Here is a 135779-nt window from a genome sequence, read left to right as displayed (position 1 = left end):
AGTGTTTACAATTATAAAGCGTTTAACAGATTTCATAAGTGTCAGATAAAAAGTGTCTGGTAGAAATTAAAGAGATACATTTCAGACCCTGACAAGAAGCTGTCGTAGTCAAATTCTAGCAAAAACTGAAGACAAACACGCGATATCAAAACTACTCGACATGTCTGTCAACCCTCCTGCTGAGGCGGCGTCTCTTTTCTGGTGGCCTCTCATTGCACCATATGCATACGACTGAGCAAATGTGTCATCATTTGTCACTTTTTCCCTACCTCGATGATTCACCGAACACGTCACTGTCATGCGTTTGTACATTCAATAGTGCATCACTGTGCAGTAATTCATGAGAGACTGAGTTGGAAAGTATGAGGAGTCCCACCCACCTTCGTTATATACATACAGGGGCTGAGCTTGAAAAATAGACCAGCGCGGGCAGGAAGAGACGTCCAGCAAACCAAAAGTAAGTGACAAACTAAATGCATGTTTTGCTTAAATCGAAGCTGAACTAGCTATAATATATTAATCGTTTCCAGTAGCGATAGTGCATAATACATTTTTCGGGTTTTAGACACATCGCTTGGATACATTAATTTCTCTACTAGCGAGCCTTCTTGCGTGAAGGCTATACATAATAACAAAATGTCTCATTGCACTGAGAACATGATAAAGTAGGCTAGGCCTATGGTTAGTTATAGAACTACTTGAAATTTATGTTTGAGTAATTTGCCTGACAACGACAGGCGGCTTCGGTAAATTTGCTTTTCTTCTTCCGATTAGTAGGCCTAGTGCGGAACCATGACAATGTAGCAAAATTACAACTTTAAGCGTGAAATTAAAGTTTTCCTGGCTACGTTACGCCTAAAAAGTCGTGAAATGGCTAGCTAGTTACATGCTGACCAGACTGGACACGTCGCGTGCGCGAGCGTCACAAAATAAATTTAGAAATCCATGATATTCAATTATTGTACACACACTGCTCGCGCGCGCCAACGAACGTCTGCGATGCTCTGACGCAGATCGCGCTGGATGTCCTGCCTCTCCCATCTTCTCATTGGTTTATAGAAGCAGGTACCCACGTGCCATCTCCTTATTGGTTATACCCATGTGGGCGATTGAAGACGAACTGTTTTGCCGGTTGTCATGGTAATACTATGAAAGTGTAGATGTGATCACCATATAAGTTCAAAGATGGAAAAAGCCTGGAAGGAGGAGAGATGACTAGAAACGATTCGGTTGGCCGTTTTATGTGTGGATTAATTGTCGGAGTAGAAATAGCTAGCAACAGCAAGCTAGCTAAATAGGACAAATTAGCTGGCAAGTGCAAGCTAACTAGCTAAATTGCCATACATGTTTAATGCTTTTCGACCTGTCCCCAAATTAATGTCATTGTCATTGGTTCAGAGTTTGTTTTGATATTTAACCTGCGTGTCGTGATCGCGTTTGGTGTAGGGGGACAAAATAAATGTATGCACGATAGCGCACGATGGCGCACGCGCTCAGCCGGTTTGGGTTCCGTGTTAGCGGGGTGAGCGCTAATAACGTTTCAATTGGTGATGTCACTCGCTCTGAGACCTTGAAATAGTTGTTTCCCTTGCTTGGCGGCTTTTGTGGGGCGATGGGTAACGGTGCTTCGAGGGTGACTGTCGTCAATGTGTGTAGAGGGTTCCTGGTTCAAGCTCGGGTAGGGGTGAGGAGAAGGACGGAAGCTATACTGTTACATAGGCTATTCCCAAAGCTTTATTATAAGCGCCGGCCTAGGTTATTCTCTTATTTATTCCATGTTTATTTTTTTATTTTTTATTTCACCTTTATTTAACCAGGTAGGCTAGTTGAGAACAAGTTCTCATTTGCAACTGCGACCTGGCCAAGATAAAGCAAAGCAGTTCAACACATACAACAACACAAAGTTACACCTGGAATAATCAAACATACAATCAATAATACAGTAGGAAAAGTCTATATACAGCATGTGCAAATGAGGTAGGATAAGGTAGGTAAGGCAATAAATAGGCCATGGTGGTGAAGTAATTACAATATAGCAATTAAACACTGGAATGGTAGAATGTGCAGAAGATGAATGTGCAAGTAGAAATACTGGGGTGCAAAGGAGCAAGATAAATAAATACAGTATGGGGACGAGGTAGTTGGATGGACTATTTACAGATGGGCTGTGTACAGGTGCACTGATCTGTGAGCTGCTCTGACAGCTGGTGCTTAAAGCTAGTGAACACGGATGGCACTGTGATAGACTGCATCCAATTTTTGAGGAGAGTGTTGGAGGCTATTTTGTAAATGACATCGCGGATGTCGAGGATCGGTAGGATGGTCAGTTTTACGAGGGTATATTTGGCAGCATGGATGAAGGATGCTTTGTTGCGAATTAGGAAGCCGATTCTAGATTTAATTTTGGATTGGAAAGGTTTAATGTGAGTCTGGAAGGAGAGTTTACAGTCTAACCAGACACCTAGGTATTTGTAGTTGTCCACATATTCTAAGTTAGAACCGTCCAGAGTAGTGATGCTGGACGGGCGGGCAGGTGCGGGCAGTGATCGGTTGAAGAGCATGCATTTAGTTTTACTTGCATTTAAGAGCAGTTGGAGGCCACGGAAGGAGAGTTGTATGGCATTGAAGCTCATCTGGAGGTTAGTTAACACAGTGTCCAAAGAAGGGCCAGAGGTATACAGAATGGTGTCATCTGCGTAGAGGTGGATCAACGAATCACCAGCAGCAAGAGTGACATCATTGATGTATACAGAGAAGAGAGTCGGCCTGAGAATTGAACCCTGTGGCACCCCCATAGAGACTGCCAGAGGTCCGGACAACAGGCCCTTGAAACTTGAAATCGGCCCTAATTAATTGGCCCATCGGCCATGCCGATTAATCGGTCAACCTCTATATTGAACATGGGGAATATGCCCACACACTTCAGCACAAGACCTACTCCCATTCGCCCAGCAAACATTTGTGTGCTTTACAGGGCCTTACACATATGGATCCCATATGGCTACTTATATTTATACACAGATCTGTATACATGTGTAACGTTCCTTACATTTGATCAATAAAAGGGTGCCACATTTCATTCTAATTTATCAGAGCGATTGTGTTCCAGTTGGTAGCCTGTTTCTTAATTTAGGCTGTAGTTGCCACTGATTTGTGGTTTGATTATTATACAGGATGTTAATAGCCTATGGGCTTTGGTGAGTATGCTGAGCTTGTGTCCTGGTCAAATGCTTTGGTTTCTTATGTTGAAGTCTTTGTGTCACAATTTCACTCCTGTATTACACTGTTGCGTGTTTACTTGAAATCTATAGACCTCAGGCCACTGATAGGAGAAAGAGAAATGCATTTGTGTTGAAATTAGTATTAGTTGTAGATAGGTTAGATAAATGAGAAGCATGGTTGATTGCTTTAGCCTCTGGTGTTTGGACTTTGGCTTTCTCTCTTAGTTTAATTTTAGGTTGTGGTCTAAGACTTGTGTGCGGTACACTCCTAGAAAAAATGGTTCTGTGACTGTCCCCATAAGAGAACCCTTTTTGGTTCCTGGTAGAACCCTTTTTGGGTCCAAGTTGAACTCTTTTGGGTTTCATGTAGAACCCTCTGTGGAAAGGGTTCTACATGGAACCCAAAAGGGGTTAATTAAAAGGTTCTCCTATGGGAACAGCCAAAGTACCCTTTTTGTTATAGATAGCACTTTCTTTCTAAGAATGTAGATTAAATGGGTGACGGTGTAATAACAGTTATGTAGTCCTTAAACCCATAAATATTATACTATAAAATGAGTTTGACACCCCTGCTGAACTTTGTACTGAATGTGCTTTTTATGTTGGCACACCTTGGGTGTAGTCAGTGACATGAAATCCAATGATTAGAGCTGACATGATTCCCTATTCCATCTGACAGACGTAAATGTATGGTGTAGAACAGTTATGACTATCTGAACATTCTATAACTTTTAATCAAATCAAATGTATTTATAAAGCCCTTCTTACATCAGCTGATATCTCAAAGTGCTGTACAGAAACCCAGCCTAAAACAGCAAGCAATGCAGGTGTAGAAGCACGGTGGCTAGGAAAAACTCCCTAGAAAGACCAGAACCTAGGAAGAAACCTAGAGAAGAACCAGGCTATGAGGGGTGGCCAGTCCTTTTCTGGCTGTGCTGGGTGGAGATTATAACAGAACATGGCCAAGCTGTTCAAATGTTCATAGATGACCAGCAGGGTCAAATAATAATAATAATCACAGTGGTTGTCGAGGGTGCAACAGGTCAGCACCTCAGGAGTAAATGTCAGTGGGCTGACTTTACATCCTCCGGAACAGGCCCTTGATCTACAACTGTGTTCCTATTCAAATACAAAAAACAGTCTGTCATTCTTTCCACTGTCACTAAAATGCAAATGATGAGAAGGAATACCTCCATGGAACCATACAGTGGCAAGAAAAAGTATGTGAACCCTTTGGAATTACCTGGACTTACCTGGTCATACAATATGATCTGATCTTCATCTAACAATAGACAAACACAGTCTGCTTAAACTAATAACACACAAACAATCATATGTTTTCATGTCTTTATTGAACACACAGTGTAAACAATCACAGTGCAGGGTGGAACAAGTATGTGAACCCTTGGTTTTAATAACTGGTTGACCCTACTTTGGCAGCAATAAACTCAACCAAAGGTTTTCTCTAGTTGCGGACAACAGTCATGAGGAATTTTTGACCATCCACAAAACTGTTTCAGTTCAGCAATATTCTTGGGATGTCTGGTGTGAACCGCTATCTTGAGGTCATGCCACAGCATCTCAATCGGGTTGAGGTCAGGACTCTGATTGGGCCACTCCAGAAGGTGTATTTTCTTCTGTTGAAGCCATTCTGTTGTTCATTTACTTCTGTGTTTTGGGTCATTGTCCTGTTGCATCACCCAACTTCTGTTGAGCTTCAATTGGTGGACAGATACAATAACATTCTCCTGCAAAATGTCTTGATAAACTTCGGAATTCATTTTTCTGTCGATGATAGCAAGCTGTCCAGGCCCTGAGGCAGCAAAGCAGCCCCAAACCATGATGCCCCTTTCACCATACTTTACAGTTGGGATGAGTCTTTGATGTTGGTGTTCTGTGCCTTTTTTCTCCACACATAGTGTTGTGTGTTCCTTCCAAACAACTCAACTTTAGTTTCATCTGTCCACAGAATATTTTGCCAGTAGCGCTGTGGAACATCTAGATGTTATTTTGCGAACTTCAGACGTGCAGCAATGTTTTTTTTGGACAGTAGTGGCTTCTTTCGTGGTGTCCTCCCATGAACACCATTCTTGTTTAGTGTTTTACATATCATAGACTCGTCAACAGAGATGTTAGCATGTTCCAGAGATTTCTGTAAGTCTTTAGCTGAAACTCTGGATTCTTCTTAACCTCATTGAGCATTCTGTGCTGTGCTCTAGCAGTCTTCTTTGCAGGACAGCCACTCCTAGGGAGAGCAACAGTGCTGAACGTTCTCCATTTATAGACAATTTGTCTTTCCTGTGGACTGATGATCATCAACGCTTTTAGAGATACTTTTGTAACCCTTTCCAGCTTTATGCAAGTCAACAATTCTTAATCTTCAGTCTTCTGAGATATATTTTGTTCGAGGCATGGTTTACATCAGGTAATGCTTCTTGTGAATAGCAAACTCACATTTTGTGAGTGTTTTTTATAGGGCAGATCAGCTCTAACCAACATCTCCAATCTCGTCTCAATGATTGTACTCCAGGTTAGCTGACTCCTGACTCCAATTATCTTTTGGAGAAGTCATTAGCCTTGGGGTTCACATATTTTTTCCAACCTACCCTCTGAATGTTGAAATTATGTATTCAATATATTTTGTGTGTTATTAGTTTAAGCAGACTGTGTTTGTCAGTTGTTGTGACTTAGATGAAGAACAGATCTAATTTTATGACCAATTTATGCAGAAATCCAGATAATTCCAACGGTTTCACATACTTTTTCTTGCCACTGTACGTGTCTGAGCAATGCAGCAAACACACCACTTTCAAAATAGGGGTGCAAACTTATGTTCTGGCATTCCACATTTTTTTACCAGAAAATTATCATGATCCATTGGGTAATTTGTCATTTTCAATTATTAGCAATGTTTTGAGCTAGTCTGTATTAAAATAGATATGTGAATTTTATATATGATATAGAAATTAACAGATTGTATTTTGCACCCACTCCCCAGTCACCTCAAGATGAATGGTTTTGCCCACTCAAAGTTTTGCTTTGCTCCAGTGCACCACTGATTTGGTTCAGTGCAGTTAGAAATCACTAGATGCACCACTGATTTGGTTCAGTGCAGTTAGAAATCACTAGATGCACCACTGATTTGGTTCAGTGCAGTTAGAAATCACTAGATGCACCCCTGATTTGGTTCAGTGCAGTTAGAAATCACTAGATGCACCACTGATTTGGTTCAGTGCAGTTAGAAATCACTAGATGCACCACTGATTTGGTTCAGTGCAGTTAGAAATCACTAGATGTACCACTGATTTGGTTCAGTGCAGTTAGAAATCACTAGATGCACCACTGATTTGGTTCAGTGCAGTTAGAAATCACTAGATGCACCACTGATTTGGTTCAGTGCAGTTAGAAATCACAATATGCACCACTGGTGTTTAAATTGAAAAGGCAACTGCAAAATACAATTATATATTTTGTTGTGCTGTTGTTAAATTTGTATAATTGGTTTATGTCCTATGGTGTTGGTCCAATGGTGTTACATATAATTTGAACTGTGTGCACCACGAGCAAATTCAAGGCGTGTTCACACTTTACCAGCCCAGGGCTAAGAGCCTCCTTAGCCAAAGGGAGGTTTTAGCCCAGGGCTAAGTGAGTGTTCACACTTGCCCATTCTAAAGTGGGCTAGCACCAACCCAGGGTTAGCTCCGGAGCAGGGTTAGCACCCACGTATAGTCTCAGAAACACTGTGCCAAAATAGCCAATTTGAATCAGGGTCAAGAACAATGCCTAGAATGCAGAAGTCACTTAATTTACATAGCTATGCTTGTAATGCCTGTTGTGCGTCCTGCTTTCTGTCAATCGCCAGTATGCTTACTGTCCAATCACAAAAGCTTCACTGTCACGGAATTTACATAGCTATGCTTGTGATGCCTGTAATGCGTTATGCAAATTGTTAGGCAATGTGTTCTGCAAATCTATACTATTTCACCCTTCCATCTGTGGACAAAAAACAAAATATTTTAATCTGTGCAAAACATTGGTTGCTATGCAGCAGGCTGGCTAACGTCGTCCCACTTAGCCAATTAAAGTTACAAACTACAGCTGGAAGGGCGGTAAACGCTCAATTTTTGTCTGTTTTTATAGGTTTTTATTTCCATTTAATTGCATATATGATAATAGTGTTGCATGATTTCGCCTGAATCAGAAAAGTTTATCTCGTTCGGGCACAGCATTCTCTGTAACGTTACCGGGGCGAGATCAAATTTCAAAAGTGAAACATTGTTTCCGAGGTCAGACAGGCAGAGAGCAAGATTTATACAAACCATCACTGTTGGAAATCAAATGCTACGCTAGAAGCAAAATGAAACGTAAGGGATAAACGCCGACGTTCTGTACATTACCTTGGAGATAATGGGGGACGCCCGTTCCTGAAAACAGCTGGTCAAACTAGAAACATGTGGAAGGATTTGACAGCATAGGGACTTGAGGGACCAGAGACATTCATGTTCATCACTCACCACGTTAGGTCATCAATCGATGGTCTCTGCAAAAACAAATCAATACGTTTTTGTTCCTCGTTGGACCAGCGTTTACAATGTATATAATTTCAATTTGTGTAGTTGTTGGTTTAGCTTTCTATAACGTTGTAGCAAGTAAGGTCTGCATGTATGTGTAGGTGCATATTGCGTCATGATTGCAAGGTGTCCCGATACCTTTTCCAACTGTCCCGTTATCTGGTTTCAATGTCCATTATTGAATGCCCTTCTAGCCAATCAGAAACGAGAATGTGCGGTTTACAGGCATTTAACACCATACTGCATTTTTTTGCCGTCTATTTTCCAACTTCAATTGGTTAAATCACATTGGTAAAATGTTTTTATGCAGTTACAAAGGTAATGGTCCTGGCTGAGCCCCATATGCGAGCTCAGCAGTGCACCATTGCCAAATCGCGGCTACAAATCAAATTGTGTTTGGGATAAGGACATCCCGGCGTGTCAAACCCTCCCCTAACCCAGAAGAAGCTGAGCCAATTGTTGACAAATCATTTCTGTATGGACCTTGCATTGTGAAATGATAAAGGGCCTAACCCGAACTGTTGCTACAAAGTTGGAAGCACAGAATCGTCCAGAATGTTATTGTATGCTGTAGTGTTAAGATTTCCCTTCACTGGAACATAGGGGCCTAGCCCGAACCATGAAAAACAGCCCCAGATCATTATTCCTCCTCCACCAAACTTTACAGTTGGTACTATGCATTGGGGCAGGTAGCGTTCTACTGGCATCCGCCAAACCCAGATTCATCCGTCGGACTGCCAGATGGTGAAGCGTGATTCATCACTCCAGAGAAGGCGTTTCCACTGCTCCAGATTCCAATGGCAGCGAGCTTTACACCCCTCCAGCCAACTCTTGACATTGTACATGGTGATATTAGGCTTGTGTGCGGCTGCTCGGCCATGGCAACCCATTTTATGAAGCTCCCGACGAACAGTTCTTGTGCTGATGTTGCAACTGAGGACAGACGCTTCAGCACTCGACTGTCCTGTTCTGTGAGCTTGTGTGGCCTGGAGACGAAAGAAATGCACACTGGTTTAGGCAAGGTGCTGGCTAGCGGAGTAGAACACTTGAAAAAGAAAAGGAGAGCCGCACACTCTAGGTGCTCAGATGCAATACATTTATAACCAACACTTCAACAGCCAAGTTTGTGTGGCCTACCACTTTGCAGCTGAGCTGTTGTTGCTCCTAGACGTTTCCACTTCATGATAACAGAACTTACAGTCAACTGGGGTAGCTCTAGCAGGGCACACATTTTACGAACTGACTTCTTGGAAAGGTGGAAAGTCACTGAGCTCTTCAGTAAGGCCATTTTACTGCCAATGTTTGTCTATGGAGATTGCCTGGCTGTGTGCTCGATTTTAAACACCTGTCAGCAACAGGTGTGACTGAAATAGCCAAATCCACAAATTTGAAGGGGTGTCCACATACTTTTGTATATATAGTGTAATTTATTGTAGCAAAACCAAAAAAATTGTTGTGTTCTCTTCATAAATATGGATTCCCACTGTGGTTCTCTTCATAAACAAGGGTTCCCACAGTGGTTCTCTTCATAAATATGGATTCCCACTAGAATTATAGAAAAAAGATGTCTAAAATATTCTGGGGGAAATCCCCCAGAACCCCCCCCCCCCCCTTATAATTATCTGTAAGGTCCCTCAGTCGAGCAGTGAATTTCAAACACAGATTTAAATACAAAGATGAGGGAGGGTTTCCAATGCCTCTCAAAGAAGGGCATCTATTGGTAGATGGGTAAAAAGCAGACATTGAAAATCCCTTTGAGCATGGTGAAGTTAATAATTACACTGGATGGTGTATCAATACACCCAGTCACTACAAAGATACAGGCGTCCATCCTAACTCAGTTGCTGGAGATGAAGGAAACTGCTCAGGGATTTCACCATGAGGCCAATGGTGACTTTAAAACAGTTGCAGAGTTCAATGGCTGTGATTGGAGAAAACTGAGGACAAATTAACAACATTGTAATTACTCAACAATACTAACCTAAATGACAGAGTGAAAAGAAGGAAGCCTGTACAGAATAAAAAATATTCCAAAACATGTATCCTGTTTGCAATAAGGAACTAAAGTAAAACTGCGAAGCATACAATGCATTATGTTTGTGGCAAATCCAACACAACACATCACTGAGCACCACTTCATATTTTTAAGCATGGTGGTGGCTGCATCATGTTATGGTTATTCTTGTCATCGGCAAGGACTAGGGAGTTTTTTATAATAAAAATAAACAGAATAGAACGAAGCACAGGCAAAATCCTTCTGAAAAACCTTTGTCTGCTTTCCAACAGATACTGGGAGAGGAATTCACCTTTCAGCAGGACAATAACTGAAAACACAAGGCCAAATATACACTGGAGCTGCTTACTAAGACGTCATTGAATGTTCCTGAATGACCTAGTTACAGTTTTGACTTAAATCGGCTTGAAAATCTATGGCAAGACTTGAAAATGTCCATCTAGCAATGATCAACAACCAACTTGACAGAGTTTGAAGAATTAAAAAAAAAAAGAATAATGTGCAAATATTGTACAATCCAGGTGTGAAAATCTCTGAGACTCACAGCTGTAATCGCTGCCAAAGGTGATTCTAACATGTATTGACTCAGGGGTGTGAATACTTATGTAAATGATAGATTTCTGTATTTCGTTTTCAATAAATGTGCAGAATGTCTAAAAAAGTGTTTTCACTTTGTCATTATGGGCTATTGTCTGTAGATGGGTGAGAAAAAAAATCTATTTTGAATTCCGGCTGTTACACAACAAAATGTGGAATAAGTTAAGGGGTATTAATACTTTCTGAAGGCACTGTATGTGTCCCAAAAATATTATTTCTGAGTTTACTTGTTGTAAACTTCAGGAAAATACTCAATGTCATGTATGTAGTTGTTCCATTTATACACAGTTACCCATAAATTGACCATGTTAAAAATTTAACCATCAGCCAAGGAAATCACGATTCATTCATGCTTAATGGGTCATCCTGAGGAGAGGGGAGTGGCCCACTGCATTTTCCTGTCATCATAACTTAACCCGGAACAGAAAAACTCTGAACAGAATGCATTTACACATAAAAAATAGGCCTTACATTTCGATATTTTTCCATATTTCAGACCATAAACCATGAGTTATCCAGGATACCCACCCCAAGCCGGAGCCTATCCCCCTCAGCCGGGCGCCTACCCACCCCAGGCAGGAGGTTACCCACCCCAGGCAGGAGGTTACCCACCCCAGGCAGGAGGCTACCCCCCACAGGCAGGAGGCTACCCCCCACAGGCAGGAGGCTACCCCCCACAGGCTGGTGGTTACCCCCCACAGGCTGGTGGCTATCCACCACAGCCTGGAGCTGGAGGGTACCCAGCCATACCCCCAGCAGGTAAGGCGTCAGGACAACAGATCATTATATGCCTAATATATGCACACACAGCATGTTTTATATGTTTTATTATTCTCTAAACAACCTTCGCTGTGCTGAGAGACAACACTCACAGACCAACTTGTGACTCACATAGTACTCCCATTCTGTGTGCCGTGAGTATCACTCTGCTGACTAGAATTGGCAAGTGCGTTTATTGCTAGTCCTGGTGTCTCATTCCAAAGCCAATTTAATACTGACCCATTTCTTTACCTCTCTGCCCTAGCAGCAATACCAGATATTTGTTAAAACTTCTCTAGTATGAAGTTTAAGCACTTTCTATGTTCTATTTAAAACATAACAATTATCTTCTGGTTTCTGGTAACAGCTGATTGAAGGATTTATTGATTGATTGATTAATCAATTACTTGATTGGTTGACTACAATCATATACAACCACAACATCAAAGCAAAACAGTCCAAACTGTAGTAAAACAGTAGTAATAGTACATAGCAATTTGTCAGTGATTTGCCATAAACAGTTTAGTGGCATGCCCATCTATGTTACAGATAGTTGGGGAGGTGGTGCTGGTTTCCCCACCTTTGGTCTTGATAATCTGTCCAACCCTGGATTCAACGCAGGCAATCTCCCAGCCATTGTAAGTCTGGCATGAAAATACAGTACAACACCCCCCCCCCCCCCCCCCTCCGAATTGCAAGGCCAATAATGGAAATCACAACCCAATTATTGACCGATAAGACTTTTTACCCAGGTCATCTTTTTCTCATATTTATCTATGTTGCAGCTTTCTTGTTAACCTTCCTTAATAGTCTCTCTCTCATGACTAAAATAATGTAGCTCATGTTTATTAGCTAAGATAGTGCTTCAAAAACATAATCATTTGCTGCAACCTTCTCTTTCACTGTTGTAATCCCTCAAAACTCCATGTTTTGTATCATTTCTTTTTTGCATTGTCTTTTATTTTCTCTTTATTAAAAAAACTAAAGCAGATGTTTAATCAACATCTATAATACATAATTGATTATCTACAAAACAGCTTTGCTTGCAGATTAATTGAAACCAATCAGCTTCCTGCACATTTTATTGGATGCCCACTTCTGCTCCAATCACATGCCAACCCGATCTCCGCAGCCATGTTCACCCCTGGTGGATACCCCCACCCTGCCCCCCAGCCCCCTAACCAACAGCCCCATGGTATGTACCCACAGCCAGGAGGGCAGATGCCCCAGCCTCAAGGCCCAGGCATGGGCTATCCAGGCCAGCCCATGCCTGGCTACCCACGGGCACCCTCACCCAACCCCTCCATGCCTGGTTACGGAGGAGGACCAGCGCCTAATCAGCCCATGCCAGTGTATCCTCAAGCCCCGTCGCCCAACCCGTCCATGCCTGGAGGTGGAGCCATTCCCGTCTCTCCTGCCATCAATGTAAGATACACTGGGAAGATTTCACCCTATTGGTGACAATAGTCCTTCAAAAGACCATTTTAGGACAGGTATACATCTGGTTAAGGGTCTATACTTTATCCAAGGGTTTAAACTTCAATACCTAAATGTTCTGCACTAATATTGATTGGGCTTCTATCATTTTCTTACTCTTCTTGAGATATTTTTTATACTCTTATAAGAGATTTTGCCAGGAGTTTTACTGGCAAATAACACTGACAGTGTAAAGCAATCAGGTTACATTCTGGATTAATTCCCTTTTCTTTCAGAGAGGATTCCGGGGAACCATCAAGGATTTTCCAGGAGCAGACCCACTGAGAGATGTGGAAGTTCTGAGGAAAGCCATGAAGGGCTTTGGTGAGTTGGTTAAATAGGCCCAGTCCAGAAACAACCCCTAACCCCTTATAATGGAGTCTCGTGAGTGAGTTAGACTCTGTCCAGAAACAACCCCTAACCCCTTATACTGGAGTCTAGTGAGTGAGTTAGACCCTGTCCAGAAACAACCCCTAGCGCCTTATACTGGAGTCTAGTGAGTGAGTTAGACTCTGTCCAGAAACAACCCCTAGCCCCTTATACTGGAGTCTAGTGAGTGAGTTAGACCCTGTCCAGAAACAACCCCTAGCCCCTTATACTGGAGTCTCGTGAGTGAGTTAGACCCTGTCCAGAAACAACCCCTAGCCCCTTATACTGGAGTCTCGTGAGTGAGTTAGACTCTGTCCAGAAACAACCCCTAGCCCCTTATACTGGAGTCTAGTGAGTGAGTTAGACCCCATCCAGAAACAACCCCTAGCCCCTTATACTGGAGTCTAGTGAGTGAGTTAGACCCTGTCCAGAAACAACCCCTAGCCCCTTATACTGGAGTCTAGTGAGTGAGTTAGACTCTGTCCAGAAACAACCCCTAACCCCTTATACTAGAGTCTAGTGAGTGAGTTAGACCCTGTCCAGAAACAACCCCTAGCCCCTTATACTAGAGTCTAGTGAGTGAGTTAGACTCTGTCCAGAAACAACCCCTAACCTTTTATACATTGGTCCAGTGATTGAGTTAATGTAGTGGACAGCAATATTTGACATTTGAATATACAGTGTGTATGATATTATAAATACCTCACATGTGACTCGTAATAAGACTAAGCAATTGGCCAATAAAATGTTTATCTGACTCATAAAGATAATTAGCAATATGCAAAAGACTACAATTGAACCATGTGCAATCGAGTATAATGCGTTTAGCTGACTAAGGAATGGTCATGGGAAGCGAATATCAAAGCAAGTATTATTTCATAACTGTAAAATGAATGGGTTGACATACAAGACATAAAGCTTAAGGTACAAGGTTATACTGACGTTAACAAAGCATTATTGTAGGCATATACACTACCGGTCAAAAGTTTTAGAACACTCATTCCAGGGTTTTTCTTTATTTTGACTATTTACTACATTGTAGAATAATAGTGAAGACATCAAAACTATGAAATAACACACATGGAATCATATAGTAACTAAAACAGTGTTAAGTAAATCAAAATGTATTTTATATTTAAAAAAATTAAAATGAAGCTGATTGAGAGAATGCCAAGAGCGTGCAAAGCTGTCATCAAGGCAAAGGGTGGCTATTTTGAAGAATCTCAAATATAAAATATATTTAGATTTGTTTAACACTTTCGGTTACTACATGATTCTATATGTGTTATTTCATAGTTTTGATGTCTTCACTATTAGTCTACAATGTAGAAAATATCAAAAATAAATGAAAACCCTTGAATGAGTAGGTGTTCTAAAACTTTTGACCGGTAGTATAGATTCTCAGGTTAACTTACAAGGCAAAGCATGGACAAAGAGATGCTTACTAGCCCGAGGCCTAGAAGCCGAGGAAATGAGAATTGATCATACAACCTTCCTCCATGGACTGGATACAGGATAAGAGACAGAACAAAGGCATTTCATTCCATTTATAACATCTGAAGGTGTATCCTTTCAACCCAGATCCAATCACCTTTGATCAATCAAGCGATACAAAGTTTACAGTGTAATCTGACCACCAAGGCCCAATCTCCGCAGGGTGTCACAGCATTTAAATGCTTCTGTGGGGGATGAGACCAGTGTAAATATGACAGAATTCCTGAGAGGACCTTAAAACCTTTTTGCATATAGTAATTCAGATTTCACCCTGTACAGATACAAGTAACCACAGAGATCATACATGCACATAGTTAGCATCAGAGTTATCCTCGTGAACATGTTTCAGATATATACCAAACATGGATACTATAGTATTATTCAGTCACATTCAATAGTCAGTCTTCTGAATACTGTAACAGAGAGAAACATTTTGGCCCCTTGGAGGGGGGAAGGGCTGACTAGTCCTTTGGCATTGTCTCCTGTCTTCCGACTCCAGGTGTCAGAGAGCACATAAATAAGGGCCGAGCATACATTAAGCCCTATCTAATCTTGGAACCAGAAACAAATATTACATGCGTAATGGCCAGATGTCACGAGAGAATAGGCCCTGTCTAGAAACAACCCCTTGTCAGTAACCTTATACAATACGCACTTGTGTAGATCTGAAAGGAATGGATAGGTAAATTCAACACTAGCAATTACATTGCCTTCTATCATTGAGCCCCAGTCTTTGAATGACTTAATTATGTATGAAGACATGGTAATGATATTTGCTTAGCTATACTAGTAAAAAAATGATGTTATAAACTCATGAAGAGAAATGGATGGGCAGTTTTGAATATGTGTTCTGACAGGGAACTTGTCCTACAGGTACTGATGAACAGGCCATCATAGACCTGCTAGGGAGTCGCTCAAATATACAGCGTGTTCCCATGCTCGCGGCCTTCAAAACTTCCTACGGAAAGGTAATACAGTTACATTTAAAAACGTGATACTTTATTTATCTAAGTTGTTATTATGGAACAAATGAATATAATGAGTGTTACAGCATCATACAATGATCTGAATATGTGAGGGTCAGGGAGGGTCAGAGGGTATATCTGAACAGCAGCTGATGGTTCTGCCAGTAAACGACATAGCTGGAGGACTTGATTCCCTCAGACCCCATTATAGCAGTACGCGGAACACACATGGCACAGCAGTTGAACACAGATAGCATTAATGCTTGAAGTGGACTGAACTAGGTCCCGCCACTCATTTTGGGTTCCGGTACTCTTTCTATATATTTGCTGTTACTTATCATATTTTACAACCAATATTCTAAAAGAGTTGCCAGTACTCAAGCAGTACAGAAAATGACGGTGCCGATATTTAAGTTATAGAACAGGGAAAGTGCTTGTTCTCTGTACCGCTGAGCACCAGCCCAACTCAAGAATTACTTGGTTAGCATTACATTATACCAAGCTTGTATCCCCTTACCTTCCTAGGATCTGGTTAAGGATCTGAAGTCAGAGCTGTCAGGGAACTTTGAGAAGCTGGTGCTGGCCATGTTGAAGACCCCAGCCCAGCTTGATGCATACGAACTCAAGGAGGCCATTAAGGTTTGTGAAAGGGTTTTCATAATCACTGACATGGATATACTCTCTTAGCCTGTGTGTGTGTGTTTGTGTTCGTACATGCAAACAAGTGGAATGTTTTTGTTTTGTGTTTGACACAACTAGCTAAACTAGTTTAACGAACAGAGAAATAGTGATATTCATGTCGTAAACCTACCAACTGTTCTCTACTGTATGTTCTGACAGGGTGCAGGGACAGACGAGGCTTGTCTGATAGAGATCTTGTCCTCTCGCTCCAACGCAGAGATCAGAGAGATCAACATGGTCTACAAGACCGGTAAGTTCCTCAGGTAGACACACACTACAGGGACTACAAATAGCGTTGAGGAAAAAACCTTTGAAATAAATATGAGTTGTGTACTGCTCTGTACTGTGCTGTGTAAGAAAGCTGTGTGTGTTATTTCAGAGAATAAGAAGTCACTGGAAGATGCCATCAGTGGGGACACCTCAGGACACTTCCGTAGACTCCTCATATCTCTGGCCCAGGTACAGACTATGGCCCATAGATGTAGAATAATGTATACATTAGAAATACATATACATAGGAATACATACAGTACATACAGTTGAAGTCGGAGGTTTACATAAACCTTAGCCAAATACATTTAAACTCAGTTTTTCACAATTCCTGACATTGTTTTAGGTCAGTTAGAATCACCACTTTATTTTAAGAATGTGAAATGTCAGAATAATAATAGAGAGAGTGAGTTATTTCAGCTTTTATTTCTTTCATCACATTCCCAGTGGGTCAGAAGTTTACATACACTCAATTAGTATTTGGTAGCATTGCCTTTAAATTGTTTAACTTGGGTCAAACGTTTCGGGTAGCCTTCCACAAGCTTCCCACAATAAGTTGGATGAATTTTGGCCCATTCCTCCTGACAGAGCTGGTGTAAGTGAGTCAGGTTTGTAGGCCTCCTTGCTCGCACACGCTTTTCCAGTTCTGCCCACAGATTTTCTATAGGATTGAGGTCAGGGCTTTGTGATGGCCACTCCAATACCTTGACTTTGTTGTCGTTAGCCATTTTGCCACAACTTTGGAAGTATGCTTGGGGTCATTGTCCATTTGGAAGACCCTTTTGCGACCAAGCTTTAACTTCCTGATTGATGTCTTCAGATGTTGCTTCAATATATCCACATATTTTTCCTCCCTCATGATGCCATCTATTTTGTGAAGTGCACCAGTCCCTCCTGCAGCAAAGCACCCCCACAACATGATGCTACCACCCGGTGCTTCACGGTTGGGATGGTGTTCTTCGGCTTGCAAGCCTCCCCCTTATTCCGCAACACATAACAATGGTCATTATGGCCAAAATGTTCTATTTTTGTTTCATCAGACCAGAGGACATTTCTCCAAAAAGTACAATCTTTGTCCCCATGTGCAGTTGCAAACCGTAGTCTGGCTTTTTTATGGCGGTTTTGGAGCAGTGGCTTCTTCCTTGCTGAGCGGCCTTTCGGGTTATGTCGATATAGGACTTGTTTTACTGTGGATATAGAAATTTTTGTACCTGTTTCCTCCAGCATCTTCACAAGGTCCTTTGCTGTTGTTCTGGAATTGATTTGCACTTTTTGCACCAAGGTACGTTCATCTCTAGGAGACAGAACGCGTCTCCTTCCTGAGAGGTATCTTCACAAGGTCCCATGGTGTTTATACTTGCGTACTATTGTTTGTACAGATGAACGTGGTACCTTCAGGCATTTGGAAATTGCTCCCAATGATGAACCAGACATGTGGAGGTCTACAATTTCTTTTCTGTGGTCTTTGCTGATTTCTTTTGATTTTCCCATGATGTCAAGCAAAGAGGCACTGAGTTTGGAGGTAGACCTTGAAATACATTCACAGGTACACCTCCAATTGACTGAAATGATGTCAATTAGCATATCAGAAGCTTCTAAAGCCATGACATCGTTTTCTGGTATTTTCCAAGCTGTTTAAAGGCACAGTCAACTTAGTTTATGTAAACTTCTGACCCACTGGAATTGTGATACAGTGAATTATAAGTGAAATAATCTGTCTGTAAACAATTGTTGAAAAAATGACTTGTGTCATGCACAAAGTAGATGTCCTAACCGACTTGCCAAAAATATAGTTTGTTAACAAGAAATTTGTGGAGTGGTTGAAAAACGAGTTTTAATGACTCCAACCTAAGTGTATGTAAACTTCCGACTTCATCTGTAGATGTTTGATTCATTATGTGCAGGGCCGGTTCTAGCCTTTTGGGAGCCTTAAACGAGATTTGGTTGTGGGGCCCCCCACCAAGCAGGCAAAATAATTGAGTGCCCCCCTCTTGACGGCAGAGAGAAATGCTATTTTAAAGTACATTTCCTGCAACTCTAAACATTTTGCCACGGGTTGTAGAGAAAATGTTGCAGTTTTAATGCAAGCTTTCTCAGGTTATACACATTTTGCCATGGGGCGGAGAGGTATTTTTGCAATTTTATAACACATTTCATGCAATTCTACTCATGCAATTCAGAGATACATTTGTGCGGTTTTGTAACAGATTTCCTGCAATTCTACACATTTTGCCATGACTTATGCCATGTTAGTGATATCTGAGTGAGAGTCACTAACAAAATCAATGGGGCCCCCTGGAGGTCAGGGCCCTGCGTGCCCGGTCAGTATTCAGCCATTAACACTACAAGGTTTAGATAACTGGCTGGACTAATTTACTAACCTAATTGTTGGCTGACATGGTTAATTGAGTGACTGTCAGTGACTTAAAAAACAAGAGAAAAACTGCTGATGCACAACCAAATGTCTAACTTGCACGTTGAGTATTCTACTATTCCAACTCTCAACAGTTCCAGTCGGGGTCCCTAAGCGATCGCTTATGTTGCCTGCAGCCGGCCCTGATTATGTGTTGTGTTTGTGCTCTCAGGGTAATCGAGATGAAAGAGAGACAGTGGACATCTCTGTAGCCAAACAAGATGCCCAGGTAAATTGCCATTTCTTATCTATAATGAACCTTGTGATGTCTAATCTACATACTGTATTGTGTCATCAACATACTTAGGGACAGGTGTTTTTCATTCATTTTGAGCAGGAAAAACTCAGGACCCTACACGGCATACTTTAAATCGCTACCTGCTCATTGAAAGATGCCTGTGTGTATTGTGTGCTCTCTGTCCAGGCCCTATATGCTGCTGGAGAGAACAAGGTGGGAACAGATGAGTCCAAGTTCAATGCCATCCTGTGTGCCAGGAGCAAACCCCACCTCAGAGCAGGTAACTACAGGGGAGATGGATGGTACTGTGACAACAGAAGTCAAATATCAATGAAATGTACACTCACCTGCCAGTTTATTAGGTACACCACCCGTTCACGAATATGGTTCACTCCTTCAGACGGTGAGTAAGGTGGCCGTGGCTTGCTATATAAAGCAAGCAGGCAGACAGGCATCGAAGCATTCAGTTACTGTTCGAATCTACGGTAGAATGGGCATAACTAGTGACCTAAATGACTGAGCATAGTATGGTCTTCAGTGTCAGGCGCACTGGTGCCAGTATCTCAGAAACGGCTGCCCTCTAGGGTTTACAGAAAACTGTGGGACAAACAAAAAACATCCAGTCAGTGGCAGTCCTGTGGGCGAAAACAGCTTGTTGATGAGAGGTCGAAGGAGAATGGCAAGAATCGTGCAAGCTAGCATGCTGGCCACAAACAGGCAGATAACAGCGCAGTACAACAGTTGTGTGCAGAACAGCATCTCGGAATGCACAACTCATCGGTCCTTGTCACGGATGGGCTATTGCAGCAGACGACCACACCGGATTCCTATCAGCTACAAAAAAAGCAACTCCAGTGGGCACGCGATCACCAACTCTGAACAATTAAGGAGTGAAAAAATATTGCCTGGTCTGACAAATCCCAGTTCCTGTTGCATCATGCTGATGGCCGAGTCAGGATTTGGCGTAAGCAGCATGAGTCCATGGACACATCCTGCCTGGTATCAACGGTACAGGCTGGTGGTGTAATGGCATAGGGAATGTTTTCCTGGCACATGTTAGGTCCCTTGATACCAATTGAGCAACGTTTGAACGCCACACCTTGTAGAATCCATGCCCCGAGGAATTCAGGCTGTTCTGGAGGCAAAAGGGGTCTGACCCGGTACCTGATGCCCACTGAGTGTATATGAAATATCAGTCCTCTGGTGCTGTCCGCTTATCTTGATTCATAGCTTTTGCCATTACCTTATCTCTCTCTGTGTGTGTGTGTGTGTGTGTGTGTGTGTGTGTGTGTGTGTGTGTGTGTGTGTGTGTGTGTGTGTGTGTGTGTGTGTGTGTGTGTGCGCCCATGTGCGTGCATATGTGCAGTGTTCCATGAGTATCAGCAGATGTGTGGCAGAGACCTAGAGAAGAGCATCGACAGAGAAATGTCTGGAGACCTGGAGAGTGGAATGGTGGCCGTGGGTAAGAGGACACCTTTTGGTTAACACACACCCATGCAGGTCACACCTACACGTCTCTACGCAAACACATACTAACACTCTATGTCACACCCATAACAGCACACACACAGAGTGAAATACCCAGATGTATGTATAGGGGATTGCCCAAAAAATACTTTAACAATGGTTCCACCCAATTACTGTATGGGGTTTCACCGTTTGACGTAACAGTAGCGGGGAATTTCTTTTTTATGTGTTAACACCCATAGCTTACTCATTCTTATTGTGAAAAGATGTTATAGAAGATGCTAAAATAATATGTGAGTTGTCACACTGTTGCTGTCTGGATGAGTAATTGTTGTTGTTGTTTTCCTTCACTTGGCTTTCGTTGCTCCGGTTAATGGTACAGTAACCTGCTTTTAGATTCTTTTGACTGGATGACATCGTTGTTGTTATCTGACTTTGTATCAAGAGATGCTCACTCGTCATACACACTTCATAGTAATGATGTGTTGTTTGCTTGTTCCATTGTGCATGGTGTTTGTCTGTACAGAAGTCATGTTGATGTGATGTTTCAAAATGTATTTCACGCTTCTGACTGTGTTTATGAAACTACATTCATATATTTTCATATACACTGAGTATACAAAACATTATGAACTCTTTCCATGATATAGACTGACCAGGTGAATCCAGGTGAAAGCTGTGATCCCTTATTGATGTCACTTGTTAAATCCACTTCAATCAGTTTTGATGAAGGGGAGGAGACAGGTTAAAGAAGGATTTTTAGGCCTTGAGACAATTGAGACATGGATTGTGTATGTGTGCCATTCAGAGGGTGAATACCCAAAATAAAATATTTAAGGGCTTTTGAAAGGGGTATGGTAGTAGGTGCCAGGCACATCAGTTTGTGTGAAGAACTGCAACACTGCTGGGTTTTTCACGCTTAACATTTTCCCGTGTGTATAAAGAATGGTCCACCACCCAAAGGACATCCAACCAACTTGTCACAACTGTTGGAAACATTGGAGCCAACATTGGCCAGCAGCCCTGTGGAACACTTTCGACACCTTGTAGAGTCCATGCCCCGACGAATTGAGGCTGTTCTGCGGGCAAAAGGGGGTGGTGCAACTCAATATTTGTTATGTTTTGTACACTCAGAGTATTTTCAAGTTCCGGTTTCAGATATGACTTGACAATCTTTTCAGTTTTATCCCTTCATATCATTTTTAACCGTTAGTTTTGTTTGTTTTTGAGAGTTTCCTTCAACACACGGTATCAGTCACCTTGTCTCAAGTCTGTTTGTGCTCTTGCCAGCTCAATAGCTTTCATTTTCAAGCTAAACATTTGGCATGACAATGACTGACAAGGAGTTGGCATTGTAGCACAAACAGACTGGGCCATGTTATCAGTCTCTCCGTGTTTCAGTCAAGTGTATTAAGAACACACCCGCCTACTAAGGTTCATTCTAACCCTCTGCTCTCTCCGTGTTCCAGTCAAGTGTATTAAGAACACACCCGCCTACTAAGGTTCATTCTAACCCTCTGCTCTCTCCGTGTTCCAGTCAAGTGTATTAAGAACACACCCGCCTACTTTGCTGAGAGACTTTACAAGGCCATGAAGGTAAGTCACGCCCCGTTTCTGTTTGTGTCTGTCTGTCTGGACTGATTACAACATACTGTACATACAGCACAGAATAACAAAACTGTCCACGACTGATAAGTGAACGCTGTTTACACTCACTACATTTTCACTTTCCCAGTCCCAATGAAATTACATTGTTATTACAGTAATTGCTTCTGATAACTATACTCTTTAAATAAGTGCTAAGGTCCAGTGTGTGTGTGTGTGTGTGTGTGTGTGTGTGTGTGTGTGTTTTCTCAGGGGGCCGGGACCAAGGACAAAACCCTGATTCGGATAATGGTGACCCGTTCTGAGGTGGACATGTTGGATATCCGTCAGGAATACGTCAAGACATACGGCAAGTCGCTTCACACAGACATCTCTGTAAGTATCTCTCCTCATCACAACACAAATTTAAACACACATACACACACCAGTACCTCCAATAATGCTACTGCTATAGAGCAGGTTAGGCATTCTAGTATGATGTTCTGGACTAGTTTGTTGATGTGTTTGTTGTTGTCTATGACAGGGAGACACTTCAGGGGACTATAAGAAACTGCTGTTAAAGCTGTGTGGAGGGAGCGACTAGAGGAACCATGTCAGCTTTCTTTACAGGATGTCCCCCACACTATATCTCCAATGTTTACATATATACCCATTTACTGACTAGCCTATAATAGGAATATATATATATATATATATCTCTCTATGAATGCACCACAGTCAGCAATACTCCATGCCATGCCATACATTTTCTTCAATGGAACTTTTAGCACATGTTATGATATGAGAACCTCCAATCGTAAAAGCTGTTCCTTTTCTATATTTTGTATGAGCAAGAAGGTATATGTTTTTCCATAAGTGTAATATCAGTGCTGGATATTATAACTTAGTCAGGCTAAAAATGCCCTAAAGGTGCAACGTGCAACTTTGATTAGATTACAATTTGAATTTAAATCAATATATATTTTATGAAAAGGTATATTTTATTTTAACAAGCTTGTGCCAATATTATGCATATCTAATTGTAAAAGTTAACTAAGTAGTAATTGGTTTAGTAGAGAAATATTAAATACATGACTCTGAAGTCAGAATACTTAGCAGCTAAAGTACCAAAGTGTTCAGTTTATATTTGTGTTTATATGGTGTGTGTGTGTACACTATCATTGTGTTTTTTTGTCTGCTGTTTGCTACAATCTCTTTGAGCATATCTGTCAATCTAACTTCTAACTAAAATGTAATTGCATCACATTTATGTAACGGTGCTCTGATTTAATATTACATCTGAAAATAAATGTTGAGAAACACCGCTGTTGTTTCCCCTACTGATGATTTCATCCATGCTAATGTTGTGTTGCATCATACTGTGTTTTAGTCTTGAGGCAAGGAAGAGCACTATTTCCTGTTTCTGACCCCAGGCCCCTAACATTTTCAATAAATGGCTGATGTCCTTGGCCTGTTATTTGTGGAGTCAGTGAGCAAAGGAGAAAACCGTGCCAGTTGCAATAACCTTTATTTGAAAGCAGTCACAGCAATATGATTTTGTAGACAAGTCGTATTTATTTTTATTTCACCTTTATTTAGCCAGGTAGGCAAGTTGAGAACAAGTTCTCATTTACAACTGTGACCTGGCCAAGATAAAGCAAAGCAGTTCGACACATACAACAACACAGAGTTACACATGGAATAAACAAACATACAGTCAATAATACAAAAGAAAAAGTCTATATACAGTGTGTGCAAATGAGGTAAGAAAAGGGAGGTAAGGCAATAAATAGGCCATGGTGGCGAAGTAATTACAATATACCAATTAGACACTAGAGTGATTGATGTGCAGAAGATGAATTTGCAAGTACAGATACAGGGGTGCAAAGGAGCAAAATAAATAAATACAGTATGGGGATGAAATAGTTGGATAGGCTATTTACAGATGGGCTATGTACAGGTGCAGTGATCTGTGAGCTGCTCAGACAGCTGGTGCTTAAAGCTAGTGAGGGAGATATGAGTCTCCAGCTTCAGTGATTTTTGCAATTCATTCCAGTCATTGGCAGCAGAGAACTGGAAGGAAAGGCGGCCAAAGGAGGAATTGGCTTTGGGGGTGACTAGAGAGATATACCTGCTGGAGCGCATGCTACGGGTGGGTGCTGCTATGGTGACCAATGAGCTGAGATAAGGCGGGGCTTAACCTATCAGAGATTTGTAGATGACCTGAAGCCAGTGGGTTTGGCGACAAGTATGAAGCGAGGGCCAGCCAACGAGAGCGTACAGGTCGCAGTGGTGGGTAGTATATGGGGCTTTGGTGACAAAACGGATGGCACTGTGATAGACTACATCCAGTTTGTTGAGTAGAGTGTTGGGGGCTATTTTGTGAATGACATCGCCGAAGTCAAGAATCGGTAGGATGGTCAGTTTTACGAGGGTATGTTTGGCAGCATGAGTGAAGGATGCTTTGTTGCGAAATTGGAAGCCAATTCTAGATTTTATTTTGGATTGGAGATGCTTAATGTGAGCCTGGAAGGAGAGTTTACAGTCTAACCAGACACCTAGGTATTTGTAGTTGTCCACATATTCTAAGTCTGAACCGTCCAGAGTAGTGATGCTGGGCGGACGGGCAGGTGTGGGCAGCGATCGGTTGAAGAGCATGCATTTAGTTTTACTTGCATTTAAGAGCAGTTGGAGGCCACGGAAGGAGAGTTGTATGGCATTGAAGCTCGTCTGGAGGTTAGTTAGCACAGTGTCCAAAGAAGGGCCAGAGGTATACAGAATGGTGTCGTTTGCGTAGAGGTGGATCAAAGAATCCCCAGCAGCAAGAGCGACATCATTGATGTATACAGAGAAGAGAGTCGGCCCAAGTATTGAACCCTGTGGCACCCCCATAGAGACTGCCAGAGGTCCGGACAACAGGCCCTCCGATTTGACACAATGAACTCTGTCAGAGAAGTAGTTGGTGAACCAGGCGAGGCAGTCATTTGAGAAACCAAGGCTGTTTAGTCTGCCGATAAGAATGTGGTGATTGACAGAGTCGACAGCCTTGGCTAGGTCGATGAATACGGCTGCACAGTATTGTCTATTATCGATGGCAGTTATGATATCATTTAGGTCCTTGAGCGTGGCTGAGGTGCACCCATGACCAGCTCTGAAACCAGATTGCATAGCGGAGAAGGTACGGTGGGATTCGAAATGGTCGGTGATCTGTTTGTTAACTTGGCTTTCGAAGACATTAGAAAGGCAGGGTAGGATAGATATAGGTCTGTAGCAGTTTGGGTCTAGAGTGTCTTCTCTTTGAAGAGGGGGATGAACGCGGCAGCTTTCCAATCTTTGGGAATCTCAGACGATACGAAAGAGAGGTTGAACAGGCTAGTAATAGGGGTTGCAACAATTTCGGCAGATAATTTTAGAAAGAGAGAGTCCAAATTGTCTAGCCCGGCTGATTTGTAGGGGTCCAGATTTTGCAGCTTTTTCAGAACATTAGCTATCTGGATTTGGGTGAAGGAGAAATGGTGGGGGCTTGGGCGGGTTGCTGTGGAGGGTGCAGGGCAGTTGACCGGGGTAGGGTAGCCAGGTGGAAAGCATTGCCAGCCATAGAGAAATGCTTATTGAAATTCTCAATTATCGTGGATTTATCGGTGGTGACAGTGTTTCCTAGCCTCAGTGCAGTGGGCAGCTGTGAGGAGGTGCTCTTATTCTTCATGGGCTTTACAGTGTCCCAGAACTTTTTTGAGTTTGTACTACAGGATGCAAATTTCTGTTAGGAAAGCTAAGGCTAGCTTTTTCAAACTGCCTGTGTATATTGGTTCCTAACTTCCCTGAAAAGTTGCATGTCACGGGGGCTATTCAATGCTAATGCAGAACGCCACAGGATGTTTTTGTGCTGGTCAAGGGCATACAGGTCTGGAGTGACCCAAAGGCTATATTTTTTCCTGGTTCTAAATTTTAATGGACAAGGTATATTGATATTAGGGAAAGGCATGCGTAGCCAAGTGAACATATGGGTCCAGTGAGGGGTTGGGCTGACTGGGGACACGGCGATTCAGACAGTTAGCAGGCCGGGGCTAGCAAGCTAGCAGAAGGGCCTTAGAGGGATGTCGCGATGGAGGAAAGACTGTTTTTGCCTCCTCGTGTGGTGACGTCGATAGACCAGTCGTGGATTAGTAGTGTTCCAAGTAGCAGGGGGGGTCACATAAGCCATCACATAATTCATCCATAGGCTGTACCTGAGTATGTTTTTATTAATGAGGGTTCTATCCACTGGCCTGGGGTCTGGTCCTGCAGACGTTACCACTGACTATCTTCCACATGATAAATCATTCTCCTGTTCAGGGATGACTCACCCCACACATTTGAAGGGACATTACACCATTTTAAAAATCTATATTCATCATCTCCAGGAGCATCCCAACATCAATATATTTGAAAAAGGCATGTTCCTCTCTTTTGTAGTCAAAAAGATTAATTAGGAGAAGTGTTTACGATGCCATCATCTGGTGTGCATCACGTGATTTTATTAATCAACTATGAGTAGACAAAAGTAGATTAAAATCATATGATACACACCGGATGTCATTGGAAACACTGCCCTTTTCACATGTGTTGAGGTGGTGCTTGATATGATAAATATGAATGAAAACAAATTGACATTTCCCTTGACCCTTTTCTTCACACTGGTCAATAAACTCTGCTCCAATACAGAAGACCCTGGGACTGGAGTTCAGGCATAATCAAGAGGCCAATAGTTAATACATGTGATCAATGTTAATTTGGTGCATATATGATTAGAATTATGTTTATGAGATGCAATATCTCTACCTGCCATACATGTTATTTTCATTCTGGCCCCTAGATGGCAGTAATGCCTTGTAGCTCAGTGCAGTTCACAGACCGTGCTCGCTGAGACCATGGTCGTATTAGCGGTTGATATAAAGCCAAAATGTGTAACTACATTGTACGTGCACTTTATCTTCCTATATACACTAACTACCATGTAAATACATAGGTATTAGGCACACAGCCAGTCACATGAGCATTATCCCTGTGAAGTTGATTGTTTTGGGGTGATTTTTAGTCCCTGTAGCTGGAAAAGAACATCAGGCATCTGTTCATAACTAATCCTGTCTATTTTTACAGACTAATATTTTCTTCTGCAATCAGAATTTGTGTGTGAGTAGTGCAGCATTATTCCTAAAACAACTTACTGAGAAACAGATTTTCAGCATTTTTTAGAAACTTATACAGGGAAATCTAGTGATATATTTAGATTGAGTAGCCAGGGTCTTAGCTGAATATTTTCAAACCTGCGGAATATCTGTAAAAGTGTGCCGTCAATGAAGGCTAACATGACCTTCCATACACAGACACCATCAGCCCAGCAACAATCCATACATTGCAAGGAGAAGGCCAGGGCATCCGTTCTAGAATTTCTTACAAATCCACAGAGTCCTTAGAATCTTCTATTTACTTGACTTCCAGGGCATTCTAGGGATTCTCTGAATTGTTAAAACCTAAGATGTATCTGATGGCCATGATACAGAAGTTATTCATAGCATTAGGGAATGGAAGATACTCATATGGAATTTTCCAAGCTGTTTAAAGGCACAGTCAACTTAGTGTATATAAACTTCTGACCCACTGGAATTGTAATACTGTGAATTATAAGTGAAATAATCTGGCTGTAAACAATTGTTTGAAAAATGACAAAAATGATTTGTGGAGTGGTTGAAAAGTGCATTTTAATGACTCCAACCTAAGTGTATGTAAACGTACGACTTCAACTGTATATAGCAAAGCAAAAGGCACCCACCCACCTTTGAACATGCAGGTAAGTGTTGGAACTCAACCTCTAATTTACAGTCATCGTCACAGGGGTTTATAGTTAATTCAGTGACGGACAAACCTGTGGATGGATAACAATGAAAGAGAAAACCAAAATGGAGAGAAGATTGAATACTAATATGTATGAAGATTTGATCTTCCCTTTTGGACGTCTGTCTGCTGAGAAGATCATGTTTCAACATAGGGAAGAATAAGGTGCAATAGCTTGTTGGCTCCACCACTTGGTAATCAACAGTTCCGGCATTCCAATCTTGCTGGACAGGGACATCTGAATCTAATCCTTATCTTGGCATGAGTTTGTGAGCCTAAAGTGTGACCAGAGAAGTATTGAACACTATTCCTGCAGCCTACCGTGTTTGAGTTTGACCTGGATAATATACATTGTGTTTCTTCGCTGCTACTTGCTATTACAGGCATTTGTCCCCCAAGAAATCTGGATTCAGAGATAGCCAAACTCCTTACAGATCCAGCTGAATTCCATTTTAGCATATGAGAATTACATGTCACATTGTCTAAATGGAGAATGTTTCACCATGCTGTGGATCAGGTGGAAATTAGGTTTAATTTTCATAAAATCCCCAGACCCCCTATGAAAAAGTTGGACATTTTTGTCTCCCCCATGCCACTTTTATTTTTAATGTGTGGAATGACTTTAGCTTCAGCATTAAAGGATAACTTAATTTCTTTAGACTTGGCTCTTTTTTTCAACTACCCTAAAAGTAGTCTATGGGCCACTTTTAGGGCCCAGTTCAGATTTGTTTAAAAAAACTAACTGCTAAACAAAAAAGTGACGTGAGCAATCTCACCATGTTACATTTTTTTGGCCAAATCACATCTAATTTCAAAAACCAAGTCATACAATTGTGAACATTGTGAGTTTGCCCTGATCACTCCAATTGATGTTGATTTGCAATGGTTTCTGAAACAAATCTGAAGGTGAATGACAGTTGCTCCATAAACTACTTTCAGTTCATAACCAAGTGGGAACGTGGTATTTACCACTTAAGATTGAGAAACATCTACTTGAACGCCCCTCCAACTGGTAGTTACTAGTGGGAAACTCGTCCATCATCCCTGAGCTGATAGACTTCTCCCACATGCTGACCTCTGAGGTCACCTACTAAGGAAATTACCTTGATAACAGCATTTTCTGCAGTTAATTTCAACAACAAAACATTATTTATAAAAAGCAATCTATTAATAAGGTTTTTGAACACGATAATTTGTTTACAAGCATGATAGCTGTACTTTTAGTTTATGGTTGACGCAGCTTGTTGGCCATTAGCCAATTGCCATTTCTCACGAGTTCAAAGCACGTGAATGTATCCAACTGGTATTCACGACTTCACAACGGGTGATAACCACTTTCCCACTTAGTTATGACTACTCAGCAGACCTGGGGTGCATTCAGTTAGATTAAAATATACTACATTGCGTAATGATTCCCCAAAATGTTCTTCAACGTTCTTGAACAGACTTTGAGGTACGTTTTCTACATTTGGTGGGTGTGGTGGGATGTGGCTTGAAGCAATGAGTGATGTATTTAAAGGCTGACATGCTGACAGCTTTTCCCAACCCACAGCCCAAACCGTCCCAGTTTTACAACTGGTTGTTCAGAACAGCAGCATTTCTGTTTAATTGAACATTGCATTACGTTTTTTCGTACTGAACACAGCCATTGGTTCAACTACATGTGTATTTGAGTATTTGTTAAAGAAAAAAATAAGTGTTTTTGAGTATTTTCAAATACACAGCCCAAAACTAGTACATTTATTTGAGTACTTGAATGCTTATTTGTAAAAACCAAATAGTCGACCAAATTCTATTTTAAAATACTTACCGGTAGTTCAAATAATATTGTAAAATACCTTGGTTAAATGCATGGGAGTGTATTTGATTTTTTTCAAATACTTTCCAAATGTATTTACAAATGTGTTCCAATGTTCAACCTCTTGTTTTTTTTTCAAATAATGATTATCTGAATACATGTCGTGAAATGTAATTTCAATACCTGAAATTGTATTTAAACCCAGGTCTGCTACTCAGTGACTATTTGATCTGATTCACAACCAACATGGTATTCATCTTCTTGGTTGCTGCCTCTCTTCAATTCATTTTGGCTGCACAGCAATGTGGTAGAAATGTATTAATCTTGTTGGTACAGTTGGCACACTGGTAAGAATGGTTCCTATCATATGTATATTTTGCAATGTAAAAAAACAAAAAACATTTTAAATTAAAACAATATGATATAATCAAAAATGTTCATTTATATCTAAATATATTAATTTATATTTATATCAATGTCATCAAAAATCTCTTAATCTCGCCAAAATGGTTATGTTGGACACCAAAGAAAATGTTTAAGTGGCTAGAACAATGGTTTGCTAAATTGGTTGTCACTACTGCCTCTGCTTCTATGTACTGTATCTCTGATACAATGTATCACAGAAACGTTTTCATGCAAAATAAATAATTTTCATTTTTTCCGCCTGGAATTTCAGAACGTACTACGGAGCACGCCCATTGAAAAATCAGGTGTGTCTTGGGGCAAGGCCCGCCCCGTTTTTACCTTACATGGCATTGTATGGGAATTTGATTGACAGCATGCAGCAGCTGCTGAACAGCCCAGACATGGCGGAGGATACAGTGTAAGTGGGGAACGGCGAGAGAGTTACGATAGTTTTCCTAGCAGTTGAGTCGGTTTAGTGCTTTATAGAAAAAGCAAATGTGTTCGGCAGGTTTTCGTCGGAATAACGCAAAAATGGACGAAGTTGCCAGACGTAAGTAAGCTGGGAAAATGTATCTCCGTTTAGTGCAGTCAACGGCCGTAGACAACAAATATGGCTTCTTGTGCCTTTTCCTATTTGTTATAAACAACTGCTCTCCCATGCCATTATATGTCATGGCTGTAATGCAAAATTCATACAAGTGACAATTAGGAAGTTAGTTCCTTGTTCGCTTATCGGGCAGGGGGTCATTTTGGAGAAATAAAGCCGAGGATACGTTAGCTAACCAGTCTGCTAGCTAGTTAGCTAGCTACGGAACTAAAGCGAACGGCAATGGAGCCAAAGCACAAAGAGTTGTTAGAACAATTCCACCAAAACTTGCTGGACTCTATAACAGACGCAGATCGGCTGATAGAGTTGCTGATAATCTCCGGTACTCTGAGCCAGCTCGACCGCTTCGAACTGGACCAAAACTGCTCTTCCAGCGCGGAAAAAGTGGACCAGCTTTTGAAGATGCTTGTGAACAAGGAAAGCGACCATTTCCTCGAGCTGTGTGTGGCCTTGGAAAAGGCGTACCCTGACCTGTATTCTGCACTCTTTACTAACGGCGGTGGACCCGTGGACCATTCCTCCGGTAAGGCACCATGCACGCATGCAACACTTTTGCACGCAAATGTTGGATGCATGCTTGCTACATTCCTCTACACAGCCTTTGAGATATTGAACAAGTTGTATGGCTACCCCAAGTCTCATAATGAACATACAGGGTGGTCACCCGTGCAATACTTCTATGGATAATTGACTAGGTCATTCTCATTTATTAGCAGAGCATGTTTACATTAGGGGTGTTGATATGCCGAATTCGAAGCCAAAACTTGAGAACTTTGGTAACATTAGGTTGTTTTCAAAGTTCCATTCCGTTTCAGCATCACATTGTTAATTCCACAGCACTATTTCACCTTAAAATCTAGTAATCACCAGCAGAGGCATAGATGCCACAGGCTCTAAAACCAAATTCCATCACTATTTGCTACATGGGAGTGAGTGGACTCGGCTGCTCTGGCTAGGCAGTAGATGAAAAATCAACACGCTTGCCAACCCTCCCTTTGAATGAGAACAGTTTCGTCATTTAGCAGATGCTCTTATCCAGAGCGACTTTCAGAAGCAATTAGGGTTAAGTGCTTTGCTCAAGGGCACAATGACAGATTTTTCACCAAGCCCACTCAGGGATTCCAACCAGCGACCTTTCGCTTACTGGCTCGCTCTTAACCTCATATTTAATTTATTCCAGACAGACACTAAAGAGACCTCATATATCCAGGCCCCAATTTATTCGGCACAGTTGCAATGTGTGCTACATAGCCTGTAGTAAAATCATGGAGTAGCCTACCTATTCTATACCTATTCTACAATGTATAGGATACAGATGGGTCTATTTAACTGTATTTAGGTTTCAGATTTTCCATCAAACTAATTTGTCCTTTTACTTTAGATTTATTAGGGGAAATGAAATGCAGTAGGGTAATTCCATGGTAACGGAATTACCCTGACTTTTTCACTTTATGTAAACCAACCAAAAACATTGATTTCAAAGTTTGATCAAACCATAGAACTCTATGCACAATGACTACTTTTAACAATTTCCACTGACAATTTTGAAAACACATTTACAGGAAGAACTGTGCAGATAAAGTTTTGTAACAGAATAAAACTGCTGAGGAAAATTTTACCGTAATTATGTAACCAAACTATGCATCTGCACAGTTTTTTTTTAGTAAAATGTTTTAACTGTGTAAATTGTTTAAAGTAGTCATTGTTCATAGAGTTGTATGGTTTTTTTAAAGGTACAATGCAGTGGTTTTTAACTCCATATTAAATCATTTGCAGGTAACAATTTAAGTACCTTACTGTTTTCAATTAAAATGGTCAAATAGAACTAAAAATAGCTATTATTGGCAAAGAGGTTTGGAACCCTCTTTCTTATTGGTCTATTAACTAATCTGGTTATGTCATCAGGCAGGCCAAAACTCCATCCCACCAAAACAGGCTGAAATTTCAAGCTGTCTTTTCAAACAGCGCTTACCCTAAAAGGGATATTTCATCCGCATAGTGTGGAAATGCATATAAAACACAGGAAAATCCTGTTTTTGACTGCAATGGGTCTTTAAACGTTGAAGTCAATGTTTGTTTTAAAAATAATAAAAAAAATACATGCATTTTAAAGTAAAAAATCAGTTTTAGCATAATTCCGTGAAATTGCCCAGTAGCCTATTCTAGGTAGGGTTAGATGTGCACAGCAATCTCCCAAGTTGTCATCAATACTAATATCATGTAATTTGCTTTTCCATCCAAAGACAAGTGCTTCCTCTTATGCTATTTGTTCACAGATAGCCTGACTTGTTTCCATGGAAACACTGACGTGACGTTTCATATCAATCCTTGCGTGGTGTGCGTACATATAACCATGCTTAAAAATCCATAATATGGCTCCAGTCATATTCTCTATTTTCCATGTACAGTAGTGGGCCTATACGAGACCATTAAAATGTCTGTTAAGACAGTGGCTGTGTGGGGAGAGGAGAGACTAGGCTAAATCAAGACAGGCTCAAGTCGTTGTATTTATCAGGAGTCTACTTTATAGGCCTAGTCTGGTCATCTGAAAGACTGATATGACAACTTTCATTATGAAGAGTTCTAACACTAGTCTTCAGGTCTCATGCAAGGTCACTCATCACACAGGCATGGTTCACTCACTGAACTGCATTTGGTACACTTGCAGCATTTGCAATTTGCAACCTTGGTGTTTAATGCTGTAGATGAGAGGAGCAGCAGCAGGGCTGTATGTATCTACACTTGGCTGTGTCCCACAAGGCACCCTATGGGCTTATGGGCCCAAGTCAAAAGTAGTGCACTACATAGAGGATATTGTGCCGTTTAGGGCGCAACCCTAGTGGGTTCATGGTGGTTATTCACCAGAGGATTAGCTCTACGCTGCCTGCCTGTTGTAAGCTCTCTCTGTGAGACGTGTATTATCATGCCTCCACAGCCCTCTCTTCTGTATTTTCTCCTGCTCCCTCCCGGCTGCTGCTGCCTCGGCACAGACAGACAGAGAGAGAGAGCGAGGCAGGCAGATGTAGTGGAGAGGTATTTTTTAACACTTTTCATTATCTTTAGTGCAGCGATTCAGGCTGACACGATTACTGCATTTAACCAGGCTGCCTGGCTGGTGAGAGAGTGGAGATGAGCCTCCTCGTTGCTTCAAGCAGAGAGGGAGCGTAGAGATGAAAGACTGAGCTCCAGTGCGTGTGTGTGATCTGCGCTGATAACAACCTGCTCTTAAGCCATTCTCTCACACTGGCTGCCTTTGCCTTTACTCACTGGCAGGTTTCCTCTGCCCTTCACTGAGACACACGCACACACCGAGACACACCCCTCTAACTTAAAGCTGCACACACATACACTTGCATGCACGTAGACAGTGACAGCATTGAAGGAGGAGTGGGGATGGTTCAAAGCAGGGTTCTCCTCCTCCAACCTTCTCAATATGGCTGCTGAAGGAAACCGAGAGAAATATTGTCCCTTTTATTTTATGCACCATTTATTGAATCTCTAAATCCAGGCATGTCACATAATTGCACAAAACACAGTGCCCTAATTCCACGTTTGTTTATTATGTTAATTATTTTAATAGGATATTAAATAAATGAATCCTGTCAGTCCATCAACCTGCCAATATGATAATTGTTTTATTAATAATTAATGTTTAGTTAATATGAGAATATATTGCCTATGTAGACCACCAGTATCAGAGCTTTGCCGATAAGAAACCATGCTGGAGCATTTCAAGCTGATTTAATTCATACACATTGTAATAATCAGAAACAATTTCATTGCCTTGACTTTGTCTTATGCAGTGCTTTGTTGTTAGACTTCTCTTAGACCTCTGCAGTGCTTTGTTGTTTCACCTATAGAGTAGTTATACCTGTAACACTACTTACGGACTGTGACAATGATTCAAACACACACAAAGAGTAAGGTGTGACGCAATGCTCCTTGACAGGATGCTGTGTTTGCGTCCACTCAATCTCCTACTCCCTCCCTCTCTCTGTGTGTGTGTGTGTGTGTGTGTGTGTGTGTGTAGAAGATGGGCCATTGCCTTTGGGTGACTGCTATACCTCAAATCAGCTCAGAGCTGTGTGCACTAGGGCTGGCGCAATTACCGTATAACTGTGTAACCGACGGTTATGGGTGAAGACCGTGATGAAAATAAAATAACCATTGAATAGATTGACTGCAACAGGCTTTGAACCTCGGCAATTTGACTGGTCAACTCATTGGTACACACGCAATTGCTGCTTGGTCTTGTGATGCAATAATTCCCATGGCAATGTAGAATGTTCATTCAAATGATATTAACTTATGTGGCTTATGCAGTGGAATGTATTTTTTTGTAATGTCAGTTGAGTTGAATCAACCAATCACAGCACATTTTAGCACGTATTTTACTAACTGCTTTTCTTCTATGGGTACACTTGCAATGGCCACCAGTCCACCAATTCTGGCGTCATTGACCTGAATGGGGAGGAAATGCCTGTTCTATTATTTATATGGCAGCACATGCAGTCAGGAGTGGAAGAGAGGAGAAAATGTACGTTAAAAAAAATAGTTTTAAACGTGCAATCTGCAGAAATCGCTCCACCATTTCTTGCTTGCGAAAATTCTAATAGCCTAATTTCAGTTTGTGACAAAACAAGCAATGCATAGTGTTGAGAATTATTGTACCATCTAAACCGCTGTGAAATATACAGTTGAAGTCGGAAGTTTACATACACTTAGGTTGGAGTCATTTAAAACTCGTTTTTCAACCACTCCACAAATTTCTTGTTAGCAAACTATAGTTTTGGCAAGTCAGTTAGGACATCTACTTTGTGCATGACACAAGTCATATTTTCCAGCAATTGTTTACAGACAGATTATTTCACTTATAATTCACAGTAACACAATTCCAGTGGGTCAGAAGTTTACATACACTAAGTTGACTGTGCCTTTAAACAGCTTGGAAAATTCCAGAAAACGATGTCATGGCTTTAGAAGCTTCTGAAAGGCTAATTGACATAATTTGAGTCAATTGGAGGTGTACCTGTGGATGTATTTCAAGGCCTACCTTCAAACTCAGTGCCTGTTTGCTTGACATCATGGGAAAATCAAAATAAATCAGCAAAGACTTCAGGAAAATAATTGTAGACCTCCGCAAGTCTGGTTCATCCTTGGGAGCAATTTCCAAATGCCTGAAGGTACCACGTTCATCTGTACAAACAATAGTACGCAAGTATAAACACCATGGGACCACGTAGCCGCCATATCACTCAGGAAGGAGCCGCGTTCTGTCTCCTAGAGATGAACGTACCTTGGTGCGAAAAGTGCAAATCAATCCCAGAACAACAGCAAAGGACCTTGTGAAGATGCTGGAGGAAATGGATACAAAAGTATCTATATCCACAGTAAAACGAGTCCTATATCGACATAACCTGAAAGGCCGCTCAGCAAGGAAGAAGCCACTGCTCCAAAACCGCCATAAAAAAGCCAGACTACGGTTTGCAACTGCACATGGGGACAAAGATCGTACTTTTAGGAGAAATGTCTTCTGGTCTGATGAAACAGAAATAGAACTGTTTGGCCATAATGCCAATGGTTATTATTTGGAGGAAAAAGCCGAAGAACACCATCCCAACCGTGAAGCACGGGGGTGGCAGCAGCATGTTGTGGGGGTGCTTTGCTGCAGGAGGGACTGGTGCACTTCACAAAATAGATAACATCATGAGGAAGGAAAATTATGTGGATATATTGAAGCAACATCTCAAGACATCAGTCAGGAAGTTAAAGCTTGGTCGCAAATTGGTCTTCCAAATGGACAACGACCCCAAGCATACTTCCAAAGTTGTGGGAAAATGGCTTAAGGACAACAAAGTCAAGGTAATGGAGTGGCCATCACAGAGCCCTGACCTCATCCTATAGAAAATTTGTGGGCAGAACTGAAATAGCGTGTGTGAGCAAGGAAGCCTACAAACCTGACTCAGTTACACCAACTCTGTCAGGAGGAATGGGCCAAAATTCACCCAACTTATTCCAGGAAGCTTGTGGAAGGCTACCTGTAACGTTTGACCCAAGTGCAACATTTAAAGACAATGCTATCAAATACTAATTGAGTGTATGTAAACTTCTGACCCACTGGAATTGTGAAAGCTGAAATAAATAATTCTCTCTACTATTATTCTGACATTTCACATTCTTAAAATAAAGTGGTGATCCTAACTGACTTAAGACAATATATTTTACTTGGATTAAATGTCAGGAATTGTGAAACAGAGTTTTAAATGTAATTGACTAAGGTGTATGTAAACTTCAGACTCTAACTGTATACATTGTCAATAACCAAAACTATTGTATTTTCAGCTGTTTGAAGCTGGTGTACAAAACCAAAGGAGGAACAAACATGAAACTTAAGCGCAGGAAGCATAGAAATGGTGCTCAAAGAACAAATCTACTGCTTCTTAGACTTGCTTTGTTAGAATGACAGATCTTTAACTCACATTTCTATGTGAATTTAGTCATGTTGCCAAAAAGTTACATATTGCAGCTTTATTTTTTTAAGCTTTTCTAGTGGTAATTATGGTGACTGCGGTCATTTGGCTGGCCAATTACCGTCATCCAAAATTCTAGAACCGTCAGAGCCCTAGTGTACAGTGTACTCAGAAAACAGCTCTGTTTTTTCCACATCACTCTAACACTCATCACTCTGGGGTGAGGTGAGAGGCAGTTAACAGCAGGCATCTCTTTCTGTATTCTTCTCTCACCAAATCCTCTAACTATCTCACCCACCTTCCCAGTTTCTCTCTTTCTACGCTCCACGATTTCTCTCTTTTTAGTCTTCTTCAGACTTGGCTGAGTGGTGGTTACTCCTCTGTGGTGTTAGAGGGACTGGCGAGAGGTTGCTAGATAAGAGAGAGAGGGATACACACAGACAACGGGCCCTTTGTTTTGAAGGGTAGCAGGCCCAAAGTGCTCAGTCAGGAGCTTGCTGTTGTGTGTGTGCGGCCGAGGACAGGACCAGTGGGGCTGTCTGCCTGTCTGTCAACCAGTGTCCCACTCCCGGCAGCACATAAACCATGGGGACACAATGAGTTATGTCCTGACACTGTGTCACTACCAACTAATGCTTTTATATCTCTCCTGAGATCTGACTAGTTTATCTCTCTACTCCCTGTCCCTGCCACCCTACTCTTTCTCTCTCTTTCCCTCACTCCTTCTTTTTCCCTCCCCCCTTTCTCTCCATGCATGTATGTCTCTAGATTAGGCCATCAATCCATCCATTGTACACCCAGCCTGGCTGCTGGGTGTGATTGATTTCATTTCATAGCCCTTATTTTATACTACATGTCACTGGGCATTTTATTATTGCGCATTGCCGTGCTGGTGTATCCACTCAAGCATAACGGGTTACAACTAAAATGGATAAAGTTTGCTCTATTTTGTCAGACATAAACTGTAATGTAGTAGGAACGATCATTGCTGGAGGTGTTGTGACTACTCACTAATGTTGACAAATAAAGCCATCGGATTAATAATCCACATGTAGCCTATAAGAGATTGACATATTTTTTTCTGGGTCAGTGGTGCCTTGTCCCAATTTCACTCTATTGAGCTCTGATAGCCTATTTAAACATATGAACTGAATACCCTGCTCCTTTGTTTTCAATGATTTGAAAGTGGTGAGAAAGGTTGTCTCCTCTCCTTACTCTCGATGCTGTGTGTGTGGTTTGTGTTCTGACTGTGCCAGAAGGCAGTGCAGCAGTAAGAACAGGGCTTCATTACCATTTACACGTGTTGTTGCTGTGCTTCCTAATCACCCCGCAAGGCAGAGGAAATGCCACAGTCTAAACTCGCAGTGTGGTGAGGTCATGGAAATAAACAGACAGAAGTACTCTCCTCTACCCCTCTCTCTTGATCGTCTACCCCTTTGTCTTTCTCTTTTGCACTGCTGTTTGTTCTCTCATTACATTTACATTTACGTCATTTAGCAGACGCTCTTATCCAGAGCGACTTACAAATTGGTGCATTCACCTTATGATATCCAGTGGAACAACCACTTTAAAATAGTACATCTATATATTTTTTTTGGGGGGGGGGGCGGGGGAGTTAGAAGGATTACTATATCCTATCCCAGGTATTCCTTAAAGAGGTGGGGTTTCAGGTGTCTATGGAAGGTGGTGATTGACTCCGCTGTCCTGGCGTCGTGAGGGAGCTTGTTCCACCATTGGGGTGCCAGAGCAGCGAACAGTTTTGACTGGGCTGAGCGGGAATTGTGCTTCCGCAGAGGTAGGGGGTCCAGCAGGCCAGAGGTGGATGAACGCAGTGCCCTTGTTTGGGTGTAGGGCCTGATCAGAGCCTGAAGGTACAGATGTGTCGTTCCCCTCACAGCTCCGTAGGCAAGCACCATGGTCTTGTAGCAGATGCGAGCTTCAACTGGAAGCCAGTGGAGTGTGCGGAGGAGCGGGGAGATGTGAGAGAACTTGAGAAGGTTGAACACCAGACGGGCTGCGCCGTTCTGGATGAGTTGTAGGGGTTTAATGGCACAGGCAGGGAGCCCCGCCAACAGCGAGTTGCAGTAATCCAGACGGGAGATGACAAGTGCCTGGATTAGGACCTGCGCCGCTTCCTGTGTAAGGCAGGGTCGTACTCTGTGAATGTTGTATAGCATGAACCTACAGGATCGGTCACCGCCTTGATGTTAGCGGAGAACGACAGGGTGTTGTCCAGGGTCACGCCGAGGCTCTTAGCACTCTGGGAGGAGGACACAATGGAGTTGTCAACCGTGATGGCGAGGTCATGGAAAGGGCAGTCCTTCCCCGGGAGGAAGAGAATCTCCGTCTTGCCGAGGTTCAGCTTGAGGTGGTGATCCGTCATCCACACTGATATGTCTGCCAGACATGCAGAGGTGCGATTCGCCACCTGGTTATCAGAAGGGGGAAAGGAGAAGATTAATTGTGTGACGTCTGCGTAGCAATGATAGGAGAGACCATGTGAGGATATGACAGAGCCAAGTGACTTGGTGTATAGCGAGAATAGGAGAGGGCCTAGAACTGAGCCCTGGGGGACACCAGTGGTGAGAACACGTGGTGCGGAGACGGATTCTCGCCACGCCACCTGGTAGGAACAACTTGTCAGGTAGGACGCAATCCAAGAGTGAGCCGCGCCGGAGATACCCAACTCGGAGAGGGTGGAGAGGAGGATCTGATGGTTCACAGTATCAAAGGCAGCAGATAGGTCTAGAAGGATGAGAGCAGAGGAGAGAGAGTTAGCTTTAGCAGTGCGGAGAGCCTCCGTGACACAGAGAAGAGCAGTCTCAGTTGAATGCCCAGTCTTGAAACCTGACTGATTTGGATCAAGAAGGTCATTCTGAGAGATAGCAGGAGAGCTGGCCAAGGACGGCACGTTCAAGAGTTTTGGAGAGAAAAGAAAGAAGGGATACTGGTCTGTAGTTGTTGACATGGGAGGGATCGAGAAGGGGTGCAACTCTCTCGCTCTCTTGAAGACGGAAGGGACGTAGCCAGCGGTCAAGGATGAGTTGATGAGCGAGGTGAGGTAAGGGAGAAGGTCTCCGGAAATGGTCTGGAGAAGAGAGGAGGGGATAGGGTCAAGTGGGCAGGTTGTTGGGCGGCCGGCCGTCACAAGTCGCAAGATTTCATCTGGAGAGAGAGGGGAGAAAGAGGTCAAAGCATAGGGTAGGGCAATGTGAGCAGGACCAGCGGTGTCGTTTGACTTAACAAACGAGGATCGGATGTCGTCGACCTTCTTTTCAAAATGGTTGACGAAGTCATCTGCAGAGGGGGGGAGGGGGAGGAGGATTCAGGGGGGAGGAGAAGGTGGCAAAGAGCTTCCTAGGGTTAGAGGCAGATGCTTGGAATTTAGAGTGGTAGAAAGTGGCTTTAGCAGCAGAGACAGAAGAGGAGAATGTAGAGAGGAGGGAGTGAAAGGATGCCAGGTCCGCAGGGAGGCGAGTTTTCCTCCATTTCCACTCGGCTGCCCGGAGCCATGTTCTGTGAGCTCGCAGTGAGTCGTCAAGCCACGGAGCAGGAGGGGAGGACCGAGCCGGCCTGGAGGATAGGGGACAGAGAAAATCAAAGGATGCAGAAAGGGAGGAGAGGAGGGTTGAGGAGGCAGAATCAGGAGGTTGGTTGGAGAAGGATTGAGCAGAGGGAAGAGATGATAGGATGGAAGAGGAGAGAGTAGCAGGAGAGAGAGAGCGAAGGTTGTGACGGCGCAATTCCATCTGAGTAGGGGCAGAGTGAGTAGTGTTGGAGGAGCGCAAGAGGGAAAAGGATACAAGGTAGTGATCGGAGACTTGGAGGGGAGTTGCAGTGAGATTAGTAGAAGAACAGCATCTAGTGAAGATGAGGTCAAGCGTATTGCCTGCCTTGTGAGTAGGGGGGGACGGTGAGAGGGTGAGGTCAAAAGAGGAGAGGAGTGGAAAGAAGGAGGCAGAGAGAAATTAGTCAAAGGTAGACGTAGGGAGGTTAAAGTCACCCAGAACTGTGAGGGGTGAGCCATCCTCAGGAAAGGAACTTATCAAGGCGTCAAGCTCATTGATGAACTCTCCAAGGGAACCTGGAGGGCGTTAATGGTATGGATGTTGAGCTTGAATGGGCTAGTGATTGTGACAGCATGGAATTCAAATGAGGAGATAGACAGATGGGTCAGGGGAGAAAGAGAGAATGTCCACTTGGGAGAGATGAGGATTCCAGTGCCACCACCCCGCTGACCAGATGCTCTCGGGGTGTGCGGGAACACGTGGTCAGACGAGGAGAGAGCAGTAGGAGTAGCAGTGTTTTCTGTGGTAATCCATGTTTCCGTCAGCGCCAAGAAGTCGGGGGACTGGAGGGTAGCATAGGCTGAGATGAACTCTGCCTTGTTGGCCGCAGACCGGCAGTTCCAGAGGCTGCCGGAGACCTGGAACTCCACGTGGGTTGTGCGCGCTGGGACCACCAGGTTAGTGGCAGCGGCCACGCGATGTGAAGCGTTTGTATGGCCTGTGCAGAGAGGAGAGAACAGGGATAGACCGACACGTAGTTGATAGGCTACAGGAGAGGCTACGCTAATGCAAAGGAGATTGGCATGAAAAATTAACTAAACAACTGGGGAAGCGAGAGAGCAGGGCCTCCCTCACTAACAATTCACTAAAACGCTAAGATATAACTTTTCTAGCTACCACTAGAAATTAAAATTGATGTAAACTACAGTGGTTCAATGTTTCCAGGAATAGGCTCAAACTTAGTTTAATCCGCTAGATAACTTGGTACAGTATTCTTCCGTGAAAACCCACCTAGTGCACCGTGTCCTATGACGCCCTAGCTAACTAGCATCCACACGGTTAGCACCAATACTTGGTAACAACAAGCTACCAATGGATCATTCGTGTCCGTGTCTAGTTCATAACGCAGAAGTAATTAAACGTTGGCTAGCTAACACAAAGTCAGTCCTGCTAGCTACACAGGTGGACTACACATCTCGAATGTTCAGAAAGTTAAGCTTACGTTGCAAAAATCTTATTGACTAAAAATGATACAGCTAGCTGGTAGGGTTAGCTAGCTAGCAGTGGGCGCGTTGTAGACTGTTAGAAAATGTAGCTGACTAGCTAACCTCGATAGTTACTCTGTACTACGCCTTTATCTCATCTACCACTCTCTATCTCCTCTAACCCGGTTCTGTGTTTTTGTTGCACTGCTTTGCTTTATCTTGGCCAGGTCGCAGTTGTAAATGAGAACTTGTTCTCAACTGGCCTACCTGGTTAAATAAAGGTGAAATGAATAAAATAATAATAATAAAAAAACCTGGTTCTGTCTATCTTCCCTGCTCAGTCTCCTCTCCTGCTCTCTCACTCCTCTCTCTCCTACTGTTTTTCTTCTCTCCACCTTTCTCCCTCTCCCCTTCTATTTCATCTCTACCCCTCAATATTTTTGCTCTCTTGCCCCTCTTTTGCTCTCTTCTCTACCTCTTTCTTTCTCTCTCCCCCATCCAGTCTCTGATGCATGACAAAAGGCCTGTGTTTCCCACCACGGTGTTTAATGTCATGATAATATATAGAGGTGTGATAATAACACACTATATATTCAAAAGTATATGTGGACACCCCTTAAAATTAAGGGATTCATCCACACCTGTTGCTGACAGGTGTATAAAAACGAGCACACATTAATGCAATCTCCATAGACAGAAATTGACAATGTCCTTACTGAAGAGCTCCGTGACTTTCAAGGTGGTATCACCATAGGATGCTAACTTTCCAACCAGTCACTAAGTCAAATTTCTGCCCTGCTCGAGCTGCCCCGGTCAACAGTAAGTGCTGTTATTGTGAAGTCGAACTTCAGGAAGCAACAACGGCTCAGCTGTGAAGTGGTAGGCCACACAAGCTCATAGAACTGGACTGCTTAAGCTCTTAAAAATCGACTGTCCTCGGTTGCAACAATCACTACGGATTTCCGAACTGCCTCTGGAAGCAACATCCGCACAATAACTGTTCGGGAGCTTTATGAAATTGGTTTCCATGGCCGAGCAGCTGCTCACAAGCCTAAGATCACCATGCGCAATTCGAAGCGTTTGCTGGAGTGGTATAAAGCTCGCCGCCATTGCACTCTGGAGCAGTGGAAATGCTTTCTCTGGAGTGATGAATCACACTTCACCATCTGGTAGTCTGACGGACGAATCTGGGTTTGGCAGATGCCATGAGAACGCTGCCTGGCCGACTGCGTAGTGCCAACTGTAAAGTTTGGTGAGGGAAGAATAATGGTCTGGGGCCTTTTTTCATGGTTCGGTCTAGGCCCCTTATTTCCCTTCACTGGAACTCTTAATGCAAAAGCATACAATGACATTCTAGATGAGTCTGTGCACAATACGAGGTCAATACAGAAATGGTTTGTCGAGATCGGTGTTGAAGATTTTGACTGGCCTGCACATAGCCCTGACCTCAACCCCCATCGAACACCTTTGGGTGTTCGATGGGGGTTTAATTGGAAAGCAACATCAGTGCCCGACTTCAATAATGCACTTGTGGCTGAATGGAGGTAAGTCCCTACAGCAATGTTCCAACATCTAATAGAAAGCCTTCCCAGAAGAGTGGAGGCCGTTATTAGAGGTCGACCGATTATGATTTTTCAACGCCGATACCGATTATTGGAGGACCAAAAAAGGCCGATACGATGAATCGGCCGAATTTTTAATATTTTTTTATAAATGTATTTTTTTATTAATTTAAAAAAAGTTTTTTTAATGTATTTATTTGTAATAATGGCAATTACAACAATACTGAATGAACACTTATTTTAACTTAATATAATACATAAATACTATCAATTTAGCCTCAAATAAATAATAAAACATGTTCAATTTGGTTTAAATAATGCAAAAACAAAGTGTTGGAGAAGAAAGTAAAAGTGCAATATGTGCCATGTAAGAAAGCTAATGTTTAAGTTCCTTGCTCAGAACATGAGAACATATGAAAGCTGGTGGTTCCTTTTAACATGAGTCTTCAATATTCCCAGGTAAGAAGTTTTAGGTTGTAGTTATTATAGGAATTATAGGACTTTCTCTCTATACGATTTGTATTTCATATACCTTTGACTATTGGATGTTCTTATAGGCACTTTAGTATTGCCAGTGTAACAGTATAGCTTCCGTCCCTCTCCCCGCTCCTACCTGTGCTCGAACCAGGAACACATCGACAACAGCCACCCTCGAAGCAGCGTTACCCATGTAGAGCAAGGGGAACAAACACTCCCAAGTCTCAGAGCGAGTGACGTTTGAAACGCTATTAGCGCGCACCCGCTAACTAGCTAGCCATTTCACATGGGTTACACCAGCCTAATCTCGGGGGTTGATAGGCTTGAAGTCATAAACAGCGCAATGCTTGAAGGATTGCGTAGAGCTGCTGGCAAAACGCACGAAGGTGCTGTTTGAATGAATGCTTACGAGCCTGCTGCTGCCTACCATCGCTGTCAGACTGCTCTATCAAATCATAGACTTAATTATAACATAACACACAGAAATACGAGCTTTTGGGCGTTAATATGGTCGAATCCGGAAACTATCATTTCGAAAACAAAACGTTTATTATTTCAGTGAAATACGGAACCGTTCCGTATTTTATCTAACGGGTGGCATCCCTAAGTCTAAATATTGCTGTTACAATCTTCAATGTTATGTCATAATTATGTACAATTCTGGCAAATTAATTACGACCTTTGTTAGGAATAAATGGACTTCACACAGTTCGCAACGAGCCAGGCGTCCCAAACTGCTGCATATACCCAGACTGCTTGCATGGAACGCAAGAGAAGTGACACATTCATGTTAGCAGGCAATATTAACTAAATATGCAGGTTTAAAAATATATAGTTGTGTATTGATTTTAAAGAAAGGCATTGATGTTTATGGTTAGGTACATTGGTGCAACGACAGTGCTTTTTTTCCGCAAATGCGCTTGTTAAATCATCACCCGTTTGGCGAAGTAGGCTGTCATTCGATGAGAAATTAACAGGCACCGCATCGATTATATGCAACGCAGGACATGCTAGATAAACTAGTAATATCATCAACCATGTGTAGTTAACTAGTGATTATGTTAAGATTGATAGTTTTTTTATAAGATAAGTTGCAAGCTAGCATTAAACTTAACTTGGCTTCTTGCTGCCCTCGCGTAACAGGTAGTCAGCCTGCCACGCAGGCTCCTCGTGGAGTGCAATGTAAGGCAGGTGGTTCGAGCGTTGGACTAGTAACCGGAAGGTTGCAAAAACGAATCCCCGAATCCCCCCTCCAGTTAACTCCCGTTCCTAGGCCGTCATTGAAAATAAGAATGTGTTCTTATTCTGACTTGCCTAGTTAAATAAAGGTGTGTGTGATAAAATTGGCAAATCTGTGGCCAAAAATACCGATTATCGATTGTTCTGAAATCGGCCCTAATTAATCGGCCGACCTCTAGCCGTTATATCAGCAAGGGGGACAAACTCCCTATTAATGCACATGATTTTGGAATTAGATGTTCGACGAGCAGCTGTCCATATACTTTTGTTCATGTATTGTGCTTACTTGCATTGTTCATAAAGGAGCTACACTATCGCTCAGGGTTCTGCTCTCAGAGAACATTTTAGAGAATTCAAGATTACCTTCAGAATTTACAGATTATATCATCTGTTCAGAATATGAATATGCCAATGTAAAGCTATAGCCTAATGACTATAAGCTTAGTACATTGCCAAGTGGTCACAGCATTCTGCTGCTCCCTGGCATTTGATGCTTCTGATTGGCTAGAGAATGCGCAAACCTGGAGAAGGGTTTCACTAGTCAAAAGACAAGGATGAAATACAGCAGGACTACATCCCCCAGAGGACCAGTGCTGTTCACCTCTGGGTAGAGTCATGAGCTTCTATCCTATTTCAGTTTTTGCTGCTGTTCAACATTTTTGATGGACCTTAGGCACTTGGGCTTCACCCCAGACAATGTCTTTCTATTAGAGGGGCGGAGAGCAGACTCTCTACCCCAGCCTAGTCCCAGATCTATTAAGCGCCACCTTGCACTTGGCATAAAGATGACTAAATGCCGGCGACTATAGGAGTTGGGCGATACAGCTCTTGAGAGATCTAGGTCCAGGCTGACTTAAGCCAGCCTCGACGACTTCAGTGCTCACAGATCTGAAGTGGCTGGATTTGTATAAGAAGGATGGTGATCATGGCACGTTGTATGGAAGTTCCTCCACCATGTTTTTCTCCTATCAAGGTACACACAGATGTTTGAATATTGATTAATTGTCGTTTAGGATGATTTGTTCCCAAGCAGTAATGGTGTATTACACCGCTATACAGCAGACGGCTGCTGAGTGATGACTTTTAGCTCTTTTATTTAGCAAAATTAGTTTAGTTTGAATTTCAGTCCTGAGGAAAAGACTAGGTACGACTTGAGTGGTCTCAGATTTGTTTAGCCTCCGTTTGTTGGTTAGGCCATGCCATGTACTGGGTGGGCTTCAGAAGGGCACAATGTTGCAAAACATTTTTTGCATGGTATTACAAACTCTAATTGGACAAGTTCAGGGGTGCAACTAAAACAGGAGTTTCTGTTGGACAAATTCAGGTTATGTACCTCCGTTTTGTTTATGCTTGATTCCGTTTTAGAAACCATTTGCAACAGAATCAGCGTAATGAATACGCCCCTTGTAGTACCTCCCCGTTTCAAAATGTTTTCCTTCTGTTGACCACGACCCTGGAGACTCTTCTGGTCATGTGGCTCAGCAGCCATTGTCTCACTCCCCAGAATCCTGGCCCTTGGTGCAACTGCCATGCATGGCCTTGTGAGAGACAGACCCCCTAGCCAAACAAGTGGTCTTTTCTCTCTCTATAACACACACACACAGTTTGTTCTTGAATTCAGACACAAAGTGAGAGGAGCTGATGGTGGTTAATACAGAATAGCAAAGTATTATTTTTGGAATGTAACAATAACCTTCTCCAACAGCCACTGAAGTTTTCTTCTCCTCAGGAAGAGAATATCTTGCATCTGATCGGTAGTTTCAGTTGTCAAGGTCTTAAGATAGAAAGTGTTTTGAAATGGCAGAATCTGATTCCTTACATTTTGGGTAGTTGGTGCATTTTTAGATAAGATTATTCTCTGGGTCCCTTCATAATTTTTTTTAGTCACAGTTGACTCTTCTCTCTGATAAGGATGGGGTAACACTGTCGTTCCTTGCCACTCTTCTTATTATCGTCACGCTGCAGAATTTAGTGTTCCTCTACTTCAGGGAAGGGAAAGATAATCTGGTCGTAAGGAACAACTGTTGGCCCTGGATGGGAGGGGGAAGCAGAGTGGGGAGAGGGAGGATGGAGAGGAGTGATAGACGGAGGGGAGGAGGAGAAGATGGGGAGGCAAAGATGAAATGGAGAGTGAGGGGAGACTTGATTAAGGGAGATGATGAGAAGCCTCAGAGTTGTGGAGGGGGAGCTAGGAGGGGGAGCTAGGAGGATAGAATGGAGGGGGAGTAGTGGAGCCCCCAAGGCAGAGCCAGGGTTCCCCTGACCTAGTTAAAGACATGGGGGGAGTCAGGAAGGGGAGAGGAGCCTTTGTTCTGGTATCCCTGACTGTCTACCATCAGCTCAGCTCTCATGTTACTATATACTACTGGATCTCTACTATCATCACATCCACACGCTGTGAGTAGTAGTAGGCTGTAACTCACCTCTGGGTAATTACAGTAGCTAGTGGCTTCGTCTGCACTTGAGGACCATATAGCTTGGTGAAACCAGACTGAACACTGCACTCAAAGTGAAGTGAAATAATAGTGAAACCTTTGCCTTTTGTTAAGTCAGGTAATAAATCAGGTGAAAGGAGACTGGAGTGCCACTTTAATGCCCCTTCATTGAATGAGTGTGACAGTGCTGCAGCAGTCTCAGCTCCAGTGGCTAATACAGGCCTAGATGCTGTTTCATGGCTACAGTGTGTTTTGAAGGTGTGTTGAGACTGCAGTTAACTTCCAGACTGTCAGGATAGATCTGTAGTAAGGCTGTGAAAGTTTAAACAAATTGGGATCCTTAACATTTAAGAAAAATCCCTAATGGGAAAAATGATGCGAGTGTGTGTTCAGTCTTCAGTCTGTTGCGTGTAGAATATTCTAGCCTGTTCATTGATGATGGGCCCTGCTTTACAGCTTTTGATTGCCGATAGATGGGCCGTGTGTGTGTGTGTGTGTGTGTGGTGGCCAACATGCCTATACTGTGCCCCTCCCCTCTCGCCGTCCCTTGCTAGCTCGCTATGAAAAGATGCAAGTGTTTGTGTTCTCTGCAACGAATCAGTTTCCTACGTTCCAAAAATACTGAATCTTAAGTCGATTGTTAGCGGAAGATGTTTTTCTTTCTACTAAATGTCTTGGTAAATCACAGTATTCAACAAACTTTAAGGTACATTTTTAGGGGAGGGTAGTCTGGGCGCAGGCAGTTTGAGATTATTTGATTGACAGTTCTGGTCGCCTTGTGATGGCTTGTCCCGCTTCGGAAGCGGCATTCCTTTACAGACAAGTAAAATGCCCTTTCAGAGAAGGTTTTGTGTCGGCATTTAAACAAACATGCCGTAGCTGATGCGCTTTCAAGGCTACATGACTAGTAGAGAGAATTAATTTTTACCCCCTTTTTCTCCCCAATTTTGTGATTACAATCTTGTCTCATCCTCCTCCACATGATCTGCCAAGCTGCGCTTCTTAACACACGCCAGCTTAACCCGGAAGCCAGCTGCACCAATGTGTCAAAGGAAACACCGTTCAACTGATGACCGAAGTCAGACTGCAGGCACTCAGCCCGCCACAAGAAGTCGCTAGAGCGCGATGAGCTAAGTAAACCCTCCCCTAACCCGGATGACGCTGGCCCAATTGTGCGCCTCCCTATGGGACTCCCGGTCACGGCCGGTAGTATGACAGCCTGGGATTGAATTCCAGGCTGTATTATGCTGCAACACTGCAATGCAGTGCCCAAGACCGCTGCGCCACTCGGAAGGCGATTTTTCTCATTTAAATGGAAAACTGATCAAATAATTGCTGTTAACATTAAGCTACATTTTCCAATTGTCACATCCCTTATCTGTAGGAATGGGACCTGGATGTCACATTGCATCGCTCAAGGATTGACACTGACTGGCATAAGGTGTATTCTCCAAGGTCGCATTCAGAATTCTTCCTAAAGTGTGCTTTGCTCACTCACCCTCAGTGATTTAAAAGCATTGGATTTTGGTGAACGTGTGCACACTTCGGGTTGCATTCTGATTCCCCACACTTCTTCCCAAAGTGTCCATTTACTCACACCTCCCCTCATGGCGCGTGCACACTTCAGTATAGAAGGGCAGAGAATTGGACTGTCTGCAGCCTAAGTGCCGACCACTAGATCTTTTGCAGCTCTAATTCATGTACTATTTATTGATGCTGTCAGCTTGTTTACAAATGAACGGCCCGGCTGAAAGGGGCTAAAGTCTAATTGCTATTGATGATAAATGGCCTGTTGGGGTCAGCAGCGATAGACCTCTCCTTCACCACTAGATGGCCTACTGCCATTCAATATCTATTCTGCATCATTGACCTGCTAAAAGAGACTTAGTGTAGACTGTTGCCACTACTCACTGTATTCAGAATTTAGTTCATTTCTATGCTCTTTCTCAATGTCCATATTGTATGTTATACCATCTATATCTGTTGAAGTGGGAACAGCATAGGAGAGGCCAGCCACTAGCGTTTTGGACAAATTAAATCTGTACTGAGCAGTGATGATTATTACACCGAAGTGATTTTGGTCTAAGCAATGTGGCATGACATGCTGGTCCCAGAGGGGACAAAAAACTGAGAATCTCTACATCTCCCAGCCCTGTTTAATCCCTAGCCCTATAATGAACTTTGATTTGTTGCATTGGTAAAAAAATATATATTTCTGTCAAATAGCCTCAGACTTCCATGTAAGATGATGGATTATCTGCTAACTGAGGAGCAGGAGTTCTTGTGTAAAAAAAAAAAATATATATACATATATATATTCACTTCACACTGGTCTTCAATATCTGACACAAGTTTAGAAAGTTGTAGCCCACTACTTTTTAAATGTAAGCTGGGAGAATGTGTGTAACGAGTGTAGGAGCTGCCTGCCTGCCTTCAGTGTGCAGCAGAGGTGTAGTAGGCTCTGCCTGGTTCTCATGTCAAGCTGCTCTGAATGTGTTCCACAGTGGAGAGCAGCAGCAGAGAGAGCAGTGAGCACAGAGCTTCAGGGAGTGTCAGAACAGATTAAAAGCGAGTCTCTTCTCTTCTACCCCCATTTTTATTTCTCTCTTTTCTCTCTCTTCCGCTTTCTCACTCGCTATATATATAAATCTATGTACACTGAGAGTCTCAGTGAGGGAGTGAACCTAGTTAATGAGGCTTCGCCGTGTCTGAGCTGCAGGGTTGGTGTTGTAAGGACTTTAGCTGACACAGCAGGGTGGGAAGGACACTGATGGACATCTGGGATAGTGGGATTTGATCGATGACCTCTTGACGTTATCTCTCCCCTTGGTGTGCGTCATGACTGGGTTTTTAGAGGACAAACTAATTGCAGTCTTATAGCGGCTTGATGTGACAGACACATCCTAGTTGATCTCAATATAGCTATTAGGCTATTTAGAACCAGCTATTGTATATCTGTTTGACTTAACACTAAGAGCACTAAACTTTGTCTATATATGCTGTTCTATGGCAAACCTTTTAACTTATTCTTATAGACGACACCAACAATGCCTGCTAATTCAATATTTCCTGAACTGTAAAAATCCCAAAGTGGGACACTGAAAATGACAACATTGTAAGAACTCTACAACTCCACAAAGGGTTATACCCATGATATGTTTATGTGGCCCTTTAGAAAAGGCAGTCCATTTGCTACTGCAGCTAGAACTGTGATGTGCAGCAGAATGACACATACTATATCCCCCCCCCCCCTGAACATGGAATATCCCTGGGCTTAGCAGTGTGCAGCACTATGCAAATAGGGCATCATTGTCCTGAGTGCCATCTCCATGTGCTGCTTGACTTAGAAAGGAGAAAATCACATTCTAACCACGTTACACTCTGCTTGTCTAGCAGGGACATACGGGGAAGATACATCAAAGCAATGTACTAGGTGCATGGAGAAGGGACATGAATAAAGAGGAATCCTGAGTTAAGAACTAGGATTCCAGAAATGCAGGAGAAAATATATGTATAATGTATGACCAAAGGTATGTGGACACGTGCTTGTCGACCATCTCATTCCAAAATCATGGGCATTAATATGGAGTTAGTTCCCCCCCCCCCCCTTGCTGCTATAACAACCTCCAATCTTATGGGAAGGCTTTCCACTAGATTTTGGAACATTGCTGCAGGGACTTCCGTTCAGCTACAAGAGCATTAGTGAAGTCGGGGACTGATGTTGGCCGATTAGGCCTGGCTCCCAGTCGGCGTTCTAATTCATCCCAAAGATGTTCGATGGGGTTAAGGTCAGGGCTTCTGTGCAGGCCAGCACTCGGCGTTCCCGTTCTGCACTTACAGTTGACCGGGGCAGCTCTAGCAGGCCAGAAATTTGACGAACTGACCTGTTGGAAAGGTGGCATCCATTGAGGGTGCCACATTGAAAGTCACTTAGCTCTTCAGTTTGGGCCATTCTACTGCCAATGTTTGTCTATGCAGATTGCATGGATGTGTCCTTGATTTTATACACCTGTCAGCAATGGGTGTGGCTGAAATAGCTGAATCCACTAATTTCCCTAATCCACATACTTTTGTGTGTATGTGGTGTATTTTTCAATATATTTCATGCAGATTTGTATTGTGTTATGAAGCTCAAGTTACACTATTAATTCATCATCGATTGGCAAACCAATCATTTCAAGGACTTGAAGGAAAAGCGCATATAATTTCAGGATTTTATTTTTTACTGATGTCGTCTCTTCTTCCCCGTATCACTCGCTCTGCAGGCTCTACATACAGTGTTCTCTCCACCATGCCCTCAGACTCTGAGAGTAGCAGTTCCCTAAGCAGTGTCGGTAAGTATGAGGCCAAGACGTGTGTGTGTGTGTGTGTGTGTGTGTGTGTGTGTGTGTGTGTGTGTAATCCAAGTCATGGTTTTGGTAGTCTCAACGCCTCTCAGTGCAGCTTTGTTTATACCAGAATAACTCCACTAGTCCAATAAAACATCTTTCACTAAAGACGCATTAGTGCTTGCCAATGCACCCTACGGCAGCCCACCTGGCCAATCTCTCTCCTTTCTCTCGTCCGTGAGTTTAGTTCACCACGCTACCTCCTTAACATGCACACTCAATTACTCACTCTTGCTACCAGAGCTTGACAGTGGTCCAAATGTAACAGCCAGCGCGTCACTGGCTGTTACATAAACCCTTAAGGGCCCAACCTGGTGCCAAGGATCCTCTTGAGTTCCTCCCTGCCTGTCTGTTGGCCTCCCTGACAGGCCCGCTCCTACTGTTTCTGTTCTGGGAAGAGTGGGGAGGAGGTTGTTTGTGAAAGGGGAGATCCAATAATTTCACATAAGTGGTCGCAAGGAAGAGACACAAAGAAAGGTAGCTGTTTTTAAAGTATTGGGACATAGCCACGGTTATAAAATGTCTTCCATGCTCGGGGCTAAGGGAACATGGCTAGAATTAAATTATTAATTTCAGTAGTAAGCATTTCACGCTTGTGAGAAATAAAATTTGATTTGAATATTCATCTTCTACTCAATTACTTACAAAGACCTTTCTTACTCTTTTTGAATGACTGCACAAATGCGTTGGTTAACCTTTTTGGGAAGGGCGTTCCGCTAGCGGAACACCTGGCCTACAGCCAGTGAAATTGCAGGGCGCCAAATTCAAACAGAAATCTCATAATTAAAATTCCTCAAACATACAAGTATTATACACCATTTTAAAGAAACTTCTCGTTAATCCAACCACAGTGTCCGATTTCATAAAGGCTTTACGGTGAAAGCACACCATGCGATTATGTTAGGTCAGCGCCTAGCCACAAAAAAAACATACAGCCATTTTCCAAAGAAGGAGAGGTGTCACAAAAGTCAGAAATAGCATTAAAATGAATCACTAACTTTTGATCTTCATCTGGTAGCACTCCCAGGACTCCATGTTAGACAATCAATGTTTAATTTGTTCGATAAAGTTAATCTTTATGTCCAAAAACCTCCTTTTTGTTCACGTTTAGTCCCGTATTCCAAATGCACAAAGAGCGGGCACAAAGTCTTGACGAAAAGTCAAAAAAGTTCCATTTGAGTTTGCAGAAACATGTCAAACGATGTTTCTGATCAATCCTTAGGGTGTTTTTATCATAAATGTTTCAACCGGACAATACTGCTTTCATTAGAAAGGAAAGGGGCTCGCGTGTGACTAAACTAAAGACTCATCTGGGCCATCTGCTTAGAGTGCTCTTATTTGCTCCCCTTTCACAATAGATGCCTGAAACAACTTCTAAGGACTGTTGACATCTAGTGGAAGCCTTAGGAAGTGCAATCTGACCCCACAGACACTGGATATTCGATAGGCATTCACTTAAACTACAAACCTCAGAATTCCCACTTCCTGGTTGGAATTTTCTCAGGTTGTCTTTTCATCCAAACTTCCCAATGCTGCCCCCTATCCCTAAAGAGTTAAACCTCTTAGGGATATGGGGCAGTATTTTCACGTCCGGATGAAAAACGTGCCCAGAGTAAACTGCCTGGTACTCAGACCCAGAAGGTAGGATATGCATATTATTAGTAGATTTGGATAGAAAACACTGAAGTTTCTAAAACTGTTTGAATGATGTCTGTGAGTATAACAGAACTCATATGGCAGGTAAAAACCTGAGAAAAATCCAACCAGGAAGTGGGAAATCTGAGGCTTGTAGTTGTTCAAGTGAATTTCTAATCAATTTGTAGTGTTTAAGGGGTCATGTTGCACTTCCTAAGGCTTCCACTAGATGTCAACAGTCTTTAGAATGTTGTTTCAGGCTTTTACTGTGAACAGATAGCCAACAAGAGCTTCTGGAAACAGGTGTCCAAGGATAAGGCACGAGTTCAGTCACACGTGGAGGCTTGGGAGCGAGCTGACTTCATATTCATTCCTAAAGACAACGGAATCGTCCGGTTGGAATTTTATTGAAGTTTTATGTTAAAAACAACCTAAAGATTAATGCTATATATCGTTTGACATGATTCTTCAAACTGTAGTATAACTTTTTGGACTTTTCGTCTGCAGTTAGCAAGCGCGCGCCTGGAATATTGAACCTAACACGCAAACAAAATGGAGGTATTTGGACATAAAGATGAAGTTTATCGAACAAAACAAACATTTATTGTTGAACTGGGATTCCTGGGAGTGCATTCTGATGAAGATCATCAAAGGTAAGTGAATATTTATAATACTATATCTGAGTTTGGTTGAGTCCAAGATGGCAGGTTTCTGCTTCGCTTGTGGTTGATGGCTGAGCACCGTACTCAGATTATTACAAACGTGTGCTTCGCCGTGAAGCTTTTTTGAAATCTGACACAGCGGTTGCATTAAGGAGACGTTTATCTTTAATTCTTTCATTAACTGTTGAATATTTTGTCAACGTTTATGATAAGTATTTCTGTAAAGAATTATAGATACAGAACACCTCTGCACTCGATATGTCCGATTTTAAAATAGCTTTTCGGTGAAAGCACATTTTGCAATATTCTAAGTAGATAGCCCGGCATCACAGGGCTGGCTATTTAGACACCCAGCAAGTTTAGCCTTCACCAAACTCCGATTTACTATTAGAAAAGTTTGATTACCTTTGGTGTTCTTCGTCAGAATGCACTCCCAGGACTTCTTCTTCAATAACAAATGTTGGTTTGGTCCCAAATAATCCATAGTTATGTTCCAACAGCGGCGTTTTGTTCGTGCGTTCAAGATACTATCCGAATGGTAAATAAGGGTCACGCACACGGCGCATTTCGTGACAAAAGATTTCTAAATATTTCATTACCGTACTTCGAAGCATGTCAACCGTTGTTTAAAATCAATTTTAATGCCATTTTTCTCGTAAAAAAGCGATAATATTCCGACCGGGAATCTGCAATTAGGTAAACAGCCGAAAGAAAATACAGCATGGGGTCGACTCGGGCATGCGCCTAATTCCTTTGTCCTCTGATCGGCCACTTGGCAAAGGCGATAATGTGTTTCAGGCTGGGGCTGCCTCGATATCGTTCAGCTTTTTCACGGGCACTAAGAACAGATGAGAGCCATAGGAAGTGTCACGTTAAAGCTAAGATCCTCACTCTTCAATAAACAGAGACAAGAAGAACGACACCTTGTCAGACAGGCCACTTCCTGCATGAAATCTTCTCAGGTTTTTGCCTGCCATATGAGTTCTGTTATACTCACAGACACCATTCAAACAGTTTTAGAAACTTTAGGGTGTTTTCTATCCAAAGCCAATAATTATATGCATATTCTAGTTACTGGGCAGGAGTAGTAACCAGATTAAATCGGGTACGTTTTTCATCCGGCCGTGTAAATACTGCCCCCTAGCCCTAACAGCTTAAATCGGGTACGTTTTTTAGCCCCCTATCCCCAACAGGACTTGCCTAGTTAAATAAAGGTGTATACAAAATAATAATAGGCAAATCGGTGTCCAAAAATACCGATTACAGATTGTTATAAACTTGAAGTCGGCCCTAATTTATCGGCCATTCCGATTAATCGGTTGACCTCTAACCTGAATAATACACTGTCAACTAAATATTGTTATAAAGGTCAGATTCTTGTTTAAGTAGCCAACCTTTGTAACTCAAGTCAGATGTCAGCTGTGGCAGGCCTGCACCTGTAGTAGAACTCTATTCCCCAGAATGAGACACAGGAGAACCAGATCAACCATCATGTCCAGTTAGAATCACCTCTAATACAAAGGACTGAGCTTATAAATGGATATACCCTTGTGTTTATATTGTGATGTAAGCGTCTTCCTCTCCTTCCTGTCCCGTGTATTCCGGTGGCAGTGAGCTGCTCTTGCTCCTGGTGACATACTCACTGTTGCAGGTTCACCCCCCGGTAACGGCTCAGCCTCGTCCCCACCCCCGGCTGTCAACGACAACCGGCCAGCCGGTGACAACTTGGACACCATCCTGTTCCAGCTGCGTCAGGTGACCCGTGAGAGGGACGAGCTCCGCAAGCGCCTGGCTCTGGCATCGCCTGGCACCACCTTCGACGACTGCAGGTACAGACAACCCCCTTCCCCCTTACCACATAACTGAGGAGAGGGCAGAGTGAAATGTCTTTATTCTGTACATTAATGTATTAATGCAGTATGTAGTCAAATACAACATCTAGACATAAGTAGAGTAGATTGGTGTATAGTACAGTATGAAGACAATGTCTCCATGCAACAAGTAGTCAAAATAAAAGATTTACACATAGACCGAAAATACATTCCAGCTAATCATTAACTTCCCTGGGCTAGCGTCCCACCTAGTCAACAGCCAGTGGAATCGCGTGGCGCGAAATACAAATACCTCAAAAATGCTATAACTTCAATTTCTCAAACATATGACTATTTTACACCATTTTAAAGACAAGACTCTCGTTAATCTAACCACATTGTCTGATTTCAAAAAGGCTTTACAGCGAAAGCAAAACATTAGATTATGTCAGGAGAGTACCCTGCCAAAAATAATCACACAGCCATTTTCAAAGCAAGCATATAATGTCACAAAAACCAAAACCACAGCTAAATGCAGCACTAACCTTTGATGATCTTCATCAGATGACACTCCTAGGACATTATGTTATACAATACATGCATGTTTTGTTCAATCAAGTTCATATTTATATCAAAAACCAGCTTTTTACATTAGCATGTGATGTTCAGAACTAGCGTACCCACCGCAAACTTCCGGTGAATTTACTAAATTACTCATGATAAACGTTGACAAAATACATAACAATTATTTTAAGAATTATAGATACAGAACTCCTTTATGCAATCGCGGTGTCAGATTTTAAAATAGCTTTTCGGCTAAAGCACATTTTGCAATATTCTGAGTACATAGCTCGGCCATCACGGCTAGCTATTTTGACACCCACCAAGTTTGGGACTCACTAAACTCAGAATTACTATTAGAAAAATTGGATTACCTTTGCTGTTCTTCGTCAGAATGCACTCCCAGGACTTCTACTTCAACAACAAATGTTGTTTTGGTTCCAAATAATCCATAGTTATATTCAAATAGCTCCGTTTTGTTCGTGTGTTCAGGTCACTATCCGAAGGGTGACGCACGAGCGCATTTCGTGACAATTTTTTTTTCAAAATATTCCATTACCGTACTTAGAAGCATGTCAAACGCTGTTTAAAATCAATTTTTATGCAATTTTCTCGTAAAATAGCGATAATATTCTAACCGGGCGACGTTGTATTCATTCAAAGGCTGAAAGGAAAAAAAATTGAGAATTCTCATGAACGCGCATCTCCAGTGTCACTGTTCCCAGCCTGACCACTCACAAACACAGCTGCTGTACTTCGCCCAGAGACTGCAGACACCCCATTACACTTTCTGGCGCCTACTGAGAGCTGATGGATGCCTTAGAAAATGTCACGTTACAGCAGAGATGCTGTATTTTCGATAGAGATGCCACAGAAGGAGAACAAATTGTCAGACAGGGCACTTCCTGTATGGAATCTTCTCAGACAAAATAGGCTAGTAGCGACATAAAGCACTCAGCATTTAAAAAAATATTTTGCTGTATTAAATCATTGTAGTCTATAAATTGCGCATATGGCCTGTGACTTAGAATTAAATACAAATTAAACTAAAAATGACTTAGTGCCTTTGAATTCATTTTTAGACACACAAATTTGGCTAGTCTGTGGCTTCTGTCTCATGCGATGGTGCCTGGAGAGCTGGCCAGCACCAGAGAATATTCTCTCTACACTTGCAGAGCCACTGGGGATGCTAAACACCCTTTTTTGGCCTCTCTTGCCAGGCTGGACAGAGATGCAGACTTGTTGTTCTTCTATAGGTAGGGATAAAGGTTTTTAGGCAAAATAACCCAATCAAAACGGAAAGCTCCTTGAACGTGGGAATATGCCAGGCCTACTGGGCCAAAATCAATTATGGCCTATTGTATAGATAATAGAACAAAAATGAACGAAACGTTAAAGAGATCAGATTTTTTGTTTGTCATTGTAGCAAAGTATTTATAGACTTAGCTAGCTACCCAGCTCGTTCCTTTCTTTTAGCATGTGCACAAAGTAAGTACACCATCATGCTTTCGGGATACAGGTCTTTTCAGATTCCACAATGATTCTTTAGTTGTGGACACTACATCACCACACTCCCTCTCTTGCTCTTGGTTCTCATCTTTGTAAGTCACCTTGATTTTAGCACCTGAGTTTTTTCTTCAATAAAATATTTAGGGAACTTCATGACAGTAGCTAAAGCAAGTGGCTATAGCAACACACAAGTATACTACAAATGTGAAATTGGAGGGGGTGGGAAGGCCAACGCTCCAGCCTTTGGGAATCTTGCGCCACGCTCCAGTCAAATTTGGCACGTTCTGCTCCTGCTCTGCCCCACTCACAAACTCTGGTTTGGACGCACGCTGCAGACAGAAGTTGGCAGATCGGCTGTACCGACTTCAGACGAGTCCCGTGACGCTTGTGGGGGTCGTAGAGCAAACCGTTCGGACGCTACAGACGTTTTCTGGGGGAATACCAATTTTCAAGATATTTGATGGTCTGATAAACAACGCTGTAGCTCGGCCACCTTCCACCGTAGATGCAAAACGCCGCTATTGGCAGGTGCGGTGGATTGAGACGCTGCCCAGGCAAAAAAACATCTTGGGGATGGGGATATTTTTATTATGGTAATTTGATTTCTGCGGGGGTGAGAACATCAACTAGGGGGTTAACTGACATTGGGCTTACTTTGTAGACAAGGTCTCAGGTTGTTTATGTGATGCATTACTCAGCTCATGTCCTGTTTCCCCAAAGGCCGAATTCCAAAGCCAGCCACGACTACGAGCGTCTGAAGAGTCAGTGTATGCGGGCCATGGCAGACCTGCAGTCTCTACAGAACCAACACACCAAGACTCTGAAGAGGTGTGAGGAGGCCGTCAAGGAGGCTGACTTCTACCAGTGAGTACCATCATCATCAACACTGATTGGGTTGGTTGGTTGGTTGGTTAAAAGACATGAATTGTCTGGGTGAAGGTGAATGTTTAGTAGTCCTTTGAGAACACTGCCCAGTCTGTCAGGAATCATCTGTTAGTCCAGTAACTCTTTCTGAATAGACTGTTGTAATTAGATGGGAATAATTAGAGGTTTTATGGCAATATTGTTTTACTCATTTACAGACTGGAAAAGCGCCAGGTGCTGCAATTACAAATTGAAGGAACATTTATGTGCTAATGGGTCTGTTTCCATTTAAGTGGAATAGGGATTACCAAATGTGAATTAAGGAGTTGTACAGCAATATCTTTAATAGTCAGTTGTAAATGAAGTCATATCAAGTAGAGGTCGACCGATTATGATTTTTCAACGCCGATACCGATTTATTGGAGGACCAAAAAAGCCGATACCGATTTAATCGGACGTTTAAATTGTTCTTTTTATTATTTGTAATAATGACAATTACAACAATACTGAATGAACACTTATTTTAACTTAATATAATACATCAATAAAATCAATTTAGCCTCAAATAAATAATTAAACATGTTCAATTTGGTTAAAATAATGCAAAAGCAAAGTGTTGGAGAAGAAAGTAAAAGTGCAATATGTGCCATGTAAGAAAGCTAATGTTTAAGTTCCTTGCTCAGAACATGAGAACATATGAAAGCTGGTGGTTCCTTTTAACATGAGTCTTCAATATTCCCAAGTAAGAAGTTTTAGGTTGTAGTTATTATAGGAATTATAGGACTATTTCTCTCTCTACGATTTGTATTTCATATACCTTTGCCTATTGGATGTTCTTATAGGCACTTTAGTATTGCCAGTGTAACAGTATAGCTTCCGTCCCTCTCCTCGCTCCTACCTGGGCTCGAACCAGGAACACATCAACGACAGCCACCCTCGAAGCAGCGTTACCCATGCAGAGCAAGGGTAACGCTGCTTCGAGGGTGGCGTACCAGGCTAACTTGCTAGCCATTTCACATCGGTTACATCAGCCTAATCTTGGGAGTTGACAGGCTTGAAGTCATAAACAGCGCAAGTCAGTTAAGAACACATTCTTATTTTCAATGATGGCCTCGGAACGGTGGGTTAACTGCTTTGTTCAGGGGCAGAACGACAGGTTTTTACCTTGTCAGCTCGGGGATTCAATCTTGCAACCTTACGGTTAACTTGTCCAATGCTCTAACGACCTGCTTTACATTGCACTCCACGAGGAGCCTGCCTGTTACACGAATGCAGTAAGAAGCCAAGGTAAGTTGCTAGCTAGCATTAAACTTATCTTATAAAAAACAATCAATCAATCATAATCACTAGTTAACTACACATGGTTGATGATATTAGTAGTTTATCTAGCCTGTCCTGCATTGCATATAATCGCTTAGGTACACGTTGCTCCAACCATAAACATCAATGCCTTTCTTAAAATCAATACACAAGTATATATTTTAAACCTGCCTATTTAGTTAATATTGCCTGCTAACATGAATTTATTTTAACTAGGGAAAATGTGTCACTTCTCTTGCAAACAGAGTCAGGGTATATGCGGCAGTTTGGGCCGCCTGGCTCGTTGCGAACTGTGAAGACTATTTCTTCCTAACAAAGACAGCTGACTTCGCCAAACGGGGGATGATTTAACAAAAGCGCATTTGCGAAAAAAGCACAATCGTTGCACGACTGTACCTAACCAAAAATATCAATGCCTTTCTTAAAATCAATACACAGAAGTATATATTTTTAAACCTGCATATTTAGCTAAAGGAAATCCAGGTTAGCAGGCAATATTAACCAGGTGAAATTGTCATTTTGCGTTCATTGCACGCAGAGTCAGGGTATATGCAACAGTTTGGGCCGCCTGGCTCGTTGCGAACTAATTTGCCAGAATTTTTGAATTATGACATAACATTGGATGTTGTGCAATGTAACAGGAATATTTAGACTTGGGGATGCCACCCGTTAGATAAAATACGGAACGGTTCCGTATTTCACTGACAGGAAAACCTTTTTGTTTTCGAGATGATAGTTTCCGGATTTGACCATATTAATGACCAATGGCTCGTATTTCTGTGTGTTATTATGTTATAATTAAGTCTATGATTTGATACAGCAGTCTGACTGAGCGATGGTAGGCAGCAGCAGGCACGTAAGCGTTCTTTCAAACAGCACTTTCGTGCGTTTGCCAGCAGCCCTTCGCAATGCATTGCGCTGTTTATGACTTCAAGCCTGTCAAATCCCAAGATTAGGCTGATGTAACCGATGTGAAATGGCTAGCTAGTTAGCCGGGTGCACGCTAATAGCGTTTTAAACGTCACTTGCTCTGAGACTTGGAGTAGTTGTTCCCCTTGCTCTGCATGGGTAACGCTGCTTCGAGGGTGGCTGTTGTCGATGTGTTCCTGGTTTGAGCCCAGGTAGGAGCGAGGAGAGGGACGGAAGCTATACTGTTACACTGGCAATACTAAAGTGCCTATAAGAACATCCAATAGTCAAAGGTATATGAAATACAAATCGTTTAGAGAGAAATAGTCCTATAATTCCTATAATAACTACAACCTAAAACTTCTTACCTGGGAATATTGAAGATTCATGTTAAAAGGAACCACCAGCTTTCATATGTTCTCATGTTCTGAGCAAGGAACTTAAACGTTAGCTTTCTTACATGGCACATATTGCACTTTTACTTTCTTCTCCAACACTTTGTTTTTGCATTATTTAAACCAAATTGAACGTGTTTCATTATTTATTTGAGGCTAAATTGATTTGATTGGTGTATTATATTAAGTTAAAATACGTGTTCATTCAGTATTGTTGTAATTGTCGTTATTACAAATAAAAAAAATGTTAAATCGGTACCGGCGTTGAAAAATCATAATCGGTCTACCTCTAGTGTGAAGACACTTAAGTGTGTGTGGGTCACAGTGAGACAGACACAGGGTGAGAGAGATGAGGATTATCACTCCACTCCTCTCTTCAGCAGGCCTGTGTGTGATTGGATGTAAGCCCCTGTCGCTGTCTGTCCAGGAAAGCAATCAAACAGAATGTGTTAATCTCCCTCCTAACCTCTGTCTGCCGTGTCATTTACTTATATGTTCACTGGGGGGAGAGAGGAACATGTATTGCAATCAGTACTTATCAAATAAACTCAATTCAGGTCTGCAGAGAGGTTAGTATGTACTTTCACTTTAACCTGCCTTTTGCAGACAGCCTAGAAATTGCAATCTGCTGTATAACTAATGTAACCTCTTGGTAATCTTCCCTCCCCCAGTTTTAACCTCTCCCTCTTTGTCTCCAGTATGCTCCACAGTCGTGTGTTAGGAGATCAGTCTCAGCTGAAAGAGGAGCTGGATGTGTTGAGGAGAGACAACACTCAGCTGGTCAGGGAACACAACCACCTGAAGCAGAGCTGTGAGGAGCTCCGCAGGCTGCACAGCGAGGACCAGAAGGAGGTAGTCGACATGAGGCGGCAGCAGCAAGAGGTACACGTGCGCACACACACACACACACACACACACACACACACACACACACACACACACACACACACCCACACAAGGTTGCTGTGACCTATACCGGGTTGCTGCGCTTTCAGAAACCCACACATCACTGGAGAAGACTGAGCGCGCACACACACACAGCTGGGAGATGCATACAGAGCACTTCTGTAAAGGGCAGTGTTGGAGAACAAGGTCATTGGCTCATGTAAAGGGCATGTAGACAGTAGGCACATTCCCCTTGTACCTACTGCTCCTCCTGTGTTCACAGATCTGTACGTTCAGGAGAGGTGTTTAAACTCACCAGTATAGAATACTATGGCTCCATCTCCTGCATACTGCCCTGGGGTCACACCTGCTCCCACAGTAATCACTACAGACTCCAGCAAGCCTTACATACACCACACACTCAACTGAACACACAAAAACGTCAGGGAGGTATTTACATTTTATTGGTGATTTTTATGATTGTGAAGGGCCAGCAAAAAGGAAACCTAAGGGCTAGTTAGTTACACCATTGTTCCTAAGGCTCCATTTACACAGGCAGAACAATTCTCATCTTTTGCCCAAATATTGGTCTTTTGACCAATTGGTCTCAATCAGATCCTTTGCCAATAATTGGGGATTATATCAGTATTGGTCTTCCTATGTAAATGCAGCAGAATCGTCTTGAATACTGCAGCTGCTCACTGTTGCCATCTGCTGACTAACTGGTGTAAAAGGAATCAATGTCATTCTGCCTTGTTTATGGTTCCAGTGGCTTGGTTTGGTTTCCACATGCTTCAGAATAAGTAAATAACCACACACTATCACTCCGGAAAAAATACATGTATTAATTAAATAAAGCAACAGCAAGCTTCGTTCATCGTGGTTTCAGCATGGTGCTTGAAACACCATAATGGTGGTTTTGAATGTCAACTGTACATCAACCTTTATTTGTATAGCACAATTCACACACAGATGGCAACTGAAGGTGTGCTTAACTGTATGTGCATGTAGAAAAGCATCAGCTGAATGACTGTCCTTCCTCCAGGTGATGAGAGAAAACGGTTCGTCAGAGGTTCTCAACAAGCTCTATGACACAGCCATGGACAAGCTGGAGGGGGTGAGGAAGGAATACGATTCGCTGAGCAAACGCTACAGCGAGAAGGTAGCTAATCACAACACGGACCTGAGCAGGCTGGAGCAGGTGGAGGAAGAGAACCGCCGATTACAGAAACAGATGGACACGTTGCTGAGACAACGAGACACGGCTATACACTACCAACAACAGTGCTCCACGTCCATGCGGAGGTAACAGACAGACACACTGCTGAAACAAGACATATATACACTACCAACAGTGCTCCACGTCCATGCGGAGGTAACACAGACAGACACACTGCTGAAACAAGACATATATTCACTACCAACAACAGTGCTCTACGTCTGAGGTTACACACACACACACACACACACACACACACACACACACACACACACACGATGCTCAACCCAAGATACATGGTTATACACCACACACACACGAATACACTACTACACACCTCACCATCTTCCTCTCCCCAGGTTTGACTCTGTACAACAGGAGCTGAACAAGTCCTCAGGCCAGAACAAGGAGCTGCAGAGGGAGATGGAGCGGCTGCAGTCGGAGGTGACACGCTGTAAGAACTTCCAGCTGAAGGCAGTAAAGGACTGTGAGAAGTACAAGGAGGAGAGGGACTCTGTGTTCAACGAGTACAGGCTCATCATGAGTGAGAGGGACCAGGTCAGAGATACATATAATACATTATGGTTTCCCAGACACAGATTTCAGCTAGTCCTGGATTAAGAAGCTACTTTCCATGTAGTATCTACATTGAGTATGTTATTATACATTTTTTCAGGACTAGGCTTAATCTTTATGCAGTTGTTCATCCCAACGTTTTTTGATAATTCAACAATAAACCTTAGCAATAATGAAGTGGTTTATTAAATTCTGGGTAACAGGTGATCAAGGAGCTGGACAAGCTGCAGACAGAGCTGGAGACTGCAGAGGCCCGCCTCAAAAACACCTCGTCTGAAAGGATGGTGGCCAGCGAGGAGATGGAGGCTCTCAGACAGGTACAGGTCAATGAACCATTTTATCTATCAGTCAATCAAACCTTGTCCGAGAGGTTAATCAATTATTTAAGCAATCTATCGATCAGTTTATTAATAGTCAGTCTAAACACTTAGAGGGTGATAGCCAGGGAGGAGATTGAGGCTCGCAGACAGGTAATCAGTCATATGTTAATCAATTTAATATATTTCAATTAATATCAGTTTATTAATCAAACTCACCTCGTCTGAAAGAATGCTGGCCAGTGAAGCTCTGACAGCTGCTCGATCAATTAGCTAAATTTGTCGCTGCCAGATCAACCAAGGGATTTTAGGATTGTGTTAGGGCATTAAATCTAATTTGATTGTTTGTATTTTAGGAGCTGAACTCGTCGTTGGTGGACCGGGACAGGGCAATCTGTGAGAGGAACGAGCTGTTGGAGAAGTACTGCCATGAGGTGAAGGACAAGGCTGAGGCCCAGAAGGAGTTGAGCCAGGCCTGTAAAGACATCGAGACGGTCCGGGAGGAGAGAGACGTGGCCCGCAAGGAGAGGACAGAGGCCATCATACAGAGAGACCAGCTACTGAGAGAATACTACCAGGCAAGACAGGTAACATTAACACACCTGAAAACAACACACGCACTTTACAGGTATGATAAACAACTGTATTAGGGAGAGGACAGAGGCTGTCAAAAGGTGACAGCTCCCAGCCAAAGGTTAGACACATGATAAAGAGCTTAGATGATCCCATAAACTGTCAACCATTGGATTATGTCAGTTGCATGACCCTAAAGCGGATTTAGTACAAATGCTACTGTTTCTGCTCCTGACACTTCCCTGTTCAGACCACTAGATGGCCCCCCTACCACGGTTTTACACTACAGGAGTCGGGATGCTTAAAATCTGTGATAGAAATCCCAGTTGAAGCATTCCCTTGCTACTGATTCCGGGAATTCTACAACTAGGTTTTCTGAGAAACCTGGGAACTTGTAGAAAGTTTCAGGAAGTTTGTTTTTGATCTCTTGAAGTTTAATGTTTTGAAAGTGGCTAACTAGTGTGTGTGTGTATCCGTGTGTGTGTGTATCCGTGTGTGTGTGTGTATCCGTGTGTGTGTGTGTGTGTATCCGTGTGTGTGTGTGTGTGTGTGTGTGTATCCGTGTGTGTGTGTATCCGTGTGTGTGTGTGTGTGTGTATCCGTGTGTGTGTGTGTGTGTGTGTGTGTGTGTGTGTGTATCCGTGTGTGTGTGTGTATCCGTGTGTGTGTGTGTATCCGTGTGTGTGTGTGTGTATCCGTGTGTGTGTGTGTGTATCCGTGTGTGTGTGTGTGTATCCGTGTGTGTGTGTGTGTATCCGTGTGTGTGTGTGTGTATCCGTGTGTGTGTGTGTGTGTATCCGTGTGTGTGTATCCGTGTGTATCCGTGTGTGTGTATCCGTGTGTGTATCCGTGTGTGTGTATCCGTGTGTGTATCCGTGTGTGTGTGTGTGTATCCGTGTGTGTGTGTATCCGTGTGTATCCGTGTGTGTGTATCCGTGTGTGTATCCGTGTGTGTGTATCCGTGTGTGTATCCGTGTGTATCCGTGTGTGTATCCGTGTGTATCCGTGTGTGTATCCGTGTGTGTGTGTGTATCCGTGTGTGTGTGTGTATCCGTGTGTGTATCCGTGTGTGTGTGTGTATCCGTGTGTGTGTGTGTATCCGTGTGTGTGTGTGTATCCGTGTGTGTGTGTGTGTGTATCCGTGTGTGTGTGTGTATCCGTGTGTGTGTGTATCCGTGTGTGTGTGTGTGTGTGTGTGTGTGTATCCGTGTGTGTGTGTGTGTGTATCCGTGTGTGTGTGTGTGTGTGTATCCGTGTGTGTGTGTGTGTGTGTGTGTGTATCCGTGTGTGTGTGTGTGTGTATCCGTGTGTGTGTGTGTGTGTATCCGTGTGTGTGTGTATCCGTGTGTGTGTGTGTGTGTATCCGTGTGTGTGTATCCGTGTGTGTGTGTGTATCCGTGTGTGTGTGTGTGTATCTGTGTGTGTATCCGTGTGTATCCGTGTGTGTGTGTGTATCCGTGTGTGTATCCGTGTGTGTGTGTATCCGTGTGTGTGTGTGTGTGTATATCCGTGTGTGTGTGTGTGTATATCCGTGTGTGTGTGTGTGTGTATCCGTGTGTGTGTATCCGTGTGTGTGTATCCGTGTGTGTGTGTGTATCCGTGTGTGTGTGTGTGTGTATCCGTGTGTGTGTGTGTGTGTATCCGTGTGTGTGTGTGTGTATCCGTGTGTGTGTGTGTGTGTGTGTGTATCCGTGTGTGTGTGTGTGTATCCGTGTGTGTGTGTGTGTGTATCCGTGTGTGTGTGTATCCGTGTGTGTGTGTGTGTGTATCCGTGTGTGTGTATCCGTGTGTGTGTGTGTATCCGTGTGTGTGTGTGTGTATCTGTGTGTGTATCCGTGTGTATCCGTGTGTGTGTGTGTATCCGTGTGTGTATCCGTGTGTGTGTGTATCCGTGTGTGTGTGTGTGTGTGTATATCCGTGTGTGTGTGTGTGTATATCCGTGTGTGTGTGTGTGTGTATCCGTGTGTGTGTGTATCCGTGTGTGTGTATCCGTGTGTGTGTGTGTATCCGTGTGTGTGTGTGTGTATCCGTGTGTGTATCCGTGTGTGTGTATCCGTGTGTGTGTGTATCCGTGTGTGTGTATCCGTGTGTGTGTGTGTGTGTGTATCCGTGTGTGTGTGTGTGTGTGTGTGTATCCGTGTGTGTGTGTGTATCCGTGTGTGTATCCGTGTGTGTGTGTGTATCCGTGTGTGTGTATCCGTGTGTGTATCCGTGTGTGTGTGTGTGTATCCGTGTGTGTGTGTGTGTATCCGTGTGTATCCGTGTGTGTGTGTGTGTGTGTATCCGTGTGTGTGTGTGTGTGTGTATCCGTGTGTATCCGTGTGTATCCGTGTGTGTATCCGTGTGTGTGTGTGTATCCGTGTGTGTGTGTGTGTGTGTATCCGTGTGTGTGTGTGTATCCGTGTGTGTATCCGTGTGTGTGTATCCGTGTGTGTGTATCCGTGTGTGTGTGTGTATCCGTGTGTATCCGTGTGTGTGTGTGTATCCGTGTGTATCCGTGTGTATCCGTGTGTATCCGTGTGTATCCGTGTGTGTGTGTGTATCCGTGTGTGTGTCCGTGTGTGTATCCGTGTGTGTGTCCGTATCCGTGTGTGTGTGTGTGTCCGTGTGTGTGTGTGTGTATCCGTGTGTGTGTGTGTATCCGTGTGTGTGTGTGTATCCGTGTGTGTCCGTGTGTGTGTATCCGTGTGTGTGTCCGTGTGTGTGTATCCGTGTGTGTGTGTGTGTGTGTGTGTATCCGTGTGTGTGTGTGTATCCGTGTGTGTATCCGTGTGTGTGTATCCGTGTGTGTATCCGTCTGTGTGTGTATCCGTCTGTGTGTGTGTGTGTCTGTGTGTGTGTCTGTGTGTGTGTCTGTGTGTGTGTGTGTGTGTGTGTGTGTGTGTGTGTGTGTGTGTGTGTGTGTGTGTGTATCCGTGTGTGTGTGTGTCTGTATCCGTGTGTCTGTATCCGTGTGTCTGTATCCGTGTGTCTGTATCCGTGTGTCTGTGTGCCCGTGTCTGGATGTGCTCGACAGAAACAAGACTCTGCCACCCTGGACATAGAGCGGGCCAACAAGGAGATTGAGGTGTTGAGGAAGCAGTACGAGGCCATGTCCCAGGAGCTGAAGGAGGCTACGCAGGAGGCTGAGGTGGCCAAGTGTCGACGTGACTGGGCCTTCCAGGAGAGAGACAAGATAGTGGCAGAGAGAGAGAGCATACGGTGAGAGAAAGCGTGAATAGTGGTGTAGGCTCTTTCTTAATTCCTCTTTCCTTGATTCCTTGCATCTTCTCTCCTTGCCTCCTTCTGAAAACGCATTGGAGTAGAAGGTCCGAGAGGAGGAATCTTGGATCTTCCCTAATGTATTTTGAGAAGGAGGCATGGATAGACGACGCAATGAATATTAACTGACTAAACTGTGCTGATGCTTGATGATGTCATATCTTGCCCCTCCAGGACGCTGTGTGATAACCTGCGTAGGGAGCGGGACCGGGCGGTCAGCGATCTGGCTGACGCCCTGCGTAACCTTGACGACATGAGGAAGCAGAAGAATGACGCGTCACGGGAACTGAAGGAACTCAAGTGAGTCCCAGAGCACAGACACACAGAACATGTCTGGCCTCCTCTGAATAACTGTTTTCATAGCTGGTAAGAATATAGTTGAATAGCCCTGGTTTATGAGGTTAATTAAACACACACATACCACACACTTTCCACTTTCTCAACCCCCTTGTAGTGATGGGAAAAGCTTCCTCTACTGGTCAGTGTGTGACTGCCATGTTAAATTCTCTGTCTTTTCTTTGAGAGCTCATTCTCCTTTCCTGCTGAGGAAGAAGAAAAGAGTAACATTTAGGTTTTCAAGTCAACGACCCCCTCTAGGCATGCCTCATAAGGACATAATGTATCTTAGTGACAGTCAGCCACCATAGGCCTATTTCTCCTTCAGCCTTTCCTTTACACATTGTAGAATATGACTTTGCTACTACTTTTTAGACTTCCCTTGCAGCACTTTGAACGGTTGCAGCACTTTGCCCTATAGATATCTATGCAGACCTGCCAATATGCACGCATTTTGCGTACCATCTATGCAATTCTCTGGTCATGTATGCAGGTAGAGATCCGAGTTCAAAGTATGCAGAAATGAATAGGGCCTGATAAAACATATATATATTTTTTTTTACATTTTAATAAAAAATAACTCCACTGAGTAAATCTAACATCCCGATAATCGCGCTGCGACACACAGACATGTTCGGAGTTTGTGTCAACGCACATGGAGATTAATGCATCAGTATTCGAAGTAGCTACCACGTGTATGCCCCTCCTGTTTGTTGTGATGCTGAGTTTGCGGACTGTCAGCTGTACGTAAACACATGGACAAATCCCCTTTCGACTCCGTGTGTTGTGGAAAGGTAAACTCTTAATTGGTTCAAGCTAACGTTAGCGAACATAAGATGGACATTCAGTGGGCTCTAAAGTGACAGCAGTTCACTTGCATTTGCTCGTGAAATAGTTACATGCAAATACGAAAAATAACTGGTCGCATTTGTGCGAGTGTGATATACATTTAATTCTGCGTCACATTAGTTGTATTTTCCACGTAACATTACGAGGATCACGCAACCTGATTAGACTAATTATGATCCACATCACAAAAAGCATTACAAAAGTATAAGTAAAAATAAACATTTACATCTTGGCATTAAATGGGGTCGGGAGTTTAGGAGACTGCGCGATGAAGAATGAATGGGTGTCTGGTATTAGTTGTAGAGGCAATGCTTCTAAAATGCCGTTGCACTAGATTTGAGGTGTTATCAATTTAGAGAATCTGAAAGGATCTATGCGCTGCAAATAAGTACAATAGGCACCTTTACATAGGCTGAAACAGCAGACTCTTCTAGCGAACAGCGTTCAGATTCTCTTTGCGCTAGCCTACTTAGGCTTTGTGTAGCCAGTTTGCGGTCTGTGTCGACTCGATCTGTTTTTGTTTTCAAATTGATTTTTCTTTTAGTGTTGATTAGGAACCGTGTCCAAAAAGCCAATACTTTTGAGCTGGTCCAAGTGATTGGCCCTGTTGGAGAGTTGACAAGCGTTCCTCTACTATAGAGACTAAACGTTATAGATAAGTATCTCCGTTCTACGTTGATATGTTCTGTACTTATCAGTATGAATCTTTTATTTCTGTTTTGTAAATACCTTTTCAGAGGACTGAACTGAACCAGGTGTGATCCATAATGTTTGTGTAGGTCATGCAATAACAAAATTGGCAGCTAATTTTGCAAGTTATTGTTATTTCAGCCAGTCAGTAAAGCTATGTCAGATGATGAGAGTGAGGAGACTTGAGAGAAACAGACCAGGCAGCAGCTACATGCAAGTTGAATCTCCAATTTGCTGCACGTCTGGTATTCTAAAAAGTTCGACAGGGTTGGCAGGTCTCTCTATGGTGCCCTATAGGTGTAGTTGTACAGCATTTAGAAACTCTATGAAAATGCTACAAGGCACACGTTTCTTCATTTAGCAGGTAGTGTACATGCACTCAGTGACATGCAGATATATCCTGCACACTGTTGTGATGTGCTCTGACCTGTGTGACATCACTTCCTGTGGTCAGAGAGAAGATGGAGAGCCAGCTGGACAAGGAGGCCAGGTTTTGTCAGCTGATGGCCCACAGTTCCCATGACTCCGCCATCGACACAGACTCTCTGGAGTGGGAGACCGAGGTTGTGGAGTTTGAGAAGGACAGGGTGAGTCTGGAGAGACAATACTTTCATTGATTTGATTTAATTTAATTATTTGACTTACTGTTGATGTATCGATTGATTGGATGGGTGAATGGATGGATTGACTGTTTGATCGGATTTCATTTCCAGCAAATGTTAAAATCCAGCTTAATAAAGGGGCTCAGAACTGATATGTATGTAGATAGCAAAGTTAAACATACTGGTTGTTTTCTTGCAGGATGACATGGATTTGAAGGCACTTGGGTTTGACATAGCAGAGGGGGTAAACGATCCATATTTACCAGGAGATTGTGGAATATTTGTGACAAGAGTGGACAAAGGAAGTATTGCAGATGGAAGGTTAAGGTAATTCTCTGATTTGTAACATTTCTTGAGGTTCAAGTTCAGGAACTCCTGTTCATCCCAATATCACGTTTTTACTTCCTGCTTTTCAGAGTGAACGATTGGTTGCTGAAGATAAATGACATGGACCTGACCAACAAGGACAGGAAGCAGGTGGTAAAGGCAGTGCTTAACAGAGGCGGGCTGATTAACATGGTGGTTCGCAGGAGGAAGTCCCTGGGAGGAAGGCTGGTCACCCCTGTACACATCAACCTGATTGGACACAAAGGTAACACTTGTGGCACTCCTGGTGTGCATTCATTAGGAAACCATTTACTCCAAATGTGAAATGTTTTGCAAAGAAAACAAGAGTTTCTATTCCACAAAAGCTGTCATCAATGCAAAGAGTGGCTACTTTGAAGAATCTCAAATATAAAATATATTTTGGTTTAACACTTTTTTTTGGTTACTACATGATTCCATATGTGTTATTTCATAGTTTTGGTGTCTTCACTTGTATTCTAACGTCAGTGTTATAGGTCTGAAGTGTGTAATACATATTGTATTCTCCTCTCTACTCCAGACAGTGGTATAGGTCTGAAGTGTGTAATACATATTGTATTCTCCTCTCTACTCCAGACAGTGGTATAGGTCTGAAGTGTGTAATACATATTGTATTCTCCTCTCTACTCCAGACAGTGGTATAGGTCTGAAGTGTGTAATACATATTGTATTCTCCTCTCTACTCCAGACAGTGGTATAGGTCTGAAGTGTGTAATACATATTGTATTCTCCTCTCTACTCCAGACAGTGGTATAGGTCTGAAGTGTGTAATACATATTGTATTCTCCTCTCTACTCCAGACAGTGGTATAGGTCTGAAGTGTGTAATACATATTGTATTCTCCTCTCTACTCCAGACAGTGGTATAGGTCTGAAGTGTGTAATACATATTGTATTCTCCTCTCTACTCCAGACAGTGGTATAGGTCTGAAGTGTGTAATACATATTGTATTCTCCTCTCTACTCCAGACAGTGGTATAGGTCTGGAGAATGGTGTGTTTGTGACGGCCCTCGTCCAGGGGAGTCCTGCTTCCAGGGAGGGATCTCTGACTGTTGGAGACAGACTTATCGCTGTGAGTCCCCCACCACCACCTCCATTTCTCCTTCTAATTTTCTTCCATCTCCTCCTCATTTTCCTCATACTCTTCATTCCTGTTCTTCTTCCTCCATCACCCCCTCCTTCTCCACCTCACCTCCTTATCTTCCTCTTCCTGTTTCTACTCCTCCTCTCTACCAACCTCTACCTCCTCCTTTTCCTTCACCTCCACCTGATTTGATCCCCTGTTCCATTTCGGTCTCTAGTGATTTGGTGACAGAAACAATGTTAGCCAGTCATCACTCTACCTGGCAGAATGACCTTCTCACTAATCATGATCCACCTACTGAATCTGCGGTCATAATCCTCCAGGTCCTTACTGTGAAGTTCTGCTGCTTAGTAAAACCACTCACGTTTTTAATGGCAGACCAAGGCTTGTCTCAAATTGCACCCTATTCCCTACAGAGTACTATTTTTGACCAGAGCCCATACGGCCAAGGTCGAAACCAATGCGCAATATATGAAATGGGGTGCCAGTTCGGACGCACCCCTGTTGACACCCTCAACTTTAATAGTGAAGCCTGGCTAGCTGATATGGGACATGATAGCTAAGTGTTGGTGATTAGCAAACATTAGACCAGATGTCAATCATGGTTGTGTATCGTCTTATGCCATGTCCTTGTAGTCGTTAATAGCTTAATGTAGCAGGTTATATTTCACATATACAGATATGTTTAATTATGTTAGTAAGAGAAGGACTTGAACACGCTGAACCAACAGTGACATATGCAGTCAGTGCACAATTTTGCATATGTCACAGCTGCACTCTTAATGCTCATTACTCCGACTAGACTCCCCAGATGGAATAACATGCTTCAAAGAGTACTGTTTCATTTTAGGTGTTAAAGTTCAGTAGTCTGATCTCTTATTTTTTGGTGGGGGTGGGCGGCAGGTAGCCTAGCTGTTAGAGCATTGGGCCAGTAACCGAAAGGCCGCTGGTTCCAATACCCGAGCCGACAAGGTGAAAAAATCTGCCGACGTGCCCTTGAGCAAGGCACTTAGCCCTAATTAGCAAGGCTCACGCTGTAAAACAACACCTTTCACTACACCTATCGGTATATGTGACAAATATTTTTGCTTTTAAAGACTCATTACCTATACATTACCTACTTTCCTGTTTCCTCTCCCTGCGCTCCTCTCCTCGCTGCAGTATTTTATAATTCATCTCAGGCCTATTGTCATGGAAATGTGGGGATTGAGAAAAGAGTGTGGGGGTGTTAAAGTTCTAAGAAGAACCACTGACCTAGATGTTCTAATAGTATCCCACTGCAGCAGCAGGCAGACTCAAATCTCTGGCACGGTGTTCTTCAGGTGCAGGGGATCTCTATTTGGGGTTGGGGTAGTTGAATTCTCAGTCTCTCTTGAAAGCAATACCACCTAGCAAAACTGTGTGTTTTAGAAGGATGTGTGGGAAGTGAGTAGTGTGTGTTCACTGTTTTTTATGTGTCCTCTGTTTCCCCCAGATCAACGGCATCGCTCTGGACAACAAGTCGGTGACGGAGTGTGAGACACTGCTGAGGAACTGCAGGGACTCTCTCAGCCTCTCTCTCATGAAGGTGAATCTAAAGTAGCTCCTCTACTAAGCTCCTTGAATGCACACTAGCCTCAAATTAGACTAAAGACAAGTTCTCCTCCAGTCAATGTGGTGCCACATAACAGCCTTATTTTAACATAGGGCTTTCACTTGAAGGTGAATCTAAACTTCACTGGCCTCAAATCAGCCTTAATTTAGACTCAAGTTCTCCTGAAGTCCATGTAGTGCCATACACTGCAACACCCTTATTTGATGCTATAGCGGGCACTCTTTTTAGGACAGCGACTGACTTTCTCAAGAACAAACATGTTAGATATTACTGCAGTGACTAGATTCCTGGATAGTGTAAACTTTATTTTGGGCGGAAAGTTTAGAGTTTAGGAAAAAAGGAAATGTGTGTTTACTCGTCTAGTGCTATTCCTAACACCCCCTCTCTCTGTCCTCTATCCTTTTATGTTCCCAGTTCTTCCCTCACAGTTCGTCGGGCCAGAACATCTTCGACAGCCTGCGTGAGTCATCGTCCAACAGCCGTCTCTCCGAGGTCCACTCCAGGAACAGTCGTAACCTCAAACACAACAGCTCCACACAGACAGACATCTTCTGCCCCGACACAGGTGGTAGTGTCAATGTCCAAGGAGAGAGGAGGAAGAGTAAGGGTGGGGAGGCCGAGGAGGGGATGGGCCCGTACGGGGACGTCAGGAAGCCCTTCTCCACGGGGTCTCTCCACGCCACCAGCCTCCGGCCGTCCTCAGACCTCGGTCTGGGTCCCCCGGGCCGCTACGGCCCCAGCGCCTTCCAGGAGTGCTGCTCTGGGTCCCCCTACGCCAAGCCCCCTCCACCCCCCATGACCTATGACCCCTCTAACCCTCCTGACTGCATCACAGTGGAGACCACCCTGGAGAAGAAACACAGCGGCGGCACCTGGCCGAAGATGATCGTAGGCGGGATGTCTGTCGCCGTGGATACGACCACAGCGACGACTCCGACCCAGCTGTCCATCTTCAAGTCACCCAAACAGAGGAAGTCCATCTTTGACACGGACACCTTCAAACCACGGCCTGAGACGGCTCCCCCGTCTTCCAAGATAGAGTACCTGTTGCCCAGTCAGCTGGTGGCCCACTCCCCGCAGCCCTCCAAGACGGAGTCTCTCTCCTCCTCCTCTACGGCCACACCCACCCCTCCTCCGCCACCTACCCGCAGCGATTCGTTCAAATTCCAACACAAACAGCAGAGCAATTCTGCCTCCGACTGCACGCTCACCTCCGATGGGAATGGTGGCAAGGGGGAGGCTGTTTCCATGGTTACCGGGGAGGGCCACGGGGAACAAGAGAGGGAACGAGAAAGAGAGAGGGAACGAGACAGAAACGGGAACCACTACTTCCTGGACGGGAAAGTGCTGACATCAAGGAAGTCATGTGATGAGGACATCGGACGCACCAGGGGGGAGGAGCCTGAGGTGAAGAGACCCCGCCCTAAATCAGCACCAGCTCTCCGACGCAGGATGACCCCCCAGTCCATCACTCTGCCCTCCTTCCAGGTCTGTTTGATGTTTAATGTATAGTGCTTTTCACTAAGGCTGGACACAATAGTCTGAAGTGGCTTCCTCGCTTCTCCTCTCCATATGCATTAACATTAAAGAACTGAACAGGTGAAGTCATCCTCTAATATGTTGCGTTCACCTACCTAGCCTATGATCAAGGAGAGGAGACAAGAAGTGCATGCCACTTAAGACTACTGAGATGCACCTTGTCTCAAAACACTTAATATAAAAAGAAAAACAGCAGCACTGTGGCCTCGCACCCAGCCAGTACTCCAGGGTGATACACGGCAGCCTTTTTGTGGCAGTATTTACAGCCCTTTCTGTGTGTGCCTCGCCACCAGGCTGCCTCAATGGTGATTGATGCCTCTGTATAGAGCTCCAGGCAATATGCAGCCCAGGACTCAAAGTGCTGAGTCCGGGGGCTGTGGTCTCGTCCCAGCACTCTTAAACAGCTCCTTCAGTTTATTTCTCGTCGTTCTCTTCTTTCTGTTTCTGGTCATTGGACTGTGACTGTGGTCCCACTCTGAAATGGGTCCTTCTCCTTATTCTCCTACTCTTTCTGTTCCTCATCATTAAACCCATTGATTTCTGTATCTGTCAACCATCAGAGCTACTCCAATGACGATCACTCCCCAGAGCCCAGAGAGATGCTTCGCTCCTCTCCCAACCGCTCTCACAGACACAGTGTGGGCTTCGTCTCCACCGTCTACAACGGTACCCTGCCTGCAAGTGAGTCACTCTCACACTTAAACACACACACTTTCCTCCTTTTTAATTAAAAAAAATCAATAATTTAGCCCCTTTTTCTCTTCAATTTCGATCTTGTCTCATCACTGCAACTCCCTAATGGGCTCCGGGGGCGAAGGTCGCGTCATGTGTCCTCAGACCCATAACACATTAATATCTGGAGCCTCTCTAGCCAGTGTGTGTTGCTCCTATTTAACCGGTGTGGTGGTGGTTGGGTTCTCTAATCAGTGCGTGTGTGTGTTCTATCAGACTCGGCCCATCGTGGCCTGGCCCCGTGTCCAGCGGTGACCGCAGTGATGAGGAACCCAGTCTACACAGTCCGCAGCCACAGAGTCCACACCAACAACTGTCCCTCTGTCTCCTCCCAGATCTGCCAACACCAGCACAACAACCAACACCCCAGGTAATTACCCCAGACAGAATAACTACCCCGAAAAATCAAGTGGAGCCCAGTCATTCTTAACGGGGGCAAATGATCGTTTAGTCTAAATTATTGGCTTGAAAATATGACATTGCTTAAGTAGGCAAATATTTAGTAGGAAACAACTTGGTCATCATTATGATGAAGGCAATGTTGCCTTTAGTAAGATGTTAGTTAAAAATACCTTGCAATGCTAACGTTAGCTAGCTGAAATCCGGTGCTCTCCCCTCAATGTTAGCTAGCTAGCTGATGTTATACTACATCTAAAGTCAATCTGACGACATTACAATGATGACCAAAGGTTCTCCTACTAATTAGTTGCCTCCTTTGGAGATGTCGTGCTGTTTGAGAATGCATTGAGTAGCACGTTCAGTCGTAGCACGTTCAGTCGTTCAGTCGTCCTTAAGATGACTTTCATAAAAGGCGTTAGTGACGCTATGTTCAATCCATGAATTATGTAGGAAGAGTGTGTGTGTCAGTCCGCAGCACCAGGGGCGTCTGAGCCTGGACCTGAGCCAAAAGCGTCCAGCAGCAGACTACTCCGAGTCCTCGTCACGCAGCAGCCGCACCTCCCATGGTACCAACTCACTACCCTCCAGTGCTCGCCTGGGCCTTGGTCAGTCACCCATGCACGCACGCCACATGCACGTGCACCTATTATACCTGCGCGTGTGTGCGCGCACACACACACAAAATACTTATATTATACACACACCACACACCATAATTATGTGTGTATGTATGTATATATGTGTATATGTATGTATGTATATATGCGTGTATATATATATACATACATACATACATACATATATATACATACATATATATACATACATACATATATATACACATACACTCGGACACACACTCGGACACACTCTGATGGACTTTTCCTCTATTGCATCAGATTCTTCCAGTAACGTCCAGTATCGGAACGAGAGGATAAAGATCCCCTCCACTCCCCGCTACCCTCGATCTATGCTGGGCTCTGACAGAGGTACATGGATGCATAATTGAACAAACAAATTAGTTAACAGAAATATTGATACGTGGGTGGATAGACAAATGAATGAATTAACAAATGAGTGGATGGATGAATGAACACGTATTAAGATGCCTATTCCCTGAATACTGTACCTCTCGACCAATATTACCTGACTCTGGTCCCAAGGGGACTTTAGAATGCTCATTTTCCACTCAACTAAATAACATTATTCCAAATCAAACAGCTGACTATACTTGTGTTTTCTATGAGGAGATGTGACAGCCCTGTTAGCAGGTCATTTAAAGGTGCTGCTCTGTAATCTACTGCTGAAAAAGCTGGAATCCCCACAGTCATAACACTAAACACAGGGAAACACTTAAACCATATAGATGTTGTGTCCTGGGCCATTAAAGCTGGGGGTTAACATGCTTGTCAAGATATTTACAACCTGGTTACCTGTCTGAGAAATGACACTGTAACTATGGACCAATTATCTCCCTTTCTCACTCTCGCATTCGCTCCACTACCATGTTTTAACTGTTGTGAGTATTTTAATTGTCATTCTTATAACCCTAGTAAAAACAAACACATTTTCCCTTGGGAATTAATGAAGTACGATCTCATCTTAATATCTCATTTAAAGTCTCTTACCCTCTCTCCCTGCCCCCCCTCTCCAGGCTCCCTGTCACATTCAGAGTGCAGCAGCCCCAGCCTCATCACTCCCCCCCAATCACCTCTGAACCTGGAGACTTCCTCCTTCGCCAGCAGCCAATCACAGAGCTCCATATCCACCCTGCCCAGAATCTCCGTCAGCCCTGTGCCAATTGGAGAGCGGAGGAAAGACCGGTAGGATGGGAAAGACGACAAACGTGAGATAGGGCTAGACGGTCTAAAACATGGTGTGGACTGGAGTGCCCCCAACAGTTTTATTTTCTCTTTTCCACTACTAGCAATCCTGATATAATTGGTCAAATAATCACTAAGCCCTATGTTAGCTGGCTGTATCACAACTGGCCATGATTGGGAGTCCCATAGGGCGACGCAGAATTGGCCCATCGTCGTCTGGGTTTGGCCAGGGTAGGCCGTCATTGTAAATAAGAATTTGTTCTTAACTGACTTGCCTAGTTAAATAAAGGTTCAATTAAAGCTAACTCAGGTGGACTAGTACTAAAATAGATTGAATAACACTGGTCTAAAGGAGTACAGGTAGGAAGTGTGTGATGCGTCAGCTATAATGCTCATGGTATATGCAGTATAAAGGTCAGTTGAGTGTTCCTTTCGTTTCTCCTTGTAGCCTGGTCCCAGATCTGTTTGTGCTTTAGCAAACTCCTCTGACCATGCCAGTGGAATGATCAAATTTTACTTGTCACATGCGCCGAATACAGCTGGTGTAGACTTTACCATCAAATGCATGCTTACGAGCCCTTCCCAACTATGCAGAGTTTAAAAATAAAATAAATACACAAAAATGGAGGATAGATGATAATAAGAATAAAATAAAGAACAGAGTAGCAGCAGCACATGATGAGTATAAAAGTGTGTGCAATGTGTACGTATGCATGTTTGTGTTAGAAGGGTTCGCTAAACACATGCAGAAGGAACCAGGCTATTTTCCTTTTGTAATATTTAGTTGTTTTCTTCTCACACCAGACCTGTTTGGCCTCTGCATTTCTCTCTGTTTTCTTTTACTGTCTGTCCTTCCTGTCCACTTCCTGTCTGTTTTTCTCTCGTTTCTTCTCTTCCATCTGCCGTGTGTGTAAATGTCTCCAGGTCTCTGCACCGTAACAGGTCTTTTCTGAGGATCCCTCTGGCTGCTAGGCCGAGGTTCTCCTCTCTCAGGAGCCTCAGGTTTGTTGACTGACTGACTGATGGTCTTACTGTTAACATGCTTGAGTGTTGGATAGAAATAGTGAAATTAAGATGTAGACACAGGCCCACTTCAGAAACAACTCCTTGCCCCCCCATCTTGTGATTAGGAGCCAGGAGTTGTTTCCAGGCAGAGCCCATAGACTTGGAATGTGTAAAGCATGTGTTGTGTGGTATTTTTCACCCCTGAACAGCAGCTAGGCCTACATCCCACTTCTCAGTTGAACAGGTCGCATGCCAGGTTTACATTAGCCTGCATTTCACGGAAAAGATCCAGAAAACATCTCAACTATTCCTCTTGAACCGGTATTGATAGACGTGTGCTGCGTCTCAATTGTCACTGACAGTTTTATGTTTGTATGGTTGGACTTGTTGAAATGATGTGGCCACTTGTTTCATGTGTGAAGTCCTCACTGAGGCTGCATGCTACTGAATGTCCGTGCCCTTTTGCAGATGGGATGGCATTCTGAGTGTGTTTGGGCCCAATGCTAGTCACCAGGCTGAATGTGAAGATAACTCTGTCCACCTCACAACCTCTGGATCTTTTGCTTGTCTTCTCCTTGTAGCACACAGTCTCTGTTATTTCTATCTGTTGGTTTTTCCTGTGATATGTAATATGTCTCTGTCTTGTGAAAATGAGTTTCATAGCACCCTAATCCCTATGTAGTGCACTACTTTTGGCAATACCCTCATAGGGGAGATGAGATGCGCCATGAAGTTTCTCATCCCTTCCTCCCGTCAGGCCGTACCTGGAGGAACCTCGTAATGTGATCGTTCAGAAAGGGGCGGAGCCTCTGGGCATCTCTATCGTCAGCGGCGAGAACGGCGGTATCTTTGTCTCCAAGGTAACCGGAGGCAGCATCGCCCATCAGGCCGGGCTGGAGTACGGCGACCAGCTCCTCGAGGTAACTTTCCTTTTTCATTGCTCCTTCCTGCCAGGGTTAAGGGTCATATCCGTTTCAGCTCAGGAGGAAATTATAAATGTGACGATGTAGACTGCAGCCAGTGCAGTCGCTTGCACATCTAGACTACACATTCTCCAGTTCCCCTCTCATGGAATAAAACATTACATTTAGCATTTTTGTCATTTAGCAGTTGTTCTTATTCAGAGTGACCTACAGTTAGCCGTTCATGCCTGAGAATGACAATTGAGAAGTGCTATTTATTTTCAGTGATTTTTTTTCAATAACATCTTACCTTTCTCTCTTCCTTTTCATCTCCGCTCCTCCTCCAGTATAATGGTATTAACTTGCGTAATGCCACAGAGCAGCAAGCCAGGCTGATAATTGGTCAGCAGTGTGACACCATCACCATCATGGCTCAGTACAACCCCCACATGTACCAGCTGGGAAACCACTCACGCTCCAGGTCATACACACACAGCTGGAAAACCATTCACAATCCACATAAAACAATTACATTTCTTCCCAGAGGTTAGTTTTTTAAATGAAAGGTAATCAAAGACAAAATGTTACTCATTCATAGTTCAGAAGTAGTGTAAAGTTGACCTCCGACCATGCCATTTATTATGTAAATCCCAAAGTAATCATTTGAAGAAATATACAGGCATCATTTGGCACCTCTATCCCATTTAAATAGATGGCACCAATCTCTCCCATTCATTTGACTTGAGGTATTAAGGTTTCTGTTTCCCTCTCTCTTTGCGTGTGTAGTTCTGGTCTGGAGCCGGTGAGCAGCCAGTCAACTCCCCAGGGCAGTGGAGCCACCACCCCTGACAACCACTCTACTATAGACACTCTGAGTGAACAAGACGAAGGAACACTCACCCCCTCCTCCAAACAGACCACCCCTACAACTAGTCCTCACAGCTTCATCAGGTAACACACACCTCTGACTGCTCCAGCCTCTCTAACCTAATGTGTGTTTGTATTGCAGGGGTTGGATACAGCAGAAGACACATTTCCGTTTCGTAAGGATTAGTAAAGTATTCTTGTTCCCTCCCCCTCCAGGATGTTGTCAGAGGGTAGTCGTAAGGTGTGTGAACCACGGGTGGTGACGGTGCGCAGAGCCCAGGGGGCAGAACTGGGGCTGGGGCTGTGTGGAGGGAACCTCCGCGGGGTCTATGTAGAGAGTCTGGAAGAGGACAGCCCTGCTAGGGGAACAGAGGGGCTGCAGCCTGGGGACCTCATACTGGAGGTAGGTTATACATAAACCAGCATGTGCACAGATTTGATTTGAGACACTAGGGATGGTGTTTTGAAAAAATGTCGCTATTCGAATAGTATTTATTTTTGTTGGATATCCGGATATTCAAAATTATTAATATATTTTTTAAAAAATGTAACGGACGTTTTTAACCTGAGCATTGCTGCGCGAGCGAGAGCCTGGCTCTATTGCTTCAGCGGCTTGTGGAGTTTATATGGGGCGGTGTGTGTTGCGAGCAGACAGAGGGAGAGAGCGAGACACAAAGTACATTTTGCTACAGCCAAGACTAGCTAACTTGTAGCAGTCACAATGTTATTTTATAACAGTGCCTGTCTTGACTGGAGTAGCCTACAGAAGCTAGCTAGCTACATACTTTTTAGCATTTTCACTAACCCTAAACCCTTTTTCTAACCGTAACCTCGGTCTCCTAACCTGCTATGAAAAAGTAACTTTGGTATCGAAGTGGCAAGAAAATAGTTTTCCCCCAGCTATAGCTAGCTAGGCTAATTAAGGCCATATGCTGCACTTTCTCCCCAACCCCATTCAAATAAAACAGCCTACCTGTTGGTTTCTCATTATAGCCTACTCCTTCTCATTACCCTAGCTTTTAATTCCAATTTTTTATTCCATCTTGCGTTGCATTAGTGAACGCTCACTCCACTTGCTACGCATTGAGCTGCTTTGATTGGCCAACATTAACAACAAGCTATTCACGTGAAGGCTACCGGTCTTTATTTATGGGGCGCACGGTGCACGTCAGAAAAACAACATTGAAAAGTTTGCTTCATTAAATGAAAGATTTGAAATGTCATGGTATATCCTTGTATGTAACAATGTCACATGGATATTTTCAAGCCTTTTCAATGTTAAAATCAGTTTAAATTAGGCTAATATTTTTTTTTTATTCCCGTTCAGATATTTTGAATAATCATGCACATCCTTACACACACACACACACACACAGTGTATAGTAACTTTTTTTTCTAAGTGAACATTTTGCGCCCTGCAGTATCTCTTCCGTAGCTCATTACAATTCCTCCTGCCTGTCTTTGTTCTTTCATCGATTGCCCCCCTCTTTCTCTATCATGACATACTGTGGTCGATCTAACTCATACTATCCCATTCCTGGCATGCTCCCTCCCTGTCCCTATAAGCTCTGTTCTCCAAACAGACCTAGAGCTTTTTCATCAGGACAGAACACGCAGTAGAGCTTTCACCTTTCATCCCCCTGGCAATTCTCCTCATCTTCTGTCATCATCCTCCTCCCCCCAGAATGAATCAATAGACGGACACTTCATACAGCCAAGGGGTTCCCCTCCTCCTTTCCTCTTCTCTCTGTCTCTCTCTTGTGCACGCTCACACTCTCTCTCCCTCTTTTCGTTCTAATTTGTTACGGTTGAAATTTGAACGTTTGTTTTCATTTGTTTGTGTAATGTCTGGTGTTGACCCAGTAAAGGTGATTGTAAATTCAAATTCTCTCTCTCTCTCAGTATGGGTCAGTAAACATGAAGAACAAGACAGTGGAGGAGGTGTATGTAGAGATGCTAAAGCCAGCCGAGACGGTCACTTTCAAAGTCCAACAACGACAGGACGACTTCAACATTGTCAAAGACACACCGGGGGACGGCTTCTATATCAGGTACACACACATATCCTGACCAAGTACCTGTTTTTCATGATTCCCTCTATGCGATCTACTGTACCTCCATGCACCTCCACTTCTATGCCTTCAGAAAGTATTCTGTGGGGCGGCATGTAGCCTAGTGGTTAGAGTGTTGGACTAGTAACCGAAAGGTTGCAAGATCGAATCCCCGAGCTGACAAGGTAAAAATCTGTCGTTCTGCCCCTGAACAAGGCCGTTAACCCACTGTTCCTAGGCCATCATTGAAAATAAGAATTTGTTCTTAACTGATTTGCCTAGTTAAATAAAGGTTAAAAAAATAAACATTCACACCAAACTACAAAAAATACTTTATTTTTCTATTTTTTTTTAATGAACAATAAAACAGTATCTTGATTAGATGAAAATTCAACCCCCTGAGTCAGTACTTGTCAAAATCACCTTTGGCAGTGATTATCAGTAAATGTAGTCTTGGGAAGCAAATCCAGTGTATATTTGGCCTTTTGTTTTAGGTTATTGTCCTGCTGAAAGGTGAATTTGTCTCCCAGTGACTGAACCAAGTTTTCCTCTAGGATTTTGCATGTGCTTAGATCTGTTCAGTTTCTTTTTATCCTAAAAAGCTCCCTAGTCCTTGCCGATGACAAGCATACCCACAACATGATGCAGCCACCACCATGCTTGAAAATATGATGGGGGGTGGTACTCTGATGCGATGGATTTGCCCCAAACACAACGCTTTGTATTCAGGACAAAGAGTTAATTTCTAAGCAATATTTTTAGTGCCTGATTGCAAACAGGATGCATGTTTTGGAATATGTTTTACAGGCTTCCTTCTTTTCACTCTGTCATTTTATGTTAGTATTTTGGCATAACTACAATGTTGTTGATCCATTCTCAGTTGTCTCCTATCACTGCCATTAAGTTCTAACTTGTTTTAAAATCAACACTGACCTCATGGTGTACTCGCTGAGCGGTTTCCTTCCTCTCCGGCAACTGAGTTAGGAAGGACGCCTGTATTTTTGTGGTGACTGGATGTTTTAATACACCATCCAAAGTGTAATAAGTTAACCATGCTCAAAGGAATATTCTGTCTGCTTTCAAAAAAAAATGTTTATTTTTATTACACATCTACCAATAGGTGCTTTGAAATGGGCTTGAAATTCACTGCTTGACTGAGGACCTTACTGATAATTGTATATGTGGGGTACAGAGATGGGGTAGTCATTTAAAAATCATGTTATACACTATTATTGCACATGTGCAACTTATGTGAATTGTTGAGCACATTTTTACTCCTGAATTTAGGCTTGCCATAACAAAGGGGTTGAATGCTTATTGACTCAAGACATTTCAGCTTTACATTTTTTTTATTAATTTGTAAACATTTCTAAAAACGTTCCACAATCTCTATTTAATCCATTTGAAATTCAGGCTGTAACACAACAAAATGTGGAAAAGGTTGCGCACATGTCTGTCACTTTGCATCTATGTAGGCTCAAGGCAGACCATACAGTAAATAAAGGCTGTGAATGAAGAGGAGTAGGGGGAAGTCTGTGTTGGTAAGTGCAGCTGTTTTGTTAGAAGTCTGTAGAAAGCTGAGAGGTTGTGTCCCAAATGGCACCCCATACAGCACCCATTTTTTTATTTTTTTATAAACCAGGCCTCATTGGGCTCTGGTCAAATGTAGTGCACAATATAAGGAATAGGGTGCCATTTGGGACTCGGCTGGAGTCTCTGCATGGCAGCCGCAGTCACTAGTCATACAGGCCCGGGTCGTGATGTCATCGGCACTAAATATGCACACAGCTCCACAGATACGCTTCGAAAGAGTTATGGGGCTCCAACCATACTGGGTGCAGGGTCGCACACACACTAACCCTCTCTTCCTTCCTCTCCCTCCCTCCCTCCCTCCCTCCCTCCCTCCCTCCCTCCCTCCCTCCCTCCCTCACTCTTTCTTCCTACCCCTCCCTCCATCTCTCCAGAGCACTTTATGAGAGGATAGTGGAGGCAGAGCTGGACCTGAGTTTTAAGAAGGATGACATCCTGTATGTGGATGATACTCTACCAAAGGGAAGCTTTGGCACCTGGATGGCCTGGCAGCTGGATGAGAACGCACAGCAGATCCAGAGAGGACAGATACCCAGCAAATACATGTGAGACACACTAAGACATGCAGACGCATACACACACACACACACACACACACACACACACACACACACACGTCATGGCTCTTGTGTAATTATATTGTTTCTCTGTGTGCCTGTGCAGGATGGACCAGGAGTTCTACCGTAGACACAGTATGACAGAGCTGAAAGACGACAAGGACAGTAAGAGCCTCTCTGCTGCCGCCAGGCGATCCTTCTTCAGGAGGAAGCACAAACACAAACGCAGCGGCTCCAAAGATGGCAAGGAACTGGTGGCTCTGGACGCCATTAGCACAGACTCCATACCATTCCTAGAGGGTGAGGGGACACACACCTTCACATGGATAGAGAATTGGGCTGGAGTGTGTAACTACCTAGAGCAGTGGTTCTTAACCTTGTTGGAGGTACTGACCCCCACCAGTTTCATATGCGCATTCACCGAACCCTTCTTAATTGGAAAAATAAAATTCAAAACATAGGTGTATATATTTTACTGGTGCACAAAATGAACCGTGCATCAACATCAGTGTTCAAAGAACAAAACCATTAAAACATGATTTTCACACAAAAACAAAAACATAATAATGAATATTTACTGCAAATCAGTGTGACTTCTGCTGTTGCCTTTCAGAGACCAGTTCAGAAATGCGCGGCTTCACCTTGGCAAGATGCTGTGAGGATCGGTTTGTTGATGGGTACAAAGCCGAGAACAGGCAGAGTAGCCTTTTCATCGAATCTGGCTCTCTTCACCTTGAATTCAGCGAGCGTTGTGTTCTTGTATTGTCCATCTCCATGCAGCTTAAGGAAGTGTTCTCTTAGTTTTGCCGGTGCTAGACTAGAATTGCTCAACTTGGCATTGCAAATCATGCAGTTAGGACGCTGACTCTCATCACGTTCCGTTATACATGTGAATCCATATTGTACATATTCGTCCGACCACTTTCTTTTTTTGCTCGACATAGTTAGTATGAAGGGATTAAAATATTAAGAAATCACACGACGCACCATCACGACAGTCACAATTCGACTACTGAGCGCGCCAAATTCCCTGCAGCACAGATAGGCCAAGCGATGTTGCGTGATCACCTGCAGCCAATGATGGCCAAGCGGGGCGTGTCATCACGAATCATATGAGTCGGGTGTGTGTCTTGACCTCCGCCGAACCCCTGAGACTGACTCACCGAACCCCTGGGGTTCGATCGAACCCAGGTTAAGAACCACTGACCTAGAGGCTAGGTGCAACTGATTTTGGTATTGGGCATTTGTGTGTGTGTGTGTGTGACCATGTATATGTGTGTCTCACTCCCTCTCAGACTGTGTGAGCCTGGCGTACCAGCGGGTCCAGAAGATAGAGTGTGCGTCTCCCAGGCCGGTTCTGATCCTCGGTCCTCTCTCAGACCCCGTCAAGGATATGCTGGTCAAAGAGTCCCCCGGGAAGTTCTGCAGATGTGTCCTGGGTGAGTAAAGTACAACACAGTACCACAATATGATACTAACAATACATTACAACAGCGTACACAAGCATCTACAAAATAGGCCTACCCCAACTTGCTGACTGAGCACAGTTCACTCAGGACTGATTTTTTTAAGTCCTAGAGATTGTTTTCCAAATGGCACATTATTCCCTATATAGTGCACTACTTTTGACCGGGCCCTGGGGATAGGCTGCCATTTCTGACAGACATTGTCTTACTTGCACTCCAAAAGCCACCTTTGTCTTAAAATAATTAGAAAATAAGACATACATTTTAGTCATTTAGCAGATGCTCTTATCCAGAGTGACTTAGTGTATTCATCTTAAGATAGCTGGGTGGGAAAACCACATTTCTTAGTCATAGTGAGTACATTTTTCCTCAAAGGAGCTATCAGCGAAGTCATTTCAAGTGCGAGTGTTAGTTTACGAAAAGCTTTTTTGTACCATGGTCTTGTTGTGGATGGGAGCTTCGACTGGGTCAATTGTGCGCCGCCCTATGATACTCCCGGTTGTGACACAGCCTGGGATCTAACCCGGGTCTGTAGTGATGCCTCAAGCTTTGCGTTGCAGTGCCTTAGACCACTACACCATTAGGGAGGCTCTCTGTATTCCATTTTCAATAAATGTGCAAACATTTCTTTAAATATGTTTTCACTTTGTCATTATGGTAGTGTGTGTAGACATTTTTGCAATGGAAATTAGATTTTTTTTTTTTATTGGAGAAGTTGAGGTAGTCCCTCGCTGTTTCATTCTGTTTTCTGATGTTTGGTTCCTAATGAATATAACCCTGGTGTTACTGGTTTTCTGTGATTCTGACGTCGGCCTGTGGTTTCCTCAGAGGTGATGAAGGCGTCCCAGCAGGCTATAGAGCGCGGCGTCAAAGACTGCCTCTTCATCGACTACAAACGCAGGAGCGGCCATTTTGACGTGACCACCGTGGCCTCCATCAAGGAGATAACAGAGAAGGTACAGCGTCAGGGCTGGTCTAGGATAAGTTTTACCTTTTTAAGATGATAGTGAATAAGATTATATGAACTGGGGGACCTGATCCTAGATAAACATTCCTCCTTCGTTACATCCTCTTCTCTTTTGTCAGATACAAGTGTTCCCCTTTGATATTTCAGAATTTGTGAAAGGTGGGTCAATTTCTAAATGTAGCATTTTAAAGATGTGGTCAATTAATAGCAGATTTTATGCCACCTCAAAAGAATTCCTTGGGTTTTTGGATTATCACAATTAACAACGTTCTGTGGTACCGGAAGTGAAGTCTCTTTCATTTGATCCATTCTGAATGTAGTATGATCTTGTTGTACCTTAAACAGAACTGAACTAAGATGTCCTCCTCTCCCAGGACTGTCACTGTCTGCTAGACATCGCCCCCCACGCCATCGAGAGGCTGCACAGCGTTCACATTTACCCAATCGTCATCTTCATCCGCTACAAAAACTCCAAGCAGATAAAGTAAGTAGCCAGCCAAACCCATCATCTTCAAAGACCTTTAGTGTTAAAACATTGTAGGTCTTTTAAATGTGATCTTTAGTGTGTTTTCTCCATTTCTACTTGGTGGTTGAGTTCACAGAAAGCTTTTGTGTGTGGGATGTTCCCATGGGTCAGTAAATCATTGGACAAATTAATGGGATGTAAGGATGTTTAGCACTATTTAAAACTACAGTATAATAGTGTTATAATCCCCAGGCTCCTTTTCTTCTCAACTACCCACCACCACCACACACACACACACACACACACACACACACACACACACACACACACACACACACACAGAAATCTCCTGGCTGTATCTCTGTTCTTTGATAACTTACTCTCCTTCTTTACCGGTCAGTAATGAAGAGATTGGATAGATTTCCTCTGTACCATGGTACCATTAATCACTCAACACTAATAGGCTTGTCCCAGTAGTGAGTTGAGTTGTAGTGCCATGTTTTGGGGATTTAGAGAGATCGATCTATTATTTATAAAATATATTGAATATATTGTATAGATCAATAAATACAAAGGCTATTAAAATAGGGGTACTTTTTTATTATTATTTGTACATATACTGTATAGTATGTGGCCCTAAGTTGTATCATTACAAAGATACAGTTGAAATCGGAAATTAGCCAGATATATTTAAACTCAGTTTTTCACAATTCCTGACATTTGATCCTAGTAAAAATTCCCTGTCTTAGGTCAGTTAGGATCACCACTTTATTTTAAGAATGTGAAATGTCAGAATAATTGTGTAGAGAGTGATTTTTATTTCAGCTTTTATTTCTTTCATCACATTCCCAGTGGGTCAGAAGTTTACATACACTCAATTAGTATTCGGTAGCATTGCCTTTAAATTGTTTAACTTGGGTCAAACGTTTCAGGTAGCCTTCCACAAGCTTCCCGCAATAAGTTGGGTGAATTTTGGCCCATTCCTCCTGACAGAGCTGGTGTAGCTGAGTCAGGTTTGAAGGCCTCCTTGCTCGCACACACTTTTTCAGTTCTGCCCACAAATTTTCTATAGGATGAGGTCAGGGCTTTGTGATGGTCACTCCAATACCTTGACTTTGTTGTCCTTAAGACATTTTGCCACAACTTTGGAAATATGCTTGGGGTCATTATCCATTTGGAAGACCCATTTGCAACCAAGCTTTAACTTCCTGACTGATGTCTTGAGATGTTGCTTCAATATATCCACGTTTTTCCTCCCTCATGATGCCATCAGTTTTGTGAAGTGCACCAGTCCCTCCTGCAGCAAAGCACCCCCACAACATGATGCTGCCACCCCTGTGCGCCACGGTTGGGATGGTGTTCTTCGGCTTGCAAGCCTCCCCCTTTTTCCTCCAAACATAACCATGGTCATTATGGCCAAACAGTTATATTTTTGTTTCGTCAGACAAGAGGACATTTCTCCAAAAAGTACGATCTTTGTCCCCATGTGCAGTTGCAAACCGTAGTCTGGCTTTTTTATGGCGGTTTTGTAGTAGTGGTTTCTTCCTTGCTGAGCGGCCTTTCAGGTTATGTCGATATAGGACTCGTTCTACTGTGGATATAGATACTTTTGTACCGGTTTCCTCCAGCATCTTCACAAGGTCCTTTGCTGCTGTTCTGGGATTAATTTGCACTTTTCGCACCAAATTACGTTCATCTCTAGGAGACAGAATGCGTCTCCTTCTGAGCGGTGTGACGGCTACGTGGTCCCATGGTGTTTATACTTGCGTACTATTGTTTGTAGAGATGAACATGGTACCTTCAGGTATTTGGAAATTGCTCCCAAGGATGAACCAGACTGGTGGATGTCTACTATTTTTTTCCTGAGCTCTTGGCTGATTTTCTTTTGAATTTCCCATGATGTCAAGCAAACAGGCACTGAGTTTGAAGGTAGGCCTTGAAATACATCCACAGGTACACCTCCAATTGACTGAAATTATGTCAATTAGCCTATCTTCTAAACTTCTAAAGCCATGACATCATCTTCTGGAATTTTCCAAGCTGTCAACTTAATGTATGTAGACTTCTGACCCACTGGAATTGTCATACAGTGAAATAATCTGTCTAAACAATTGTTGGAGAAATGACTTAACATGCACAAAGTAGATGTCCTAATCGACTTGCCAAAACTATAGTTTGTTAACAAGAAATTTGTGGAGTGGTTGAAAAACGAGTTTTAATGACTCCAACCAAAGTGCATGTAAACTTCAGACTTCAACTGTGTACAAGGACCTTGAGCATTCTCCAGTGGCAAACTGTTATCAGGGGAGCTGTCTATATTAAAGAAGATTATTAGCTAATCACATCCTATTAGTATGTCAAACATTTGAGGATTCCATTGATCATTTATCTAAATAAAAAGTGTCATTGGTGTTACTCAATTTAAATGACATTGTGAGCTAAATGAATCATCATAACACTTTAGTAAATCATTTTTAAAGGGTTAATTACCCAAAATGTCATACCCAAAATGTCATACCAAAAAAACACTGCAATTCAAGAGCGACCCAGAGGCTGTCTTTTAATACTCTAAACAGGCTTCCTTTCCTCTTGTACTCTGCCAACTTCTGGGAGAAGAGCTTTGTCTGTGTGTTAGTAGCGAGCCTGTGTCCTAATACTTTGTGCTGGTTTCCTCTCCTCAGGGAACAGAAGGATCCAGTGTATCTGCGGGACAAGGTCTCTCAAAAACATTCCAAGGAGCAGTTTGAGGTTGCACAGAAGATAGAGCAGGAGTATAGCAAATTCTTTACAGGTTGGCATATTGCACTGTACTGTTGTCTGTCTGCGTGTTTGCCTTTGGCTATGCCCGTGTATGTGGGTAGATGAGTGTCTGCATGTGTGGCATCTTCCCCGATGAAGACAGCTTAAGTGTGTGGCTTTTCTTTTTATGTGTGGCATCTTCCTACCTTGTTAACAGTTTGTCTGCTGTATCTTTCCAGGTATTGTCCAGGGCGGCACTCTTCCCTACATTTGCACTCAGATCATGACAATAGTTGATCAGGAACAGAGTAAGGTCCTGTGGACTCCCCTTGGCTGCTCCTAGAGGGTGGAGACCACCACTGCACCCTGCGTCACTTTCCTCTCATTTCCACTCACAACAAACACTAAAAAACCTTCCACACTATACCAACAGGTACACTACAGTGAGCTATTACACATGTAAACTAGTGATATTTTTGTTATATAGTTTTATTATGATGTTGAATCGTATCTTAACCAGAGCCTCTTATTATTCTGTGTATTATGGAGCAGGTTGGTAGCACTGACAGTTGATGTTAAAGTTAATTCGGTCTTCCTTAAGGGTTTAATGGTTGTGTTTTTGTAATGTTGCGTTGTATGCATCTGTTTACAGTAAAAAAAATAGTCTTGAGTATTGGTGTTAAATGTTCTGCTTGAATGTGCATTACACCCCCCCCCCCCCCCCCCCCCCGATGACGTAAAGAACCCTGACCCAGAATCGGCCCCAAACAAACCTGTGTACCAAATGACATCAACCTGTTTTACACACCACGTTCAATGACTGACAACTAATAATGTATGAGTGTGTGTACGAGTGATAGTTTATCAATAATATAACTAATTACTTTGTTGGTTGGATTGAGTCATGGATTTTGATGTTTTGAAGTTGATGCCATAGAAATAAAACCTGTAGAACAGATATAAAGCTCTCCAAGCGACATTTGTCTTATCTGTAAAAAAAAAAAGTTATCCGAAAGTTGATTTTGGATCGGTCAAATCAATCAATTCTTGCTTCAGACCAAACTTCTATGTGCACCATGTGTGCAACAGTGTATCAATCAATTCAATTGTGTTTCTATAACAAAGAAAAAGCCATGAAAATCAGCCGTAGCGAATGGTGTCTGTTCTACTCGTTATGTTTCTATGGTCACTGTATGTGAGTGGACAGTTTACAGGCCTATCGGAAGTGCCTTCTGTCGGAGACTTGGTCCAAAAACAGACCCCCAGCCCTTACCCATTCAGATCTAATGAAACAGGATAAGTAGAAGCAATATGGAGGTAGAACCTCCCCACTGCCCATTGGAAAGCTAGGTGGAGCCATCACCATGTTGTTTACACCTATCTGGTACCTTCAGATCTGTAAACACCATAGTGTTAACACTATAGATCCACTTACAATGTTAAGTGTTAACACTAAAGATCTGCAAATAAACACTATAGAGCGTAAACACTATAGATCTGCAAGGCTCGGGCTTGTTTTGGGGCGGGGCAGTACAGAGCATATGACAATGGTAAGGTTGTGAGGGCGACCACCTCAGAATGCACTCCAGGGCTAGACAGACCACTGTGTCTCGATCACATGCTATCTCTTGGTCACATATTTAAAGACGCTATAGAATATAACAAATATATGTGTGTAGGAGTGTACATACAAACTCACAGGCACTTGAGTACCTGTATGTACAGTATGCAGATGCATCTGAAATCTTATATTAGATGTATTTTGACTAGGTCTCGGGCCTAGGGAAGTTCAACAGTTAAGTCATGTCTTAGCAGGTATTAGCATGTTTTTTAACGGTTTTATTTTCGTCTTGTTTTGTGGTTTGTTGTCAGTCACTTTTTAAATGTACTCACAAATCAGAAAGACACCATGGAGCAAATGTGCAGGGGAAAATCTTAAAGAAAATACTTTTTTTTTCTTCCTTAAATCTGTTGAAATGTTGTTTTTTTCATTATTTAATTTCTTTATTTTTTTATCCAAGAGGCACAAAAATATTGCTATTGTCCCTCATTCTTCTGTCATCCTTGAACCCCGTTCTCCTGTATCCTAATGTTGTGCCAAAATCCAGTACGTCAGTTTTATCTTTTTATTTCTGTTTTGCACTTGTTATTCTGTGGACCTTAAAACAAATAGCTGTTTCCCAGTAGACTTTATAAATAAATAGGTACTATATAATTTTTACTGTAACTAATTCACATTTTAAATGTATCACGTCAGTTCCTTACATTTCATTGATGGCCTTTTTATTCTTTAACCTTGATTAGAAAACAACTGACAGATTGCTCCTCCTTAGTTGCATTCTCGATGAAAAAGGGATTTCTTGCACAGTTTTTCAAATGAAAATCGGACATGAAGTTTGACTATTGGGCTATATGATTAGGCATAGTAAGTAAAATTGTAATGTAACCCATTTTCTGAGTAGATAGATGGTTTAAAATTAGAAGAGGGATGCCACGTAACATGGTTCTATTTTTAGGAGGAACGACTAGCTGCCAGGTACTGTTCTCATTGCGGTTTTCTTTATTCAAAAGAATGATTTGTATCAAATGTTGAGACATTAACATGAGAATAAAAATCTTTTTCTGTATCACGACGACATGGCTTCTGTGTCAGACTCTTTAGTGGGGACTCACACTTGGCGACAATGGTGATACTATCAGCAACCAGTCATTTTCAATAGAAGAAGACATGAGACACAGCGACTTAACGTTTGGCAACTGGAGAGCTAGCAACCGGTGTTCAACATTTCACAAGTTTATAAAGATTTCAGCAATGTGACTGCACAACAGCCAATTGGGAGACCCCAGCTCTTGCAAGCAAGCTTTGATATTGGCTAACAACCAAACTGCCGTCATGCATACTGTTGGAAGGATACACCCACCAGGGGAGATCTCCCTGACTTGATTGCTGATTATCTCGGCAAGTCTGAGTCCCCAGTTATTAGTCTCTTTCACTCTCTCCCTGTTCTTGAATGAGTTACAGTTAGCAACCTTGTTTCATTCAGTGCTAGGAAATATTAGAATTTAGACCACTTAAAGGTCCAATGCAGCTGTTTTTATCTCAATATAAAATATTTTCTGGGTAACAGTTAAGTACCATACTGTGATTGTTTTCAATTAAAAAAGAAACCAAAATGGCTTCTTAGCTAGGCGCAATTGCTCAAGCTAGAATTTTTCAGGAGTGGTCTTAGTGAGGAGGGGAAAACTGAAAATTAGCTCTTAGACAAATGGGTAAGACTTTCAATCTAATTTACTGCCTGGTGATGTCACCATGCAGGCCAAAACTCCATCCTACCAAAACATGCAGAAATGTAAGGCAGTCTTTCCAAACAGGTCTTGCACTAAAAGGGCATTATCATAATTTTAACAATTTCAGAGTATTATTCCAAACTAATAGGCTGGAAACATATAAAACACAGGAAAATCATGTTTTCTTCTACTTAAATATGTTTTGAACCCTCCCCTTTGTCTCGAAACGAAGTAGATATTTATTGTCCATTTTGCATTGAAAAGGTACCCAACCACATACCACACACTTACCAAAAGGACAGCTTTAGCACTTGGATGGCCTGGCAGCTGGATGAGAACACACAGCCAATCCAGAGGACACATCCCCAGAAATTATACTGAACAAATATTGGAGTCCACCTGTGGTAAATTCAATTGATTGGACATGATTTGGAAAAATACACACCTGTCTATATAAGGTCCCATAGTTGACAGTGCATGTCAGAGCAAAAACCAAGCCGTGAGTTCAAAGGAATTGTCCTTAAACCACTGAGACAGGATTGTGTCAAGGCACAGATCTGGGGAAGGGTACCAAAACATTTATGCAGCGTTGAAGGTCCCCAAGAACTCAGTGTCCTCCATCATTCTTAGATGGAAGAAGTTTGGAACCACCAAGACTCTTCTTAGAGCTGGCCAAACTGAGCAATCGGGGAGAAGGGCCTTAGTCAGGGAGGTGCCCAAGAATCCGATGATCACTCTGACAGAGTTCCAAAGGTCCTCTGTGGAGATGTGAGAATCTTCCAGAAGGACAACCATCTCTGCAGCACTCCACCAATCAGGACTTTATGGTAGAGTGGCCAGACGGAAGCCATTCTTCAGTAAAAGGCACATGACAGCCCGCTTGGAGTTTGCCTAAAGGACTCTCAGACCATGAGAAATAAGATTCTCTGGTCTGATGAAACCAAGATTGAACTTGCCAAGTGTCACGTCTGGAGGAAACCTGGCACCATCCCTACGGTGAAGCATGGTGGTGGTAGCATCATGCTGTGGGGATGTTTTTCAGGGAGTGGTGAAGAAGCTGGACGTGGAGGTCCTGGGCTGTGGTGGTTATGTAACCGATGTGAAATGGCTAGTTAGTTAGCGGTGGTGCGCGCTAATAGCGTTTCAATCAGTGACGTCACTCGCTCTGAGACTTGAAGTAGGGTTTCCCCTTGCGTTGCAAGGGCCGCGGCTTTTGTGGCGCGATGGGTAACGATGCTTTGTGGGTGTCAGTTGTTGTGTGCAAGGGTCCCTGGTTCGAGCCCGGGTTGGGGCGAAGAGAGGGACGGAACCTACACTGTTACAGTTACACATGATTTTCGGTTGTGAGGCCGGTTGGACGTACTGCCAAATCATCTAAAACGACATTGGAGACGGCCTATAGTGGAGAAATTAACATTACATTCTCTGGCAACAGCTCTGGTGGACATTCCTGCAGTCAGCATGCAAATTACCCGTTCCCTCAAAACTTGAGACATCTGTGGCATTGTCTTGTCAAAACTGCACATTTTAGAGTGGTCTTTTATTGTCCCAAGCACAAGGTGCACATGTTTAATGATCATGCTGTTTAATCAGCTTCTTGATATGCCACACTTGTCAGGTGGATGGATTATCTTAAAGGAGAAATGCTCACTAACATCGATGTAACGTATCATAAAAATGTATGGGTGAGGTAAAGGAGATAGGATAACGCTTTACAACTACAGGGTTGAAACATGACTTTTCGGAGGAAGAATGACAAAGTTCCTGATATGTATTCTGTACCACCTTGTCCTCCAAGTCCCCTCCTGTCTTGCCTGTTTTAGAAAAGGGTAGGCTGCTTATGCCTGCCTTCTGTGGTGTCTGTTTCAAGACAGCTGCTGACAGCTCATCTTAACTTGAGAAAACTCCCGTCTTACGGCCAGTGATCTTTGCTGTTATCAGCCCTGGCCCAAGACGCAGCCTTTCTCAGCTTAACATTCCCTCCAACCATGTTGCCATGGTGAGAGGTAATGTATATTTGTATTTTCATCTTTCTATCCGGGTAAGTTTTCAGCACCCCATGATTGAAGTCTTCCATCATGATGGTTGCATCCAGAATGGCACCCGATTCCCTTTATAGTGCACTACTTTTGACCAGGGCCCATAGGGCTCTGGCCAAAAGTAGTGCACTTTATAGGAAATAGGATGCCATTTGGGGACGTAACTGATGACTTCCAGTCCCACCCTTTCGAAATGGCCTGTAGGATTATCACCTGCCTGATGCTAAACCCTTCATCTCTTCACCGGTCCACACTGGGTCGGGTCATATTCATTAGGCACTAAACGGAAGACAACACACAAACAGGGAAGGACCAGCTGAAATTGTCCAATAAGAAAAGCTTGTTATTGTTTTCTGTTACAAAATGTGCAAAATGCCCAAATGAATATGTCCCAGGGCTAAGCTGGGTGGCTTTACCCTTCCTCAGCTCTCTGGGCCCTACAGGAACTGACTCCTCAGCTGGCACCTTGCCACAACAGCTGGCCAGCCGTGACACACACATGCTTTCCTGGAACATGATCAGTCCAGGATCCTATGGCCTGTCCACTAATAAACACACTGAACACTACGGACAATTTACCATTTAGGGACAGGAGTTTTCCCTAAACACGTGACCGGACTAGGAAAAACTCTGGGCCCTCTAGTCATACAGTGGCTGTAGTCTGATAATTAGTAGACCATTTATCATATGTTATGGACACTGCATTGGATCCTGTTGAATCTTATTGCCTACAGATGATTAGTGTAGATATATTACCCACTAGCTACATTAGATCTCAATAAAAATTGTTTAAAGAATGACACTGGAATCCATTATATATGGATGGTTCCATATTATGTAGTAGATGTTCTCTTTACCCACGCATGGCTTACATGGGCCTTTGGCTACTTGGAACCCTTTTTCGACACCACACTCCAAAAAGCAAGTCCTGCAGGCTCTAGTTTTGTCTAATCTTGATTATTGTCCAGTCGTGTGGTCCAGTGCTGCAAGGAAATACCTAGTTAAGCTGCAGCTGGCCCAGAACAGAGCAGCATGTCTTGCTCTTCATTGCAATCAGAGGACTAATATAAATACTATACATTCCAGTCTCTCTTGGCTAAGAGTTGAGGAGAGACTGACTGCATTACCGCTTCTTTTTTATAAGAAACATTCATGTGTTGAAAATCCCAAATTGTTTGCATAGTCAACTTACACACAGCTCTGACACACACACTTACCCCACCAGACATGCCACCATGGGTCTTTTCACAGTCCCCAAATCCAGAACAAATTCAAGAAAGCGTACAGTATTATATAGAGCCCTTATTGCATGGAACTTCCTTCCATCTTGTATTGCTCAAATAAACAGCAAACCTGGTTTCAAAAAACAGATAAAGCAACACCTCACGGCACAACGCCTCTCCCTTATTTGACCTAGATAGTTTGTGTGTATGCATTGATATGTAGGCTGCGTGTGCCTTTAAAAAAATGTATGTAGTTCTGTCCTTGAGCTGTTCTTGTCAATTGATGTTCTGTATTATGTCATTCTGTATTATGTTTTCTGTTCTGTGTGGACCCCAGGAAGAGTAGCTGCTGCTTTTGCAACAGCTAATGGGGATCCTACTAAAATACCAAAATACCAAACTGACCAAAGCTTGGTTGATTTGCATACAACTGGTTGCTTCCTCTCATTTCGGGCCAAACTAGGTCTCTGATGGGGACTGTACACAAACAAAGTCCTCACACACTCCTCAGCCCACCAGAGGCCCTTCAGAGTGCCGCTTGGAGCGTTGTATTTCTTTGACCTACATGTATTTCAAAATCTGTTATTTAGAAATGTATGAAACCTGCCTTAGCGTGTAAGGACACCTACTGCAGCATATGAGTCACTGTTCTGATAAGGCGAATTTCATCAACATTTGTAATATTTATTTTCTTCCAAAATAAGAGAATGTGAAATAAATGCAGACCAGACCATTATAAAATCCAGGTGCAATACAAAAGTCAACATATACCAGCAAATCAACAAGGCTTTGATCAGAGTGGGTTTTCCTTTTTGGAATAGTGATTCATGATGTGTTGACGCTATATTGACTTAATCTTGCAGTTCTTTAAATGTCCAGCAGGAGGACAACTAGCATGTGTCCATGCAGTACTATGCTGAGAGAGAACAGCAGAGGTTGCGTTCATACACTCGATAGTAACCTATGAGAGGTTAACATCAGTATATAATTTAAAGCACTAAATAAACCCATGTATACATCTGTAACATTAATACTGATTAGTATAGTTTGGCAAGACATGTTGGGCTCATTTCAAGTATAACAGTACAAAAAACTGAATCAAAAATAAAATAAGTTTAACATTTAATGAATTGATATGGAATTTGATTTGATTTAAAGATTCAATGTCTTTAAAGAGACAGAGTTCGGTAAAGATGTGGCAAGTGAAAGGGTTGCTACTTTCAGCAGTACAGGCCTATCCATCTTCCTCCTTAGTGTCGCTACACTACAGAAGATCATTAACACTGATTTGTGACATCTCCATTTAGAATGAAGTCAAACTGCTTATAAAGACATACATCAGAGCTATATTCCTCCAATAGGCTCGCCTTTCACTGCCCATCCACCAGACTGCAGATTTGGTTATGACAGCTATTTCGGTCGAGGGAATAATCTTCCTAACACTATAAATCAGCAGCATATAGCTCCCACTGACTCCACAGTATATCTTCTTTACACCAGTTAAACTGGATGTATGTTTACATTCTAAATATAAATGGTCTGACCAGGAGATCCTGTGTCCTAGTAACGACCATCCTAACTAAGACCAACATACTCTCACAGGCCAAGGAAAACATGGAGTGTATGAATGAATGAATGAACAAATGAATGAAAGAAGGAATGAAGGAGAGGAGGGATGAATAAATAATGGAATGGAGGGATGGGTGAACGAGTGGATTCATTAATTAAGTGATTAACCATTAATATAACATGGATATAGTACTTTTGTTGGCTTAGCTGTCACCTTAACAAGTAGGCTACAGATCTCCCTGAAACTGTTGATTTAGTGAGATATATTTGATATGCGTATCCTTGGTGTCATCAACACTGATCTGAGACCAGTTTTACAGTGTAGTAAGTAAAGAACCTGATGAAAACTCATCAAAGGACAGAGATAATAAGGGAGGTGTTAAGACAGTGTAGCACACTACCACCTCTGACAAGACAAGAGGTCTGGACCTTTATGACACATGGTAGGCCTAGTGCACTTGCCCTGGAATGTTGACATCAGTGGTTCCAGTCCCAGCTGTGGATTCCCATGCCCTTTGTGACATCCTGTCCTGGGACACAGCCATGTCCTTCCATAGGCTATTGATGCACCGGTTCCTGTCATCCCGTGTCTAATTGTCTTCAGAATCTAAAGACTAATTGACTGGGGGCAGAATAAGGGCTTTGGCAATGGAAACACCTGTTGTCGGTGAATGATTGAAGGAGCCTCCTTCAAATGCAGATGAAAATAAGCCAATGTCATGTACAGATCGCAGAGAATAAGAGAACATCTTCATCATAGTGTCAGTGGCTGTGTAGCAAGGGAATTCCTATCGGATTCAGTTCTGAGAATACAAATGGGGACAACTGCTGTGTTCCATGCGCTCGATGGAATCATCTGTGGCCAAGCTAATAATGGTCTTAAAATGGAAGCCTTGGCATTTCACACCAAAGCTGCTGCTGCATCACAGTAGGAGAGTTATAGTGGGCTGCTGCTCAAATGAACACAGGCAGAGCGCAGCATGACAGTCACATATGCAGGTCAGAGACATGCGTCATTTTAAACACAACTACATTACACGGAAAGAACGCAATGTAGGCTGTTGCCTAAGTACTGACTGAGACAAGGGGCTGCTTGGCACTTCGTATAAACATCCGCGCTCAGCCGTATTACTGCGCTCTTTATGCCCATGTTTATTATTAGAGCTACGCCCCGCCCCTCCTACCTGTTCATCTCTCTCCGGTTCTCTGGAGCGAGCGGTTCCGACAGGCGCAATCAGCTGGCGGATCTGCGCGGGCCTGGGCGGGAGCACAGGAACACTGGTGGAAGACGACATTTACCCGAGAGCTTATCATTGTTTGCTGAATTTATTGGAAACACCGTTAGATTATGTATTTTCGCATCGTGGCAACCGTTTGGGGACTTGAAATATATTCAGCCATTCGAAAACCATATAGGCTATCAATTAAATTGCCGTTTAGAAAAGTGAAATCGATTGTCCGCCGTTAATCGACGGAAGACGGCTTGAGAGGCCGGACAGAAGCTGGTTGAAGAAAACAGCCTTGTTTTAATGTCGCTGCGCCTATCATAATCTGAAACATTGGCAGCCTCGACGCCTGCTAGATGAGACCATCTTTGCCATGGCATTTGTCCTGAAAGACTTGGAAAACCCCTAAAAATGAAAAACGCTCAACGTTCATCATTACTGCGGATTTAAATGCCTCTCACGAATGGACACCGACCCGCTATTTCGGTCCAGTTTGTGCGTGCGGCGTTTTCCACTGTAGCGGAAATCTGAACTAGATTGCAATAAACACTTAAGTGCGTGTGACAATAATATAGAACGCGAAGGGGGGTATTTTTGTTTCAAGCAATATGGCTGGTGAGTGGGGCTGGGGACGCTGGCACAGGCTCTCCAAGGCTCCTAGATGCTAGCTGAGCCGGATGCCACCGTTCTCCATGGAAGCGGCAACTCTATGATGAGTAGAAATATCTATCATAATAAAAATCAGGACTCCTCGATCTCTATATCCAAGATGGACGTGATCATCCCCTTCTCGCCAGACGTGCCCTGCGACAATAATGGCCAGCGCATGTGGTGGGCATTCCTCGCCTCCTCTATGGTCACGTTTTTCGGGGGTCTCTTCATCATTCTCCTTTGGAGGACCCTTAAATACCTGTGGACCGTGTGCTGCCACTGCAACACCAAAAAGAAGGTAGGCTAATGACAAACACATAAACCGTTGGTTGTTGATGTGGCGCTCATAACATAAAGGTTAAATTACGCACGAGATACCGTTTATGGTGACATATATTGCGCCACTGTCTTTCTTTTCACATTTAACTGTATACCCTATGACCGACCCGACGTTGTCATCCATTGTTTATAAGGGCTTACCAGCCTGGGCCGGGTCGGTTGATTTACCATGGCATATTGACTTGAGTCCAGTTCGTGTTGTGTTGCATTGGCCTTCACTGTGAAAGTGACTCACCATTACTTACACAGTACGAGGAGCTGCCCCATAGCTAGAACAACTGTCACCCACCTGCAACAACAGGCCAGTCTATGTGGTAAGGAAGTACACAGAATATAGGCTACCAACTACTCTATTTTATCTCCATCTGTGGTTATATTCCAGACCCGTGGTCTACCCGTTATTACATGTTTTTTTTCAGTAGAATTAATGCTTTGTATATATCTGTATTTCAGTAGAATCAACGCTTGGTACATATCTGTTTTTCGGTAGTATCAATACTTGGTATATTTCAGTAGAATCTGTGCTTGGTATATTTCACTAACGTTTATTGGTTGAGTGAAATGCTTATGTTACTAGCTCCAACAGTGCAGTAGAATTCCAAAAAATCTGAAATAAATAACAATCCAAAGTAGATATATTAGAGTGAGAATCCAGAATATAAATAACTGGTGTGTATAGACAGTATATACTTTGGAAAATAGTATGTACAGTAGTAGGTATGTTAGGATGAGCTATGTCCAGAATACAGTATATACATACACATTGTGTAAACAACAGTTTATAAACAGATTAGGAATTGACTAGCATTCATTAACTGTATATATATATATATATATATATATATATGTATGTATGTATGTATATATATGGGGCATTAGTCTCAAGCTGAGTACCGTCAGGTAGCTGGCTAGTGATGTGCTGTTCAACAGTCTGATGGCCAAGTGATAGAAGCTGTTTCACAGTCTCCTGGTCCCGGCTCTGATGCACTTGTACCGTCTCTACTAGATGGTAGCAGAGTGAACAGAGTGTGTCTCGGGTGGCTGAGGTCCTTATAATGAGCTTCTTGGCCTTCCTTTGACACCGAGTGCTGTAAAGGGAGGGCAGCATGCCCCCGGTGACGCATTGGGCTGACTGCACCACCCTCTGGAGAACCTTGCGGTTGAGAGTGGTGCAGTTGCCGTACCAGGCGGTGATGTAGCCCAACCTTATGCTCTCAATGGCGCATCTGTAGAAGTCTGTGAGGGTCTTAGGGGCCATGCCGAATTTCTTCAGCCGCCTGTGGTTGAGGTGCTGTTGTGCTTTCTTCACCATGATGTCTGTGTGGTGGGACCAATTCAGGTCCTCATTGATGTGCACGCCAAGGAACTTGAATCTTTTGACTCTCTTCACTGTGGCCCCGTGGATGAGGGCTTCCTCCCTCTTCTTTTTCCTGTAGTGTACAATCAGCTCCTTTAGTTGTTTTGACGTTGAGGGAGAGGTTATTTTCCTGTCACCACTCCACCAGGGCACTAACGTCGTCTCTGTAGGTTGTCTCGTTGTTGTTGTTGGCTGTCGTGTCGTCAGCAAACTTGATGATTGAGCTGGAGTCGTGCGTAGCCACAGTCATGGGTGAACAGGGAGTACATGAGGGGGCTGAGCACACACCCCTGTGGGGGCCCCCGTGTTGAGGATCAGCGTGGTGGAGGTGTTGTTGCCTACCCTCACCACCTGGGGTCGGCCAGTCAGGAAGTCTAGGACCCAGTTGCAGAGGGAGGAGTTCATATTTCAGTGTAATCAATGCTTGGTATATTTCAATATTCTTTGTCTGTGAAATGCCTGGTTGTGTTGCTTGATTAATGCAACCTGAATGGTTGATCTAGAAATAGACTGTATGGATGTCCCTGCTGTGCTGACTGCCTAGTTGGTTCATCCCAGTGCTACAGTAGGCTAGGGGTGGCCCACATAAAACATGAATCATGTATGAATCACCTTTGGGTAAAAGCCTGCTTCAGTTCGTTATGACTCACTGTGTTCTATAGGGCACAAGTGGTCATCTGGTTGGTTGAGCCGGCTAGTTATAGAGAACTCTGAGGTGGGCACATCGCAGATAAAATGCACACACAACATGCACATCACATCGTACACATAACATACCCTGCAACTCAAAGAGCATTTCATAGTAATCGCTGTTGATGTTTTCTCCAGTCTTTGCACAGATGATGCCGTTGGTTAAATAAAGTCATTCTATTCAAAATGTCTAGTTTAGTTGGTTCTGTCCTGGTGTATTTCACCAGTGTATTTCTGACATTATGGTTGAATCTGACAAATCCTTGCTCCTATTTATTTAAAAAATATTTGAAATATTTTTTTTACCTTTATTTAACAAGGCATGCCAGTTAAGAACAAATTCTTATTTACGGTGACGGCCTACACTGGCCAAACCCGGGCGATGCTGGGCCAACTGTGCGCCGCCCAATGGAACTCCCAATCCCAGCCAGATGTGATATAGCCTGGAATCGAACCAGGGTGTCTGTAGTGATGCCTCAAGCACTGATATGCAGTGCCTTAGACCGCTGCGCCACTCGGGAGCCCTATGAGGAAACTGTTCTAAGAATCATGTGACACTTTGACCCAATCAGATGGACGTGTGAGAATACATTAGTAGACAGACTGTGGCTGTGTAGTTATCCATCCATACTTAGTATCGAGAGAAGGAGAGATGGACAGAGAAAATCAGAGAGAGAGAGAGACCTGAGAGCGTGACCTTGCTCACCCTTGATGCTGTTTGGGTCGCTTCCAGTTCAAATAGGGCTGAGTCATGTGCCTCTCTCTCTCTTTCTGCCTCTCTGCAAAGTCCTCCTGGCATAGGGCGAGCAACGGCCCGTTCCTGCCCATCTTTGTTGAGCATTGTATCGTGACAGCCAGGGGCATCAGCGGGAGGACGGCAGGGCAGGCAGAGGGCTCTCTTCCCATCCTCCCTCCATCCTACACCCTCCATCTTTCGTCCACCATCCCTCTATCCTCCCTCCACTGTGTCCTGTTTATGGGTTATATAATAGTAGGGAAAGCACAGAGCCAGATCACTCTTAGGTAGACCATGGCAAATTGCATTGCACCCCTAAAGCCGATTTGGGGGTGATGTGAAACCGGGCATTATGTTGTTTGTTGTTGATGTGACAATGGCCCCTCTGGTTCTGTGTAATTTAAAGACTGAATCCAAATTTGAGAAACGCACGAATGAAACTACTTCAAATTTAAATCGACCGTTGATCTCAATGGGAAATTTGTGCTAAGATTTGAGTTGCATGCATTTGCCTGCATATCAAATTAGGATGAGGCAAGGGAGATCTAAAGAGTTAACAGGATCTCCGAAGTTTCTCTCCTTCATTATGTCTTAATTATGAACACATCACCCAGGCCAGCGAGCCAACCAGGCAGCCCTGCTGAAACACACCCAGGACGGGCCTTAGTACCTGGGGAGAGGTTCTAACACAACCAGGCCTGACCTGGGTCTCTGAATGGATCACCTGCCTTTCTCAATATAATGTATACAGATATTCAGCAACTTTTAGGGGAATAGAATTTGACTAGAAAAATAATTTATGATTTTATTGTTAACCAATGGTCTGAGTTGGTGTGTTTTATTGTAGTGAATTCGGGAGGTAGCCCTGACCGGGACTCGAACCCGAGTCCAGCGGCTTTCAAGCCAACAGTTGATGTCCACGCCCCTGCGTAAATATAAATAGCATAATAAAAAAATCCACATAAAATCTGTCAGTTTAAGTTACAGATGTTTTTTTTTTTACCACATCCACCGATGTCGCACTACTGAATCTGCAGTGAAAGGTGCCAGGGCTAGAGCGGCGATTGTCAGACCATGAGACATCCCAAAAATTGGTCTTCTCACAAAATCCTCTACCATTGACTATTATGACCCTCTATGGAAAAAAGTGAACACGCTGGTGTTCTCCGTTTTGCTCTACAACCCCCACAAGCGTCTTGGGACTCTTCTGAAGTCGGTACAGCCGATCTGCCGACTTCTGTCTGGAGCATCCAAAACAGTTTGAGTTACAACCTAATATGACCCCTCTGTGGAAAGGTGAGACTCTTATGTACACGTTTTGCTCTGATGCCCACAGGCCTCACAAGAAGGTCTGAAAGTCCCCCGGTACAAGTTGAAAAACTGAATGGAAGTACAGTGAATTCGGCACATGACACATGCAAGGCACATGACAGCTTGCTTGGTGTTTGCCAAAAGGTACCTAAAGGACACTCAGACCATGAGAAGCAAGATTCTCTGGTCTGATGAAACCAAGATTGAACTCTGGCCTGAATGCCAAGCGTCATGTCTGGAAGAAACCTGGCACCTCTCATCGCCAATACCATCCCTTCGGTGAAGCATAGTGGAGGCAGCATCATGCTGTTTGGATGTTTTTCAGCGGCAGGGACTGGGAGACTAGTCAGGATTGAGGGAAAGATGAACTGAGCAAAGTACAGAGAGATCCTTGATGAAAACCTGCTCCAGAATGCTCAGGACCTCAGACTGGGGTGAAGGTTCACCTTCCAACAGGTCAACAACCCTAAGCACACAGCCAAGACAATGCAGGAGTTGTTTCGGGACAAGTCTCTGAATGTCCTTGAGTGGCCCAGCCAGAACCCGATCGAACATCTCTGGAGAGACCTGAAAATAGCTGTGCAGTGACGCTCTCCATCCAACTTGACAGAGCTTGAGAGGATCTGCAGAGATGAATGGGAGAAACTCCCCAAATACAGGTGTGCCAAGCTTGTAGCGTCATACCCAAGAAGACTCGAGGCTGTAATCGCTGCAAAAGGTGCTTCAACAAAGTACTGGATAAAGGGTCTGAATAGTTATGCAAATGATATAATTCAGTTTATTTTTTTATACATTTGGAAAATAATTCTATAACCAGTTATTTGCTTTGTCATTATGGAGCATTGTGTGTAGATTGATGACGGGGGGAAAAAACAATTTGATACATTTTAGAATATGGCTGTAATGTAACATTTTGAAAAAGTGAAGGCGTCTGAATTCTTTCCGAATGCACGGTATATATGGAGACTGTTTAGTGCCAAAATAACGGGTTAAATACTTGTGAAAAAACAATCTAATGTTTCCTGATCTTTCTTATAAACTCAGCAAAAAAAGAAACGTCCCTTTTTCAGGACCATGTCTTTCAAAGATAATTCGTAAAAAATCCAAATAACTTCACAGATCTTCATTGTATAGGGTTTAAACACTGTTTCCCATGCTTGTCCAATGAACCATAAACAATTAATGAACGCGCACCTGTGGAACGGTTGTTAAGACACTAACAGCTTACAGACGGTAGGCAATTAAGGTCACAGTTATGAAAACTTACAGGACGGACAGCTGATCGTCCTTGCAGTGGCAGACCATGTGTAACAACACCTGCACAGGATGGGTACATCTGAACATCCCACCTGCAGGATAGGTACAGGATAGCAACAACAACTCCCCGAGTTACACCAGGAACGCACAATCCCTCCATCAGTGCTCAGAATGTCCGTAATAGGCTGAGAGAGGCTGGACTGAGGGCTTGTAGGCCTATTGTAAGGCAGGTCCTCACCAGACATCACCGGCAACAATGTCGCCTATGGGCACAAACCCACCGTAGCTGGACCAGACAGGACTGGCAAGAAGTGCTCTTCACTGACGAGTCGTGGTTTTGTCTCACCAGGGGTGATGGTCGGATTCGCGTTTATCGTTGAAGGAATGAGCGTTACACCGAGGCCTGTACTCTGGAGCGGGATCGATTTGGAGGTGGAGGGTCCGTCATGGTCTGGGGCGGTGTGTCACCGCATCATCGGATTGAGCTTGTTGTCATTGCAGGCAATCTCAACGCTGTACGTTACAGGGAAGACATCCTCCTCCCTCATGTTGTACCCTTCCTGCAGGCTCATCCTGACATGACCCTCCAGCATGACAATGCCACCAGCTGTACAGCTCGTTCTGTGCGTGATTTCCTGCAAGACAGGAATGTCAGTGTTCTGCCATGGCCAGCGAAGAGCCCGGATCTCAATCCCATTGAGCACGTCTAGGACCTGTTGGATCGGAGGGTGAGGGCTAGGGCCATTCCCCCCAGAAATGTCCGGGAACTTGCAGGTGCCTTGGTGGAAGAGTGGGGTAACATCTCACAGCAAGAACTGGCAAATCTGATGCAGCCCATGAGGAGGAGATGCAGCTGGTGGCCACACCAGATACTGACTGTTAATTCTGATTTTGACCCCCCCCCTCCTTTGTTCAGGAACACATTATTCCATATCTGTTTCTGTTAGTCACATGTCTGTGGAACTTGTTCAGTTTGTCTCAGTTGTTGAATCTTGTTACATTCATACAAATATTTACACATGTTAAGTTCGCTGAAAATAATCGCAGTTGACGGTGAGGACGTTTTTTTTTTTTTTGCTGAGTTTATATCTCAGATATAGGTCAGATACTTGTTAAATCAAATAATTATTGTATATATTTTTTTTATACTTCAAGGGGTCTTAAAATTATAACTCAAATAGCTAGATGATCCTTGATATGAACCCCGGCTCAGACAGGGCTTAGTCTGTAGAGGGTTTTAACCGTTACGCCAAGAGTTCCGGACATGTTGATTGATATGAACCCCGGCTCAGACAGGGCTTAGTCTGTAGAGGGTTTTAACCGTTACGCCAAGAGGTCTGAACATGTTGATTTAGGTCGCTAGGTGTTGTGTTAAGGTCAGTGGCGGTTCTAGCTTGTATGGCTCCCTGGTCAAACCCCTCCCCCACCCCACCCCCCAATAAACACCATTCTGCACTGTCATTTTAATTCAGACATTTGGAACAACACAAATAAATAATCATAACATTTAAAACTAATATACACACACACAAAAACAAGACTCGTAACAAAAACAAATATGAAAAAATTGTAGTATATATAAAAAAAAAACAGAATCAAATTATTACACTTACCCTATTGCTAACAAAAAACACACAAATAAAACTCAATTGCACAAATCCTATATTACACAAATAGAATAGCACACTTATAAAGAAGAGAACCTGATTATTACACTATTGCGCTTCAAACTAAATTGCACAACTAATTGCATTAGTATTGTACAAAGTTAGAGGTGCGCTATTTGATAGATTCCCCACTCCCCCTACCTCGGGCTTCCAGTGGGGAGACCTCAGGTCAACCTACCCCCGCTCCCCTCCTCATCTCGTACTTCTGAGTGGGAGACCTTCCCAGACAGTAGCCTGCCTGGCTCACAAACTAGAATCAGGGCGCCCACTCCGACAAGGTTAATTGACCCACAGTCCCACACGGTGACATGATATCATTGACGTGACACGCAAATGAGCGATAGAAAACCGATCGCGCAAATGTCACCATTCGGAATAATATTATTTGTACATTTTTATTTATTTATTTTAATTTGTATATTATTTTTTTTTTACTTTTTTTTTTGTGCGCCCCTGCTGCCCCGGGCGGCTGCCCATGTTGCCTATGCCTCAATTCGCCACTGGTTAAGGTCACTACATTATTGATTAGGGGTGGAAATTGCCAGGGACCTCGCAATACAAGACTTAGGTGTCGATACGATATGTATTGCGATGCTCACTATTCTATATGTGTTTCAATTCGATACTGTGATTTTATTATGATTCAATGTCCTTAACCTAGTGCTCATCATATGTCTGCTGCAGAGGGACAAGAGAGAGCTTTGACGAAATTTGTTTCGATCAGTCATGGAAAAATGTGCTTAAAGCAAATGGGCTCCCTATTTTTAAAAGTAGATGAAGAACAAGCTATGAAGGAAAAATACTGGCGTTTTGGTGCATGATACGCTATATCGTCAAATAACATCCGATCTGTAACTGTATTGATTACCTTGGTTGGGAAGTGAGGCAGCGACAGCATACATTATTTCTCCTTACTGAAAAGAATGTAAGAAAGGAGTCAGTCCATCATAGAGCCACATATAACTGTGTTAGATAATGACACTGTTCTATGCTGCAGTATGCACCCATGCTATTTAGACTGCCATTTAGCTGGCTGTCAATTCATTGTCAGTTTATTTATCCATGGCTCGGCTGATCTAAAATGGCATCATCATATGTCTTCTCGTACAGCTTCAAATATGCTCATACACATCAACCCACACACAGCATAATGAAGCGTCCATCGTGTGTCTGCTGGTGTGTATCCCTCCGTATCCAGTTTCCTCTAAATGAGTAGAACTGCTCTAAAAGGTCCCCACTGTTAGGGCTCCAGACCTCCATGTTGTTTCACTTGTGGAGGGCAGGGGAAGGCAGGGCAGAGCAGGGCTAGTCCTTCGGGGGTGACTTTGGTAGGAGGGGGTTGGTTTGACACTTGGCCACAGAGGGAACAAGCTTGTTAGGAGTGTTAAGGAGGGAAACCAGATCTGTGTTCAGCTGAATGGCGAGGCCGGCTCCGTTGGCATGGTATTAGTAACGTGATGCCGGCCCACAGGGCTTAGTACTGGGGATACTGGGAACGGGGAATTGAGGGCAACAAAACTGGAGCTGGAAACTGACGGGTCGGGTGAGAGTCAGGAGGAGGTGGAAATTGAGGGGCTGCGGGCGTGAGGCGTGTGTGTGTGTGGTGTTGCATTTCCTGTCCCTACCCCCGTCTCTCTACAATCCCTGGGTTATGGCCCAATATTTTCAAATGACTTCCTCTCCTTTAACCTCTTGTTTAACCTCATCTCCTCACCTTGTCTCCTTCCCCTCCTGATCACTGGATGGGCTGCCCACCTAATTGTACTCAACTCATGGTTCACATAGGAAAGGAGATGAGGAAAGTAAAGTATTCCAATCCAGATAATTGGAACACAGCCTCTGCCTCTCACATTCACTCCGCCAGGTGTTTTCTGCAGAAGAGGAAAATCTCCAATCCAAAACCATGTAGCTATGTGCATATCTAACACAGAGGGTTTCTAGCATACAGTAGGCGAAGCTACACATTGATGCAGTAGAGTGGGGAACACTGTTGTTGTTGTTGTGAGCCTTATTAGTATGCACCTGTCCTATTTTCTATCTTATACCCCTTACATACCAAGACGTTTAGCCACAAACTTTACCATGCCGCCAACTTTTTGCCGCCTTTTCTTTATATCTGAAAGGTATTGCCGGTAACAATGCCTGTACTTTTATTTCCACCAACTGACCTGGTCATGATTGCGGTAAAGTTCTGTCTAAGGATTAGTATGGAACATAGCCGTAATGCCGACGCTACATTGGCACACACTACGCTCTAACACTGTTGATGGTGGCTGGTCTGCGCCCCGTTACTAGGCCATAAACAATTACTGTGGGAATGAATCACTGAATTACAAAAATAGTGGAATAAAGTAGGCTAATGCAATTGAAGGCATGTATCAAATTGTGACTTGCTGATTCTCCAAGTCATCCAATCGTTACAATACATTTGAAGCAAAAGCCTACCCGCATGTGATAATTTCTGCACCATTTTGATTGGGACAACGCCATCTCGCTGCTTTGAGAAAAGCGTGGGGACTCATGTTAATAAATCAATCAATGTCAGATTTGTTTTTACTGACTCTTTGTTTGTATGTTGCTTAGTCTACAATGAGGCTGGAGTGAGAGCTGCTCGTGATCATCTTCATCTAGTTGGCTCATTTATTAGCACTGTGCTACAATGTTATGTAGCTTAACCCCCTAAATTACATAACAAAAAAATCCCCATCAAAATCCGTCAGTTTAGAGTTATGGTTTTTGCATTGGCTGCGTCTCAATCCGCCGCATCCGCCGGTGTCGCCCTTCCACATCTGTGGTAAAAGGTGGCAGAGCTACAGCGGTGTTTGTCAGACCTGTCTCTTTTTCCATTTCTGAATGTGTTATTCAATACGTTTGTATTTAGTAGTGAAGGCCAAAATCTATATTTTATTATATATATATATATATATATATATATATATATATATATATATATATTTTATCCCTAAAGATGTTCTAAAATGTTAAAATCAAATAGCTAAATGATCCATAGTATGATCATCTTAAAACAATTCCATATGTCAGTATAGCACACCCCCTCCTCCCCAACGTCTAAGACTCTGGATTATTTAGCTCTTCACTTGCAGTTTCTTAGTAGCCTAATCCTGACCCTCTCCGTTTGTATATTTGGTTACTTTATCTCTGGCTGGTAAAATAAGTGCTATTTGTTTCGTTTCCTTATCTATCACTGATCAGAAACATTTAGCATGCAATAATGTAGCCTAAATCAAGCGTAGGGCTCAATCGCGTATAAGAAACAAAAGCCTGCAGAAAAGCCTGCGGAGGTTGTGAAATATGAACACGACACTCACATTCTTTGGAAAATATAAATTGCTATTATTTTCTATCGGTATCATGGTGAAGATACTCAAAATCTAAGATCCTACGCCTGCTTCCTAAGAAAGCAGAGTGAGGGTAGGAAAAAAAGCTCATGTGGATTTAAAAAAGTGAGAATAGAATTTCAGGAAATAATCTTTAAAACAGCTACATCTTCTTTCAGCATGGCAGAATATGTAGAATCCCTGTAATTTAGCTTTAAAACTGCAACGTTCCCTCTCAGCTCCATTGCAAAATGTGTATAATTGCAGGAAATTTGCTTTAAAATGGCAAAAATTGGTCTTGGCTCCAAAAATGTGCCACACCTCTCCAAAGTGCACAGTTCCTGAGTCATTGCAATGCACTGTTATGACTCAAAGAAGAGTTCAACTATAAGGTGCTTTTTTTTGAGCTCTCCTAGCTGTGCAGTGGAGAGTCTCCATGGAGCCAAGACACATTTTTTTGCAAATTTCCTGCAATTATACACATTTTGCAATGGAGCTGAGAGAAATTATTTAAGAAAAATAATTTGAATAATTCTGCCATTTTGACTGCACCCATTGACATGCCCACCACCTAAGCCCCTTTTTGATACAGAAAAAACCTGCATAAGAGGACACCGATGTCCGGACATTTCTTTAGGAACACAGTTGAGAGTTAGAATAGTAGAATACACGATGTGCAATTCAAAACTTGGTTATGCATCAGCAGTTTTCCTTTAATGACACTCAATTAGCACATGTCAGTAAAAACATGTTGATTGATTAATTAGTGTAGTTAGTCCAGCTATCAAAACTTGTAGTAATCATGGTTGAATTACTGACCGGGCACGTGCTCAGGGGTCCTGACCTCCAAGGGGGCCACATCTTTTTGAATTCTTTAGTCATCTTCAGTCATATCATATTAAAGGGACATTTAAAAAATGTTCAACTTTATATTCATCTCCAGCACCTAACATCAACATATGTGAAAATTGTGTTTTATATATTTTGTAGTAAAAAAGATAGAGGAAGAAAACAACATCATCGGTCTGCATCATGTGATACTAACCAGTTATGATTAGGCATTGCCTCCTAATTGTCCACTAATTGGTGCATGATGTAATTTGTATTTTTTACTACAAAACACAGAAACAACATTTCACATATGTTGATGTTGGCGTGGTGCTGGAGATAATGAATATGACGTTTTAACATGGCATACGTAATGGATGGCAAAATGTGTAGAATTGCAGGAAATTAGCTGTTCAACTGCACACTTTTTTTCTGTAAAGAACTTATTTGTTTACCTTTTGTTTCCGAAATACTTTTTCTGCTAACATCCCTCTGTACGTATTCAATTATCGTTTTTTTAATCCCAGTACTGAGTTAATGTGAGTTCATGTGTAGTGGCTAATTGTATATCTAATAAACTATGTGTTTGTAGATTAACTGGGGTGAATGAAGCCACAGCAGCCAAGGAGATTTTTGCATGTTTTTGCTCTTCTTCAAATAGCCTTTTAGAGTTTTAACAACAAAAAACGGCCAACTGGACATCACTAAAACGCAAACCCTGGTTATGGCCCTGGGCTTGGGCTTGGGCTTGGGCTTGTGTTCTGTTTCAAAATACAACTTTTTTGTTGTACTGTATGAGTGTGGTTTAACACGATCCTGTGACACTCAAGTTGTGTGGTAAAAATATTCTTCATATTTTATTATGTTATATTCTTACTATATTATGTGTGTTTACTGTGATCAGGGCAAGGGAATAAGTGTGACTTGTCTGTTTTTTTTTATGGACAAAATAACAACTTATTGATTTAATTTGCATGGCACGGCCATGTAGCTGATAGGCTGCACAGACAATAACATTATTAATCTCAAAATATGCTATTATATTATTTAGAAATACATTTTATTTGTCTTAAAATCTTTCTTAGGTCCTGCCTAAACAAATTAATAATATATATATTTTGTGACGGTGTATATTCAATGGATTTATTAAAATAGACACCCCCCCCCCCAGGCATACCATGGGATGTGTAAAAGGCTTATGACAGAAAGAATGTGGTAAAAGTGGGCCTGTTTGAAATGGGGTCATATAAACATTGCCTTCTTTTTAGTTTTTTACAGGCAACATACAGTAAATCCGATGTGAAAAGTGTCTTAGTCCCAGTGTTGATGACTTGCACTTCCTACTAGTGCTGCCTCACTGTAGTGCAGGGGTTCTCAAACTTTTTTTCACTCGGGGGTCCCCCCTTCCCCCCTTCCAGCATTGGGGAACAACCTGTAGCCCGCCCTCCCCTGCGCTTGCCATGTCTATTTCTATGGGTACAAGCACTGTTCATGACACACTGTTCACACCCCTCTTGTTGGTGGAGAGTTTAGCAGGTTTAAACTGTATTTCCTGCAATTCTACACATTTTGTAATTGGGTGCAAAGAAAAGTTTGCAGTTTTAAAGAACATTGTCTTGCAATTCTATACTTTTGCCATGTGTAATGTGTATTCATGTGCTATTTGAGTGTCAAAAGTAAAACAATCGATGGGCTAAAAAAACGAAATAAAAAACCGTTAGCTGACAGTGTTGATCTGTACATTTCTGACAAGTTCTAAATAGTATGCAGTGATTAAAATGACAAGAGGAACTGTTGATGCACTACCCAAAATTGTAATTGAAACTTGTGCATTCTACTATTACAACTTTCAAGAGTAAGTTTATAGCTGGACTGAGTTCCTAAAATAAATATATATATTTTGTGGGTGTGGGGGTGTATGGTCAACATAAAACAAAAGAAAACAAGGGTTTTAGTGAGAGGACTAACTGGACTAACTGGACTAACTGGTACTAGTGGTCACACCTCTCAAGTGTGCACAGTTCCTAAGTCATTTCAATGCACTGTTATGACTCAAAGAAGAGTTTAACTATAAGGTGCTTTTTTGAGCTCTCCTAGCTGTGCTGTTGAGGAACTAGAGGAAGGATAGGGCTGTTGCGGTGACCATATTACCGCCACACCAACAGTAATGAGCCATGACCGTAGTCAAATTCCACGTGACCGTTGAGCCACCGTGATCTCCTCTTATGCCCTCTGGACATGCGTTGGTAGTACCCAACTCACTAATGACCATCAGGTCGCTAATGGCCTGGTACTCAGGGCTCTATTGTCCCTCTAACCACTCTGACATCAATGCAAATGCAAAGGAAAATCATATCAAACATTTATCAAAACAGTGTCATGCTTTTTAAAACTCACCTCACTGTGATCGATCAATTTGAAGAAAGAAGTTCAACAGCAGGTTGAAACAGAGTGGAAAACATGATCATGGTGGATTTTGTTTCAAAGCCAAACACAATGAAATGGACAGTGCTTTCAAAAGTGATGATTCATTCAAAACATCCATCCACATATTAGAGCTTATGCCTAGTAACAGCACTTGTTTATATTTTCATAATTAATAGGCTGACACATGGCCTTTTAGCTAGAGAATATCTCACCACTGTTTCCAGCTCTCCTTTATTCCTTTCTCCAGCGCGCAGAGAAAAGTGCTGTCAACAGTTTAATGAAATATGTTTAGTTGTGAAAACATGTTACTATCGATGTTCCTGAGTAGATTTGAACTGGTTTCCCAACTGAAGCACTGGGTAGCTACAGGAACAGGGTTGGAGAGCCTGTGGCATACAGAGTTTGGATGGAATATCACCTGTGACACAGAGGCTGCGTGCTCCTCGAACAGTGGTTGATGCGTAGGGCGAAATAATCAAATCAAAGTTTATTCGTCATGTACAGATTTGCAGACGTTATCGCCGGTGCAGCGAAATGCTTGTGTTTCTAGCTCCATCAGTACTTAGCAATAATAAAAACAATAGGCACACAATCCAGAATTGATTGATTTATTAAGAAATAAAAAGACTTAAGTATTCTTATAAGGCAGACATTTCTATATGCAATCCCGTGTGAAAGCAACGTTTTGATGGCTAACACTAAAAAGAGGAGGATCCCAGCTGCTACTTTAGCTATTTCTCGGCTGTGCGTTAAAACCGGAGTAGCCTACCTGGACTGAGGGAAAGCAACCTCCATTAGCTAATTGAGTTGCTACCGATCATCATCTTTTTTTATCCCCTGTCCCTGTTCCTGCCCATGTGACAATGGGCCATTCTAAATCTAAACTCATTTTACATATTAGTAATGATTAAATTGAGAATAGTCTGATGGGTGAAAATATGATCACTTGATGAAAGAACAGCTGTGCAGCCTGAGGCAAGGAACAAGCAAACTTTCTTGCGGCCTTTTTCAAATGATCAATAGCCTATAGTCACATCATGCAGTCCATATGTGTTTTGATTTCTAAGACATTCTAAGGTTTGTATCATTCACAACTAAAGTTGCCAAATAACTCCTGAATCTAGGGTATAGGACCTGTTTCAAATTATCACTTTTACTCTCAACATAGCTGCTTCGGAATGGGAAAAATATCCTTTCTATTGTATTCAGCTAAGATCAATCCTATTCTTATTACTATAAAATTATATAAAATAATGGCACTGGACTTAGTGTATTCAGACCCCTTGACTTTTTCCACATTTTGTTAAGTTAGAGCCTTATTCTAAAATGGATATAAAAAATAACAATTTGAATCCATTTTAGAATAAGGGTGTAACATAACAAAATGTGGAAAAAGTCAAGGGGTCTGAATACTTTCCGAATGCACTGTATAAGCATATCTTGTCTGCTAAATGAACTAGCAAAGACCGTACACTATGAAAATGGGTTAAAGCTGCTACTCCATAGAAACCCCCCTCACACTTGTAGGCGATGTCATGGCAATGTTGGCTCTCTGTGCAGAAACAGTTCGTAGAGTCTAAAGGTTCTCACGCCGAACTGCCCATGTGCAGGCTATCAAATCAAAGGCACTCCTTCGATATGAAGTTGTTTTTGATGAAAACTTTCACAAGGTTGGAGTAGTAACATGTTCAAGACATTGGCTCGGATCTACGTTGTGCCTTTAGATTTCCAGAAATTTTAACAACGAAAGAAGGATTTCTTAAACCCCAAACCCCGACCTGGTCTGTTTCGTCTGTCTCGCAAGTGTTCCCGGAAGTCTTGCGATGTTGTGCCACTGGGTTTAGAAATTCTGTTGGCACTAGCCTACAGCCTATGGCATGGCGCATAGCCGGATAACATAGAGTAGTCTGACTCATATTCTATTCTGCTGAAATACAATTTCTTCCTACTTATGTTTCTTTAGACCTGCCTAAAATATCATGGATTTATTGTGATGGTGCATATTAAATGGATTTATTGTGATGGTGCATATTAAATGGATTTATTGTGATGGTGCATATTAAATGGATTTATTGTGATGGTGCATATTAAATGGATTTACTGTGATGGTGCATATTAAATGGATTTACTGTGATGGTGCATATTAAATGGATTTATTGTGATGGTGCATAATAAATGGATTTATTATGATGGTGCATATTAAATGGATTTATTGTGATGGTGCATATTAAATGGATTTATTGTGATGGTGCATATTACATGGATTTATTGTGATGGTGCATATTACATGGATTTATTGTGATGGTGCATATTAAATGGGTTTATTGTGATGGTGCATATTACATGGATTTATTGTGATGGTGCATATTACATGGATTTATTGTGATGGTGCATAGTACATGGATTTATTGTGATGGTGCATAGTACATGGATTTATTAGAAGAAAAATATGTAGATGTTCCAAAGGAGCCTATCAGAGGCTTGTATGTTTGGAGGCCTGGAGATGCTAAACATATTTAATTACCGGCAGTCATTTGCGTGACAACAATCAGCTGACAAAATGTCATGACCGCCCTAAGCATGCATACTTGTAGTTGTTTTGAACACAATTACTGTTGTTTACGCAATCCAAAAAGGCCCTATTATAAATCTTAATGTGGGCCAGGTGGGCATCGTTTAAAAGCTTGTTCTATTGCCAACATGACTAGCTAAGTTATAAAATATGATCTTAGTGTTAGGCTTTCACAGGGCGATTCACCGATTTTGAAATTTTGGTGCGCATTGGAGTCGTGTGTTCTGCGAGAAAATAGAAAATGATGATCAGAACAACCCAGGGTATGACTCATGTCTTCTTGTAACTGTACATCAAGCGTAGTGATCAGAAACGTTGACTCTATATATAATGGTTTTATGATAATGTGTAGTGCACATTTTGGACTCACCGGTGTTTGGCTTGTATGACATCAAAGTGGTATTCATTCTAATCCTCAACGTCTCATCTTTCAAAATGCATTGAGTCCTCTTAAAGATGCACTCTTGAACTTTAATAGAATTTTTGTAGTTTTGAAAGTGGTGCTCACGAGCCAAAAATGGTCCCGTTGTTTTGTGTACTACATCATCAGATCATGTACTACGTCATCCATTTCATATAATATGTGATGAATCCTATTCATACTTTTGTTACACATTTGTTGTGCTTACGACCCGACGTGCTTTTCTCTTCAATTTACAGTGTTTCCCTCACTCAGGCAACACAAAATGTGCAAAAGTTGCCCAATTACTGGGAGGGACAGGGGTAACTTCTTATCACTTGCGGTGCTCAAGTTCAGAACGGCTGTCAGTCAAAACCCATAAAGCGCTGAAAAGCCTGAGCTCTGACAATTACTGTACAGCCACTGCTTAACAATTGTTTTCGCTTATCAGTGCCCAAATCTGCCCTTTTCAACCCGTATATGGTACGAGTGTAAAGGGTTAATGTGGAGGTCCCTACCCTGCAGAGAGGAACGGTTGTGTGGCTGTGTATCTTCTGTGTTTGGCAATCAGCCGGCTGTATTTCGCCTAGAGCAGCAGAGTGCATACACCCTGCCTTCAGCTGTCGCTCTCTAACCCCTGACTAGCCGAGCATAGTTCAGCCGCGACATAGACCAGCCTAACCAAGGCCCAGCACACCCCAGTTTAGCCCAGCCCACTGTCACTCTAAATAACGCCTGGCTAGCCTAGTATTGTTTAGCCCCAGCCTCAAACCAGCCCAACTCAGTTTAGCATCTTGTCAGTTATCAATGGCTTCCAATAAGAAGCTCAAACGATCACATACAGACCGGGAAGGACCATTTCACAATGTGCAATGGCCCATTAATCTAAGATGTGTGTATAAGCACTGGGTAGTCTCCTGTCTGCTGTAGCCTGTGTGTTGTGGCCTGCCAGTGGTCGACTTCAATGCGTCGTGTCATGTATCATTGATACTGGCATGGAGGGAGCAGCGTGCCTCCCAACCATCCATCCCGAAGCAGAGCGTGACCAGTTTCTACTGATTCACAAACGTTCTTCTCTCCTGCTCTGATGTACTGGGAATAACTCTGCTGTCTGGCGAGCTCAGGTCCCAAAATACAGGAAAACAAGACAAATTGTGTCTGGCTGGATGTGGACACCCATATGGTTCAGACAAATATAGGCAAGCAGAAACTGTTTTCTCTTCTGTTTTCACTTTATTTCATACTCCACTGTTTATTTTGTGTTTTAGAAAACATGTGGCCAAATGTTAATTACCAGATAATTTCTTAAGCCTGTAATTCTATATTGCCGTAATTCTTTTGGATTCTATTGAAATGATCAGTTCATACAGTAGACTACCAATGTGCTACCTGGTGCTTATTGTCATACCTGAAAGTAGCCATGGCCAACAGTAGTAGCTGGTAAAGGATTGTAGAATAAAGTGCTTCTGAGCTCCTCTATCTCTATATAGAAAGACACATGTCAATGTCATTCCAAACCTATTCTTCAACACGTATATCCGCTTTTCTGGATTCTAATCCGTTGGCCTTGTCGGGAGATACAGAGAACCCTGGTTTGTCACTTCTGATGCACGATAATCCACAGTGGTCATATATCAATCCCAACTATGTATACCATGAGGTAGTAGACAGTTCAGAGCCCTCTCCCCTCTCCTCTACTCTCTCACCCTCCTCTCCTACCCTCCCTCCTCAGTCTCTCCTCTACTCTCTCACCCTCCTCTCCTACCCCCTCTCCTCTACTCTCTCACCCTCCTCTCCTACCCTCCCTCCTCAGTCTCTCCTCTACTCTCTCACCCTCCTCTCCTACCCTCCCCTCCTCAGTCTCTCCTCTACTCTCTCACCCTCCTCTCCTACCCTCTCTCCTCTACTCTCTCACCCTCCTCTCCTACCCTCCCTCCTCAGTCTCTCCTCCACTCTCTCACCCTCCTCTCCTACCCCCTCTCCTCTCCTCTCTCACCCTCCTCTCCTACCCTCCCTCCTCAGTCTCCCCTCTCCTCTCTTTCCCCTTCTCCCCTATTTCCCCTTCTCCCCTATTTTAAATGTAACCTTTATTTAACTAGGCAAGTCTAGTTAAGAACAAATTATTATTTGCAATGACGGCCTACCGGGGAACAGTGGGTTAACTGCCTTGTTCAGGGGCAGAACGACAGATTTGTACCTTGTCAGCTCGGGGATTCGATCCAGCTAGTCACTGACCCAACGCTCTAACAACTACCTGCCCCCTCAATCTCTCCTCCTCCCCTCACTCCTCTCTCCCTCTCTCTCTTCCCCTCCCTGCTGTTATGTCTTTTTCCTACTGTCAATGGACTATTAAAAGGACCTCAGCTCGGCAGGAAATATTCCAGGGGTCAGGGGTCAGACTGGAAGGTATACCTGGCTCCAATGAAAAGCTCTGGAGCTCCGACATTCCGATTCCCCATATTGGGAACGTTCAGTGGGGACTTAAAGCCACCTGATCCCGGCCCAGCCAAGTGGCAGCGGAAAACCTTTAGCATATGGGCCCTTTGGTTGGAGAGGGCTGTAGGAGGGCGATATACAGCTTATAACGCCTGGGCTGGCCAAAGATATCAGGATAGCAGTGGGATCTACGCACGCACGCACTCACGCCTCTTCAGCTGTTGTTGTCCTTAAACACTCAATGTGAGGGGGCTCATCCTATGGGTAGACACACTCCACTGTTGGGGGAGACAGCTGGAAGGGTGTCTTGTATGGAGATTGGAGGTCATTTCAGTGGAATGTAGATATATAGGTTTGGTATTATCAGTCACTGTTGGGTTTGCCACAATAGCAGCGCCAGTGTCGGGAAGTGATACTGGCTAGAGTGTCCTGCTCTAAATATCACAAGGGAAAAAGATGGACTCTGCATTGTCTGTCAGGGCTTAGGATATAAGCCCCATTTTTCACACTCTCAGAAGCCTCTCATGCAAATTTGTGTGAGTGCATTTGAATGCATCTTTGTGTGTGTGTCTGGATGTGTGCATATGTGGGTATATTATGTCGGTGCTTGGGTGTGTGTACATATTTGTGTGTACATATTTAAGTGTATTTACTGTTTATATATAAGCTCCTCTATTCTGTCAGCACAGATCAACCCTGAGTGCAAGCTGACTAGAACAGTAGAAACATTATCCAAAATGCTATTTGGAGTGCCAGTTTAGTCTCGTTGGAACGATGTGCCCATGAAAATTCCCCGTCTCTCTATGCTATCGCACGGGAACACAGTGACTGCAGGGACACGCAAAACAATAGCCTGCTGCGACTGCTCTCTTCTGGTACTACTGCTGCTTATTATTACTAAGGCATAGCCAGCCATCATCCTCCCCTCAGTCTCCCACATTCCCAACCCCTAGCAGTCCGGGAAGGGAAGGCAGTGAACCACTGATCTGCAGACATCAAAACGTGCTTAACGTCATAATTGGTGCTTTGAGCTGTGTGCGGTAATGCTGTGAGAGGTGAGAGAGACGGAGAGAGATGGAGAGGCAGTGTAGAGGACATGGCTGTGACCTTCAGGGATCTCAGTAGTGCCTCCTCTGCTCTGTTTGCTCAGAGATCAGACTAGCGGTGTGATGACAACAGGGCTCTGTTAGCTATCTAGTTATCCCCAGAGGGTTAACATGCAGGCTGGGCTGTCATGGAAAAGCTTCACTCTCTAGTTGCTCCAATGCAATCCTTCCTTCATCAACGTCAGATTGCATAGTGAATCGCAGGTGCTCAGAATAAGATTTAAGAACATCCTGGAACACCTGAAGCTGTTCACCATCACCCTTCCATAGAATAAAAATATCATCAAATCAAATTTTCACATGCGCCGAATAGAACAGGCGTCGACTTTATCGTGAAATGTTTACTTACAAGCCCTTAACCAACAATGCAGTTCAAGAAATAGAGTTAAGAAAATATTTACTAAATAAACTAGGGAACAAAGTTGTGTGTGTAGATAGAGTTGATATTGATGTGTATGTATATATAAATGTGTATATACATACATACATACATACATACATACATACATACATACATACATACATACATACAGTTTAAGTTGGAAGTTTACATACACTTAGGTTGGAGTCATTAAAACTCATTTTTCATCCACTCCACAAATTTCTTGTTAACAAACAATAGTTTTGGCAAGTCAGTTAGGACATCTACTTTGTGCATGACACAAGTCATTTTTCCAACAATTGTTTACAGACTGATTATTTCACTTATAATTCACTGTATCACAATTCCAGTGGGTCAGAAGTTTACATACACTAAGTTGACTGTGACTTTAAACAGCTTGGAAAATTCCAGAAAATTATGTTATGGCTTTAGAAGCTTCTGATAGGCTAATTGACATCATTTGAGTCAATTGGAGGTGTACCTGTGGATGTATTTCAAGGCCTACCTTCAAACTCTGTGCCTCTTTGCTTGACATGATGGGAAAATCAAAGGAAATCAGCCAAGACCTGGTTCAACCTTGGGAGCAATTTCCAAACGCCTGAAGGTACCACGTTCATCTGTACAAACAATAGTACGCAAGTATAAACACCATGGGACTACGCAGCCGTTATACGGCTCAGGAAGGAGACGCGTTCTGTCTCCTAGAGATGAACGTACTTTGGTGATAAAAGTGCAAATCAATCCCAGAACAACAGCAAAGGACCTTGTGAAGATGCTGGAGGAAACAGGTACAAAAGTATCTATATCCACAGTAGAACGAGTCCTATATCGACATAACCTGAAAGGCCACTCAGCAAGGAAGAAGCCACTGCTCCAAAACAGCCATAAAAAAACCAGACTACGGTTTGCAACTGCACATGGGGACAAAGATTGTACTTTTTGGAGAAATGTCCTCTTGTCTGATGAAACAAAAATAGAACTGTTTGGCCATAATGACCATTGTTATGTTTGGAGGAAGAAGGGGGAGGCTTAAAAGGCCAAAGAACACCATCCTAACTGTGAAGCACGGGGGTGGCAGCATCATGTTGTGGGGGTGCTTTGCTGCAGGAGGGACTGGTGCACTTCACAAAATAGATGGCATCATGAGGCAGGAAAATTATGTGGATATATTGAAGCAACATCTCAAGACATCAGTCAGGAAGTTAATTCTTGGTCGCAAATGGGTCTTCCAAATGGACAATGACCTCATGCATACTTCCAAAGTTGTAGCAAAATGGCTTAAGGACAACAAAGTCAAGGTATTGGAGTGGCCATCACAAAGCCCTGACCTCATCCCATAGAAAATTTGTGGACAGAACTGATAAAGGGTGTGCGAGCAAGGAGGCCTACAAATCTGACTCAGTTACACCAGCTCTGTTAGGAGGAATGGGCCAAAATTCACCCAACTTATTGTGGGAAGCTTGTGGAAGGCAACCTGTAACGTTTGACCCAAGTTAAACAATTTAAAGACAATGCTACCAAATTCTAATTGAGTGTTTTTAAACTTCTGACCCACTGGGAATGTGATTGAAAGAAATACAAGCTGAAATAAATCATACTATTATTCTGACATGTCACATTCTTAAAATAAAGTGGGGATCCTAACTGACCTAAGACAGGGAATTTTTATTAGGATGAAACGTCAGGAATTGTGAAAAACTGAGTTTAAATGTATTTGGCTAAGGTGTATGTAAACTTCTGACTTGAACTATATATATCACTGCTATATATATCACTGCTAAAAAAAATAAAGGGAACACTAAAATAACACATCCTAGATCTGAATGAATGAAATAATCTTATTAAATACTTTTTTCTTTACATAGTTGAATGTGCTGACAACAAAATCACACAAAAATAATCAATGGAAATCCAATTTATCAACCCATGGAGGTCTGGATTTGGAGTCACACTCAAAATTAAAGTAGAAAACCACACTACAGGCTGATCCAACTTTGATGTAATGTCCTTAAAACAAGTCAAAATGAGGCTCAGTAGTGTGTGTGGCCTCCACGTGCCTGTATGACTTCCCTACAACGCCTGGGCATGCTCCTGATGAGGTGGCGGATGGTCTCCTGAGGGATCTCCTCCCAGACCTGGACTAAAGCATCCGCCAACTCCTGGACAGTCTGTGCTGCAACGTGGCGTTGGTGGATGGAGCGAGACATGATGTCCCAGATGTGCTCAATTGGATTCAGGTCTGGGGAATGGGCGGGCCAATCCATAGCATCAATGCCTTCCTCTTGCAGGAACTGCTGACACACTCTAGCCACATGAGGTCTAGCATTGTCTTGCATTAGGAGGAACCCAGGGCCAACCGCACCAGCATATGGTCTCACAAGGGGTCTGAGGATCTCATCTCGGTAACTAATGGCAGTCAGGCTACCTCTGGCGAGCACATGGAGGGCTGTGCGGCCCCCCAAAGAAATGCCACCCCACACCATGACTGACCCACCGCCAAACCGGTCATGCTGGAGGATGTTGCAGGCAGCAGAACGTTCTCCACGGCGTCTCCAGACTCTGTCATGTCTGTCACATGTGCTCAGTGTGAACCTGCTTTCATCTGTGAAGAGCACAGGGCGCCAGTGGCGAATTTGCCAATCTTGGTGTTCTCTGGCAAATGCCAAACGTCCTGCACGGTGTTGGGCTGTAAGCACAACCCCCACCTGTGGACGTCGGGCCCTCATACCACCCTCATGGAGTCTGTTTCTGACCGTTTGAGCAGACACATGCACGTTTGTGGCCTGCTGGAGATCATTTTGCAGGGCTCTGGCAGTGCTCCTCCTGCTCCTCCTTGCACAAAGGCGGAGGTAGCGGTCCTGCTGCTGGGTTGTTGCCCTCCTACGGCCTCCTCCACGTCTCCTGATGTACTGGCCTGTCTCCTGGTAGCGCCTCCATGCTCTGGACACTACGCTGACAGACACAGCAAACCTTCTTGCCACAGCTCACATTGATGTGCCATCCTGGATGAGCTGCACTACCTGAGCCACTTGTGTGGGTTGTAGACTCCGTCTCATGCTACCACTAGAGTGAAAGCACCGCCAGCATTCAAAAGTGACCAAAACATCAGCCAGGAAGCATAGGAACTGAGAAGTGGTCTGTGGTCACCACCTGCAGAACCACTCCTTTATTGGGGGTGTCTTGCTTATTGCCTATAATTTCCACCTGTTGTCTATTCCATTTGCACAACAGCATGTGAAATTTATTGTCAATCAGCGTTGCTTCCTAAGTGGACAGTTTGATTTCACAGAAGTGTGATTGACTTGGAGTTACATTGTGTTGTTTAAGTGTTCCCTTTATTTTTTTGAGCAGTGTGTGTATATATATATCTACAAAGTAACACAAGAAAATTACATAACAGTAACGAGGCTATATACAGGGGGTACCGGTACCGAGTCAATGTGTGGGGGTACAGGTTAGTCGAGGTAATTTGTAGTGACTATGCATAGATAATAAACAGCGAGTAGCAGCAGTGTTAAAAACTGTTTCCAAATAATGATGTTGGGCAAAAATATAAATTTTTGAGAGGATTGCGAATTGACTATTTATCCATTAAACCCTTATAGAATTATCCTATTGGCTGTCATGTAAACCGTTAAGGATGCTAACAGCACTAGCATAGCACATTTATGCTAATTGTGTCCGGCAATGTGGCTCAGTTAACTTCCCAGTGACATACTAATAGTTACCTCGTTTGGCAGCCAGCCGAGTCAGTGTGTGTTGTTAGCTAAGTGTTGTTAGCCTGATGAGATGGAGTGATTGTTATGGGGGAGCTCAGGTGACTGACAGTGATGGACGGCTCGCAACCAGAGGAGCCCTGCTCAGGCGGCGTTGACGCTAACTGCTGCACCACCGCATGGACGGGGATTTACCTCTTGACTTCTTCTGACATTCTCCAAAGTGGCTACACAGAGCCGACACCCCACCTGTCAATTAAAGCCTTGTTTGGTGCCGGAGAGAAGTGATATTCCAGGAGGTCCGACAGTTCCTCCTTCGCCTGCCTGCTTAGTTGCAGGCTGCCCAGACTGCCGACGCCTCACTGAAATGAGAGCGAGCGAGATGGTGAGATGTAGGGCTTTGTAATATGAACTGTATTGTGTTGAGGGCCGTATGACAGCGTGTGTATGACACCCTGTAGGATCCTGTGCGCTTAGCGCCAGGTTCACGGCCCTGAACTCATTAAAGATGGATGATAATGCAGAGCTGTGTTTTTAACAACAGCCCCAGCCTATTAAGAGAAGACAAAGCATTAATCGGTTTGATAGCTTCGATGCAATGAAGTTGCTCGCCTGCCCCCCAAGGGAACACTTTGGGCGGAGAAAGCTTTATCTTTAGCCGATGGACAACTAACTGTTGCAAGACCAACTGGGGATTGGCAGCCATTTTGAAGTGCATTCTAGATTTGACAAGCATATCGTCGATGTGGGAATTCTCTTTTCAATACTTGATCCATCTCGGTAACTAGGTGATGATGCAATCAATATGTTTATTTTTTTCTCAGGGCCATTCAGGCTACTTCCATCATTGCTGGTTATTAGTCTATTTTATATGGCTTTAATCATGAAGGCTAAATCCATATCTCTTATAGCGGTCTATTATAAAGATGTCTTTATTTCTCCCAATGCCACTTAATAGAATGTCTTATTCTGCAGGCCAGGCTTGCCTTGTTGTTCACTGCTCTATAGATGGGCTTACATAAGGCCTGGCTGAGGGAGTGGAGTGCCTGGGAATATGCTCATTCTCTCCCACTCATAACTGTATAGATTTGATAGATTCTAGTTCTGAAGTACCCTTTATATGGAGCCTTTATAGAGTACCACAGTATGAGTCATAATTCCCATAAAACCTAGTGGTCAAATAAGGAAATGGTTCCAATCATTTTTTTCCACCATTAATTTTTCCCACAGGGGATTTTAGAAACACTTAAAGTCAGGGTTGTGTTTTGTGTAGCGTGACGTCTTGATTACTGTGTAAAATCTCTCTAGGACAAGGTGACTTATCAATAGATTTGCCTGTATTTACCCCCCCCCCCCCCCCCGTGTCATATAATACAAGGGAAGGCACCGTGTCTCACTGAATAGCAACTAGCAAGTCATGCTTATAGTCATTTGCATGTGCATCATTTCACTGGTACTCAACAATAGTATCCGACATGTGCTGCTGCTGCCCAGCGGCTTGGTAATGTTTGTGCTAAGCAAACTTGTACTGTGTGCCTTTCTTCCACTTACACACACACACAAACCGCAGACCACTATTCTTGTAAACGTACACAAGTCTTAAGGCACATCAAGCCGTCCTCATGTGTGTTCATCTCTTTGTTCAGCACCTCTGGATGTGAATGGCGACGTTATGCATCTGAATTCTGAATGCTCACAGTGCTGTTCCGGGTGCCTGTTAAAACCTGTGGTTCATTGATTAGGGGATGAGGCCCTGGAAATGGCAGGGGATGGTTAAGATTCAGGCGCAGTCTCCAGCTCATCTCCGATGCACAATCAATTTGCCATGCTCGAGCAACGGCAGCACTTGTTTGAATCTCAGTGTTTGGATTGGATGCATAAAACATGATGGCCACCGGGCCTCTGCTATTCTGCTCAAATGGACATTTTAATTTCAGCACCATGGACAGCGCCAAGAGGGATAAAGGGGGGAAAGAAGAGGAAGATGGGTGGAGAGAAAGAGAAAGGAGGAAGAGCGAGCTAAAGTAGGCCTAGCTCCCCAACCCCCAGATGTCTCTGAACAATATCACACACTGCTGCTGCAGTACCCCTGTCATACCACACATCATAGGGTCATTTAGAAACACGCTGCTGCTGCAGTACCCCTGTCATACCACACATCATAGGGTCATTTAGAAACACGCTGCTGCTGCAGTACCCCTGTCATACCACACATCATAGGGTCATTTAGAAACACGCTGCTGCTGCAGTACCCCTGTCATACCACACATCATAGGGTCATTTAGAAACACGCTGCTGCTGCAGTACCCCTGTCATACCACACATCATAGGGTCATTTAGAAACACGCTGCTGCTGCAGTACCCCTGTCATACCACACATCATAGGGTCATTTAGAAACACGCTGCTGCTGCAGTACCCCTGTCATACCACACATCATAGGGTCATTTAGAAACACGCTGCTGCTGCAGTACCCCTGTCATACCACACATCATAGGGTCATTTAGAAACACGCTGCTGCTGCAGTACCCCTGTCATACCAAATCAAATCAAATCAAATCAAATTTATTTATATAGCCCTTCGTACATCAGCTGAAATCTCAAAGTGCTGTACAGAAACCCAGCCTAAAACCCCAAACAGCAAGCAATGCATGTGAAAGAAGCACGGTGGCTGGGAAAAACTCCCTAGGAAAAACTCCTGAGAAAGGCCAAAAACCTAGGAAGAAACCTAGAGAGGAACCAGGCTATGAGGGGTGGCCAGTCCTCTTCTGGCTGTGCCGGGTGGATATTATAACAGAACATGGTCAAGATGTTAAAATGTTCGTAAATGACCAGCATGGTCAAATAATAATAATCATAGTAATTGTCGAGGGTGCAACAAGCACGTCCGGTGAACAGGTCAGGGTTCCGTAGCCGCAGGCAGAACAGTTGAAACTGGAGCAGCAGCATGGCCAGGTGGACTGGGGACAGCAAGGAGTCATCATGCCAGGTAGTCCTAGGGCTCAGGTCCTCCGAGAGAAGGAGAGAAAGAAAGAAAGAGAGAATTAGAGAGAGCATATTTACATTCACACAGGACACTGGATAAGACAAGAGAATACTCCAGATGTAACAGACTGACCCTAGCCCCCCGACACATAAACTACTGCAGCATAAATACTGGAGGCTGAGACAGGAGGGATCAGAAGACACTGTGGCCCCATCCGATGATACCCCCGGACAGGGCCAAACAGGCAGGATATAACCCCACCCACTTTGCCAAAGCACAGCCCCCACACCACTAGAGGGATATCTACAACCACCAACTTACCGTCCGAAGACAAGGCCGAGTATAGCCCACAAAGATGTCCGCCACGGCACAACCCAAGGGGGGGGCGCCAACCCAGACAGGAAGACCACGTCAGTGGCTCAACCTACTCAAGTGACGCACCCCTCCCATGGACGGCATGGAAGAACACCAGTAAGTCAGTGACTCAGCCCCTGTAAAAGGGTTAGAGGCAGAGAATCCCAGTGGGAAGAGGGGAACCGACAAGGCAGAGACAGCAAGGGCGGTTCGTTGCTCCAGCCTTTCCGTTCACCTTCACACTCCTGGGCCAGACTATACTTAATCATAGGACCTACTGAAGAGATAAGTCTTCAGTACCACACATCAGGGTCATTTAGAAACACTGGCATTGTCATGCAATAAAGTTTATTTTCTGTTTTCCTTGAATGTTTTTTTCCCCTGAATGTTGTGGTCATCAGCTGCAAGTTTTAAAGACCAAGGGCTTTATTATACAAGCAGGAAGATGGACTGCATAGGGATTTTTATGTAACCTATCTTTCCTTTTGTTTATGTCATTCTGTATGGGCTATTCTGTTGTCATAAGCGTATGTGGTAGTGATCTTCTGTTTTATTCGGGACATGAAAATTGAAGTGCAAAAGTGCTGTTTGTGTCCATTAAGTCCATTACACACAGTTATTTATATTCACAAGTCAGTTTGATGGAAACACACCTCCGGTGGAAAAATGTGCATATTGTTTTTAGAATAGTCGCATGAAAATCTGTCGCCAGAGGAAACCTAGCTATAGAAGACATAAAAGTGTATTCTAATCTTACTCTCTGCTCACATTGGGTGGTGATGAATATAATGATGGCGTTTTTGCTCTGTGAGTGACACTGAGTGTTGGATTGCTGTGGGCATCTCTCTCTGTTTCTCTCACTTTTTCTCTTTCTCTGTCTCCCTCTTCTCCCTCCCGCCTCTCTCTGTGTATTAGATGACACAGTGGGCGTAGTAAGGCTGTAGGCAGCTCTGCTCGGTTCTGCTAGGGCATGATAGATAGAACACTGAGCATTGCTCTGCAGCTGCTGTGCTGCAAATTGTCTCAAGCGAACACAACCGCGAGATGTGTGCTGGCACGCTCTCAAAAGCCACGGGCTATGTCCCTCCTCTATGTCCCTCCTCTATGTCCCTCCTCTATGTCCCTCCTCTATGTCCCTCCTCTATGTCCCTCCTCTATGTCCCTCCTCTATGTCCCTCCTCTATGTCCCTCCTCTCTATCTCCCTCACTTTCTTCTTTTCCCCCTCCCTCTCTTTTTTTACTCATTCTCTCTACCAGAATTATCTTCCTCCATCTGTCCTTCAGATCTCCTTCATGGTTGTCCAGGCAGCCAGGGTGCCACAGAGGCAGTGGTTTGTGTAGCCTGTAGCCAGGCCAGGCTGTTCTCTGCTGGGCATGCTGTGGTGTTCATCTGGCCTCCTGCCCTGGAGGTCCCCAACACAAAGACATGAACAAGGATGGTACTATATAGATACAATATGTACTATTTCATTCCGTGGATTGGACAGAGATGATGTCATTGAGAATACATTGGAAGGACATATGGGAGAATAGGGTCCTACTCAACCTTAGCTCACTCTTTATATGGTGTCAACCTAGTCAGGGCTCCAGAAATGGCAAGCGTCGTGTCATGAGCCTTGAGGTGGCATCCCCGGCAGCGACCTTTCTCTTCCTTCAAATGGGTCAGGGTCAGAGGTGACGGCGGTCACAGGAGAAATTAGCCGTCTTGCCGCTCTCGAATGACAGCCTGCCAACAGAACCGAGACCGGAGGGATTTTTAAAAATGTAACCTTAGCTACACTCTCCATTAGCTGCCCGTAGCCTGTGTATCTTCCCCTGGGGCTAGCCAAGGCAACTCAAAGCCCTGCTAGCTGCTAGCAACACACTATGCTAAGCCACTCTGTAATTACACAGCCATGACCTGCTCACACTCATCATTCTGCCTCACATTGTCTCAGCCTTGCTCTCTGTCCATCAAAGCAACATATTCTTGGAAGGAAGTGTGTGTGTGTGTGTGTGTGTGTGTGTGTGTGTGTGTGTGTGAGATATTCCAGTTAAAAAAGCATGTGTGGTGATCAGGAGTTACGATACACAAGGTGGCAGATACATCTCATTATATATATATATATATATATATATATATATATGGACAGGATTGGTCTTGTTGACCATGGCTGTCTGGACTGAGGGACGGGATTGGTCTCGTTGACCATGGCTGTCTGGACTGAGGGACGGGATTGGTCTCGTTGACCATGGCTGTCTGGACTGAGGGACGGGATTGGTCTCGTTGACCATGGCTGTCTGGACTGAGGGACGGGATTGGTCTCGTTGACCATGGCTGTCTGGACTGAGGGACGGGATTGGTCTCGTTGACCATGGCTGTCTGGACTGAGGGACGGGATTGGTCTCGTTGACCATGGCTGTCTGGACTGAGGGACGGGATTGGTCTCGTTGACCATGGCTGTCTGGACTGAGGGACGGGATTGGTCTCGTTGACCATGGCTGTCTGGACTGAGGGACGGGATTGGTCTCGTTGACCATGGCTGTCTGGACTGAGGGACGGGATTGGTCTCGTTGACCATGGCTGTCTGGACTGAGGGACGGGATTGGTCTCGTTGACCATGGCTGTCTGGACTGAGGGACGGGATTGGTCTCGTTGACCATGGCTGTCTTGGACTGAGGGACGGGATTGGTCTCGTTGACCATGGCTGTCTGGACTGAGGGACGGGACTGGTCTCGTTGACCATGGCTGTCTGGACTGAGGGACGGGACTGGTCTCGTTGACCATGGCTGTCTGGACTGAGGGACGGGACTGGTCTCGTTGACCATGGCTGTCTGGACTGAGGGACGGGACTGGTATCGTTGACCATGGCTGTCTGGACTGAGGGACGGGACTGGTATCGTTGACCATGGCTGTCTGGACTGAGGGACGGGACTGGTCTCGTTGACCATGGCTGTCTGGACTGAGGGACGGGACTGGTCTCGTTGACCATGGCTGTCTGGACTGAGGGACGGGACTGGTCTCGTTGACCATGGCTGTCTGGACTGAGGGACGGGACTGGTCTCGTTGACCATGGCTGTCTGGACTGAGGGACGGGACTGGTCTCGTTGACCATGGCTGTCTGGACTGAGGGACGGGATTGGTCTCGTTGACCATGGCTGTCTGGACTGAGGGACGGGATTGAACGTCATAAGGACTGTTGTTACACTTTATTTGGGACTATCCAAATAAAGTGTATCTTGCTCTAAACTTAACTATACCCCTAGCCCTAAATAATACTATCCAAGAAAGCCTGACCCCCATATAATGTGCTTGGCCATTCAATGTTATATGTCACTTATGTTAAACAGTTGCTGCCAAATATATTGGCACTGTTTTTAAATAATTCTCTATTTCTCCTAAAATACTTGAAAGTATCTCCACACTTTAATGGATTTTCAACATCGCAGAACCATTGTATTTTTGTAAACTGACATTTTTACAATTTTAGAAAATAAAAACAAATCAAAATGATTGGCACCCTGGATCAAGTACTTTGTGGTACACAGCCTTTGGTTCTTACAGCCATCAATGAGCTGCACCTTTCTGTAAGCTCAGACAGTTTCTATCTACAATCCATCAGACTGCTGAACACTTGAAGTAGACTGACCACCTGCAATGACTCCACACACACACACACACACACACATGACCATGGCATTTGTCTTTATTTTCTAAATTGTAAACTTAACTTTACAAAAATACATTTGGTTCTGCAATGTTGATAATCCAGTAAGGTGTGGTGACCAAACGTTTATTTTCAATTTCAACTTATTTGAGAAAAAAAAGGGAATTATTTAAGGAAAGTGCAAGTGTGTCTAGATTTGGCTGCAACTGTATATACTGTTATGTGTTCTATATACGGATGTTTCTCTCACACACACAATTACCCTTTTGTGCCTATGTCCTGAGGTGTGTGTGTGTGTGTGTGTGTGTGTGTGGTGGCTCACTGACCTTCCCTTCACCCCCAGTGAGGTCATTGTCTGAGGCTGTTTCACCAGGAGAAGAGGGTCATTCACTGTATGAGAGGAAGGTGAAGACAGAGACACACACACACACACACACACCCACCCACAGAAACACACCCACCCACCCACCCACCCACCCACAGAGACACACCCACCCACCCACCCACAGAGACACACCCACCCACCCACCCACCCAGAGACACACCCACCCACCCACAGACACACCCACCCACCCACAGAGACACACCCACCCACAGAGACACACCCACACACCCACCCACAGAGAGACACCCACACACCCACCCACAGAGAGACACCCACACACCCACCCACACCCACACACCCACCCACAGAGAGACACCCACACACCCACCCACAGAGACACACACACCCACCCACCCACAGAGACACACACACCCACCCACCCACCCACAGAGACACACACCCACCCACCCACAGAGACACACACCCACCCACCCACAGAGACACACACCCACCCACCCACAGAGAGACACCCACCCACCCACCCACCCACAGAGACACACACACCCACCCACAGAGACACACACACCCACCCACAGAGACACACACACCCACCCACAGAGACACACACACACCCACCCACAGACACACCCACCCACAGAGACACAGAGACAGACAGACACACGCACCCACCCACCCACAGAGACACCCACACCCACCCACAGAGACACACACACACACACACACACACCCACAGAGACACACACACACACACCCACCTAGGGCTCAGGTCCTCTGAGAGAGAGAAAGAGAGAATTAGAGAGAGCATACTTAAATTCACACAGGACACCGGATAATACAGGAGAAATACTCCAGATATAACAGACTGACCCTAGCCCCCTGACACATAAACTACTGCAGCATAAATACTGGAGGCTGAGACAGGAGGGGTCAGGAGACACTGTGGCCCCATCCGATGATACCCCCAGACAGGGCCAAACAGGCAGGATATAACCCCACCCACTTTGCCAAAGCACAGCCCCCACACCACTAGAGGGATATCTTCAACCACCAACTTACCATCCTGAGACAAGACCTAGTATAGCCCACAAAGATCTCCGCCACGGCACAACCCAACGGGGGGCGCCAACCAAGAAAGGAAGACCACGTCAGTGACTCAACCCACTCAAGTGACGCACCCCTCCTAGGAACGGCATGGAAGAGCACCAGTAAGCCAGTGACTCAGCCCCTGTAATAGGGTTAGAGGCAGAGAATCCCAGTGGAGAGAGGGGAACCGGCCAGGCAGAGACAGCAAGGGCGGTTCATTGCTCCAGTGCCTTTCCGCTCACCTTCACACTCCTGGGCCTGACTACACTCAATCATAGGACCTACTGAAGAGATGTGTCTTCAGTAAAGACTTAAAGGTTGAGACTGAGTCTGCGTCTCTCACATGGGTAGGCAGACCATTCCATAAAAATGGAGCTCTATAGGAGAAAGCCCTGCCTCCAGCTGTTTGCTTAGAAATTCTAGGGACAATTAGGAGGCCTGCGTCTTGTGACCGTAGCGAACGTGTAGGTATGTACGGCAGGACCAAATCGGAAAGATAGGTAGGAGCAAGCCCATGTAATGCTTTGTAGGCTAGCAGTAAAACCTTGAAATCAGCCCTTGCCTTAACAGGAAGCCAGTGTAGGGAGGCTAGCACTGGAGTAATATGATCACATTTTTTGGGGTTCTAGTCAGTGCTAAATACGGCTGCTAGAATCCTAACAGAAGTTTATTTAGTGCTTTATCCGGGTAGCCGGAAAGTAGAGCATTGCAGTAGTCTAACCTAGAAGTAACAAAAGCATGGATACATTTTTCTGCATCAATTTTGGACAGAACATTTCAGATTTTTGCAATGTTACATAGATGGAAAAAAAGCTGTCCTTGAAACAGTCTTGATATGTTCTTCAAAAGAGAGATCAGGGTCCAGAGTAACGCCGAGGTCCTTCAGATTTATTTGAGACGATTGTATAACCATCAAGATTAATTGTCAGATTCAACAGAAGATCTCTTTGTTTCTTGGGAGCTAGAACAAGCATCTCTGTTTTGTCTGAGTTTAAAAGTAGAACGTTTGCAGCCATCCACTTCCTTATGTCTGAAACACAGGCTTCCAGCGAGGGCAATTTTGGGGCTTCACCATGTTTCATTGAAATGTACAGCTGTGTGTCATCCGCATAGCAGTGAATATTAACATTATGTTTTCGAATGACATCCCCAAGAGGTAAAATATATAGTGAAAACAATAGTGGTCCTAAAACGGACACTTGAGGAACACCGAAATGTACAGTTGATTTGTCAGAGGACAGTGCTATCATTCACAGAGACAAACTGATATCTTTCCGACAGATAAGATCTAAACCAGGCCAGAACTTGTCCGTGTAGAC

At 43.4% G+C, this 135779-nt stretch overlaps 3 protein-coding genes across 32 annotated transcripts in view; all 3 read left to right on the top strand.

Moving 5' to 3' along the window:
- Positions 1–313: 313 nt before the first annotated feature.
- anxa11a (annexin A11a) lies at positions 314–23443 on the top strand. 2 transcript variants are annotated; one of them, XM_029698754.1, is made up of 15 exons: positions 315–457; positions 10900–11162; positions 11712–11800; positions 12372–12587; positions 12875–12962; positions 15375–15469; positions 15992–16105; positions 16307–16397; positions 16527–16606; positions 19003–19059; positions 19255–19348; positions 20435–20530; positions 22073–22131; positions 22393–22515; positions 22664–23443. In XM_029698754.1, the coding sequence occupies exons 2-15, from the start codon at positions 10910–10912 to the stop codon at positions 22721–22723; spliced, it is 1515 nt and encodes a 504-aa protein (XP_029554614.1). In that variant the 5' UTR covers positions 315–457; positions 10900–10909; the 3' UTR covers positions 22724–23443. The 2 variants fall into 2 exon arrangements, with proteins under 2 accessions (XP_029554615.1, XP_029554614.1); XM_029698755.1 differs by lacking the exons at positions 22073–22131; positions 22393–22515; positions 22664–23443 and adding an exon at positions 21937–22066 and having other exon boundaries at positions 314–457.
- A 7125-nt stretch (positions 23444–30568) lies between these two features.
- On the top strand, positions 30569–94124 carry dlg5a (discs, large homolog 5a (Drosophila)). 8 transcript variants are annotated; one of them, XM_029698749.1, is made up of 35 exons: positions 30569–31326; positions 52245–52313; positions 56340–56493; positions 59266–59409; positions 62732–62915; positions 63964–64223; positions 64497–64695; positions 64917–65030; positions 65387–65617; positions 68620–68804; positions 69039–69164; positions 71194–71326; positions 71541–71668; positions 71758–71933; positions 72676–72779; positions 74266–74358; positions 74800–75873; positions 76485–76605; positions 76873–77026; positions 77524–77660; positions 77955–78044; positions 78710–78878; positions 79803–79880; positions 80641–80803; positions 81133–81266; positions 81572–81736; positions 81869–82055; positions 83555–83703; positions 85668–85838; positions 85957–86150; positions 87146–87289; positions 88145–88272; positions 88658–88767; positions 91431–91540; positions 91728–94124. In XM_029698749.1, the coding sequence occupies exons 1-35, from the start codon at positions 31026–31028 to the stop codon at positions 91829–91831; spliced, it is 6183 nt and encodes a 2060-aa protein (XP_029554609.1). In that variant the 5' UTR covers positions 30569–31025; the 3' UTR covers positions 91832–94124. The 8 variants fall into 8 exon arrangements, with proteins under 8 accessions (XP_029554609.1, XP_029554607.1, XP_029554610.1 ...); XM_029698747.1 differs by having other exon boundaries at positions 56316–56493; positions 65387–65608; XM_029698750.1 differs by having other exon boundaries at positions 56316–56493; positions 77524–77621.
- A 6666-nt stretch (positions 94125–100790) lies between these two features.
- kcnma1a (potassium large conductance calcium-activated channel, subfamily M, alpha member 1a) overlaps positions 100791–135779 on the top strand; it is a 283780-nt gene continuing 248791 nt past the window's right edge. For all 22 annotated transcript variants that reach the window (XM_029698737.1, XM_029698732.1, XM_029698736.1 and 19 more), the window contains exon 1: positions 100791–101782. In XM_029698737.1, coding sequence (XP_029554597.1) covers positions 101495–101782 — 288 coding nt within the window. In that variant the 5' untranslated portion in view covers positions 100791–101494. The remainder of the gene's footprint in view (positions 101783–135779) is intronic.

The sequence above is a fragment of the Salmo trutta genome, chromosome 18 (genome assembly GCF_901001165.1).
Source record: "Salmo trutta chromosome 18, fSalTru1.1, whole genome shotgun sequence".
NCBI classification, from domain to species: Eukaryota; Metazoa; Chordata; class Actinopteri; order Salmoniformes; family Salmonidae; genus Salmo; species Salmo trutta.
The sequence above is the reverse complement of the archived record's forward strand: the minus strand, read 5'-3'. Positions and strand labels throughout refer to the sequence as shown.

What these genes read in the sequence shown, in the direction of transcription:
- anxa11a (XM_029698754.1), top strand. Translation starts at nt 10,910, where the DNA reads ATGAGTTATCCAGGATACCCACCCCAAGCCGGAGCCTATCCCCCTCAG. An exon ending in AACTCAAGGAGGCCATTAAG is followed by an intron (nt 16,106 to 16,306) that starts GTTTGTGAAAGG and finishes ATGTTCTGACAG; the next exon opens with GGTGCAGGGACAGACGAGGC. An exon ending in GACTTTACAAGGCCATGAAG is followed by an intron (nt 22,132 to 22,392) that starts GTAAGTCACGCC and finishes GTGTTTTCTCAG; the next exon opens with GGGGCCGGGACCAAGGACAA.
- dlg5a (XM_029698746.1), top strand. Translation starts at nt 31,026, where the DNA reads ATGGAGCCAAAGCACAAAGAGTTGTTAGAACAATTCCACCAAAACTTG. An exon ending in GGAAACCACTCACGCTCCAG is followed by an intron (nt 81,267 to 81,571) that starts GTCATACACACA and finishes TTGCGTGTGTAG; the next exon opens with TTCTGGTCTGGAGCCGGTGA. An exon ending in TCAAGGAGATAACAGAGAAG is followed by an intron (nt 88,273 to 88,657) that starts GTACAGCGTCAG and finishes CTCCTCTCCCAG; the next exon opens with GACTGTCACTGTCTGCTAGA.